At 45.6% G+C, this 114,880-nt stretch overlaps 2 protein-coding genes across 7 annotated transcripts; both read left to right on the top strand.

Annotated features, from left to right (window-relative positions):
* The first annotated feature begins 36,976 nt into the window (after positions 1-36,976).
* On the top strand, positions 36,977-73,565 carry LOC102457838 (granulocyte-macrophage colony-stimulating factor receptor subunit alpha-like). Of its 5 annotated transcripts, none has more exons than XM_025177831.2 (13): positions 36,977-37,133; positions 50,440-50,528; positions 51,018-51,133; positions 51,320-51,453; positions 54,986-55,112; positions 56,357-56,486; positions 56,580-56,755; positions 56,986-57,140; positions 66,187-66,222; positions 67,309-67,438; positions 68,181-68,280; positions 72,601-72,688; positions 73,231-73,565. In XM_025177831.2, exons 3-13 carry the CDS (start codon positions 51,049-51,051, stop codon positions 73,297-73,299), a joined length of 1,230 nt encoding a protein of 409 aa, XP_025033616.2. In that variant the 5' UTR covers positions 36,977-37,133; positions 50,440-50,528; positions 51,018-51,048; the 3' UTR covers positions 73,300-73,565. The 5 variants fall into 5 exon arrangements, with proteins under 5 accessions (XP_025033616.2, XP_025033617.2, XP_025033618.2 ...); XM_025177832.2 differs by having other exon boundaries at positions 51,003-51,133; XM_075915828.1 differs by having other exon boundaries at positions 36,985-37,133; positions 50,344-50,528; positions 51,003-51,133.
* A 4,598-nt stretch (positions 73,566-78,163) lies between these two features.
* LOC106732867 (granulocyte-macrophage colony-stimulating factor receptor subunit alpha-like) lies at positions 78,164-107,629 on the top strand. 2 transcript variants are annotated; one of them, XM_025177837.2, is made up of 10 exons: positions 78,164-82,035; positions 85,301-85,431; positions 87,715-87,848; positions 93,509-93,635; positions 96,199-96,328; positions 96,421-96,596; positions 96,822-96,976; positions 103,473-103,508; positions 104,606-104,735; positions 105,623-107,624. In XM_025177837.2, exons 2-10 carry the CDS (start codon positions 85,347-85,349, stop codon positions 105,652-105,654), a joined length of 1,005 nt encoding a protein of 334 aa, XP_025033622.2. In that variant the 5' UTR covers positions 78,164-82,035; positions 85,301-85,346; the 3' UTR covers positions 105,655-107,624. The 2 variants fall into 2 exon arrangements, with proteins under 2 accessions (XP_025033622.2, XP_075772012.1); XM_075915897.1 differs by lacking the exon at positions 104,606-104,735 and having other exon boundaries at positions 105,623-107,629.
* The last annotated feature ends 7,251 nt before the right edge of the window (positions 107,630-114,880 follow it).

Raw genomic sequence — 114,880 nt, 5'->3', positions numbered from 1 at the left:
GGAAGGCTGGAGAGGGATGGCATGAGACAAATGGCTTGGTCACTGTCTTTGGTCCATCTCCTCCAGGGTCCCTAGGGTTGGCCGCTGTCGGCAGACAGGCTACTGGGCTAGATGGACCTTTGGTCTGACCCAGGACGGCCATTGTAAGCTCAGGGCTCAGGGTCGGGGGTCTCAGTGGACTCCCTTGATTTTCATGCACACCTGCTCCTGGGTGGCCAGGCTGGCAGCTCTTCTGCCCTAGACGGCCACTTTCCTGTGCCTAGTGCGGAGATTGTGGACGAGGTCCACGATGTCCGCACTAGCCCAGGCAGATGCCCGCCTCTTGCGGTCCAGGGCAAGCTCCCGGGAGAGGGGGTGGGCTGGGGGACATCGGGTGGGTGGCTTTGTGCCGTGCCAGGTGCAGGGTCTGCTGGCTGGGTGCTGGCAGGCTTGCACCTGGCACGGGCACCGTGGCCAGCCCGTGCCCCTTTAAGGGGTCCGGGGCCCGGAGGGGGGCATAGTGTTTCCCTGGTGTTGGCCAGAGTGGCCACCAGGGAAACCTGGGGAGGGCTAGCCTCCCACTAGTTCGAATTAAGGGGCTACACACCCCTTAATTCGAACTAGTAAGTTCGAACTAGGCTTAAGCCTCGTAAAATGAGGTTTTCCTAGTTCGAACTAAGCGCTCCGCTAGTTCAATTCAAATTCGAACTAGCGGAGCACTAGTGTAGCGGCTATGAATGTTAGTTCAAACTAACGTCCGTTAGTTCGAACTAACATTGTAGTGTAGACATACCCTAAACGTGCGCAATTCTAATAACTTTTCCCCATAGGTCATGTTTTCTAAATCTCATATTGTTGTTTGCTCTCTTTTGGCCTTTCCCCGGTTGTTCACATCTTTCTGAAAGTGGGATGCCCAAAACTGGATGCAGTACTCCAACTGAGGGCTCACCAGTGCCAACTGGTGGCACAGTGACTGCCATCCCAGTCATCTCAGAACTTTAGATTAGTTGAGAAAGTCTGTAGGCTTTTCTGAGCACTTGAAGTAATTTCTGTCTCTACCTTTTTGACCAAGAAGTCTCAGGAAGACTGGTGACAGATTTCCACGGTAGCAGGTGAGATGGGAATGAAGCAGGAGAGACAAGACACACTACTACATATATCTGCTTCCAGATTGTGTAGTAATTTGGGGGATCCAGTGAAAGGCTAGCTAATAGTGCCAGCTCAGTATTATTCCTAATATTATTTATATTGCAAATTTACCAACAGGTCCTAGTTAACATTGGGGCCCCAAACAGCTAGGGTTTGCATAAACATAGCAAATAGCAATTCCAGCCCTACGTGGTTTATAATTTAACTAGATAAGAAAAAAAGAGTGGGAGAAATAGTGTGCTATTATAACCTACAGGGCATGTCTACACTGCAGGGCAAAAGTCGAATTATGATACATAACTTCAGCTATATCTATAGCATAGCTGGCATCGAAATAGCTTAATTCAGCTTTTGGTGCTTTCTACACAGCAGGAAGTCAAATGAAGAAAACTCTACCTTCGACTTCCCTTACTCCTCATGAAATGAGGTTTACAGGAGTCAAAGTAAGAAGTCCTCCATCTTAACATTATTTCAAAATAATGACTTGCTGTGTAGACGCGCACTATGTTATTTCGAAATAATGTCAGTTATTCCAAAATAACACTGCTGTGTAGACATACTCACAGAGAGAATGAACATGCTCACAATCTTAGCTAATAACTAGCCAGAGGCTCATACACTTAGCTCTAGAGGTCCAGGTCAATTCCACCTGTCAGCTTCATGACTATTCCCATTGCAGCGATAAAGAACTAAAGCAGGGAGATTAACTGAGTTGCTCAAGGTCTGTCCGCACTGGAAGGGATGGGGTTGACTACAGCACAGGGAGGCATGCTCATTCTACAATTGTCCAAACCAGTGCAGCTAAAAGTAGTGGGAAGATGCAGCAATATGGTTTTCAGCATGGACTTTTCGGCTGTGTCTACATTGGCACCCTTTTCCGGAAAAGGGATGCTAATGAGACAAGTCGGAATTGCAAATGCCGCGGGGGATTTAAATATCCCCCCCGGCATTTGCATGAACATGGCTGCCGCTTTTTTCCGGCTCAGGGCTTTGCTGGAGAAAAGCTCCAGTCTAGACGGGATCTTTCAGAAAATAAAGCCTTTTCCGGAAGATCCCTTATTCTTCTTAAAATCAGGAATAAGGGATCTTCCAGAAAAGGCTTTATTTAAATCCCCCGTGGCATTTGCAATTCCGACTTGTCTCATTAGCATCCCTTTTTCGGAAAAGGGTGCCAATGTAGACACAGCCTACATGCATACTTAGAGCACAGGGTCATATCATTTTCCTGCCCACACAATCCCTGCTGCTGCATCTTCACTGCTATTTTGAGTCATGCTAGCTAGATTAATGCTAGAGGGGAATGTGTATCCAAGCGTCAGTCACACCTCTCATTCATGGCATAGTCAAGAATTAAATCCAGACCTCCTAAGCCAGTGGTTCCCAAACTTTTTGGCATCACACACCCCTTTTTGATTTTTGAAAAACCCTCACGCCTCCCCTCCCCCCCAAAAAATAGCAGAAAAACTTGTTGAGCAAAGAAAAAAAAAAGGACCTGAGCGAGGCAGCAAAACTTGATGGAGGGAGGAGGCTGGGTCACCTCATGCCCCCCCTCCCCCGGAATTTCTTCACACACCCCCAGGGAGGCACACACCCCAGTTTGGGAATCCATGTCCTAAGCCATTGTCTAGCCCCAGGAGCTTTCTTCCTCTCTTAAGTGTGACAAGTAGCTGATAGTTAGATATTTCTCCTGTCTCTGTAGCACTTAGATTACATGTGAGTAAGGAACGAAGGAATAGGACTGTGTTGGAGGACAAGGAGTGCTTTTATGACATGTTCATGTTTTTGTCTGTATTATACTATGGATGCCATATCATAAAATCATAGAATCATAGCACCATAGAGTTGGAAGAGACCTCAGAAGGTCATCAAGTTCAGCCCCCTGCTCTAGGCAGGACTAATCCCAACTAAATCAACCAGCCAGGGCTTTGTCCAGCCGAGACTTAAATACCTGTAGGTATGGAGACTCCACTACTTCCCTAGGTAACCCATTCCAGTGCTTCACCACCCTCCTAGTGAAATAGTTTTTCGTAATATCCAACCTGGACCTCTCCCCCCTCAACTTGAGACCATTATCACATATCAGAAGTCCTAACTCAGAGAAAACTTCCAGTTCCTTTGCCAGAGCAAGACATTTAGGAATGGGCCCATTGTAAATAATTGGGTTTTGAACCAAGATTGTTTATTCATTTAGCAAACCTCTTTTTTTGGCAAAACACCATTCTCTTTTACTTTCTACTTCATTCCTATACTTCCTTTTGTGAGTCTTCTTTCAATATGGCTTCATTTTATTTTAGCTTGCACTAGGGATACAGAAATGTATCCTTTTAACTGACTTGTAAACCCTTTCACCTTATGAAATCATGAAAACCACATGCCTTAATTCTCACAGTGGTACTACAAAACCCCAGCCCAGGCACTGTTAATGCTGCCACTCATTCTCAACCATTGTGATACATTTTAAAAGGATCCTTCCTACTCTAGGTTCCTGGGGCTTATTTACTGTGCTTCCAGTTCCCAAAGCTAAATTGTTCCCCTCATAAACCCTGTGAGGACCTTGTTGGGAAGTCACAATAAAGATTACTTATACTACTATTGGTGCTAAACTACTTTCCAAATGCACTGCCACAGGTCTTTCGCTAATCTGACACCTATTACACTAGAGGTGGAATCTAAGGCATGGGGTCTGAATGTGGCCCCCGGCTTACCTGGATCCAGTCCTCAAGGCTCAGGGAGTGAACAGGGAGATACGACCAGCTCTCCTTAAACTGGGAGATGCAAACAAGAAAGATTCCCTTCTCTCACCCGCCCTGCACACACAGTCAGACAAAAAAGAAGGAATAAGTGAAAAACTCCCTTCTGCCCTAGCCCCAAATGATTCAAAGCAGTCGGCTGCTGGCACCATTTGCCTCTAGGGACCACATGACTGTTATGGGGAGGAAGAAGACTTCGCATGTGGCATAGTTCCATTAAAATGTATAGGATTTACACTTACCCATGAAGTTTATGATTCAAGAACAATAATGTGCCAAATGAGGAAAAAAATCTGTATTTCCCCATTACACTGTACTGTGTGCATTCTGTGGTCATGATTTTCTCAGTTGTCGGAGACAAACTTCCATCTAGTAGGAAGTCTTACTCACAGCAATCACTTGTTTCAAACAAAGCTGTTTATTAATATTATTGTTGTTTTAATTGCCATCGTGAAACAAAAATTGGACTTTTATTACATTTATAGTAAGTTTCTTTTTTCTCATTTAACAAAAAAACAGACAATACTTCTTTCCTGTATATATACATTCTTTTATTTTGCAGCTTCAGAGGGGTAGCCAACTTAGTCTGTAAGGGTATGTCAACACTACAAAGTTAATTCAAACTAACAGACGTTAGTTCGAATTAACTTTGATAGGCGCTACACATACAAACCGCTAGTTCGAACTTAATTCGAACTAGCGGAGCGCTTAATTCGAACTCGGTAAACCTCATTCTACGAGGAGTAACGCCTAGTTCGAATTAAGTAGATCGAATTAAGGACTGTGTAGCCACTTAATTCGAACTAGTGGGAGGCTAGCCCTCCCCAGCTTTCTCTGGTAGCCACTCTGGGCACCACCAGGGAAACTCGTCTGCCCCCCTCCTGACCCCGGAGCCCTTAAAGGGGCATGGGCTGGCTACGGTGCCCGTGCCAGGTGCAAGCCTGCCAGCACCCAGCCAGCAGACCTTGCACCTGGCACGGCTCGAGCCAGCCACCCGCTGCCACCCAGCCCTCCCCCTCTTCCCAGGACTAGGCTGGCAGCTCCCAGGAGCCTGCCCAGGTCTGCAAGAGGCGGGCGCCCGCCTGGTCTCGTGCGGACATCGTGGACATCATCCACGACCTCCGCACTAGGCACAGGAAAGTATCCATCTAGGGCAGGATAGCTGCCAGCCTGGCCACCCAGAAGCAGGTTGGCATGAAAATCAGGGTGGTCCAGTGAGACGCCCGACCCTGAGCCCTGAGCATAGAATGGCTGTACTGGGTCAGACCAAAGGTCCATCTAGCCCAGTAGCCTGTCTGCCGACAGCGGCCAACACTAGATACCCTGGAGGGGAAGAACCAAAGACAATAACCATGCCATTTGTCTCGTGCCATCCATCTCCAGCCTTCCACAAACAGAGGCCAGGGACACCATTCCTACGTCCTGGCTAATAGCACTCCATGGACCCAACCTCCATGACTTTATCTCACTTCTCTTTAAAATCTGTTCTAGTTGTAGCCTTCACAGCCTCCTGCAGCAAGGAGTTCCACAGGTTGACTATTTGCTTTGTGAAGAAGAACTTTCTGTTGTTAGTTTGAAGCCTGCTACTCATTCATTTCATTTGGTGTCCTCTAGTCCTTCTATTATGGTAACTAATGAAGAACTTTTCTTTATGCACCCTCTCCACACCACTCGTGCTTTTATAGACCTCTATCATATCCCCCCTTAGTCCCCTCTTTTCTAAGCTGAGAAGTCCCAGTCTCTTTAGCCTCTCTTCATATGGGACCTGTTCCAAACCCCTGATCATTTTAGTTGCCCTCCCCTCTCCCACCCTCTCTCTTCCCCTCTCCCACCTCCTTTTCCCAGTCTCCCCCAGTTTTGTTCAATAAAGACAGATTCCATTTTTGAACACAATTGTCCTTTATTTTGTACAACAGGAAGGGGGGCTAGGGAGGGGTAAGTGGAAGGAGGTGAGGGAGGAATGAGGTACGAGCCCCCGATGGGGAGGACTGGGCTGGCTCTGCGGACTCCTCAGGGTGGAAACTCTCCTGAAGCCCCCCGATTGACACCCCCTGTATGGCAGCCTGCGGCAAGTGCAGCCGGGCTGATGGCCGAGTGCTGTGATGTGCCGAGTGTGGGCACTCAGGGCACTCCAAGCCAGGACTGCTTTGCAAGCGGGGAACCCCTGAGAACTGTCTGTCCGGGGTGGGGGTCGGGTCTCTTTAAGCACAGCCCTCGGCTAGCCTGAGACAGCTGCTCCACGCTCTAAGTCCTAACCTGATGCCCTGTCGGCACTGCTTCCGGCCATCCTTAACCTCAGTTCAGGGTCCACTCAGTGTGGACATGCTAGTTCGAATAAGCAAAATGCTAATTCGAACTAGTTTTTAAGTCTAGATGCACTAATTCGAATTAACTTAGTTCGAATTAACTAATTCAAATTAAGTTAGTTCGAACTAGCGCTGTAGTGTAGACATACCCTCACTGGAAAAACTTAAAAAAACAACTAATAGTCTAGCAACCCGTTAAAAACTAACAAAACATGTGGATGGTGTCATGGGCTTTCGTGGGTACATCCCATTTCTCCAGATGACTGGAGTATTAAAAGTCCAGATCCAAGAATAAACAAGGGAATGCTGGTGGGGGGGGGAGGAGGGGAGAGGCACAGAAAGGTAGAGGGAGGGAGAAAAAAAAGAGAAAAAATAGTGAATTGATTCTTCAAGTTACAAGAGGCTGATAATTCTTTTGCAGTCTTTTCCTGTCTTCTGCAGTGGCATCCAAAACAATGGGGCGATGCTACATTTTACATTTGTTGAATTAAGCAAATTTATTTTCTTTAAAGTACATAATGCTAGTTGTTCATCTCTTATCATGCACTGGCACTCCCTTCTTGCAACTGATTAATTTTAATTGAAATGTCTGGACCCCTCACAGTATTGAAACCTAGTTAATGGTAAGAGAAATCAGAGGCACTGGCTGTCTCCTTGCTCTCAGAGGGTATGTCTACACTACAGCGCTAATTAGAACTAACTTAGTGTCCAGATCCTGCCCACAACCCCCAGGTAGTCTGCAGGCATCTACCCAGACAAAGATGGGGGGGTGCCAATCCCCAGAGCCTCATTCCTTCCCCCCCCCACACACACAGCTTACAGGCCATAGGGGAGCTGCTGAAGGCCAAGGGCAGCCCCCAGAGCCTTGTCCCCACCTCAACAGCCTGCAGGCCATAGGGGTAGGGGCACTAGATGGGGGACAGCAATTGGAGCCTGGCCTCGCCAGACAGCCTGCAGGCCATGGGGCACCCTCTGGCACCCAGAACCTCATCCTTTCCAGACATCCTGCAGGCTGTTGGCAGCCCCCTGGAGAGGTTGGCATCCTCCATATCCTGATCCCTCCAGACAGCTTGCAGACCACATGAGGGGCAACTGGAGGAGGCGCGCAGGCAGGGGAACATTGCCCCAGCCCTCTGGGAGGAGTTGCAGCTGGAGCAGCGCCACCCTCAGTGCCAAGGATGGCCTCAGTAAGCCCCCCCACACCTCACAATACTCTCTCTTGAGCCCCTGCCCTGAGTCCTATACCTCCCATTTGCCTTGACTTCTGCACCCCTTCTTTCTCCCTTGAGCACCCCCAGGTCCCTCCCCCTGCCCCTGAACCCCCTGCCTTCAGCCCCCTCATGCCTGCCAACCCTCTGCCCTAAACAACTTAGCCCCACCCTCCTCACCCCTGAGCTCTCACTTCAGCCTTCATTTCCTTCATTTTTGAAAAAATACACACATTGAAATAAAGCATGTCTATTTTTCCTTTATTTTTCCAACAAAATTTACTTCAGTGAAAAACCCGAGCAGCGCCAGGTACATCTCCTTGTATTTAATTATTTTTTACCAAGTGGAAGAGATTAAACAGGAAAAAATGAGAGGAGTCACCCCTCACATAGCCAATAATTCAGGAGGGGTAAGAGACTAGATTTAAATTCCTGCTCACAATCTGGCAAACAGAGCCAGACCGAGGCATTCCTGCACACTGGGCAGACAGTTTAATTGCGCCCCAGGTTGGGGGAGGGTGCATGTGCGGCCCCGCCCCCGCGCCGGCGTGTGGGAGAGGGTGCACGGAGCTGACCGCAGCAGTACGCACGTGCCCAGTCCGGCCCAGCCCAGCCCGGCTACCGCCACTGGTGTGCAGCCTAAGGCTGCCCGGGGCAGGCTGAGCCTGGCCATGCAGGGCCCCGCGGCTGCACTGCTGGCCAGCGCTGCAGGGGTTAATGTGGCCCCCGCCCCAGGCAGCCGCTGCAGGGTGGCCGCTGGGAACTGCTGCAGCCCACGATCCGGGAGTCAGGTGCCCCCCATAGGTTAGCGCCCCGGGCAACTGCTCGGCTAGCCCATGCCTTAATCCAGCCCTGCTGGCAGAGCAGGAATTTGAATTTGGATCTCCCACATTCCAGGGGTGTGCTCCAATCACTGAGCTATTGGCTACCATAGGAAGAGTGTATGGGGGACAAATCTCTCTTTTTTTTTCAAGGAAGGATTGACTTGCCTTAGGCACATAACCCCAGAAAGAACATGCACAGCTCATAATACTGAGCCAAGATAGGTGCTTCCCTCCAGCCCATCAGCCTAAGGACTACATCAAACAGTTAGGTGTCTAAGGACCTTTGTGAATTTGAACTTTACCCCTTTCCTCTGCTTTTCACTTCTACCTAGCTTACGCAGCTTCCCTCTCATTATGCAGGCTTCCGAGAACCCCATCTTACAGGACTTCCCTCTCCCCCCCCCAATATTGTACAGGAAGCCTGGGCTGAGGCTGCTACAGGTTGGCAATATGCCTAGGAGATGGGTATTACCACACACAAATCTGTGTGGCTCTAGCCTAGAAGACTGCAGAAAGTATAAAATAAAAAGAGCTTTTAAATAGCTTTGTTAAGGCAGTTCCAGAGCTGGGCGTTTGAACAAACATCTCCTAGAGGCAAAGTCCTGAAACGGTGAGTTGATCAACCCCCAGAGAACTATAATTAAATGTAATCAAAGAAAAGGTGATTTTCAACTGAGAAATATGTTGGCACTGTGTTTACTTGCGTGCTCCTGGGTAGATTAATGTTGTAAAGACTTTCCAGTCACAACAGGCATGGTACAAATTATCACTCCACTGGGTCAGCTCTAAGGGTGGAATCCTAGACACAGAGAAGGGAAGTTAACTTTCTAGAAGCATCTGGAATGGTGCTGTACTGCACATGTAGCTTTCCAAAGTCCCCCGTGTCCTGGAATATGCTGCATGAAGGTGACGGACAAGCTCCTGGCTAAATCTTCTCTCTCATGAGTGTATGGTCACAGCATTCAGAAAAGGGAAAGGAAGGAAACACATGATCTTAAATTTTGGAGAACTGTATATTTAAAACCTAGGAAATAGGTCTCTTGGGGTATGTCTACACTACAAAGTTAGTTCGAACTAACTTTCATAGGCGCTACACTAGCGCTCTGTTAGTTCGAATTTAATTCGAACTAATGGAGCGCTTAGTTCGAACTAGGTAATCCTCATTCCACGAGGATTAAGCCTAGTTCGAACTTACTAGTTCGAATTAAGGGCTGTGTAGACCCTTAATTCAAACTAGTGGGAGGCTAGCCCTCCCCAGGTTTCCCTGGTGGCCACTCTGGCCAACACCAGGGAAACTCTATTGCCCCCCTCCCGGCCCAGGCCCCCTTAAAGGGGCACGGGATGGCTACGGTGCCCATGCCAGGTACAGACCCTGCACCTGGCACGGATCGAGCCACCCACCCGATGCCCCCCAGCCCTCCCCCTCTTCCCGGGACCGGGCTGGCGGCTCCCAGGAGCTTGCCCAGGACTGCAAGAGGCGGGCACCTGCCTGGGCTAGTGCGGACATCATGGACCTCGTCCACGACCTCCACACTAGGCACAGGAAAGTGGCCGGCTAGGGCAGGAGAACTGCCAGCCTGTCCACCCAGGAGCAGGTGTGCAAGAGAATCAAGGGGGTCCACTGAGACCCCCGACCCTGAGCTTACAATGGCTGTCCTGGGTCAGACCAAAGGTCCATCTTGCCCAGTAGCCTGTCTACCGACAGCGGCCAAACCTAGGGACCCTGGAGAGGATGGACCGAAGACAGTGACCAAGCCATTTGCCTCGTGCCATCCCTCTCCAGCCTTCCACAAACCTTGGGCAGGGACACCACTCCTACCCCCTGGCTAATAGCACTCCATGGACCCAACCTCCATGACTTGATCTCACGTCCCTTTAAACTCTGTTCTAGTTCTAGCCTTCACAGCCTCCTGCAGCAAGGAGTTCAACAGGTTGACTCTTTGTTTTGTGAAGAACAACTTTCTGTTACTAGTTTGACGCCTGCTACCCATTCCTTTCCTTTGGTGTCCTCTAGTCCTTCTTTATGGGAACTAATGAAGAACTTTTCTGTATGCACCCTCTCCACCCAACTCCTGCTTTTAGAGACCTCTATCCTGTCCCCCCTCCATCTCCTCTTGTCTAAGCTGAAAAGTCCCAGTCTCTTTAGCCTCTCTTCATATGGGACCTGTTCCCAACCCCTGATCATTTCAGTTGCCCTCCCCTCTCCCAGCCTCTCTCTTCCCCTCTCCCACCTCCTTTTCCCAGTCTCCCCCAGTTTTGTTCAATAAAGACAGATTCCATTTTTGAACACAATTGTCCTTTATTTTGTACATCAAGAAGGGGGGCTAGGGAAGGGTAAGTGGAAGGAGGTGAGGGAGGAATGGGGTAGGCGCCCCCGATGGGGAGGACTGGGCTGGCTCTGCGGGCTTCTGGGGGTGGAAGCTCTCCTGCAGCCCCCCGCTTATCCCCCTCCCAAGATGGAAGCCTGCGGCAAGTGCAGCCGGGCTGATGGCCGAGTGTTGTGATGTGCCCAGTGTGGGCACTCAGGGCACTCCAAGCCAGGACTGCTTTGCAAGCGGGGCACCCCTGAGAACTGTCTGTCCGGGGTGGGCGTCGGGACCCTTTAAGTACAGCCCTCGGCTAGCCTGAGACAGCATCTCCACGCTCTAAGTCCTCCTCTGATGCCCTGCCGGCACTGCTTCCGGCCATCCTTAACCCTGGTTCAGGGTCCACTTAATGTGGACATGCTAGTTCGAATTAGCAAAACGCTAATTCGAACTAGTTTTTTAGTCTGGATCCATTAGTTCGAATTAGCTTAGTTCAGATTAACTAATTCGAACTAAGTTAGTTCGAATTAACGTTTTAGTGTAGACATACCCTTGGAGATTAATTTGACATTTCAAGCACAAATGACTTTTCTGGTGGTTCTTCTCACTTGTGTGCAACCCCCAACTGATTTTTCTGTGGGTCAGACTCGACCCAAAAAGATCCCCCACCCCTAATGGGCCACAGTGGACTGTCCAATACTACTATTTTTTAATATGCCCAACATATTAATCCAGTTTTACAATAAAACTCAGTCTTTAAAGAGAGATGTGAATGCTGCTGCTCACTTAGCTGAGTCTGCATTGTTCAGAAGGAAAAACTTTCATTGTTTCAAAAGGTCTCTTCAAAAGCATGTTCTGTGAAAAGTGCAGTGTAAGTTTCCAAGAACCCTGGAAGTTGCACAAGTGCTGTTTACCCGGTTACAGGATGACTTTATAGCAGTTGTTCCCAAATTTTTTGGCATCTCGCCCCCCTTTTGACTTTTGAGAAAACCTCACTCCCTCCTACCTCTTCTTTACCATCATCCTACCTCCCTTTTAACAAAAAAAAAATCAATTTCCAATTTAAAATTAAAAGCAAACACAAAAACTTGGTATAAAAATTATTTAAAATTAAAAATGTGCACAAATAGTTTTTCTTGGCACAAAAATTTAATAAAAATGTAATTTAACATAATAGCAGAAAAATTGAATTTAATGTGAAGGATGATGCTGCATTTTCTTCATGAGTTGGGAAATCCTAAGTAAGAAAGATGAAAGTGTGCAACATAAATCATTTTCGACATCCAGCTGATTTCTTCATTTTGTTTTTAATGTGACTAAGCTTGAAAATCTTTTTTCACAGAAATATGTTGACGAAAATGGAAGAATACAGGCAGTCCCTGGGTTACGTACAAGATAGGGACTGTAGGTTTGTTCTTAAGTTGAATTTGTATGTAAGTCGGAACTGGTACCTATTTTGGCGGGGGACGGGGAGCTGGAGTTAGGTGGAAAAGACCCTGATTCTCATACAACTTCCTTATTCTAAGAAAAACACATACTGTTTTTATATGAAGGTTTTTTTGGTTGATATTTTAATTAAAAATTGATCATAAGTTTCAGTGTTTCATGCTATATCCAAATCTTCCTTTTGGGGTACCTGAAAGATCCCAGTTATTCATTTAATAGTCAGAATCTTTGTTTTTTATAACTAAAAAAAGTGTATTCAATGCATATTACTGTTCCAAATAGAATTTGCTACAGATCGTTCAGTGAAATGGGTATTAAGTGTAATCAATAGTCATTGGAGAGCACAGTGAAATATTGATACAATCAAAGCTGTTGTATTCTGCTGAGCAGAAAATGGAAATCCCTTCCTGTGAAGTGTGTGTGTGAATTTATCCACAGGATTCATTTTAAAGAAAAATTCTGTGTTGGGAACAGGAGTTTAGCCACAAGTGGGTCCTCATTGTCCACTCACCCACTTTGCAACCAGACCCACCCCCTCGGGGCTTGCCCTGCTCCGCTCCAGCCAGGGCGTGGGGTTGGGGCTTATCCCCTCTTCCCTTCTGCCCTGCTCCTCCCCATTCTTGCCCACCCACACCACTGGGTAATTTTTCAGCTTCACCTCTGCCATGCTGGAAGGGACTTGTTAATTTCACGTGACGCTTGCAGCTCTAGTGCTGAAGAGGGAAAGAGCTGTTGCTCCCAAGGTGGGGACTGTAACACAATGGGTCTCACTGCCTGCTGCTCCTGCTGTTCCCTAGGAAATTAATTTTTCCACTCTGGAGTGCCCCCTTTTGGCTGGTGTCTTGTTCCCCCCAGCAGACCCGCGTCCTCCGCGGCGAGAAAAGCCGCTCCGTGTCTCCCTGGTCTGCTGGGGGGAGGGGAGGGCGCTAGCTCTGCATCTCCCTGGTCTGCCGGTGGGAAGCGCCCCCCCCCATGCTACCGGAGGCAGTGACAGTGGGGGAGGCACCCCGCAATAGCTGCGCCCCCCCCCCCGTTTGTAACTAGGGATCCGACGTAAGTCGGATTGATGTAAACCGGGGACTGCCTGTAATACGTAGCGCTTCTTCTCCAACTTTTGAATACATTGGGAAATATTTTATCCTAAATTCCTCCAAGCTTGTGTCTTGAAAATTATCTTTCGCACTTGAATCATATTTTATTTTGAGTGCTTGTTCTTGCAACACTTCTGGCAATGAATTGACGTCAATGTTGAATCAATTTCATACTAATTTATGAATGGGGGTTTCCAGAAATGTTGGCAGTCCAGATGAAACACAATTTTGTTCTTCACATCCTCTTTACAAACTTCTTGGAAACATTCATTTTCAGTGAATGATGAAAATGTCGGAAAAGACAAAAAGTTAGGCATCTGAGCTTGTGTTCGACATTTCCAAAGTTGTATTTTTTTTTGTATATGCTTTGATGGCATTGTGGTGCATTATAATGCTTGCAGCTTCAAATTGAGGTTGTTCAAAGGTTCAAAAAATGTCCACGAATTAGGCCAGTGAAAGTTGAAATGTTTGGTCTGTAATGCATGATATAACTCTTCTTTCTTCTGTTGCTTGAGGAAAATTTCCACTTTGTCTTTCAGTTTGAATAATGTCGAAAGCATGTTACCTTTGGAAAGCCATCATACCTCTGTGTGAACTAAAGAGTTTTATGACCTGCTCCCAAATCCGTGCAAAGAGCATCAAAAAGTCTCATATTTAAAGCACTGTTCTTCACAAAATTGACAATTTTGATGGCCAAATTCAATGAGTCATGTAGATCATCTGGAAGGGTTTTAGCAGCCAACACTTGTCTGTGTATGACACAGAGAGTTGTGGTTACGGCTGGATTTTTTTCTTCCACCAATGTCACAAATCCAGAGTGAAAGCCAAGCATTGCTAGAGCACCATCTGTGTGTACACCAACCAGTTTTCCCCAGGAAAGTCTATTTTCTTTAAAAAAATCGTCAGTCGTGTTCATAATATCAGAAGCCTTGATGTGATCATCAATTCCTTCAAAAAAAGCAGTTCTTCTTTCACAGTTCTATTGTTAATGAATCGAAAGTAAACAAGCAACTGACAGCACTGTGCTACATCAGTGGTATCGTCGCACTGAACTGCAAAAAAAGGAAAAGCCAAAGCTGCCTCCACAACTTGAAGTTTAAGATGTTTCACCAATTCATTGATGGGACATTTCACGGAACTGTCAGAAAGTAAAATTTCTGATAGTTTTTTCTTGCTTTTCACACCAAGCACAATATCAGCTGCTTTTAACAAGCAAGGCTGCACAAGAGTTTTTTCAATTATGTGTGCTTTCTTGGCTTTAGTGATGAGCAATGACAGTTCATAAGATGCTTCTTCCACTTTGGCCGATTCTTGATGAAAAGCTCCAGTAATGTCGAGCTTCATGTGTTACAAATGTTGAAGTTTAGCAGCAAAAAGCTATCTTTTGGTTTCTCTGTCAAAGCACTGTAGTTCTTTGTCAAGTGTCGCTCAAGATGAGTAGGTCACAAGGTGTCATTGTTAAGAACTGTGTGGTATACTATTCATTGAGGATGATCGATCCCATTTTTTTCTATGACAGTGAAGCCATACCTAATGTAGTCTTCCTTTTCTTAATTGCAGCCATAATATATTAATTTAAAAAATCTATAAAACTAATTTTCCCAATTAGAATAAATTTAATTGACACAAGTTACTTTGATAAGTTATTGCAAACATTTATTTACTACTACTATTATGTACAGATGCATGCTGCCTTATATATACCCCAGCACCAGTAACCGTGCAAGACTGATTACCTACTCCCACGATAGAATAGTCCCAAACATTCCCACAAGCGTGCTAGAAAGTTTTTTAAAAGTTTCATTGCCTTCTACATCGTTCTTTGGTCTTCCCACCAACCAAACTGGTACCCCTACACATCAAAAGGCAAATATTTTCCTTGTATAAAATTTGAAAATTAAAAATTGTTTACCTTACCATCTCCAAACTTTTTATACCCAAGATCACTTTTTAAATGTCAGGGCAAGCCTCAAGGTCCCACTCCTTTCTAGAGGTCCTGCACTTGCCATTTCCCTCCTCTCCATCATTTGCTGCCCCCAGCCCTTACTAACTCTCACTGGGTTGAGACAGGATGTGCGGACTCTGGAGTGGGAATGAGGGATTTGTGTGTGAGAAGAAGTGGAGAAGAGGGGGCTTCAGGCTGGAGAGTGTTGGGGTCAGGTGGGCTACGTCTACACTGGCCCCTTTTCCGAAAGGGGCATGCTAATTTTCAACTTCGTAGCAGGGAAATCCGCGGGGGATTTAAATATCCCCCGCGGGATTTAAATAAAGATGTCCGCCGCTTTTTTCCGGCTTGTAGAAAAGCCAGAAAAGAGCGTCTAGACTGGCCCGATCCTCCGGAATAAAGCCCTATTCCGAAGGATCTCTTATTTACTTTGAAGTAGGAATAAGAGATCCTCCGGAATAGGGCTTTATTCCGGAGGATCGGGCCAGTCTAGATGCTCTTTTCCGGCTTTTCTACAAGCCGGAAAAAAGCGGCGGACATCTTTATTTAAATCCCGCGGGGGATATTTAAATCCCCCGCGGATTTCCCTGCTACGAAGTTGAAAATTAGCATGCCCCTTTCGGAAAAGGGGCCAGTGTAGACGTAGCCATGGAGTGTTGGGAGCAAACCACAGTGAGTGGGATAGGGATGGGAGTGCAGAATCTGGGAGGAAAATAGGCTACAGGAGCAAGCTGGGGGTAGGTGTCTGGCAGGAGGTAGGGGGCATGAACAGAGCCCTGGAGGGGCCCTAAGCAGGTGGCACCCTGAGCAGTGGGCAGGTAGGGCCCTGGGCAGGGCACTCGTGGACTTCTGTGCAGGGAGGCAGGGTACCAGTGGGGGTTCTGGGCAGGAGGGTATGGTATTTGGGTTCTGAGTGAGGGGGGGGCCTGGTACTCATAGGGGTCTGGGTGGGGGGGGCAGAATATTTGTGGGGTCTGGGCAGGGGGGCAGATATCAGTGTAGACATACCCCATCACTTTACCGAAAAAGGGATGTAGTCTAGACACGCCCTATGTTACAAGAATTCCAGCTACTCATTGTACAATATGAACATAAACTGTTTTGCCTATTGCTTTTTTCAGATTTAGTTAAAAAATATGTCATACTGAGACTTTATGAAGATTTTCCATAAAAGAAGGAGTTTTTTTCTTAAATCTACTCTTAAGCCAGGCTACTCTCATGCTTGATGCTAAAATGACATATCACACACACTAGATTGTGCAGATCTTCTAAACTGATCATCCCACTTTTGCAGCATGTCAACTGTGAAGTAAAGTTGAACATCTGAAAATCGGCATGACCACGGATGCTACTGAACCAGAGAGCCCAGGATCCTAAGGGCTGGAGGGCCAGGCAGGGCCAGTGGTAGCATGGGACCAGGGCTGGAGTTCCCTGGCAGTCCGCAGCAGCGTGGGACCACAGCCCTGCAGCAGCTCCATGGTGTGCAGGATCAGAGACAGAGTCAAAGCTACAGCCCCGTGGCAGCCCATGGCAAGCCAAGTCAAGGCCCCCGTTTCAGGAGCTGGAGTCTGGTCCATCCAGGGAGCTGGCAGCAGCTTGATGAGCAGCCCAGCCAGGTTAGAGAGGGAAGCAAGGCAGGGTGCCTGCTGGGGCATCCTGCCACCAGCAATGGGCGTAGGGGTTGGTAGCAGGGGAACCTCCCCTTGCCCTGCAAATTCTCTCTTTTGGGACCAGTGAGGTCCCCTCAGTGCCAGACCAGGGAGGTCCGACCTGTAATTAAAATGTCCATTTAAACCAACATGATTGGGCTTTACAGTTAGGCTCCTTTGAAACCAATAAAGGTAGTTGACCAGCTCTGTGGCCTCAGGCTGTGCACAAACTCTGGAAGACATTGCCTCACCCATTTCGGCTTCACATTTTGAAAATAATCTACACAAATAGAAGGGTTAGCGACTTTCTGAAAATGAAAATACAGGGTGAGTGTCTGTGCTGGGCTGCTGGTTCTACTTAAGCTAAAGCCTAAAAATAGCCCTCAGACCACATGGCAGCACAGGCTAGCTGCCCCAGTTCATATCTAGGGGGTCAGCAGTCTAGTGCTGGATGACTAGCCCATACAGATATGCCCATACTACTAATTTTAGCCTGCTAGTTCGAACAAAGTTAGCACAAGTACATCTGCCCAAGTCTGGTGTCAGGAACCACGACATAAGCAGTCTGGCCTACCAGTCAGAGCTAGCAGGCAGAGCAGGAGTCCAGTTCAGGGAACTGAATTGGGGATCACAGACATGAAATAGAGGCCTAGCCTAGTCCAAGAACCTAGGCTGAGGACCAGAGACAGGATCAGATACCAAATGCCAGAGCCCAGGCTGGGCTCAAAGTTGGAGTCAGAAGTCAGAGCCAGGTTTAGTAGCCAAAGGTCAGGAGCAAGGTGAAAGGGCAGGGACTGGAGAGGAACAAGGATCAGGCACACAGCAAGAACAAAATAGGAGTGAGAAAAGAGTTGCCACCTGCCTATTTGAACAAAACCCAAAGACCCTTTCCCTATCCCTGCCTGGCACATTCTCTGAGGCCTTGCTCCAGTCCTGCTTCTTTTCTGATGTCCCATCCCCACTCCCTCCATCCTCCATCCCTATGTTTCTTGCTGTTCCCCACCCTCACTCACTTTCACTAGGCTGGGGCAGAGGGTTGGGGTGGGGGCAGGAGAGGACATGGGGTGGAGGCTCTGGAAGGGTGTTTGGTGCGGGAGGGTTGGGGAGTTGGGCTCTGGGAAAGAGTCTGGGTGTGGATTCTGGGCTGGGGCAAGGAGTTGGAGAGTGGGAAGCATGTGAGGTGCAGGCTCTGATAGGCAATTTGGTTGTGGGCTGTGGGCTGGGGTAGGGGGCTGAGGTGCAGGAGAGGGAGAGAGGGATGATGCTTATCTTGGGCAACACCTGACAGTGACCAGTAACACCCCTCTGGCAAGGATTCTATGTGGCATGGTCAGGAGGTCTCTGTACGCTTCTGCCTACAGACACCCTCCCCTCGCCTGTGCAACTTCCATTAGCTACAGTTCCTATCCAATGGGAGCTGCAGAGACAGTGCTCCAATTGGGGGCTGTGCTCTTACTTTCACAGAGGCTATAGAGATGGTGCTGGCCACTTCCAGAAGCAGCACAGAGCCAAGGCAAATAAGGGAGCCTGCCTTAGACATGCTGCCATACCTGACTGTTAGCGCCTCAAATCTCCCAGTTTGGCTGAAATAGCCTCCGGGAGATAGAGTATGATTCCAGGACACTCTCGTTGACAGCAGGAGTGTTGATGAGAAGAAATAGGATTAGATACAGGCTGCAGGAAGCAGAAAAGAGCACAGTCCAACATAGCACCAGGGTCCCTCCATTCCCAGCTTCCAGACTAAGACAATCAGGGTATATCTATACTGCAGAGTTTTTCCAGGATACTGGAGGTATCCCAGAAAAGTTCTGCCACGTCCGAGGAACGCGCTTGTTTTTCCAAAAACAATTCGGAAAAGCAGAGGCGTTTTTTCAGCATCCCTGTAAACCTTGTTCTATGAAGAAGAAGGGATGTTCTGAAAGAGGCTTTTTTTCTGACATTAGACCCACGGTAGACTGGCCAAATGTCGGAAAAGCCTGTTTTGGAAGAAACACAGGAAAAGATACACAAATTGTAGTTTGCAATTTGTGTATCTTTTTCCGATAGAACTTTTCAGTATAGACACAGCCTCAGATCCTGAAGTGCTGGAATTATATCTTCCAGGACCTGTACCAACATGGGCACAGCATACAACTCACACTCAGGGTATGTCTACACTACAAAGTTAGTTCGAACTAACGAACGCTAGTTCAAACTAACTTTCATAGGCGCTACACTAGTGCTCCGTTAGTTCAAACTTAATTCGAACTAATGGAGCGCTTAGTTCGAACTAGGTAAACCTCATTCCACGAGGATTAAGCCTAGTTCGAACTAGCTAGTTCGAATTAAGGGGTGTGTAGCCCCTTAATTCGAACTAGTGGGAGGCTAAAGCTTCCCAGGTTTCCCTGGTGGCCACTCTGGCCAACACCAGGGAAACTCTATTGCCCCCCTCCCGGCCCCGGAGCCCTTAAAGGGCCACGGGCTGGCTACACAGTTTGTGCCAGTTGCAAGGCTGCAAGCACCCGTGCCAGCAGACCCTGCACCTGCCACAGGATGAGCCAGCCACCCGAGGGCTCCCAGGAGCCTGCCCGGGGGCGCAAAAGGCGGGCGCCCGCTTGGTCAAGTGCGGAGATCGTGGACCACATCGAGGTTTGGGGGGAAGCCTCCAATGTCCACGATCTCCACACTAGCCACAGGAACGCGGCCGTCTACGGCCGCATGGCTGCCAGCCTGGCCGCCAGGGGCCACCAGCGCAGCCGGGAGCAGGTCCGCTGCAAGGTCAAAGACCTGCGGCAGACCTACTCCTGGGCCTGCCAGCCAGGGGCCGACCCAGAGGCCTGCTCCCACATCCACGCCCTGGACCGCCTCCTGGGGGCTCATGCCATCCCTGCCCCCCGGGACGTGATTGACCCCGGGGCAGAGGGCTCGCTCCTGGAGACGGAGGAGGAGGAGGAGGACTCTGAGAGCCAGGAGCCTGCTGCCAGCCTGCCCGGGACCCGGGACCCCCGAGGCACCCCACAGAGCCGCTCGCCTGCATCATCTGAGGCTGGGGAGGCGTCCACCTGTGAGTACCATCATGTTCCCCTTATGTGTACGGGGGGCTGGGGCAAGAGGGAGCCCCGGGACCGTGCGCCTGGGCCTTGCCCACCACGGAGCAGCAGCTGGGGATCCTACAGGGGCCCTGGCGTTGCAGAGGGGAGCTGGGTTTCACACACCTGGGCCCCTGGGGTAATTGACCGCTGGTCTTGTTGCACCACAGCTGCAGCACCTGAGCCTGCAGGGCGCACCACACTGCCTGCAGCAGCTGCCCGTGCCCGGGCAAGCAGGAGAGCCAGGAACGAGGAGGAGTATCAGCGGCGGCACCTCCGGTTCATGGACCACCAGCTCCGCACCCAGGACCACTGGGTCCAAGAGGACCTGAGGCTGCGCCGGAGGAGTCTGGAGGCCCTGGAGGAGCAGGGCCGTGCCCTGCGAGGCCACCTCCAGAGCCTGCTCGACCGCTTCCCATTTCCTCCTCCTCCTGCTCCCCCTGCTCTCCTTGCTCCTCCTGCTCCTCCTGCTCCCCCTGCTCCTCCTGCTCCCACTCCTGCTTCCGCTCCTGCTTCCTCCACACCCCCTGTCCCTCCTGCCCCCCCCTCCACAACCATTTCCCACCGACGCCCCCGGACCCGCAGTGTGGCGAGACGGGATAGGCAGCCGGACTCCCACCCCTGAGCTTTCCTTTCCCTTCCTCCCTTCCCTCCCCTTCCCTTCCAGCTCCCTCATCCCAGGTTTCCCCCTCCCCTCTCCCACTCTCATTCCTCCCTTCCACCACCCAGTTCTGTGAAATAAACAGACATTTTTGTTTCAAAAACAGGTGTCTTTATTTGACAATAGGTAGGGAGGGGAAAGGGGAAGGGGGGTAGGGTGGAAGAAGGCCCCATTGGGGCATGCAGGGAGAGGTCAGTCCTCCTCCTCCACCAGGAAGCTCTCCCGCTGGGCTTCCCGGATGGCGGCGGTGCGGGGCTGACCGTAGTGTCCAGCCATGCGGTCAGCCTCAGCCATCCAGGCTGGCAGGAAAGCCTCCCCCTTCCGCTCACACAAATTGTGGAGCACACAACATGCCGCCACCACGGGAGGGATGTTGTGCTTGGCCAGGTCCAGACGGGTGAGGAGGCATCGAAAGCGGGCTTTCAGTCGCCCGAAGGCCCCCTGCACCACGATGCAGGCCCTGGTCAGCCTGGCATTGAAGGCCTGGCGGGAGGGATTGAGGTGCCCCGTGTAGGGCTTCATGAGCCAGGGCTGCAGTGGGTAGGTGGCATCCCCCACCAGGCACACGGGCATGTCCACGTCCCCGACCCTGATGTGGCGGTCGGGGAAGAAGGTCCCGTCCTGCAGCCGCTGGCACACGGAGGAGTTGCGGTATACCCGGGCGTCGTGTGCTTTGCCGGACCAGCCCACATTAATGTCCGTGAACTGTCCCCGGTGGTCACACACGGCCTGCAGGATCACGGAGAAGTACCCCTTGCGGTTGACGTACCGGGACGCCTGGTGTTCCGGGACACGGATGGGGATGTGCGTCCCGTCGATGGCCCCCCCGCAGTTGGGGAAGCCGAGGGCGCCGAATCCCCAGATGACGGCGTCCGGGTCAGCAAGGCGGACCACCCTGCGGAGCAGCACCCGGTTGATGGCCTTGACCACCTGCGGAGAGAGACACAGCAAAGCGCCAATCAGTGGGGCGCCTGGGTGGCTGGGAGCGTGCGTGCCCTGGCAGTGCCCTGCGTCCCACTCCCAGAAGCAACCCCCCTGGCAGCGTGTAGTACGGCCAGGACAGCCCAACCCCTCCGGTGCGGGGCGCTTTTGCCTCCTCCCGCCCCCCCTTTGTCCCTGGGGCGGCCCATCCCCTCCTCGCAGCCCCCCTCCGCCCCGGCTCGGTGGCCGACGAGTGCCATACCTGCATGAGCACAGCTCCGACGGTGGATCTCCCCACGCCGAACTGGTTCCCGACGGATCGGTAGCTGTCCGGCGTGGAGAGCTTCCAGAGGGCGATGGCCACCCGCTTCTGGAGGGGGATGGCGGGTCTCATGCGAGTGTCCCTTCTGCGCAGGGCAGGGGCGAGCCACTCGCAGAGCTCCAGGAAGGTGTCCCTCCTCATCCTGAAGTTCTGGGTCCACTGTCGGTCTTCCCAGCGCTCCAGGACGATGCAGTCCCACCAGTCAGTGCTGGTGTCCAGACGCCAGACGCGGCGGGGCACGCCGGTGCCGGGGTGCCGCCGCGGCTCCTCCACGGCCCCCAGGGCGGCCAGGCGGAGAGGCAGGGGGCTGACATTCACCAGGTGGTGCCAGGCAGCCTTGAGCCATTGCTGGCAGGCTTGCAGCAGCAAGTCCAGAACGTGCACCAGAAGGTGCAGGGCGAGCCGTGGCTCCATGTTGCCACCTGCAGCGGCCCCCCCCCCGAAGGGAAGCACGGACACAGACGGGCACAGAGACCAACGCTTTGCTGTCCCTCGGCGAGGTTGGCAAGCAAGCAGGAAAAGCTGAGAACCAGCTGTCCAGGGGGGTCCCTTTAAGCTCGAGCCTCAGATAGCCTCAGACAGCAGCCACACAAAGCAACTACTGACCTGATGCCCTGCCAGAACCGGTTTCAGCTGCCCTTAAATGCCCCCCTGCGTCCAATCAGTGTGGACGTGCTAGTTCGAATTAGCAAAATGCTAATTCGAACTAGTTTTTAGTTCTAGATGTGCTAGTTCGAATTAGCTTAGTTCGAATTAACTAATTCGAACTAAGTTAGTTCGAATTAGCGCTGTAGTGTAGACGTACCCTCCGACAGGCAGCTTTAGACCTCTGTTGTAGTCCTGGGCTGTTTTGGAACTGTAGACATAATTTCAATTTTCCCCCAAAGCATGTGTGAGTCAAGCTAGAGTGACCAGGATAGCATGTGTGAAAAATTGGAATGAGGTTGATGGAGGCATAGGTACTTATAAAAGAAAACTGGCACCAAATATTGAGACCGTGCCTATAAAATTGGGACATTTGGTCACTCTAGTTCAGCAGCCTCACAAATAGTCAAAAGTAATGCAGTATCTACACTGGCACTGCATTAATCTGATTATATTAATCATAACTCTATCCTGCTCAGGGAAGTGCTGTTAATAAATTGCCATAGAGAGGTAATTACGTCAGCAGGGGTCAAAATTTAAGTGAAATCACTTCCACAGCCAGGTCAATGCAAAACAGCCTATGTCAGCCTAAGCCTGTAATATAAGACCAGGCCAAAGTTACTTCATCCTTCTTCACAAAGCAACTTAGCTCCTTATTTGCACAGTCCGTTGCTCTGATGCATAGTGAGATTGGATCCAGAGTTTCCTTTAAAAATATCTCTCTCTTTTTTCCTGAGTTTAAATGAGTCAGACTACATTTTAGCAACTTCCTCTTTCGTTTTGCATGAATAGCATGGTGAAACAAGTATGTGGGTTCACAAAGAAGAAAAGATTGTTCCTCAATTAATATACATTTTTACTTCTGAGGAACAGTGGACATATGCTGGTACATAGCAACACCTTACTACAGAGGCAGATGTACTAGGCTCTGTGTCAACACATTGGAAGATCTGACACCTGCTGTGAAACGCGTACAATTCTGTGTTCACAAACACACACATAATGATACCTCTCACTAACACTTCTACTGCAGGTCCGACCTCCCTGGTCCAGCTCTCTCTGAATCTGTCCAATCCCAAACGAGGAAATTTATTGGACTAGGAGAGATCCCTTTCCATCAGCTCCCAGGCCACTGCTGGCTCCATTTCTGGCCCTGGCTGGACACCCTGTCAATGGCTCCTGCCAAGCTTCTGTGACCCCAACCCAGTTCCTCTGCCAGGCTACCACAGCCCTGGCCTCAGCTCCCCTGCTGGGCTCTCTCAAGGCCTCAGCCCCAGCCTCGGCTCCCCAGCTCAAGTTGCTATAGCCCCAGTTCCCCTGCTGGGCTGCCCCAGTTCTTTCACTCCCCTGCTGCTCTGCCATAGCCCTGGTCCCCATGCCAGGCTGCTGAGACCCCAGCTCCCCAGACTTGGCTCCTCAGCTCACATGGCCCTGTCCCCATCTCCCCTGCTGCACTGTTGTTAACTGCGCTGGGCTCCTGGCCCAGCAGAGCTCCCAGCTGCCAGCCCTCCTGCTGCTTGACTCCCAGCCAATAGAGGAATAGCTGACTGGTGGCAGATTTGCCACATGCCATGGGAAATGCAAAACTGTTGGATACTGTTTTGGAGCTATAACCTAGTGCAGGGGTGGCCAACCCGTTACAGACGAAGAGCCAAAACAGGAGTGAATACAGTGCAAGAGCAGGGGGGGAAATTGTTGAGCAAAAACAAACAAATAAATAAATAAATACAAATTTAAAAAAACCCATGCACAGAGCTGTGGGTTGGCTACCCCAAGTTAGAAGCTAAGAGCCAAAATAGCTGTGGATATATAAATATATATATAGTATGTCATGATTATGAGGGTTAGCCAGCAGCCTGGGGATTAAGGGGTTAACTACACCTAGCCAGGTGGAGTGACCAATAGGCATGTAGGTGGGACTTTCAAACTGGGACAAAGGAATTTGGTTTTTTTTCCTTTCTCCCTTTTGTCTCTCTGGGTGTCCTCTGAAGCTACAGAGAGGGACAAGCATGTCTCTCTCTCTCTCCAAGACACCATTCTTCATTTTCTGTAAGTAGGGTAAAGTTTAGGTCAGTGGTCCCCAACCTTTTGAGGTTGTCGGGCGGCAGGGGGCATGGCCGTTCGCCCGCCGGGCGCCAGGGGGTGGGGACACTTGCGCGCCCGGGGGCGCCCCCCCATAGCCGCATGCCCGGGGGCGGCCCCCCCATAGCCGCATGCCGGGGGCGCCCCCCCATAGCTGCATGCCCGGGGGCGGCCCCCCCCCATAGCCACGCGCCCGGGGCCGGGGCACTCCCATAGCCGCGCGCCCGGGGCTGCCGCTCCCCCCTCCCTGCAAGCGCTGCGCGCCCGGGGCCGGGGCCGGCGCTTCTCCCCCTCCCCCCCCGCAAGCGCCGCGCGCCCGGGGCCGGGGCCGGCGCTTCCCCTCCTCCCCCCCGCAAACACCGCGCACCTGGGGCCGGCGCTTCCCCCCCATCCCCCGCAAGCGTCGCACGCCCGGGGCCGACGCTCCCCGCAAGCGCCGTGCCATGTGCCCGGGGCCTGGCCAGCCCCGAGCACCTGGCGGGTGCATGCAAATGCCCCCGCGGGCGCCATGGCACCCGTGGGCACCGTGTTGGGGACCACGGGTTTAGGTAGTTTCGTTAGGCTTTATTGTTTTAAGGATTGGGTAGGGGATCTGAGATCTGGCACTGCTTAAAAGATGTTTTGGCTTTTCTTTGTAACTAAGTTCTAGGCCCATGGAGTTTCTCCATGAGTATATTTTGTTACCTTCCTATCTAGTCATTATGCTTGCAACAGGAATGTTGTTGTAATAATAAAAGTTCTTTCTTTTCTTTTCTTTTTATTAACCTGGCATTGGTTAATGGTGTGCCCTGATTTTATTTTAGGGGTGAGATTTCCCAAATGATCTTTCCCTTGGTTTCTTTAGCAACATTTGGGTGGTGGCAGCGAAAGTTTTATTCCCAAGATCTAGGTTTTTAAGATTTTGGGGGAAGTTTTATACCAAAGCCTGGTAGATAAGGCTTTGGGGTACACTTGCTGGCCCCCACTTCTGCATTTATCATGCCAGAGTGGGGAAGGAGCCATGACATAGTACACAAAATATAGCAATAAAAATTACATTACAGTGTTAAAGTTGACAAATTTTTATTTCAAATTTTTGTTCCAGAAGATGCTTACAACATTAATTCCAAAGGGTTTCAAAGTTCTGAGGCTGGGTGGAACTCTGAGCATGCCAAAATAAATTTGTTGAGATCTTCATGAGAGCAAGTTACAACTCCACAAATTTCAATATGCTTCAGGAAGAGACTGGGTTTGCTGCCACAAAACTATTGAAAAAACATCTTCTCTGCAAATCACACAAATAGACAGGCATAAGAAAATAAGAAAGTCCCATTTTGGTGCCCATGCTAATACCTCTTATTTGAGAGTAGAAGTTTGAATTAAAAGTGAAGCAATTTTATGTAAGCACAAGCGCAACCAGTCTTAAAAGAATGTCAATAGATGGGTTCTTAACAGATTGATCAGCAAGGAAAGAGAAAACCATAATGTTATTTCTTGCCTTGCATGTTATGATTTTTGATTCAGTGGGGCTTTCGGCAATCCTTGTTTTCAACAATCTTCTCCAAATTGGGTTTGTATTCAGTTGAGGCCACTCGAATTAATTCCCTGACATGTGTGCCAGTTAGAATAGCTCGATGCTTTGATTTCAATGTAGAAAAAAAACTGACTCACAAGGGTACGTTGATCCAAACATTGACCGTAGTCTGAGCACAGCACATTTAATATTGGGGTAGTTTTCCATTGGTACAGTTCTCCAGAACTCAAATGTGCTTTCCTTTAGAAAAGATTTCAATCCATTGTCTTCTGACAGTTCAGTCATCTCAATCTGAGAAGCTACTTCATCCGTGACTAACGGGGCTTTCAAACAGTCAGCCTCCGCAGTAAAAGGGTCAACCAGGAGTGTAATCTGTGGCCCTTTCAATTGTAGATCATAGAATCTTTCCATGAAACTCTCCTAGGCTACATCTAGATTGCATCCCTTTTTCGGAAAAGGGATGCAAATTAGACGTATCGCAATTGCTAATGAAGCGGGGATTTAAATCTCCCCTGCTTCATTAGCATAAAATGGCTGCCGCTTTTTTCTGGAACGGAGCTTTGCCAGAAAAAAGCACCAGTCTAGACGCTGATCTTTTGGAAAATAAAGCTTTTTCCAAAAGCTCCCTTATGCCTTATTTTAAAGTTTAAAGCCCTAAAGTTTTTCCACCAATGTTGCATACTGTGCGGTTCTTTTTTTCAAGGCTTTAGCTGCTTGTAGGCCTACATTTAACAATAAGGAAAAATGTGTCAGTTCCCCCCTTCGAAGTTGTGCCTTGAACACTTTGAGTTTGTTGATAAATGACTCTTTGGACCAGGTCAGGAAGCGTCTTCAATTTTCCTTGTAGGCCCAGGTAGAGTCTATCCAGATGATGCAGCATGTCCACCAGAAATGCCAAATCTAAAACCCAATGTGGATCTGAGAGCTCGGGATACTCCTTATATTTCTCTTACATGAACAGTTTCACGACGTCCAAAAGTTCAAAAAAAATGAAGCAGCACTTTGCCTTTTGAAAACCACCTTACAATACAGTGTAGTGGCAGGTCTTCTGGAAGATCTTGGTCAAGCTCAGCAATAATATTTTTTAATTGTCTGTGGTTAAGAGCATGTGTGCAAATATAATTGACAATTTCTAGCACAGGTTTCATTATGTGGTCTAAATTTAGGCTTTTAGAGACCAGTTGTTCCCGATGGATGATGTAGTGAAATGTCCAGAACTCAAGGAACCTGTCATCAGCTCTACATAACCCCACAAGTCCATTCACAGATCCAATCATAGATGGTGCCCATCCATTGCTATTGCTGCAAGTTTCTGTAAAGGCAGATCCGCTTTTGCAAACACTTCCATCGGTGTTTCTTTCACTTCAATGCCACAGGTTCTGTCTTTTAATGGAATGATATCCAGGAGTTCTTCATTGATTGCACAATCCTCTGACACAGTCCGTACAAATATTACCAACTGAGGTTTGTCCTGTACATCACAAGACTCGTTCAGCGCGATTCTGAGGTACTCGCATTTCTGAAGAAGTGAATACAAAAATGATTCAAGTGCCTCATTTATGTCAGATATTCTGTGTTCAGTTGTGTGGCATGAAAGTTGAAGGTCTGAAACCATTCTTTTCAGATTCTCATTTTCTGGAGACAAGATGGAAACAACATCTAGAAGGCATTTTTTAACAAACTTAAACTTAACAAACTCGCATTAATTGTAAGATTTTTTTAGCACAGGCAATGTTCTAAGCGACTTGACATGAGGCAAGTATAACTGTCTGAGAGTGCTTGGAAAATTTACAGAACACTCCAGTCTGTTTTTCTATTTGACTTCTAAAAGTTTTTAGTTTGTGAGTGCGTAGTTCAGTACCTTTTGGAAATTCCCGATCGATGTTAGCATGGTGTGTTATGACATGGTGCTGGATATTTGAACACTTGATATGCGCTAACGAAGTCTGGCATATCAGACAAAGTGGTTTGCAATTATGTTCAATGAAAAAATATGGACTTTCCCAATCTGTTAAGAATGTTCTGTGTTCGTCTTCATATTTGCGCTTATTTTTACATTTTACAGTGCAGCAGTCAAGATGCAGATCAGTCAACAGGGAATACCTTTGCCAACTGCTCCTGTAAACTTAATTTCATGAGGCATAAGGGAGCAGTCGACAAAAGTGTTCCCTGTCGACCAATCCGCATCTTGACTGCTGCTCTGTGCCGACGATCAGCTAAGCCGGCATAGCGTGGCAGCCATTTTCATTTTAATGAAGTGGGGATATTTAAATCCCTGCTTCACTGACTATGTCGGGTAGTCTAATTTACATGCCTCTGAGGCATGTAGTCTAGACATACCCACTGGTCTGAAACAGGAGGTGCGGTCTCCTTGGTGAGAATGAATGATTTGGGTGTGGGAAGGGGTGAGAGGTGCAAGCTCTGGGAGAGAATTTGGGTGCAGGAGAAAGAAGAGAAGGGGCTGCTAGCTCAGGAACAGGGCTCCAGGCTGGAGAGTTTTTGTCAGGAGGAGGGTTGGAGTGCTGAGCAAGCTGCAGGCTTGTGGATATGAGAGTGCAGGAGTTTGGGTTGGATGTGTGAGGGACTCAGGGTAGGGAGGTTGGGAATATGGTGGGCTCATGATACAGATTTGTGGTGTGGATGGTGTAGGCACAAGACTGGGGATGTGAGGGTGCAGGAGTTTGGAGATGTAAGAGGCTCAGTGTATGATGGGCTCAGATTAGGGTTCTGGGGCAGTTCAGGAGTGTTATGTTGCTGCAGCTAGATGGGGGGTTGGCTCCAATTGGGGGCTTGTTGGCCAGGCTTCATTTTTAAATAAAATATTATGTCAAAATGTTTCAGCATCATCTTTATTTATGAGAGGGGCGGGAAATCTGTTTTGAGTCCGAGGCCACTGACCCACAGAAAAGTTACTCAGGGCCACCCAAGTGAGATGCAAAATAACAACCCCTCCAAACCTTCTCCCCAAGCCTCAGTAATGTGGCCCCAACTGAAACACCTCACTCCCGTGGCAATCCAACCCCAGGTCAGATTAACTCTTCTGGGGTTCCAGGGTTAGTGGAATTTGTGGGACCACAGGTTGGTGACCACAGCTCTATCCTAGTACCCCTACCCCCGAGCCAGGCACTCCCCTGTCTCTCACACAAGCTCCTCCCCTTCCCCCGAGCCAAGCACCGAACCCAAGCTCCTCCCGTCCCCAAAGCTAGCAACCAACCCGCTCTTACCTAAGGCCACTGAACCTGGAGCCCTCACCACCACCAAACCCGGAGTCCTCGCCACTGCCAGAGTCCTTGCTGCCACCACTGGAGTCACAGCCAGGCTCTGCCGCCGCTATAGTGCGCTCAGCAGCCAGCTGCTAGCACAGGGGTCTCCAAACTACGGCCCGCGGGCCGCATCCGGCCCGTGGAGACCTTTTTGTCTACGGAAAAAAAATTACGGAAATTTACGTGTATCCTGCCAAGATCAGCCGCCGCTTACGTGGACGTTATGTTTTTACCGAATTAAAATAGAGGCACGCAGTAGTGCGTTATGTTTTCCAACCGATCATTACATTGCAAAACCTTATTCGCTGCTTACTTTTTCTACTTCTTTCTAGATGTCAAAACTTTTGCATCAAGGTACCTTTCAATCTTTGGAACAACATACCTGTGTGAACAAACATTTTCAAGAATGAAATACGTGAAGAACAATTTGAGAACAAACTTGTCCGATGATAATCTCAGGTCACTGTTGATGTTAGGGACAACAAATCTAAAGCCAGAAATGTCTGCTATTTTGGCATCCAGGAAACAATTTCACCATTCACACTAATACAGGTGTTCATGTGTAGTGTATCAATGTGTTATTAAATAATAACTGAATAAAATAATATTAAATAAATAATTAAAAACAACATCCATGTTTTGATTGTTTTTTATTTGGACCTCAAGTGTGTAGTCGGCCCCCGAACTGCTGTTTGATAGTTAATGCGGCCCTCGGGCTGAAAAGTTTGGAGACCCCTGTGCTAGCACATGCTGGCTGGGACGCTGAGTGCAAAGTGACCCATCCATGCACGTACAGGATATGTCTCAGTGCACTGGGGGCCGTGAGCAGAATGGCACAGACCTGCTGAGCTACCTTATGCAGAGCGGCTGACCTGAACGGTTCCGGGTTCTGTACTGCTTCCATCAGGAGCCACAATTTTTTTCTTCCACTGACCTAGTGAGACCTGGAAACAGGCAAAGTTCAAGCAAGGTCCTCCTGAAGTAATGTTGTCCTGGAGGCATGGTGACATAATAGCACTATAGTAACTGTTGGTAACTTGCCTGTATGTCTCAACTCTGAAATTCTGAAAGATAGTCTCATTACTTTGAATTTGAAACCAAGATCTCTTGTGGCTTTCTCTTGCAGCATCCTGTGGGGACTCATCTGCATACAAACTTGCACTGAAATAACTACATCAGTTTTAATTCATGTCATTTGTTATTTCAGTGAAAGCTGGAACAAAAGTGTGTTAGACTGTCTAGCAAAACCAAAGCAGGCCACTTTTATACCAAACTTTGACACAGATTTGTGTCGCAAGAACCACAGGTCCAATGATGCATACCCAAGGAGGGAAAGATAGAAAGAGGTGGACAGTTTTAGCAAACAAAATTTATTTATTTATCACAGTGATGAATTTGTAGTTTTTATTCTAAGATTTTTAATAGACCGTGTCAATAATGAATTTACAGTATTTATTATATTTATTCTACAATTTCTAGTTAAACATGTCAGAGATATAAGGATGGGAATGGCAAGGGGAATAGTCTCTATTCTAAAAATATCCAGCTACACTAATTAAATAACAATAACTACAAACTCTATGTACTCCCAAACAACTACAACACTAAGCTTATACAACAAAGAAAATCAAATCATACATACCAACTCACACAGCACACGGAACATTTCAAAGATATCGGATCAGTTGCAAAGGCCTTGGTTATGCCTGAGAGTCGGGGGAGGTGGGTGATCAGTTGATCAGGCCGGCAGCGCTTTGAAGTATACGGGAAGACACATGCACAGTTTGGGCCGAAACTGTGCAGGTTTCATGCGACCAGGTAAGCACTGCAGTTCTCATGCCAAGGTGACGGGTGGGAGAGTCTGAGGCTATTTTCCCCTTTTCACACCTTCCCTTTTTCTAAAGGCAATGGTATGCAGGAAGGGTGCAGCCAGTTTCTCCCAAGGAGTACTGCAGCCCACTATAGCAAAAGCGGCCTGGCCAAACTTTTTACTGGGAAGGCAGTTTTTTTGCTAACAATTTGCATTAAAATAATAAAAGAAGCAGATTTGTGTGTGTGGAGAAGTCCCAAGGACATACTTATAGCAGCTGGATTTTTAGACTGCTGTTGACCAGAAGTCAGTGTTGGCTCTAGAGATTCAATGCCTCTTCACAGGTACAGACGCTAGCATTCCAGGAAAAAAAATTCACAAAGGTGCTACTCACTCTGTTGAGCGGAACAAAGATTGAAATGCAAGTATCTGCTACAAGCTATATACGTGGTGATGCCTGCCGTTTTCTATCACATCAATAACAAGAATAGAAATGTATAAAACTTAGCACTTTTATTATACTTCCATATAGGGAGTGCAGCACACGCATTAGTTAATTTATCCGAATAATATCCCCCCAAACTCCTTCAGTGGAGTTATTCACTTGAGGGAGCTGCTCTACTCAGAGGTACTTTCTTTAAGAAGAGATAAAACCAAGGACAAACTAAGTATTAAACTCCTTGTGGTAATTTAAAGACACAAGGTGCAGCTTCTTTTGCAAATGTAGGGGCTTTCATTCTGGCCACAGGGCCGCCTTTAGTTTAGGCAAACTAATCAGGTGCCTAGGACAGCAGACGTGGCTCAGCCAGTCCTCATCATGGCAAAGGGGCCAAATCTGCAGGTCTGTATGTAGTGAGGCTGGCAAACTGAAATTTTGTCCATGGCGGCAGATAGTCTGGAGCAGCCTGTGCCTAGCCAGATGCTAAATTTTATTTTCTTGTTAATGTTCCTCTTGTGGCAGTTTCATTGTTTCACTTCCTCACTAGAAACTATTGCTGGGGAAGCTGCACCCAGAAGTGACTACGTTGCAACGGTACGTGGGTAATCATGATCTAGGAGGAGCTGGAAGCAACCCCTATATTTCGATTGCCTAAAACTTTCTATTATAGATTATTCTTTCAACCTTTTCTATGAGAAACGCTCACAACACCGTTGTTTGCTACACATTTGGAACGGGGGATACCCTCTGCTGGTAAAAGTGCCTTTTTTTTGTCCCATGACTTTCCATACAGCTTCAGCGGACATACAAACTTTTGAAAATCATTATGGGTATGTCTACACTACAAAGTTAATTCGAACTAACGGACGTTAGTTTGAATTAACTTTGATAGGCGCTACACTAGCGCTCCGCTAGTTCAAACTAGCAAGAACACATCCACTCTTCCATGTGCGAGCTGAGCTTTTGCACAAGAGCATCAATGGCAGTGTGGACACTCTCTTTCCCAAGAAAGCGCCGATGGCCATTTTAGCCATAGGGCTTTCTTAGGCAACATGGATTTCTTGAGCATCTACACTGGCCTCTTGCGCAAGAATAGTTGCTCAAAAAGGCTTATTCCTGAGTGGGAGCATCGTAGTTCTTGCGGAAGAAGCCCTGATTTCATACATGAGAACGTTAGTGTACTTGCGCAAGAACACACGGCCAGTGTAGACAGGCAGCAAATTTTTGCACAAGAGCGGCCACTTTGGCGCAAGATCGTGCCAGTGTAGACACAGCCAAGGGGAGGGAGGAAGGCAGGGGCAGGGAATCAGCACTGGCTCAGCATGTCTACATGGCTTGGGGGAAGGTACAGGGAAATTGAGCTCAGCTGGGTTGCAGAGTGGGGAGGTCTGGGGAGCTGGGTGGTGGGGTGTGTGTGTGTGTAGCTCAGAGCTCAGTTTGGCTGCAGGAGGAGGGAGGTGCCGGGAACTGGGGCTAGACTCAAGGGGAGGAAGGGACAGGGAATCGGCTCTTAGCTCAGCAGTTTTGTGGGGCTTGGAGGAGGTGCAGGGAAATGGGGATCAGCTGTGCTGTGGGGGAGGCATGCAGGGAACCAGTGCAGGGCTCAGCTGGGCTGAGGTGGATGGGGGAGGGCATACAGAACAGACGGGCAGCTCAGCTGGGCTGTGAGGGGCTGCAGGGAACTGGTGCTGCACTCCCTTGGATTGTGAGGGATGGTTTTGGGGGAAGTGCAAGGAACCAGCAGGGGTGGGCAGCTTAGTTTGGTTGCAGGGGATAGAGGTGCAAAGAAGCCTAGTGGGGAAGGGGGGGGACAGGAGCCCTGAAATGACCTCCCCTGGTCCAAAAATTCCTCATCTGGGACCAGTCAGGTCTAGAGGGTACCAGATCAGGCAGCTCCAACTCCTACCCAAGTCCCCTCCTCACACCCTCCCTCGTAGCCAGACACCTTACATCCAGCCTGCTTCTGCACCCTACCTACCACCCAGACCTTGTTCCCTTCTGTACCCCAGCTCCCTCCCAGATCCTGCACCCCATCTCTATCCCGCTCCTTGGCAGCCCTGCCATCCACCCTAGCACCGCCCTGGCCCCAGCACCTTGCCTCACACCCCAGGACTCAGCACCACCCTGGCCCTGGCCCTGGCCCTGGCCCTGGCCCCAGCCCCAGCACCCTGCCATCCACGCTAGCACCCAGCAGCACCCTGTTCCTTGTCCCAGCACCCTGCCAGTCACCCTACTGCCCAGCAAGACCATGTCCCTGACCCCAGCACCCTGCCACTTGCCTGTCCCAGCACCTTGCCCCAGCACCCTGCCACCTGAGCCAGCATCCTTCCACCCAGCAGCACCCTCTCCCCAGCACCCACTAGCACTCTGTCCCCTACCCCCACCAGCACATTTGGGACCACATTAGTGAGGCTTGGGGGTTTTTGGAGAAGCTTTTTTTGCTGTTTTTTTGCATCTCACTTGTGTGGCCCCAACTGACTTTTCTGTGGGTCAGTGACCTTTGACTCAAAACAGGTTCCTCACCCCTCTCACATATAAAGACAATGCTAAAACCTTTTGAGTTTGACATAATATTTTATTTAAAAATGAAGCCTGGCCAACAAGCCCCCAATTGGGATCAAACCCCATTTCACTGTAGCATCATAACACTCCTGCACCACCTGACCCCAAATCTGAGCCTATCATACACTGGAGCCCCCTGTCTTAAGCCTCTTACATCCCCACACTCCTGCATCCCCACATCCTCAGTCTTCTGCCACAACATTCCTCCACCATCCACACATCACAAATCTGTGTCCTGAGCCCATCATACTCACAACCTTCTTGCCCTGAGTCCCTCACATATCCAGCCCAAACTCCTGCACCCTCACATCCACAAGCCCTGGCTTGCTCAGCACCCCAACTTTCCACTTGAACCCAACACTTCCCAGCCTAGAGCCCCCTCCCTGAGTCAACAGCCCCTTCTCCTGCATCTAAATTCCCTCCCAGAGCTTGTACTTCTCACCCCTTCCCACACCCAAATCCCTCATTCCCACCCCACACCTCACTCTCACTAGGTTGAGACAGGTATAAGAGCTGGGTATAGCAAGTGATGGAGAGGAGGGGAACAGAGCGGATGAGGCCTCACAGAAGGGAGATGGGCGAGGGTCTTGGGGAAGGAATGTGAATTTAATGAATTGGTGGGTCCCTTTCTCTTCCCCTGCCCCCCCCCCTTTTTTTTGCTTGACAAACCTAGCGGTTCCTTGAAATTTTGAAAAGCTGAAAAGGGTTCCTCAGCCAAATAAAATTGGGAAACACTGCTGTAAGCAGAAGAAAGTTGCTTTATTTCATGTAAAGGAACTTTGGGGGATCTAGTAAACAAAAGAGATTCTGTGAAAGAGGGCTAGGTTGAATATTAGGAAAAACTATTTCACTATGAGAGTGGTGAAGCACTGGAATGGGTTACCAAGGGAGATGGTGGACTCTCCATGCCTCTGTAATGCAGAATTAATATGTAACATCTAGGTCCATGTGTTATGAATGTAACAAACAGTTATGTAACAACATGCTTAAATGTAACTGTAACCACCCAATGAGTCTGAAATGTCTCTATCCTGTATAAGGCATGTGAATATAAAAGGACTGTTGTGTATATTCATTGTTAATACATGTAAAATAGCTAATATATGTGTAATATGGTTTTATTTCAAAATGGCTTCCCCAACTCCATTTTGAAATAGTAAAGTTCTCTTGGCATCCATAAAGAACTCAAGCTATGTCACGTACTACACATCCCACAGGTATGTTTTTTAGGGTTTGAATATAGTAATATGCATACCTGTTAGGATTTGAACATCTATGAATATGTATGAGTCACATGCATCCACCAATAGATTTAAAATATGACAAAAGAGCATCATTGAAGGACAAATCAGGTTAAACCTTTTGAACTCATGCATATTCATGAACCCAGACTATTTAAGTCGCTGCCACACAGCAGTTTCTGTTGCGTCGGGTCTCTCGAGCGTCGGGTCTAGGTTAGCATAGGTCTGTTCTTGTATGCCTGTATATGCATCCAGTCTTAGTCCTAGGTACTGACGAATTAATGTATTGATTTAATTCTATTTTGATTAAACTGGGCGGAAGGCCTGTAGTCTCACCAATATTCCCTATAGGTTAGGCTTAGATTAGTTTAGGATTAGCATAGGTTAGATATATCGTCTTCGGGTCTGTCCGGCAAGCTGCGTCGGTTCGAGCAATTCAGCCATCATCGTATCTATTCAGCGGGTGCGTCATGATTTAGTTTTAGGTTTTATTTAGACTAGTGTAGGGTAGAAACAGAGTCCACCATCGCCTGATCCTGTCGCTCCGAAGTGCAAGAAGAGAGGTCGAGGCCAGACGATTCGCAGAAGGTGAATCTACCGCCGTCACACTCAACCCGTGATTCGTGGGATCACCTTGGTTGGTCCTCGCCCTAGGCTTTCCACTAGCAAAAGGCTTGAGGTCACCAAGCGTCAGATCATCCACTGAGGGATGCCTAGCTGTTCCTCACCTGAGGCCTTAAGGGACCAAAGGCTTGAGGTAGCTAGCACCACCACCATCGCCCTTGCGCCGGCTGACTTTGTAAGAAGGCATAAAAACCTTGGAGGGACTGCCCCTCCAACGTTCATGTAGTGTAGAAAGGGGACTGCCCCCTATTTTATTTCTGCGACACACCTCTGAGACAGACAATCTCCAGGTGATTAGATACTGGTGGACATCCCGAAGCGGATGTGTACAGTTACTAGGTAACTGTCTGGAGAGCTATTCCTAATAGTTTCTCTGAATTTGTTAGGGTATGTCTACACTACCTTCCTAGTTCGAACTAGGAGGGTAATGTAGGCATACCGCACCTGCAAATGAAGCCCGGGATTTGAATTTCCCGGGCTTCATTTGCATAAGCGGGGCTCCGCCATTTTTAAATCCCCGCTCGTTCGAACCCCGTGCCGCGCGGCTACACGCGGTACGAACTAGGTAGTTCGAACTAGGCTTCCTAGTCCGAACTAACGTTACTCCTCGTGGAATGAGGAGTAACGGTAGTTCGAACTAGGAAGCCTAGTTCGAACTACCTAGTTCATGCCGCGTGTAGCCGTGCGGCACAGGGTTCGAACGAGCGGGGATTTAAAAATGGCGGCGCCCCGCTTATGCAAATGAAGCCCGGGAAATTCAAATCTCGGGCTTCATTTGCAAGTGCGGTATGCCTACATTACCCCGCTAGTTCGAACTAGCGGGGAGGGGTAGACATACCCTTAGATAGCAGGTAAGACATCGAGGTTTTTAAATCTCAGCTTGACAGAGCCCTGACTGGGTTGATTTCGTTGGGATTGTTCCTGCCTTGGGCAGGGGGCTGGACTTGATGACCTTCTTAGGTCTCTTCCAGCTCTATGATTCCATGATTCTGCATGTATATTCACAGCCAAAGGTAGAGCCAAAAGCACAAATGGACCACGTGAAATAAGAGGAAGTCTTATTAATTCACTTAATTTGTGTGTGTGTGTGTGTGTGTGTGTGTGTTATATTATTTCTGTTCTGCAAAACAAAGAAATTAAAGAAGTTCCAGAGACTGTGAAGGAAATGACACAAGGACCTTACTCGCTGACTGTTTTGCAACACTTCCCAGGAGCCGCATATTAAAGAATGCGAGAGTATTGTGGCAGCTGTGCCACAGCTTCAGACTCAAGCATTTCAGTCATCTCAGATGCAAGGCCCTAACGTAAAGGGCCTTGTTCAAGGAGGAGGTAAGCTAGTATTTGGCTTCATTTTATTTTGTGTGTGGGGAGGGGTTTCTTGTTATTTTTGTTTCTCAAGGATCCTTTAACATAACACAAACATTTTTGCATATTCTTCTCCCTCCCTGAGGGATGGCCCTAACCAAAATTTGGATGACACATTATTATTTATGGTTAATGATCTGAAGGTAAGTACACATAGGTAAATATGAGTACAGGGAGTGATCAGGTTTCCAGCACCACCTGCCAGAGCCAGGAAAAACAGTAATATTTTCCCTCATCAGTCGGGTTGCTTGATTTTGTCTGACACTACTTTGTGTACCCAGGAAAAATGTTGCTGTCTCTTTCTTCTTTTAAAATATAATTTCATTGAAAATGTTTGTATGTTGTCTCTTCTACATGTGTATGTAGTTGGCAAGTTCCATATCACTCCATAGAGTGAATCAGTCCTAGGAATATTGTATTAAAGTATGCATTGATTCTATATTTCAGTGGAGTGTATGGGAAGGATTTATGCCATACAAACAGTGTGGTGAGGTGATTATTGGCCATGTTCTGTAACAACCTCCCAACACAAGTAGTGGTTTCAAAATGGAATGTAATAATGAATTACAGGCCAGGGTGATGATACCAAACTTCTCAAGATAGTTAAGACCAAAGCAAACTGTGAAGAGCTTCAAAAAGATCTCATCAAACTAAGTGATTGGGCAACAAAATGTCAAATTAAATGTAATGTTGATAAATATAAAATAATGCACACTGGAAAACATAATCCCAACTATACATACAATATGATGGGGACTAATTTAGCTACAACTACTCAAGAGAAAGATCTTGGAGTCATTGTGAGTAGTTCTCTGAAAACATCCACTCAGTGTGCAGCGTCAGTCAAAAAAGCAAATAGAATGTTGGGAGTTATTAAAAAGGGATAGAGAATAAGACAGAAAATATCTTATTGCTGTCGTGAGAACCACAGGTCTGATGATGCATACCCAAGGGGGGAAGGACAGAACCAGGTGGACGATTTTAGTAAATAAAAGATATTTATTTATTACAGTGATGAATTTATAGTATTTATTCTAAAATTTTTAATAGACCATAATGAATTTACAGTATTTAATATATGTATTCTACGATTTCTAGTTAAACGTGTCAGAAATATAAGGATGGGAACGGCAAGGGGAATAGTCTCTATTCTACATATATCCAGCTACACTAATTAAATAACAGTGATAACTACAAACTCTATGTACTCCCAAACAACTACAACACTAAGCTTATACAACAAAGAAAATCAAATCATACATACCAACTTACACAGCACACAGAACATTTCAAAGATATCGGTTTGGTTGTGAAGGCCTTGGTTATGCCCAAGAGTTGGAGGAGGTGGCTGGTCAGTTGATCAGGCCGACAGCGCTTTGAAGTATGTGGGAAGACACATGCATAGTGGTACATGTGTTGCGAAGACCTCCTCGAGCAAACTGTGCGATGAGTATTTATCCCCAAGTCTGCACATCGCTTTCCCGCGCTTGCGTATTACCATATTCGGCCCAACAGTCACCAAGTGCAGGTCTGTGTCACAAGGGTTGGGCCGAAACTGTGCAGTTTTCATGCGACCAGGTAAGCCCCGCAGTTCTCAGGCCAACGTGACGGGTGGGAGAGTCTGAGGCTATTTTCCCCTTTTCACACCTGTCCTTTTTCTAAAGGCAATGGTATGCAGGAAGGGTAGAGCCGGTTTCTCCCAAGGATTACTGCAGCCCACTATAGCAAGAGCAGCCTGGACAAACTTTTTACTGGGGGGCAGGTTTTTTTTCTAACAATTGCGTCTGTATAAAATCATGGTACGCCCACGTCTTGAATACTGTGTACAAATGTGGTCACTTCATCTTTAAAAAGATATTGGCATTGGAAAAGGTTCAGAAAGTTTCAACAAAAATTATTAGGATTTTGGAATGGGTCCCATATGAAGAGAGATTAAAAAGACTTGGACTTTTCAGCTTAGAAAAGAGGAGTCTAAAGGTATGTCTACACTAGCCACCCTAGTTCGAACTAGGGCGGCTAATGTAGTCAATCGAACTTGCAAATGAAGCCTGGGATTTAAATATCCCGGGCTTTATTTGCATGTTTCCGGGCTCTGCCATTTTTAAATGCCCAGTAGTTCGAACTCCCTTCTCGCGGCTACACGCAGCACGGCCTAGGTAGTTCACATTAAATCCCCTAATTCAGACTACTGTTATTCCTCCTGCAATGAGGAGTAACAGTAGTCCGAATTAGGGGCCTTAGTTCAAACTACCTAGCCTGTGCTGCTTGTAGCCGTGGGCAGGGAGTTCGAACTATCGGGCATTTAAAAATGGCGGCTCCTGGGAACATGCAAATAAAACCCGGGATATTTAAATCCCAGGCTTCATTTGCAAGTTTGAATGACTACATTAGCCACCCTAGTTCGAACTAGGGTGGCTAGTGTAGACATACCCGAAGAGCGGATATGATACAAGTCTATAAAATCATGACTGGTATGAAAAAAGTGAACAAAGAAAAGTGATTTTCTTATTCTCACAAAAAAAGAACTAGGGGGTCACCAAATGAAATTAATAATCAACAGGTTTAGCACAAGCAAAAACAAGTTTTTCCTCACTCAGGCTGCATCTAGACTGCAGGCTTCTTTCCGAATAAGCTTTTTTTGAAAGAGATCTTCTGAAAAAAATGTATTCCAAAAGAGAACATCCACATTGCAAAAGTGCATCAAAGAAGTGATCTTCTTTTTCAAAAGAGAGCATCCAGACTGAATAGACTCTCTCTCTCTCACGTAAACTGTGATTACGATGAGTGGAATGGCAACCAGGGCACCTGTGCTTTTTCCTCTTTCCTTTTCTTCTGAAAGAACTCCCTCTTCCCCATGCACTTCTAAGAGGCTTCTTCCTTGTAGAATGAGGATTACCAATGCCGGAAAAAAACCCTCTGTTCTTTCGATTTTATTGTGGAAGAACACAATTACAATGTGGACATTCCTCAAGTTTTGTGAAAATATATTTCAGAATATAGAGCGGGTTCAATATTTCGCCATCTCTGTAAACCACATTATATGAGGAGTAAGGGATGGCTCAAAATAGGGCTTTATTTTAAGATTTGGGCTATGTCTACACTACAGAGTTTTTCGGGAAAACAGCCATTTTTCTGAAAAAACTTCACTTACGTCCACACTGCAATTGTGTTCTTTCAACAAAAATAATCAAAAGAACAGAGGGTTTTTTCTGACATTTGTAAGAGCTCTTTCAGAAAAAGATGTGTGTGGACAGGGAAGAGGGAGTTCTTCTGAAAGAAGACGAAAGAGGAAAAAGCACAGATGCCCTGGTGGCCACTCCATCCCTAGTAATCACAGCTTAAATGCAAGATAGCATCCTTTCAGTGTGGATGCTATCTTTTGAAAAAGTAGATTGCTTTTTCAATGTGCTTTTGCTGTGTGGACACTCTTTTTTGGAAGAGATCTTCAGAAAAAACTTCTTCCGAAGGAAGCCTGCAGTCTAAACATAGCCTTGGTGCTGTGTAGACAATGCCAAAAGACAAAATAAGCTATTTCGAAATAGCAAAGCTTCCGATGCGGTCTCCCACAGTATTTTTGCCAGAAAGTTAAGGAAATATGGATTGGATGAATGGACTGTAAGACAGATAGCAAGTTGGCTAGATTGTCAGGCTCAACTGGTAGTGATCAATGGCTCAATGTCTGGCTGGAGTTCCGTCCCAAGCAGCATGCCCCAAGGGTCATCTCTAGGGCTGGTTTTGTTCGTCATCTTTATTAATGACCTGGATGAGGGGATGGATTGCACCCTCAGCAAGTTTGCAAAGGACAGTAAGCTAGGGGGAGAGGTAGATACAATGGAGGGCAAGGATAGGAACCAGAGCAATCTAGACAAATTGCAGGACTGGGCCAAAAGAAATCTGATGAGGTTCAACAAGGAAAGTGCAGAGTTCTGCACTTGAGATGAAAGAATCCCAACCATTGTTATAGGCTGGGGACTGAACGGCTAAGTAGCAGTTCATCAAAAAAGGGCCTGGGGATTACAGTGGATGTGAAGCTGGATGTGAGTCAACAGAGTGCCCTTGTAGCTAAGAAGGCTAATTGAATATTAGGGTGCTTTAGGAAGAGCATTTCCAGCAGATTTAGAGAAGTGATTATTTCCCTATATTCAGCACTGGTGAGGCCACATTTGGAGTGTTGCATCCAATTCTTCAGTCCCCACTACAGAAAAGATGTGGACATATTGGAGAGGGTCTAGTGGAGGGCAACAAATATAATTAGGGGGCTGGAGCACATGACCTACAAGGAGATGCTGAGGGATTTGGGTTTATTTAGTCTGCAGAGAAGAGTGGAGAAAGGAGGGGGATTTGATAGCAGCCTTCAGCTTCCTGAAGGGAGGTTCCAAAGAGGATGGAGAGAGGCTGTTCACAGTAATGATGGATGGCAGAATGAGGAGCAATGGTCTCAAGTTGCAGTGGGAGAGGTCCAGGTTGGATATTAGGAAAAACTATTTCACCAGGAGGGTGGTGAAGTACTGGAATGGGTTACCTAGGGAGGTGGTGGAATCTCCATCCCTGGAGGTTTTTAAGTCTCAGCTTGACAAAGTCTGGGCTAGTATGATTTAATTGGGATTGGTCCTGCTTTGGGCAGGGGGCTGGACTCTTCTAGCCCTGATTCTATTATCTATTAGGAATTTAAAATAATGTAACTGTTAGACGGAGTATTAGTAATATAACAGATACTGAGTAGCTCCAGATTTTTGTTGGGAAATACCTAGTGATTTTTTTAATAGTGAATTCTGATTTGTACTAAAGAAATCTCTTCTTGTAAATTTGAAAACCTAAAGTAAGGAAAATTGTATAAAGAAAAGGGATTAGGTAGGAGGTTTGATTGCAGAGACAAGCCAACAGTCCTGAGTATAGCTTGGAGAGATATAGAGGGAAGACATAATTGGTTTACCTGGGCTGGCTGTGGAAGGTGTAGAAAGGGAAGATTTTGCCACCACGTTCTTTGTCTTTAGCAGGGGATTTTCAGGGATCTACATATATGCATTCTGATCCTGGCTGCTGCTAAGCAGCTCACAGCGCAAGAGGTGCTTTTGGAGATAACCCTGTGGCTTGTTTTTGCATCGGGCAGGATCTATGTAAAGGTTGTGATAAAAAATTATGCTGAAGCCAAGTGGCCCCCAAGGGATTTTCTAGAGGCTGGAAATCAACAGTGTAGGAAAGACTTGCTCACATCACTTTTTTTTCAACCACACTGCAATCCTGAGATTGGCATTGGCACAGGAGCTACCATGTGGGAAATCTCCTAAACTGGTGTGACCTTACCACACCTTACGTTGTGTGGGTGACACGCAAAGCAGCTGGAATGCTTGGAAGGATTACAGATTTGGGGTGAAACAGTTATCTGGGGGAGAGTGTGTGACGAAGATGCATAGGGTACATCACACCACATCTGCAGCCGCCTTCCTAACTTTCACTTCCATTCTTTGAAGTTCCCTTTAAGGAGCGTTTAGGGCAGAGGGGAAGCCCATCAAGAGACGTGCTGCCAAAAACCATCAGAAAGTTGAAGATGGAGGCAGGGCGGAAAGGTGGAGGCAAAAGACCTCTATGGGCATGGTCCCTATCTCAGCAGACACCCTGAGATCAGTGAGGAGCTGAGTCACTCCCCTCATGCAGCAATACATGGCTTTTCCTTGTGTGAATACCTGGTGTGATTAGAACGGAGAACCTGCTGAACTGAATTGCTTCAGATACTTTGCTCCTTAAATTTCAAAAAGATTTACAAAAATAGCCCGTGTTTAGACAGTTGTTCAGGAATTGTAGAGATTTGTGTATATAAAGTTCCTAATTGGTACATTTGGGGCAATGTATTAGCTTCTTGTGTGTATAACAGTCATATAAGATAAAAGCCCAAGCATACAAATTTTTGGCTCAAGAGTATTTTGTAAGAGAAAGTGCTAAAGAACTGAAAAGGAGGATTTATAATGTTAGAGGTATATCAGCGAAGTTGATGAGAAATAGCAATGCATAGCCATATAAATAATGTTATTATCCATAAGTTGGGGAGCCATTCCAAAAATATAGCACTGTAGAAAGGGGGGTTTTAATTAAAAAAAGGAAGCTAGTCAAAAAGTCCCTCATGTAAAAAGTGAAAATGTGAAAACCCTTAGAGCTCGGTTTTTTATTTAACAAAGAAAAAGAAGATTTGGAAGGGTCCTAAACAAAAACAAACAAAAAAACCCAAAACAACAACAACAAACAAAGCAGGAAGATAAAAAATTGGCAAAATACAAGATTTTATTTCTCCCCAAAAACTTCCTTCAGAAAATCCATTCAAACGATGAGGGGTAAAAAATAGGATAGTATTAAGTGGGCTAACTTGGATTTTAAATAGCAGATAGGAAAAAAAAATTAAAAGAAATAATTGAAATGTGTCACAGGGAGGATGCCTTTAAATGAATTGGTATATCCACTCAACTGTCATGGAGTAAAAGGAGGGATTAAGGAGGAAAAGGACATTGCAAAGAAGCAAAATTATGTCTTTGTGTCATTCTTCATCAAAAAGGCTCATGAAGAGACATTTACTCTTTACAAGTAAAAAGATGAAGTACTGGAAGTGGCTGGGGACTTCAAAGAAAAGGTGCTAAACAAATTGAAAAATTAAGGAGCAGACAAGTCATCAAAGTGAGAGGGCATACAAGCAAGAATAAGAATGCATGGCAGGAAGGCTAAAGAGTATGCAATCTCTCATTAATTATTATAATACTAAATGATACCACTTTTTCAGTAATAGTACTCAGAGAGAAACAAGGAAATATAAATTGGAAAGTCTCACTTCAGTCTCAGGTAAAATTAGTTACAATTGAAATGTAAAAAGGACTTCAGATATACCTATCTCCAGATGATATGTTCAAAGGACAATCTTCTGAAATGGAAAATAATGCCTCTTTGATTTACTATGTTTTCAACATGTCATCAGAACTAATGGAGATGAAGCAGAATGCGTAAAACATCTGAGCCTCTTTCGAAAGATCGCGTCTAGACTGCAGGCGGATCTTTCGAAAGAGCAATCCACTTTTTCGAAAGAGAGCACCCAGCGAGTCTGGATGCTCTCTTTCGAGGAAGCCCTATTTACATTGAAGAACGCCTTCTTTCGAAAGAGGAACTTTCGAAAGAAGGCGTTCTTCCTCGTGAAACGAGGTTTACCGCCATCGAAAGAAAAGCCGCGTTCTTTCGAAATTATTTCGAAAGAACGCGGCTTGAGTCTGGACGCAGGGGAAGTTTTTTCGGGAAAAGGCTACTTTTCCCGAAAAAACCCCTGAGTCTGGACACAGCCCTGGACTTTCAAAAAGGCTCTGACAAGGTCCCTTGCAAAAGACTCTTCAAGACACTGAAGTGTTCAAGGTGAGGATTGAGTATTCCTGGATCTAAAACCAAGAGATAAGAAAAAAAGCAGGAAAATATTGTCTGGAAAGTTACAGTTACACACTAGGGCTAGTCTTCTTTAAAAAGTTTTAAAGTATTCTGGAAAAGATGATGAACAGTGAAGTGACCATAGTTGAAAGTGGCAATAAATGCTGTAGGTTAGTTAGGACAATAGAGAAGAGTTATAAATCAACTGTCAAGGATAGGATTGTCAGGGACATTGAGGGGAGCATAGGAGTAGAAGAATTTAATTGAAGCAATGCAAGATAATGCACATTGGAAGGACTAATAATAATGATCATCTCAGTTCCTCATTTGTGAGTTAAAATGAAGGATATCCATGTAAATGGAAAGCAAATGAACTGAAAATATTTATAATGCATTTAATAGAATCACAGAATACTAGGACTGGAAGGGACCTCAAGAGGTCATCGAGTCCAGTCCCCTGCCCCCCTGGCTGGACCGAGTACTGACTAGACCATCCCTGATAGACATTTATCTAACCTACTCTTAAATATCTCCAGAGATGGAAATTCCACAACCTCCCTGGGCAATTTATTCCACTGTTTGACTACCCTGACAGTTAGGAACTTTTTCCTAATGTCCAACCTAACCTTCCTTGCTGAAGTTTAAGCCCATTGCTTCTTGTTCTATCCTCAGAGGCCAAGATGAACAAATTTTCTCCCTCCTCCTCATGACACCCTTTTAGATACCTGAAAACTGCTATCACATCCCCCATCAATCTTCTCTTTTCTAAACTAAACAAATCCAATTCTTTCAGCCTTCCTTCACAGGTCATGTTCTCTAGACCTTTAATCATTCTTGTTGCTTTTCTCTGGACCCTCTCCAATTTCTTCACCTCTTCCTTGAAATGCGGCGCCCAGAACTGGACACAATACTCCAATTGAGGCCTAACCAGAACAGAGTAGAGTGGAAGAACGACTTCTCGTGTCTTGCTCACAACATACCTGTTAATGCATCCCAGAATCGTGTTTGCTTTTTTTTGCAACAGCATCACACTGTTGACTCATATTTAGCTTGTGGTCCACTATAACCCCTAGATCCTTTTCTGCCGTACTCCTTCCTAGACAGTCACTTCCCATTCTGTATGTGTGAAACTGATTGTTCCTTCCTAAGTGGAACACTTTGCATTTCTCTTTATTAAACTTCATCCTGTTTACCTCAGATCATTTCTCCAATTTGTCCAGATCATTTTGAATTATGAGACTATCCTCCCAGGTAGTCTCAACCCCTCCCAGCTTGATGTCATCTGCAAACTTAATAAGTGTACTTTCTATGCCAATCTATAAATTGTTGATGAAGATATTGAACAAAGCCAGGCCCAAAACAGACCCATGCTGAACTCCACTTGTTATACCTTTCCAGCATGATTGAGAACCATTAATAACTACTCTCTGAGTACGGTTATTCAGCCAGTTATGCACCCACCTTATAGTAGCCCCATCTAAGTTGTATTTCCCTAGTTTATTGATAAGAATATCATGTGAGACCGTATCAAACACCTTACTAAAGTCTAGGTATACCACATCCACCGCTTCTCCCTTATCCACAAGACTCGTTATCCTATCAAAGAAAGCTATCAGATTGGTTTGACATGATTTGTTCTTTACAAATCCATGCTGGCTGTTCCCTATCACCGTACTACATTCCGAGTGTTTGCAGATGATTTCCTTGATTACTTGCTCCATTATCTTCCCTGGCACAGAAGTTAAACTAACTGGTCTGTAGTTTCCTGGGTTGTTCTTGTTTCTCTTTTTTATAGATGGGCACTATATTTGCCCTTTTCCAGTCTTCTGGAATCCCCCCTGTCTCCCATGAGTTTCCAAAGATGATAGCTAGAGGCTCAGATACCTCCTCTATCAACTCCTTGAGTATTCTAGGATGCATTTCATCAGGGCTGATGACTTGCAGGCATCTAACTTTTCTAGGTGATTTTTAACTTGTACTTTTTTAATTTTACCTTCTAAACCTACCCCTTTCCCACTAGCATTCACTATGTTAGGCATTCCTTCAGATTTCTCAGTGAAGACCGAAACAAAGAAGTCATTAAGCATCTCTGCCATTTCCAAGTTTCCTGTTACTGTTTCTTCCTCCACACTGAGCAGTGGGCCACCCTGTCCTTTGTCTTCCTCTTGCTTCTAATGTATTTATAAAAAGTCTTCTTGTTTCCCTTTATTCCTGTAGCTAGTTTGAGCACATTTTGTGCCTTTGCCTTTCTAATCTTGCCCCTGCATTCCTGTGCTGTTTGCCTATTTTCATCCTTTGTAACTTGTCCTACTTTCCATTTTTATATGACTCCTTTTTTATTTTTAGATCATGCAAGATCTCGTGGTTAAGCCAAAGCGGTCTTTTGCCATATTTTCTATCTTTCCTACGCAGCGGAATAGCTTGCTTTTGGGCCCTTAACAATGTCCCTTTGAAAAACTGCCAACTCTCCTCAGTTGTTTTTCCCCTCAGTCTTGATTCCCAGGGGATCTTACCTATCAGCTCTCTGAGCTTACCAAAATCCGCCTTCCTGAAATCCATTGTCTCTATTTTGCTGTTCTCCCTTTTACCCTTCCTTAGAATTGTGAACTCTATGATTTCATGATCACTTTCACCCAAGCTGCTTTCCACTTTCAAATTCTCAACCAGTTCCTCCCTATTTGTTAAAATCAAATCTAGAACAGCTTCCCCCCAGTAGCTTTTTCAACCTTCTGAAATAAAAAGTTGTCTCCAATGCAGTCCAAGAACTTATTGGATAGTCTGTGCCCCACTGTGTTATTTTCCCAGCCTATATCTGGATAGTTGAAGTCCCCCATCACCACCAAATCTTGGGCTTTGGATGATTTTGTTAGTTGTTTAAAAAAAGCCTTATCCACCTCTTCCACCTGGGTAGGTGGCCTGCAGTAGGCATTCTATTCCCACTTTAGATGACTAAGTCCTAAATCCAGGCATCACATCCTCAAAACAACTACTCAACTCCCACCTAAACCTAGAGGTGCGAACTGTTGTCCAGTGCCAACATTTCTGTCATTAAAGTCCCAAAGGTGTCCACATTTCTGTCTTGGGATGTGTACATTGGTGCCTCCGTACCAATGGCCACCATTTACCTCATGCCTGTATAAACCTCAAACCGGGTGAAACTAGGCAGTGCTCACCTAGCTTACCTGCAGGGCCCAGTCCCAGAGACATGCCTTCAGCTGTATGGAAAACCTGGGAGAGGAAGTGGCCTTCTTTATGACCCACTGGTTAGAAAACTTTTCTGACTTGTGCCAGACCCTAGTTCAGTTCTTCCCCAATGGTGTGTCTACACAGCACCCTAAACTTGAAATAAGTTATGCAATTTGTGCTATGCAAATTGTGTATCTCATTTTTTGAAATTAGGCACATCTGTACAGCACCAAATTTCAAAATAATGCACTATTTCGAGCCACCCCTATCCCCCATGCAAGAAGGTTTCCTGGGATGGCGAAATAACTGCCGGTATCCCAAAATAGCTGTGCAGTGTAGACTTTCCCCAAGAGAAGAACTGCTTTCAACTTGGGCTTTCCCCTTCAGTTGCATGCCACAACCATTAAACTGTGGGATAGTCTTTACTGGGCCTTTCTCAATCTTCCCTGTTGCAGCTGTTCCAGTTTGCATCACATAATTAAAAAATGAAATTGACTTTGTGATGGACCGGGCCGGGTCTGGGCACAGCTGCGGGCGTCCGCTCAGGGAGAATTGCTCAAACTCGGGGCTCCTTACTGTCCCTGACTGGAGGCCCTTCCCAAATAGGCCACAAACCAGTCGCACCGAGCACTTCAGCTGCCAGTCTGGCCAGCCAGAAGCCTCATGAGCAAATCCCATCTGATACACCAGCTCTTCCTGTGCCCCAATCAGCCACAGGCCTAGCACACAGGTGAGGGGTTAAAGAACCCAATCTCACTTACTCCGAACGGGTTCTTTCGGTCCCAAGAAACCAGACACAGGTCCCGATCAATTTACACTCTGGATCTTACCCACAAGAGCACACTGAGCCAATCATTTAGAATCTAAAATCTAAAAGTTTATTACTAAAAGAAAGAAAAGCATGAGAGTAAGGTTGTTAAAGGATAATACATTACATGCATTGAATCACCAAGTCTCAATACAGGACCGTAGCAGAGATGTTATAACTTCTGGCTTCAAAGTCTTTGGTGTACATCCTATGTTAGGATGGGTCCACAGTTCTTTCCGGCTCATGGTTCCCTGCAATGCTGCATCTGGGATCAGGAGCCAAACTGAAGATCAAGATGGAGGGTGCCACATAGCACTTATATACCTCCTCTGGCTTCTTCCTAGCCCGAGCAGGTTACTGCAGGTCACATGGTCCATTGACCTATCCTTGTGTCCCAAGTCAGCAACCATTATTCTGGCTGGTCTGCAGTCACATTCCTGAGGTGTGTATTGGCACCTAGAGCCGTATTGTCCCCTTGTTAATTAGCATAGCCATTGGCTCAGCATTCCTTGCCCACTGCTCAGCCTCAGACAGAGAATTTTCCAGCATGTATAAAGAGTACATGTTTATAACTCCATTGATAGACATTATACAAGTACATTAATAGCATATACAGAGTCAGTGGAATAGAAACTTTCAGATGACACTTCACATGGCCCCCTTTGTACAGACTTTTGGGGCAAACACCTCCTACCCCCCACCCCCATGGGTGCAACAGTGACCCTTAGAATCCAATAACATGACACACTTAGGCTGTGTCCAGACTCAGGGTTTTTTTCAAAAAAAGTAGCCTTTTTTCGAAAAAACTTCCCCTGCGTCCAGACTCAAGCCGCGTTCTTTCAAAATTAATTCGAAAGAACGCGGCTTTTCTTTCGATGGCGGTAAACCTCATTTCACGAGGAAGAACGCCTTCTTTCAAAAGTTCCTCTTTCGAAAGAAGGCGTTCTTCAATGTAAATAGGGCTTCTTCAAAAGAGAGCATCCAGACTCACTGGATGCTTTCTTTCGAAAAAGCAAGCCGCTTTTTCGAAATTTCTCCGTGCAGTCTAGACGCTCTCTTTCAAAAGAGGCTCTTTCGAAAGATGCTTTCGAAAGAGCCTCTTTCGAAAGAAGCCTGCAGTCTAGACATAGCCTTAGTGAGAGAGTTTGTGACAGGCTATACCAGGCATGTCCAAAGTCCGACCCGCAGGCCAATTGCGGCCCTTGTTCCGGTTTAATACGGCCCCACGGGTAATTTGGCAATATCTATCTTTTATGGCCCCCAACAAATCCATATGTATTGAGATGAATACGTTGTAAAATCTCAGTTAATGTCAGTTGGTCTAAATCAGTTATAAATATATTTGGACACAACATGTATACTTGGTGTTATGTTCCTGTTCATATTTTTTGAACTTAAAAGTTGACAGACAACCTTTATTACCAATAATATGTAATGTACTTTACAATGTTCCTGACATATATTTCAGCTTCCTGGATTTTTTTTTCATCTGGCCTTCAGATATGAAAGGCAGAGTGATTTAACACCTGTTTAGATTTGTCATCCATGTGACGAAATGAAAAGTATGCTGTTTGCAATAAACTTTGCATAAAATAGTTAATTTGCATTTAATTTTAATGGTTCAAAGAATGTCAGGCAAAATGGTCGGCCCTCACGCTTGTTCACTTCATCAAATCTGGCCCTCTTTGAAAAAAGTTTGGACACCCCTGGGCTATACAGTCCAGGGATTAGGGATCCAGTGATTCCCATGAGAGATGGGAAACCCCATGTCAAACCCCTTCTCCACAGTTGGCAGAGGGAAGAACTGAACTGAGGCTTCCCACCTGAGTGTCTGAACCCCAAGACTATAGGTTATAGAGCTACCACGGCCTCTTTTTTGTGCAGAAATAGCAGGGAACTCCTGCCACTCCCACAAGAAAGGTTTGGTTCCTGAGTCCAGGAGAAGGTTACATGGCTGCACAGCCCAGGCAAAGGTAGGTGCTTTCCTCAAGCCTCAATTTAGGCATCTAATTCCTGGAAAGGGGTGAGGATCAGGACTCATCCCTTTCTTCCACATCTGCTATTGGCTTGCTTTGACAGCTCAGTTCCTGTCATACAGGCTTTCATAGGCCCCTTTCTTACACAGCTAGCTCTCTCATGCGCTGTACAGAGAGCCTAGTTGTCTAGTCCAGGGTTTGTGGATTCTACCGAGTGGCAGGGCACCACAATGGCTGTGACCCTTTGGGCCTACGAAGCCAGCCCAAAGTCACAGTGAGTCTGTGACAAAGCAGAAGCTTGCACTCCAGTCTCCCAAGAACCAGCATAGTGCCTTAAATAGTGGACCTTGTTGCAGGGCATATGTGTGATTTACCATATGTAGCTGAATCTGGGGACTAAGAAGAAAGTCTCTGATTCTGTCCTTCAGAGAAATTGAGCTTAACAGAAACCTAAGTCTGCTTTGGCATCAGTTTCTTCTCTTGTAGGTTTTATTCCTATTTCCAAGAAAAATAAAGGATGGTGGCCACTTTCCGATTTGTTTCTATGATTTGGTGCGTCCTGTTCTTTCCGATATGGTGTGCTGACTTTGTATATACAGAGTGTAAGTATAATACTTTATAATTGAGATAATCTAGGACTGGGTTTAATTCATCTCACTGTAGGGGTATTTGCCCATGCAGTTACACTGACTATTGTTGTGATAGGCTTGCTAAGTACTAGCCTCTGCACCTGAAAAATGGAAAAATTATATTGCATCCTTTCTGATATTAACTCATAAAACTTTTAGTGATGCCATCATCCTCACCCATTGCCAACTTGACATTCAGTCACACAAACCAAGTGCTGACTTGGGACAGCAGCCTCACTGGTATTGACTACAGCTGTTATATAAAAACAAGTCAGGATTACAGAGAGGAAGAGGTAAGTTTTCTATTTTCTTATTAAAAGAAATAACTAACTGTACTTTTCCTTTTATATTCTTGCTCTATTGACAAAAATATATATTTATCACTTCAAATCATAAAATCATACAACTGGAAAGATTCGTGAGAGGGCCAACTCTCCTGAACTCATGGCAGAACTAAGCACCACCTAAAGCATCACTGATAGGTGTTTGTCTAACCTGCTCTTAAAAATCTCCAAGGAAGGAGATTCCACAGTCTCCCTCAGCAGTTTTCTCAAGTTCTTCACCGCTTTAAAAGGAATGTTTACCTAATGTCTCACCTAAACGTACCTTGCTGCAATTTAAGCCCATTGTTTCTTATCCTGCAGTCAAAGGTGAAGAAGAATATTTTTTCTGTCCTCCTTGTAGCAGCCTTTTAGGTATCTCAAACTGTAATCATATCCCTTCTCAGTCTTCTCTTTTCCAGACTAAACAACCCAATTCTTTCATTCTTTCCTCATAGGTCAAGTTTTCTAGACCTTTAATCATTTTTCTTACTCTTCTCTGGACTTTTTCCTATCTGTCCACATCTTTCCTGAAATGTGGCACCCAGAACTGGACACAATGCTCCAGCTGAGGGCTAATTAGTGCAGAGTAGAGTGAAAGAATTACTTCTCATTTCTCACTTACAACTCTCATGGTAATAAATCTCAGACTGATTGGAGGGAAGGTTGCAACATGTCATTTTGTTGACTCATTGAGCTTGTAGTCCACTATGATCCTAGATTCCTTTCTTCAGTACCCCTTTCCAGACAGTCATTTCCCATTTCATGAGTGCTACTTAATGTTCCTTTCTACATCAAATTTGAATTTCCTCCTATTTACCTCAGACTATTTCCCCAGTTTGTCTATTCCCTGTACAGCAATAAGTCATGGAGAAGGACAAACTCTGGAAACATACATTGGCAACATTTTCTCCTTTCTGGTTCCTGTTGGGATTTGCCCTCACATAGAAGCAACTGGTAATTTGGTCACATCCACAGACACACACAGATTCTCTCTTGTCGTGAGAACCACAGGTCCGATGATGCATACCCAAGGGGGGAAGGACAGAACCAGGTGGACTGTTTTAGTGAATAAAAGATATTTATTTATCACAGTGATGAATTTACAGTATTTATTCTAAGTTTTTTAATTGACCATGTCAGTAATGAATTTACAATATTTATTATATTTATGCTATGATTTCTAGTTGAACATATCAGAAATATAAGGATGGGAACAGCAAGGGGAATAGTCTCTGCTCTAAAGATATCAAGCTACGCTAATTAATAATAGTGATAACTACAAACTCTATGTACTACCAAACAACTATAACACTAAGCTATACAACAAGGAAAATCAAATCGCACATACCAACGTACACAGCACAGGGAACATTTCAAAGATATCGGTTCAGTTGCGAAGGCCTTGGTTACGCCCAAGAGTCGGGGGAGGTGGCTGGTTCGCTGATCAGGCTGGAAGCACTTTGAAGTATACGGGAAGGTGCATGCATGGTGGTGCGTATGTTGCGAAGACCTCCTCGAGCGAACTGTGCGATGGGTATTTATCCCCAAGTCTGCACATCGCTTTCCCGTGCTTCCATATTACCATATTTGGCCCAATGGTCACCAAGTGAGGGTCTGTGTCACAGGGGCTGGGCCGAAACTGTGCAGGTTTCATGTGACCAGGTAAGCACCGCAGTTCTCATGCCAAGGTGATGGGTGGGAGAGTCTGAGGCTAATTTCCCCTTTTCACATCTTCCCTTTTCTAAAGGCAATGGTATACAGGAAGGGTGCAGCTGGTTTCTCCCAAGGATTACTGCAGCCCACTATAGCAAGAGTGGCCTGGCCAAACTTTTTACTGGGGGGCAGTTTTTTTTTCTAATATCTCTGAGTATCCATTGCACAGAAGGGGTGTCCAAGCAGAAGGCCCTTGCTTTTACAATGCCCTTTCCTGAAGAGCCTCTGATGGCTGCAATCTACACAAATTGCCACATTTTGTTTAGTCAGGAATGGATAGAAGCTAATGAAGCTTCTCTGATCTTTCCTGCATTGCTTCAGAGCTGGGATCTTTCAGGTGCCCACAGAGAAGCTTTGGGACTTAAGGTAAAGTGGCTATATAAGAACATATCAGATTTAAATAGTAATTTTAGAGGTACCCCATCACAGTTTTAACAACTCTATCACTGTGAATGTGCTTTCAGTCAGAGCTTTCTGAAAAGGAGGAAGGTCCATGGACTAAGGAATTAACTTCATCTCTACTCTGCCACAGATTCGCTGTGTGACTTTGGGCAAGTAACTAAGTCATTCTATGCCTCAGTTTCTCATCTACAAAATGGGAACATTCACTAGCTTGTGAGGAAATGAGGTGTGATGGTAATGAGGGACATATAAGATAGCTAGTTCCAGTAAGATTGATTCTGCCCAGCAGGAGGTCAGATCTCATAAAGGGAGGTAGGCCACAGGGAATATAGCTTTTACTGTGAATGCAGCATAAACACAAGAGACATATATTTACAATAATAAAAAAGAAGAAACGAACCCTTACCTTTAAAACTCTGTGAGTCAGGCCTGCTTCCCTTTTCCATTCATATGAGAGCTGCCTTCCCTATCTACCAAGATACACTTTCAACATTTCAGCTTCCTCATTCTCTGGTTTCATTTTTCAAGGCTATGGATCTCATAGAGGATCATCACACTGTTTTCTTGGGGTTAGAGATTTTTTCATTTGAAAATGATAGCCCTGAGTGCCATCTGTGTTTCCAGTTTCTGCAGATATAACTCAGTGGGGTGTCAAATTGCAGTGTTGAAGTGATGAATCAAAGCCAACACCGCTAATCTTTCTGACAGTAAAGATAAGCTCCAGAATATAAATTGTTTCAATAATTATATATATTAATTTTAAAGTATATTCTTGCACAAATCTGTAGACAGCAAACATTTTACAATAGAGATACAAATCATATGCCTAGCACCTTTAATAAGTCCCTATGTAATTCTTGGGAAAACAAAAAACTTTTGGAACACTTCTGATAATGCATATCATAGTTTAGCAAATTCTTGGGGCCATCTGCACATCCGTTACATATTGAGGCTCAGAACGTTTCCCAGGAATCATCCAAGGACAGACTCCTCAGGATACAGCTCTACCGTTACCTTTCAAGAAGAGAGGAGAGCTTGTTGCTACCATACTGGATCGCTGCAAAAGCTTCTATAGTCTTTTTTGAAGGAACTCCATAGAGTCTGGATGGAGAGCAGTGGAGGAAGGACACTGGTAGTGTTCAATGGTACCTCTCTTAGTATATGCCCTAGATTTTCCTGCAGAAATATGAAAGGCAATTAATGCAGCTGGAACTGAGCAAATAAAGATGCCACCTCTGAAAAGACTTATATCTCTGCTTAACTTTACACATTGTGAGAAGTCCTACGTGTTTCAATTGACTTATGCTTGGATGTCTCCCATAATTTGAATCACGTAAAATTGGGAAGGAAAAACAAAGGCTTAATACAAATGCATGTTATTTTTCAGGTGTCAGAGAAAACTTGCATATTTAGCACAAGTGAGGCTATCGCTATACATAAGGGGGCAATATTGGGAGTTAAAGGAACATACAATGGCACTGAATATTCAGAAGAAATCAGATTCATTCCCCCAGGTAATGCACTGGTGTTTGTGAAAGCTTTGGTCTATCCACAAAATTTTGGAGAAAAAACCCTGTCAGAATATTGGCTTCTAGAAGTCATTGTTTATTTCATTTCCTGTATTAAAATGCTTTTGCAAATCCACTGCAATGATGCCATTTGTAACCAATGGTTGCCCTAACTGTGGCACTGTGGCAGAGTAAGTTTCCACTTTTAGGCTATGTCTAAACTGCAAGCCTCTTTCGAAAGAGAGCGTCTAGACTGCACGCGGAACTTTCAAAAGAGCAAGCCGCTTTTTCGAAAGAAAGCACCCAGTGAGTCTGGATGCTCTCTTTTGAAGAAGCCCTATTTACATTCAAGAACGCCTTCTTTCGAAAGAAGCACTTTCGAAAGAAGGCGTTCTTCCTCGTGAAATGAGGTTTACCGCCGTCAAAAGAAAAGCCGCGTTCTTTCGATTTAATTTCGAAAGAACGCGGCTGCAGTCTAGACGCAGGTGAAGTTTTTTCGGAAAAAGGCTACTTTTCCCGAAAAAAACCCTGAGTCTGGACACAGCCTTACAGAGTAAGTTGCAAGATAGAAACATCTGTGTGTGATATAGTTGTTTTATTTCTAATAGTCTCTTAGAAAAAGTGGGGATTAAAATGGTGCATAGCAAAATAAAACAGCAAGCACTTTATGGTTCCAATTACATTGCAGCATTATTTTGGGAAACCAAGAGGTATCCCAAAATAGCTATCCCACGTCTTAATAGCAAATCCATTATATTGAAATATAACAGCCTTGCTATTCCGACATCCCTTATTCCATGAGGAATAAGAGATGTTTCGGAATAGCAGGTTATTTTGAAATGTATTGACTCCAAATAAGCTGTGTGATTTGCGTAGCTGAAATTAAGTCGCTTGTTTCGAGCTACGGCTGCAGCGTAGACGCACCCTAGGTCTCCCCACTGATGCAATTTCTGGCTTAAAAGAGCCTCATTGTGGCTGACTAATACAAACTTAGCTCCTAATCTTATTGGTAGTCATTATGAAAACTAAGAATAATCACTATGTTTAAATGTGATGCAAAAGTTTTCAAACTTCAATGCCTAAAATTAGGCACCTAAATTTTTAGTTATCTAATATTAATTGAAATTGCAGATGATCAGAATTTCTCTGCATCTGACCTACTGTATGAAGACTTGTACCTGCTTGCACCCATAACTCACTTTTTTTTTTCATGTTGCAAAAATGCACATGTAACTTTTCTTGGTTTCCAGGCAAGAATGGAACACGTGTTGAAAATTTCTCCTGTGTGATTTACAATATTTCCTTCATGAATTGCACTTGGGATGCTGGCAGGAAAGCTCCAGATGATACCCAATATTTTCTTTCATTACAGTATGCAAGGTAAATAATTTTCATTGACTCAAGGAAGTTTTCCATTCAGATTTTACAAATGCCATTTTTTTATGTTTAACTGAAACATTTTGGTATACGCAGGGAAGAACGTGTAGTAAATTGTCCATATTACATAAAAGATGCCCTTGGGAGATATATCGCATGCAGTTTTCAACATGTGACAATAATTAATGATCCAGTTTACTTCCTGGTGAAGGGGGACAGCAATGAATCGGAGATTCAGTTTTATGATGAGTCCATCAAACTCTATGAAATTGGTAAGGAAAAAATGTCATTCTGTTTAATTCTCATGGCATGAACCATTTTTCACTGGGAGAAGAGCCTGTATTAGTTTCAGAGCTATACTCCAGAACACAAGCTTTTTTTCTTTTCTTTTTTCAAGCTGTTTCTAACTGTTACAGATGCAAAGGTTGAATTCCAAATGGAAGCTGATTCTTTATCAAAACCTGCTTCTTTATCAAATGTAATACTGATGATTTTCTTCTAGAAAAGTTAACTCCTCCAGTCAATATCACTGTAAACTGTTCTGAAGACGAGTCAAGGTGTATCATGCAATGGAAACGGCCCCAGCTAAGCCATGAAGAAGGAGATATAGACCATTGTTTTCAGTATGAAATTGACATTCGAAATAAGAAAACTGACGTAAGTGTAATTTTTTCAATGACTGTCACCACAAATACATATGTTCTATTTATCAACCTATAACTGATACACATCACAACCCGCTTTTATACTACTGTCTCCTCTCCTTCCTCATCGGACATGTAACCTTTTTAGATCCAGCCATTCCTGCATGTAGCATGGTTCATTTGCTAATCTTGCCCCCATGAGTCTCTTTCAGGTCCTGAAAATGCCTGTGTCCACTCTTTTGTTTGTCACCAGCATTGCACATGCTCTTACATCATTGCTAACCCTTACGGAGGGATTACTTTTCTGAACTCCAACCCAACAGCATTCATCCACAGAGCTATTAGCATAACTAGACATTACAATTTGCTATCCACTGGAACAGGTGACTCCCCAGCTTATTATGCCATTTATTATCCTTGGATGTGAAGACAACTTCTTGTAGCTTTTATTCCTAAGAGTGCATGTCTCTAGATTACAGATTCACTAATTTAACTCATCCCCACCTCAGAATATGTCGTTGTGCAGTGCAAAGACAACCCATACATTATTACAGACAAGGCTGATAGTATAGGACCAGCTATTATTCAGGCTGCCCAGCATTCCCAGTCTAAGACGCTCTTTTTGGTTAAAACCTCTAACCAGTTTTTCTATCATTAAAAAAATCTAATAACCTTTTCTTTGGAAATGTGAGGCTTCTGTTACTTGGCCCAGGATCCTGAATGTGGCAAGAGGTGTCCTTTTTGTCAGGGATTTGCCTTTTATCATCCAAGGGAAACTCTGCACAAATATAACCAGATGAGAAATCTTTGAAAAAAAATTAGTTTGTATCAGTAGAGCCTCACAGAGCATATTTGACCCTCTCACAGCTCCTAATTTTGAGTAGACTATGCATGTGTGTTGTTCCCACAGAGGTGGTGAGCATGATCCAGGCCAGGGCTATGAGGTTATGGTTGCTCTCAGTATCTGCAGGCAGGGTGGGATTGAATACTGGAACTAAGAGCTGGACTTTTCTATGCTCTCAGTATACCCCTGATAGTGCCCTGCCAGCAGGGAGGAGGAAGTCATCTGATTCAAATGCAGAACCGAATATAAGGCAGTATAGGGAAGGCCTGGGGGGATGTAGATTGGAACAAGGAGCCAGGCGAGGGGCGTCTGGGATTTGCAAGGAGAGTTGGTTTCAGAATCAGGGAGGGAAACAGGTGGGGGAAAGAAAGAGAATAGGAGGGGGAATGAAACTGGATGAAAAGAGATTGGAACTGTCAGGGTATAGCTACACTGCTAGGCTGTGTCTACATTGGGCCACTTATTCTGGAAAATCAGCCACTTTTCCGGAATAAGCTGTGAGCTGTCTACACTGGCCCTTGAATTTCCGGAAAAGCAACGATGCTCTACTGTACAAAATCAGCCACTATTCCGGAAAAACTATTCTGCTCCCGCTCGGGCATAAGTCCTTATTCCGGAACACTGTTCCGGAAAAGGGCCAGTGTAGACAGCCCAGTAGTTTTTTCCGGAAAAAAGCCCCGATCGCGGAAATGATGATCGGGGCTCTTTTCCGGAAAAGCGCGTCTACTGGCCACGGACGCTTTTCCGGAAAAAGGGCTTTTCCAGAAAAGCAGTCTGCCAGTGTAGATGCTCTTTTTCTGGAAATACTTATAACGAAAACTATTCTGTTTTAAGCATTTCCGGAAATTCATGCCAGTATAGACACAGCCCAGCGTTTTTCCAGGATACCAGAGGAACACTTCTGCTCTTCTGAATTTTTTTGGAAAAGCAGATGTTCTTTTTCGAGGAAGAAGGGATGTTCTGAAAAAGGGTTATTTTCCCTGACAATTGGTGCAGTGTAGATGGGCTAAATGTTGGAAAAGCCTCTTCTGAAAAAAGAAGAGGAAAAAGCTTTTTCTGAAAGAGCAGTGCAGCGTAGACACAGCCTCAGAGTAAGGAGATGGCAATTAGGAATCAATCCCTCGTCTCCCCCTACTCCACCCTCTTCCAGGACGCATGGGATGGCACAGCACCAGCCTCCTTTCAGACCATCTGAGGCCACGGCACCAGAGGTTAGAGACTACTGCCCACCCCTCCCAGCAATGCCGGCACCCGTGCGGCACCAGCCAGTGATGCGGTTCCACCCACAGTGCCACCCCAAGATATGGTATCATAGACTGGCATCGCCACCGGGACAGACTGCCTCGGCACCTACCTCCGCACTGGATGCCTATATTGCCATGCCGCTGCCTCGGCACTGAGGAAAGCCGGAATCTATGGCCAGGCATGGGACTGCTCCACCGGCGTCCACATTGGCTTCTCCTTGGTCCGCCTCAGAGTACTCGTCCGACTCCAAGGCAGAGTCCCCCTGGTCTTCTAGGGGCTCCTGGTCCCACTCACAGCACTGCTCTCATTCATGGCACTGCTCCCAACACTGTAGTCCGCCCTGTCCATACCAGCAGCAGTGGGCACAACCAGTTCCGGTGCTGATGCTCCAACAGTCATGGCCTCCACAGCCTCCAGACCAGTGGCCTTTCTGGATACCCTGGGCGTACCACCAGGCCCAGGGAGACATTCCATCCAGGTCAGCCTCTGTCTCCTCTGGACCACATGCCCTTCCTGTGGTGACTCCCGTGGTCAGATCTCTAACTTCTGTCCAGTTGTTGACCCCTGGCCAGCCATCACCTGCTCCTACGAAGAGCGCAGCTCCCCTGTTCTCATCTGCTGGCACCTCGCAAGATCCTGTACATTTGGGAGCCACTGTAGGGGAAGCCCAGAAGGGGTCAGCATCCTCTTCCCCTGACGAGGCTTTAGGAGACCCCAAACCATCCATGGCCTCTATGGATGCCAGGGCTCACCAGGACCTCCTCCACTGTCTAGCCCAAAGTTTGGGAGTTCAGACGGCTAAGGTGTCCGATGACTCAGACCCCACAGTAGATATCTTCCATGCGGACGCCCCCTCCAGAGTGGCTCTTCTGATCAGTAAGACCGTGGCCAAGATTTCCAAAGCTTTGTGGCACACCCCTGCATCCATCCCCCCAACTGATAAGCAGGCCTAAAGGAAGTACTTTGTTCCCCAATACGGCAGTGAGCATCTTTTTTCCCACCCTCCCCCGGGCTCCCTGTGGTACAAGAGGTGCACCAGAGGGAGAGGCAAGGTCAGCCCACCACCACTCCTAAGAAGAGGGAAGCCAAGAAGACTGATCTGTTAGGCAGAAAGGTCTACGCGTTTGATGGTATCCAGTACCATCCTCTTGTCACGGTATCCTTTTAGCACCGGGCCTGGATGGACAAGTTCACAGAGCTGTCCCCAAGGGACTCCAGTGCAGAGTTCAAAGCTCTCCATGAGGAGGGGAAAGCGATTTCCAGGGCAGCTCTCCAGAAGGCTCTCGACGTGGCAGACGCTGCTGCCAGGGTAATGGCCCCCGGAGTGGTCTTATGCCGCAGTTCCTGGCTCCAGGGCTTTAGGGTCCCCCAAGAGCTCCAGAATACTATACAGGACCTTCCTTTTGAGGGTCGCTCGCTCTTCTCAGAGCAAACCGACCAAAGGCTCCATGGACTCAAAGATACCTGAGCCGTCTTAAAATCATTGCGCATGCACACTCCTGCTACCCAGAAGTGCACCTTCACCATTAGGAATGTTCCTAGAGCACCTCCTCAGGGTCCATGCCCCAACATCTCCTGCCATAGAAGCAGGAGTGGTAATGGCAGGAACAACAGGCCTTGTCCTCACCCAGTCCCAGACCACAACAGGGGCCCCCTAACAAACCCTCCGGCCCACGTCAGGGTTTTTGACTGGACCTTTGAGGGCACCTTACCAGTCTCCCCACTACTCTTCCAGGACCGTTTATCCCACTTCATCCAAGCCTGGTGGTCTGTTATTTCGGACCGATGGGTGCTGGAGATAGTGGAAAGGGGTTATGTAATCCCTTTCCACTTGCCCCCTCCTTCCCAACCTCCTACCCCATCTGTTTTCAGGGACCCCTATAATGAGTCTCTGCTTCAAGAGGAGGTCCAATATCTCCTTACGATAGGGACAGTAGAGCGTCTTCCCCCAAGTTTCAGGGGAGAGGGTTTTCTATTCCCATTACTTTCTGGTCCCAAAGGCCAAAGGGGGACTCCGTCCCATCCTGGACCTCAGAGCCCTCAACTCCTTCATCTCCAAAGCAAAATTCAAAATGGCAAAATTCAGGGCATCCATAATTCCCTTGTTAGCCTCCGAAGACTGGTACACTGCCCTCAGCTTAAAAGATGCTTCCTCCCACATTTCAATCGCCCCCCCCCCCACACTACCACAGGTTCCTCCGATTTACTGTGGCCCCGGACCACTACTAATTCACAACCCTCCTCTTTGATATTTCCATGGCCCTTCAGATCTTCACCAAATGCATAGTGGTTGTGGCCACCACGCTCAGGAAAAGGGGCATCCAGGTGTTCCCCTATCTAGACGACTGGCTCCTCTGGGGGGGCTCAGAGACTCAGGTGGGAGCCCACATCACCATAGTCCACACACTGTTCGACGACTTAGGCCTCTTGCTAAACCTGGACAAATCAACTCTAACTCCCACCCCAATAATAGAGTTTGTGGGCGCTACCCTGGACTCTATGTCAGCAAGAGCCTCTCTACCCAGCTCCCAGTTTCTCACAATAGAGGCAGCAGTCAGGGCTCTCCAGAATTTTCCAGTTACCACTTCCCAGACCTGCATGTGCGTCCTGGGCCTCATAACCGCCTGTACTTATGTAGTGTAGCATGCCAGACTGTGCATGCGCCCACTACAGATGTGGCTATCGTGAGTCCACAATCTGGCCGCCCACTGTTGCGACAGAGTGGTGACGGTTCCTGCCCCCATTTTCCTTGTGTTGGACTGGTGGACCCATCAAGCAGAGGTCTGCGCGGGTGTCCCATTCTCCAGACCAGTGCCGTCCACTCGCCTTGTCACGGATGCATCGGACACCAGCTGGGGAGCCCATTTAGGATTGCTACACATGCAAGGTATGTGGTCTGTGGATAAGATCTCCCTGCATATCAACATCAGGGAGCTCTGGGCAGTCTGTCTGGCTTGTGTGGTTTTCTTTTCCCACCTCAGGGGCAAGTCTGTCCTCATCTTGTAAGACAACACTACAGCAGTGGCATATATAAACAAGCAGGGCAGGGCTCGTTCTCCTCACCTGTGCTTGGAAGCGATTCGCTTGTGGGGCCTCTGCATCGGGGCGGATATCTACCCGATGGCGTCGTACCTCCTGAGTTCCCAAAACGTCCTGGAGGACAGGCTGAGCAGATCCTTTGCAGGACACGAAAGGTCCTTGAGGTGGGATGTAGCTCAATCTATCTTCCGTGCATGGGGGTCTCCCAATCTAGATCTATTCGCCATAGGGCAGAACAAGAAGTGCCCTCGGTTCTGCTCCCTCATGGGACAGGGGTAGGGTTCTCTGGTAGATGTTCTCCTCCTTCCTTGGCTGCAGGCCCTGCTGTATGCCTTCCCGCCATTCCCGCTAATCCACAGGGTCCTCTTCAGAGTGCGGAAATTTAGGGCGTTCCTGATTCTAATCACCCTGGCATCGCCCAGGCAACAGTGGTTTTCAACCCTCCTCAACCTGCCATGCGAGAGACCCATGACCCTCTCAGGGTATGTCTACACTAGCTCCCTAGTTCGAACTAGGGAGGCTAATGTAGGCATTCGAAGTTGCAAATGAAGCCCGGGAATTAAATATCCTAATATTAGAGATCCTAATTCGAACTACCTACTCCGTGCCGTGTGTAGCTGCGGGCACGGAGTTCAGACTAAGGGGGATTTAAAAATGGCGTTGCCCGGGAAGATGCAAATGAAGCCTGGGATATTTAAATCCCGGGCTTCATTTGCAACTTCAAATGTCTACATTAGTCTCCCTAGTTCAAACTAGGGGGCTAGTGTAGACATACCCTCACCGCTCCCGCACCTGATATCTCAGGACTCAGGCAGGCTTTGCCACCCGGACCTGCACTCGCTGCACTTGACAGTGTGGAAGCTCCGTGGTTGATGGCTGAGGCGCTTCAGTGCTCAGAATGGGTTCAAGAAGTCCTGCTGGGTAGCAGGAAGATCTCCACTAGGACCACTTAGTTTGCTAAGTGGAAGCAGTTCTGCATCTGGGCTTCCCAGAAGGGGGTGCACCCAAGGCGGGCTACAATCTCCCTGATCCTGGATTACCTGTTGGATCTCAGGCTCCAAGACCTCTCTTCCTCCTCCATCAAGGTTCATTTGGTAGCCATCTTGGCCTTCCACCTAGGGGAAGGGAGGAAAACCCCGTTTGCTAAATTCGATGGTCAACGGGTTTCTGAAAGGGTTGGGCAGGCTCTACCCACATGTCTGCCAGTCCATCCTCCAGTGGACCTAAACCTGTGTTTTTCCAAACTTACGGGACCCCCATTTGAACCATTAGCAACGTGTTCCCTCATATACCTATCTTATAAGGTGTCTCTCCTGGTGGCACTCACATCTGCCAGGTGAGTATCCGAACTCAGGGCACTTACCTTGAATCCTCCCTACATGGTGTTTTTCAAAGACAAGGTTAGGCTCGCCCCCACCCAGCTTTTCTGCCCAAGGTTGTGTCTTCTTTCCAGACCTCCCAAGATATTTTCCTACTGGTCTTTTACCCCAAACCACATGTGTCTGGGAAAGAACAGGCTTTACACACTTTGGACGTGTATAGGGCATTAGCCTCTTATTTAGATAGGACAAAAACATTCAGGAAGTCACCACAACTCTTTGTGTCCATCGCAGGATGGGTGAGGGGCCAACCCACATCCTCCCAGCAGATCTCCTCCTAAATAACTGCTTGCTTCAAGGAGTGCTATGCCCTGGCGGGGGTACCAGCTCCGCTCCTTAGAGTGCACTCCACAAGAGCCGTGGCAGCCTCCACCGCGTTCATGGCACAGGTTCCCATCTTGGACATCTGAAGAGCTGCTACATGGTCCTCTGTCCATGCCTTTGCCAATCACTATGTGCTAACACATCAAGCCAGCGAAGACGCTGCCCTAGGCAGGGCAGTCCTCCACTCCTCTGTAGCTTCAACATCCGGCTCTCCTCCATAGGTTCTGCTTTGGAATCACCCAATTGGAATGCACATGAGCAATCACTTGAAGAAGAAAGAACGGTTACTTACCTTGTAACTGTGATTCTTCATGATGTGTTGCTCATGTCCATTCCAAATCCCCACCCACCGCCCTTTCTCCAGAGTATTCCGGTATGAAGGAACTCAGTGGGTGAGGGGGCCAGCAGAGGTATATATGGGCTGATATACCAGTGCCACTCCAGGGGGCTCCCCTGCTGGCCGTAAGGGTACTGCTGAGGGAAAAACTTCCAACGGCGCATGCACACTGCACGTACACACCTAATTGGAATGGACATGAGCAACACATCTCGAAGAATCAGTTATGAGGTAAGTAACCATTCTTTCTTATTCACTGCCCCTTCCTTTGGTAGGTTTTTCTCTATTAATCTCCTCCCTATCCAGGCTGAACAAACCTTTCTAGTGAGTCACATTAGTTTGGAACAGACCCAGAGGAGTTAGTTAGCCTCCTCCATACCACTGCAGGAGGTCAACAGGACAAACTCTCCCCTGGTCTTCCCTTACTCTTCACAACCCCATAGAATACTGAGGTTATGGGGATTGCCATCCATTTTTGAGTTAGCAGGTTCTTACTAGACCTGCTAAATCAAACTTTAGAGCATTGATCTTCATGTAATTATAGAAAAGTCCACGTTGTGCTTCTAACGCCTCCTTTAAATGTGGTAAATGATCTTTCCAGATGGGGATAGTTAATGATATTGATGATGTATGGTGCAGAACATCAATGGTGATATTTAGGTTATTATTCGTCAGCTATTGGAAGGTCGCAACAGTTAGGTGGTTGTCAAAAGGCCTGGTGTTTTATATGAAGAGCCCAAAAGGGGTGGGCAAAGCCATTTTCTCTTGTGAGAAAGGGAATAATGGAATCTGCCAGTAACTTTTTGTCAGGTCAGTAGTGCTCAGGTGCTTCTCTGGTTCCAGCCATTCTAATAACTTGTGCAGTTTGGCATTGGGTAGGCATTAAATTTTGTGATGGCACTGACCTTCCTGATGTTGATGCAGAATCAAACCAAACTGTCTTGTTTGGGAACAAGAACTATAGAACTGCTCCATTTACTTCTGGATTCTATAATCATCTCCATTTTCAGCATTGCTTTCACTTCAACTCGGACTATTTCATACATTCTTTGTGACCAGAGTCTAGTATTCTCTTGGACTATCTGGCCCAGGGTAATCACTATGGGTACGTCAAAACTACACCCTCCAGTCGGTAGAGGGATGTAGATTACGCATGTCAATATTGCAAATGAAGCTGGGATTTGAATTTCCTGTGCTTCATTTGCATGATGGCGGCCATTGCTTTTTTTCAAAACGGGGCTTTTTTTAAAAAAACAAAAAAACTTCAGTTTAGATGGGGATCTTTCGAAAATAAAACCCTTTTTCGAAAGATCCTGTAAACCTCATTTTTTTAGGAGTACAGTATCTTTTGAAAAAGGGTTTTATTTTCAAAAGATCCCTGTCTAAACTGCCAGTTTTTTTTCATAAAGCCCCATTTAAAAAAAAAACGTCAGCCGCCATTATTCAAATCAAGTGTGGGATATTTAAATCCCAGTTTCATTTGCACTTTCAATGTGCCTAATCTACATCTTTCTGCCGACAGAGGGGTGTAGTTCAGACACACCCTAAGTGATGTTGAAACAACTGTGTTCTCCCTAGTCAGTTGGAGAACACCACAACAAAGGACCCATTAGCGGGAGGATTTCTTTCCTTTTTTGCCAGGAAGAGTCCATCTGCTCACACTGTTGCTGGAGCTTCACCGCTACACATTTGGGCCCCAATTCTGGAGATATTAGCAGGACCTCTCATACCCTCCAAGGTTGGAGAAGGTTCATGTCGTTGATCTTGGCTTCCTTTCTACTCATAGGCAGCGCATAAAGCCTCCCCTCTACAAAAGGAAAAGAAAAGAAAAACATTATTACAGCATAACAAACCCAAAATAATATAATAAAGATTTTTCTTTCTTTTGCAGGCCAATCCTGAGGAAAACAAAACTGAGCTTCCTATGGTAACAATTCTCTTTCCATACTAACATATGGGCTTATTGTGGTTTTGCAAAGATTTTCAAAAAGTCCTACCAGGAGCAGTGTAATAGGTCCTTGCATAGATTTTGCTCAAATTCTTCCATAAAAATTTGTAGGGACAGTTCAGGATACCTGACGGTATCAGTCATGCAGCTTGAACTTCCCCTGACAAAGTTTAAGATGATCTGAAATGAAAAGAATTGGACAATAGAGTTCTGTTATAATTTCTAGCAGGCAGTGGCACAACAGATATTCTGTTAAGAGCATGACTGGGATTAATTTTTAATTAATTAGTAATTGCTTGATAAGCCCTAGTAGCAACCATACAGCAAACTCTCATAACTTCATACACAGTAATGTTATACAAGTTTGGAAAGAACAGTGGGTTTCTGCCAGTCATGCCCTTTCACGAGATATCTTACCTCCCTTGCTTCGCATACATATCACAACCATATATGCATGATGAATATGGGGGTTTCAGAATTCCATTTTGAGGTACAATGTGTCACAACCATATTCTGCATACATAAACATGCATAAATATATGCTTTGGGCACATCTACACTGCACGGCAAAAGTCGTATTAAGCTACACAACTTCAGCTATGTTAATTGCATTGCTGAAGTCGAAATAGCTTAACTCAGCTTTTGGCACTGTCTATACAGCAGAGAGTCGAAGGAAGATCACTTTTCCTTCAACTTCCCTTACTCCTCGTGAAATGAGGGTTACCATGAGTCGGAGTAAGAAGTCCTCCAGCTCGACATTATGTCGAAATAATGGCTTGCAGTGTAGACGTGCACTTTATTATTTTGAAATAACGTCATTTGAAATAGTTATTCCAAAACAACGCTGTTGTGTAGATGTACCCATTGTAAACTTGGATCAATAAATTAAATCTTTCATGTTATCAACATCTACATGTACAATGAAAAAGCGTAGTTAGTCTAATTATTCTGTGCTATATAATGTCTATCACAGTGGGGTGGCATTTTTGCCTGGTTCTTAGGCACTATGTTAATAAATGTAAATAATAGTAATAATAATAATAATAATAGCAGCATTGTTTTTAGGCACGAGGAACACATTTCACATTTCAGAATTACAATGTGAAAAAAAAATACTCCTTGAAAATCAGAGCCAAGGGAGATGCTTGTTTCATAAGCGAAAAATGGGGGGAATGGAGTGAGACCATTGAGTTTGGTAAGGATGTTGAGCATTTCCTTTATTTACTTTTCTCCTTTTGTCTACTGACGGAGTCCTCATAAACTGCCGAGCTCCATGGCCTGGAATGATCTATGCTTCTGTTGTTGGATTTATAAATTCTATCTGCTCCTCAGTCCTTTACTCAGCAAGGAAGTTCAGAGTTCACAAGAAGGGTTTTCATGCTGCCATTGATTGCTATGAGTCATCAGAGGCTCTGACTACACTACAAAGAGAAGTCAGAAGAAGATACGCAAATTGCGAACCTCAATTTATATATCTTTTTCTGTTTTTCTTCTGAAAGTGTCTTTTCTGACATTTTTCCTGTCTACACGGGACCAAATGGCAGAAAAAAAAATCTCTTTTGGAACATCCCTTCTTTCTTGTAAAATGAGGTTTACAGGGATATCGAAAAAACATATCTGTTTTTCTGAAAATTTTTTCCAAAAGCATCTTGGTGATGGATGGACCAGGCACCCTTGGAAGAAAGGAAGGATAAGGAGGGGCAGAATGTAGGTAGTTGGGGGTTCCTCCAGTGATGGAGTGGATAAGGTACTCGCCCCCGGAGGCAAAGGAAAGCAGATGTGTTCCTTGGACATGGCAGAGCTTTTTCAGAATGCCTCCAGTATCCCGGAAAACCTCTGTAGTCTAGACGTACTCTAAGCAGCAATTTGACTTTGTCACCTGTGTTCATCTTTACTGTGCTAAACATGTATAATCTTTGTAACCATCTTTCTTTAAGGTAACCCAGAGGATGAAGTTCTTATGTATACAATTGTATTACTTCTCATAGCATTTGGAACAATCCTAATGGCAGTGATCATATTTTTTCTATGCAAAAGGTAAAAGTTTTTGTGAAACGTGTATATATCCCACCATGCAACACAACTTTACATGTTTAAATTTTGTCTGATTTGTTTGCAGGGTGATATTGATATAGTAATTGTATTATATTTGGGGAGAACTGGTACCTCGGTTTTTTAATTAAGGTTGCTTACCATTTCCCATTCGAAGTACACTGTTTTCAGTTGTTTATAATGTTGCCAAACCATTTGTTTAGAAGTTTTCCATTCTGGGAGTCTGCATTAGGGTCAATTAGGGTCAATTATTTAACTTATTTTCTTTCTTTTTAATGTCAGCCAAAACAGGTTAGCCATTTCAGAGAATAAGGAAAGGAAATATATCCTGATTTGCTTATTGTAAAAAAAAAAAAAATCCAGTGACACTTTCTTGGATAGTTCTAATGCTGATATGGCCATGCTTTGGCTTGTCAGTATCTTTTGTGCCAGGAATGCTTCTTTTGCTGTTTCTGTGAAAATTGAAAAATTCTGACTAAGTTATAAGCCTTTACATAATTGAGGAGTTGGTTCTTGCCAGAGCTTAGCTGAAATCTCTAAAGATGCTTGAGACTCTCAGAGCTCCTTATACTGACCCAATTGCACATGAATTATCCCCATAGGATAATGCATGTATACACTGCAGCATTATTTCAAAATAACTGAAGTTATTTCAAAATACCAAAATGCGCCTCTACACAGCAAGCCATTATTTCAAAATAACGTCGAGCTGGAGGACTTCTTACTCCGACTCCTCTATCCCTCATTTCAGGAGGAGTTAGGGAAGTTGAAGAAAGAGTGTTCTTCCTTCGACTTCCTGCTGTGTAGACAGCGCCAAAACCCAAATTAAGTTATTTCGACTTTAGCTACACAATTGATGTAATTGAAGTTGCATATCTTAATTCGAATTTTGCCCTGCAGCGTAGACATGCCCAAAATGACTGGAGCATGTTCCAGATCAAGGTTAGGATTCATTCCCTATAATGGCTGCTCCTAGGCTGAGATAAAGGTAATCCGAATTAGGGGCTTTAGTTGGAACTACCTAGCCCGTGCCGCGTGTAGCCGTGGGCAGGGAGTTTGAACTACTGGGCATTTAAAAATGGTGGCGCCCGGGAACATGCAAATAAAGTCCGGGATATTTAAATCCCGGGCTTCATTTGCAAGTTCGAATGACTACATTAGCCACCCTAGTTCGAACTAGGGTGGCTAGTGTAGACATACCCTGAGTCTCACCAGTTCCTTGCTTTCAGCAAACTCTGTGAACCCCACTGGCAAAGTGTCCCATCTTCCTCTACTATTGCTCCCTGGGGACTATCGACTACCGATATCAGTTACCCATTAACTGAAATGGCAGGTGTATGTGGTGGAGGTTTAAAGGTTCCAACCTTGATGACGACCATGAAGGTATCAATATGATGCCATGTGATGGAATTTCATTTTTTTAACTGGCTTTTTTTAAAAAAAATCTAGGCAATTACACACACAAAAATCTGTTAAATCACATTAATGCAGGAGTGGTCAATAATGAGAGCCACTTCATGAATTTTGATCCATGGTTGCAAACAAGTTCTGGGCCTCCCATGGAAAGGATGGGTCTGAAGCTACAGAAAGAGAGAGAAAGAGAGATAAAGACATATAGACAGAAAGAGAGACAGAGAGTTTGTGTGTGAGAGAGAGAGTGAAAGAGAGATGCTGATTGTCAAAGCTAGATTTTGTGATTCAGATTGAGTGTGTGTGGCACAGAGATGGAAGAGCGTGTGGCACAATGTGTCAGTGATTATGCGTGCAGCACTTCTAGACTATGTCTAGACTACATCCCTCTTTCCACAGAGGGATGTAAATTACACACTTGGAAATTGCAAATGAATCCAGGATTTGAATTTCCCACACTTTATTTGCATAATTGCGTCATGGCACTCTTTCGAAAAAGCTCTTTTTTGAAAGTGAAACCGCAGTCTAGACATGGTTCTTTCGAAAATAGAAGCCTTTTTTGAAAGATCCTGTAAACCTCATTTTACAGGATCTTTCAGGTTTACAGGATCTTCCGAAAAAGGCTCCTATTTTCGAAAGATTATGCAAATGAAGTGTGGGAAATTCAAATCCCGACTTCATTTTCAATTTCAAAGTGTCTAATTTACATCCCTTTGTCGAAAGAGGAATGGAGTCTAGATGTACCCAGACAACATGGCAGTGACATAGAGAGTGTGTATGCCTGGCTAAGTTTCTGAGAGAAGACTCACCGTCTCTTTAAGGGAAATTTTTCCTGCTCTGTTGTCTTTCCCCTTCCCCTGTTCTGCACTCTTTGGAGTCATATGCTTCATCTTGGAGCAGCTCTGCTGACTTCTGTGACTCCCTCTCCCCTTTGCATAAATAGGGTACAGGGGCAAGGGGACACCCTGACTTCAGTACTCCTCTCCCTCAGCTACCCTCCCTGCTCTACACAGCTACCAGGAAAATCCTGGCACAGAGAGATTAAGGTCAACGCTCGCCACTAATTTTGGATGCCTAATCTGAGACTGCTGGACCTAATATTTTGCAGAGTATTCAGAATTATATAGAACTTTTGGAGTTCAAAGTGTAGCTTCCTTTGACTTCAGTTGCAGTTGTGAGCACTTCAACATTTCTGAAGATCAGACCAAGTATTTCAATCCAGGCACTCAAAAAGTGGAACACACAGTTAATGACCACTTGTGGAGAGTTTGATTTCAGTGAGCACAGAAATTCCTAGGAACTCTGGCAGAGGCAGGGGTAGAATTCTCCAGGGCATCATTCAATTGCCTCAATCAGGAGACCACCATTTCTCTTCCTGTGAGCCCTGCCTCATTTCCTGCATACTTTCCAAATTCTGCAACAAATGATCCAGGGAACCTACAGACTGTAGACTCATTTCACTGCACAATCCTAAGCAGATGTATCCTGTTAATTGAATGAAGCTGAAGTTCTGCAAAATAATATCAGATTATGTGAATAAACATTGCTTGGAACACAAGAGGACAGAACTAAATTTGTCCAGGCACCTTTAATTCTGGCATTTCCGAATCTTGGCGTGCTTGACTTTGCAATGTTCTTTTAACACAGTTTTTGGAGCAGTTGCATACAAAGATTGTCCTTTCTAACGTTTTCTGATCCAAAATGCCTGCAATCTAAATTATATAAGTAAACCCCTGGAGTAGTGAAATCAATAACATGTCTTTAACTACATGTACCTATCTATTAACTCCTGTCAAATATTATTTGTACAGGTTGAATCTTCCAAATCTGGGATTCTCTCATGTGGCAACATCCGTGGTCCACCATAACCATGGATGTTCCTGGATGAGATAGACCTGGGGCAGGAGGGCAAATGTGCTTCCAGTGGTGCTGCAGCAGCCTGGGCGCAGCACGATCAGAACTGTCTGCTGCCCAGCAGCACAGCCCGGATCACAGCAGCCCAAGACGGGAAGTCTGGCCAGGCCACGTCAGCCTGAGAGGTGGTGGGGCTGCAGCAGCCGGGCAGCACCAGTATATCTGAGGATGCCTGCACCCAGCCTGTGGCCACAGCAGCCTGGAAGGGGAAGCCGGCTGATAATAGAGGGGCCGGGGCTGCGGTGTCCCAATCAGGCAACACACAGTCAGCAGTGGGGCTGAAGCTGCCCAGCCGGGCAGCAACAGAGATGGGATTGGGACTAGCCAGCAGACAGCCCAGCCGGAATGAAGGAGCTGGTTGAGGGGAAGGGCAGCAGGTTGAGCGGCTTTTGCCAGTAGACCTCCCGTTTTCCAGAAAATTCCCTCTTCTGAGACTGGTCAGGTCCCAAGGATGCCAGACAAGAGAGGTCGAACCTCTACTGTTTCTTTAATACTGTAGCAAGAAGCCTGGTCAGTGGAATGGCACTGGTGCAAGTTATGGGTGGAAGGTCTACAAGTGGAGCAGAAGAGCTTTAATAAGGGGCCTAATTCTCCATTTCCCTGTGCCTTGTGTGGTTATTTACACTAATGTAAAATTATGTAAATTGCAGTCGTTCCTATTTAGCAGCATTTTACATTTACCTTGCAATGGTATGATTGATTTCCTAAATTTCATGGCAATAAAAAATCAGACCTAATGGTTTTCTTATTCTAATCAAGTTCCTGTTTCAGTGGTAGAAGTGACTTTATTTTTTCAAACCAGTGACACGGCAACAGTAGTTATCTAAATTCTAAAAAAATAATTGATTCTACTCCACTGATTCTTTCTACCTTGAAAAAGGAAAATAAGAAATGTCTCAAACATGTAAGAGAACACAAAATTTTTGTCCATGTTCTATACCCATCTTTTTTTTTTCTCACTATTTCTTCTTGTTTGCAAAGGTGCTGCAGTTTGAAAAAATTGTTTCCTCCTGTTCCACAACCAAACAATAAATTTTACGAACTTCAGGGATCTGATAAAAATACAAAGGTACATTTTTCATATGTAAAATGTGCTTATTGTAAGGATCTATCAGACTGGAAAGTCTGTCACAAAAGGTCAAGGTTTGCATTTCCATTTATAAACATTAAGATTGTTTGATATTGCGCAGCATTTTGTGCCGTTAAAATGTTTCAGCCTCGCCAGTGTCAAGGGAGCAGGACCAAAGCATAAAAATCACTCTTTTGCTAACACTACTGAGTTGCTTCTTTGTTAGTCTAAGTATGCTTGAGTAAGGACTGAGGAGCTCCCATTCTTGTTAGCTGGAATTTTCTCTGAGAAAAAACTTTTAAGAATCAAATGTTCCATTCTTTATCTCTTTTATATCTTTGGGTTAATAGGCATTGTAACAGGGATGTACCCACTGTTGTTTTCCTTGCAAGAGGTGGGGTTCAAAAGAAAAATTAAAGTGAAGAAAAAATTATTGAATACCCTTAACAATTAATTGAATAAGCGGGGGCCTCAAGTGGTAAATCTCTAATCACTCTCATGCATGAAACTAATGGAGATTTTTCTTCCTGTTTCAATACAAGGAATGGATGGATCCACCACTAACAAAATATGAAATTGAAGTAATAACTACTGTTGAAGAAGTTGCATAACTTACCAAAAGCAAAATGAAGCAATTGGAATCCCCAAGCTGAACACCTACAAATCCCAAGGCAATGTTGTACATATTCTACACTCACTCCCTTTCTCTTGCCTACAAATATTACTTAACACTTCTCTGACCCTGTTTTCAATTTCGTATACATTTTGGCAAATTTGGACAGATGGTTTTCCATGCTACATGTCTTCATGCATGAATATTCTTGGCATGTGTCAGAAAAAATAATTCAGAAATTTATTGAAACAACTCTATGGAAAATATGTTATTTTGCCCATATTAAAAAAAAAACCCTCTTACAACCTTTTAATTGAGAACCTCTAGGACTTCCCTGCTTTGGAACTGGTGGAAATTCTCTAGAGGTGAAAGGAATGTTTGATTTATCCATCTTTATGAGTATGAGCCCAAGTTTGACCAAGTTATTAACTGTTGAAAAATCACAGATCATATACGCTAAGTAGAGGCTTTTTAAAGAGTCTGGCAGCCAAACTCTCCTAGGTCTTCGTAAAATCATAGAATATTAGAATACTATAACTGGAAGGGACCTTGAATGGTCATCAAGTCCAGTCCCTTGCCCTCATGGCAGGAGCAACCATCATCTAGATCATTCCTAATAGATGTCTATCCAACCAGCTCCTAAATATCTCCAGTGATAGAGATTCCACAACCTCTCTAGAAAATTGAAACAAAAAAGGTGTTTAATACTTTTGCCATTGTTACATTTTCTGTTTTTGTCTTTCTTCCATCATTAAGAAATGCACCGACCCTATCCTTAGGTTATGTCCACACTTACAACATTGCAGTGCTGCCAAGGCAATGCTTTAGAGCAAGATTATGGCCACTTGTAACCCTGTGGCGGAAGGGGGTGTTTTTTCACTTCTAACCAAGAAAGTTGCAGGGCAGTAAAATGCCATGCTTTCTTGTTATTCCTTATCTTCTAGCTAGTTTAATCTCATTGTGTGCCTTGGCCTTACTAATTTTGTCCCTACATGCTTGTGTTGGGTTTTTATAGATGTGGTCATTTGACTTAATTTCATCTTGCATAACTTTTTTTCAAGTTTCACATCATTGCTTGATCTCTTAGCTAAGCCCAATAATTAAGGTAGAGTTCTCAAACTGTGAGTTTGATCTCCGAAGTGGGTTGTAAGCCTATTTAAATGGGGTCACCGAAACTAGTGTCAGCCCTGGCCCCAACAAGTCTGAAGCCCATGCTCCAACACCCAGGGCTAAGGTTACATACCCCCTACCCAGAGATGTCCTGGGCTTCAGCTTTGCCTAATCAGGCTCAGTCTTGAGTCTCCCCTGCTTCGTGGGATCAAGTAGTACTTTTTTTTTGTCAGACGGGGGTCATGATCCAATAAGATTTGAGAACCATTGAGCTAGGGAGATCCCCAGCCTTCTTCATGACCCAATTTAAGAAGGTGGAGAAATACACAATGCTGAAGAACACTCTGAGAACCCAGGACTGCAAAATGCAGTTCCACACCCTGATGGTGGGAGCCGTGGGTAAATAGGATTCCTCACAAGAAGCTGGTGCCAAGAGCATGTGACATTGGTCGGTGCCTTGGCTGACTTATGAGGCAGCTCATGGTATCCAACACCATCATATGGTACAGAGACATTTACACAGAGCACATCGCAGGATGCTGACAATACATGACAGCACCGGGATACATGAACAAGACAACCAACAAGAGACATGGTCAAGGAAATAACTCACCTACTTCCCTGACAGTATCTTTTCAGGAAGACCCACTAGACACTGATGGATCCAAGGACAAATTCCACTCATCTCTATCTCAGCCTTATCTCTACTAACTCTATACACTCTATGAGTGGCATACCCGAGAACACTTCTTTTCTGCTGTTTAAAAACTCACGCACCTCACTCTGGGAGAATGCTGGTTATGCACTCTATGGTTCTTGTGAGCTTTGTGACAGATATTTGTAAATTTTCAGAACCCAGGTTTGATGCCAGATGCCTTTCTTTTAAATCTGCGTAACATGAACTTGATTTCAGACATTATTTTCTTAATCTTTTTAAACCCATTTATACATAATTACAGGGAGGGTCCACTTCCCTCAATATATTCCTGTAAGTTTGCTCCTGGCATCCAGGAGGCACTGCAGTGCCTGAATCAGGAACTGAGAGCAGAGAGACTCTCCTTTGCTCTCTCTGGGAACAGGTAGGAGGAATTACTGGCATTACAATTGAAATGCAGAGGACACGGAGACATACTCCAGGAAGGGGAAGGCCAGGGCAGAGGCCCTGGAAAGGGGTTGAAATGGGACAGGGTTTGACCAGCTACAGAAATATATTCAAGGCCAGGGGTAGATGGGTGAAAATGGAAAGTGTCTATATCCACTAGAGAAAATTTGCCTCCAGAGCCTGGACTAGAATCAAGGATTCTAGAGTCTCACCATTTTTTATTTTTTTGTTTTGCTGTCTGGCAAGTATATATGAAATCCACTGGCAAAGTGTCTTATCTCACTGTCATGGAACCATAGAATAATAGGGTTGGAAGAGACCTCAGGAGATCATCCAAGTCCAACCCCCTGCTCAAAGCAGGACCAACCCCAATTAAATTAGCCCAGCCAGGACTTTGTCAAGCCTGGACCTAAAAATCGCCTCCCTAGGAAATCCATTCCAGACCTTCACCACCCTCCTAGTGAAATAGTGATAGAAATGTAGCCGTGTTAGTCTGGGGTAGCTGAAGCAAAATGCAGGACAATGTAGCACTTTAAAGACTAACAAGATGGTTTATTAAAAAACTATATATAAAAACTAGTGAAATAGTTTTTCCTAATATCCAACCTAGACCTCCCCCACTGCCACTTGAGACCATTGCAACTCATTCTGCCATCTGTCACTACTGAGAAAAGCCTCTCTCCATCCTCTTTGGAGCCCCCTTCAGGTAGTTCAAGTCTGCTGTCAAATCCCCCTCCCCCCCCGCTCACTGGCTGATCCACACAGAAAATAACCACCAACTACTCTTATCATTATATATTAAGTGGTAGAAATCAGGGTTCTTGATGAAAAGTTTCCAGTCTTGCTGATAACCCAGGTGAAGGGTGAATACAGGTCCACATAATTGAATTTGTTAGTTTATTTTCAGTCCCGGAGTAAGAGGGAGAAGAAAAGGAAAAGGAAAGGAAAGACCAGGCCTACTGAGGTGGGCCCAATCCTTACTTTTAAAAACTTTCTGCTGGCCCCCTCCAGTGCCACTTGTTTAAGTCTTTTTTTTTTTTTTTTTTTTTTTTTTTTGTCCTAGTAAACAATGCAGAGTGGTCCTATGAAAGGAGATAACCAAAAAGGGGAAAGGACTTACACTTACTTGTGAAGCTTATGATTCAGAAAAAATAATTCACCAAAAAAGAAAAAAATCGGTATTTCCCCATTACATTGTACAGTGTGCATTCAGTGGTAATGGTTTGCCCAGCTGCAGAAGAAAGATCTCTAGCTGGTAGGAAGTCTTGCTCACAGTTGATTATTAATATTATTGTTGTTTCCATTATCATAGTGAGACAACAATTGGGCTTTTCTTTCATTTACAATAAGTTTCTCTTTTTTGCTCTATTTTTCTACCAGCCTTATCTGGTAGATGTGTGGAGAGCCACATTCAAGATCAGGCCTCACACAAACACAGTATAGGGTGAGCAAGTTGAGAGTTCTTCTGGATCTGTGCATATACTCACAATCTCCTGTGGTGAGGGCTCTCAGCTGGGATATGCAGGCCCCCAATTTCAAATCCCTACATATTAATCTCTCATATTAATACATATATATTACAATGCATCTGTCTATCTCTCTCTCTGTTTGTTCAAGAATCCCTCCCAATCTGTACGAGCTAAGACCATCAAATTTGGTATGCAGCTTCCTCTTACCCTAACTTCAACCAAAGTCAGGGTTTGGTGGTGCCTAAAAAATGTGAATTGCCAGGAATAGGACTGCTTCCAATAACATGGAAAGATAGGGGGCAGAGAGAGGAGGGAGGCGATATTGAAAGTGACCACTGGGGGCAGCTGCAGCAGCCAGAGAGTGGCTGGGGGTTGGGGCTCCGCCATCTTGCCTACCTCCAAACTGGGTAAGTAGCACCCCAACCCCAAACTCAGAGCTTTTCCCCCACACCCATGGAGAGTCTGCAGGCTGTGAGGGGACACTGGAGAGTCAACAGCTGGAGGAGTGGGTAGAATCCTAGAGCCTAGTCCCTGATAGTCCACAGGCTGGGGGGGAAGGTCGGGGCTAGTAGAAAAGGGTACATGGTCCCTCCTCCAGATATTCTGCAGGTAGCAGGGTGGGTAGCTGGGGAAGGAAGGTTGTGACGGAGCGGGCTGGGTCTGGGTACCACCGAAGGCATTCGCTCAGGGTGAATTCCTCAAAACCTGGGCTCCTTACAGCCCTTGACTGGAGGCCCTTCCTGAATAGGCCACAAACCAGTCACACCAAGCAAAACTCCTCAGACACCTCAGCTCTCCCTGTGCCACCATCAGCCCCGGCCTAACAGACAGGTAAGGGATTATAGAACCCAATCTCAACTACTCCGAATGGGTATTTCCGGTCCCAAAGAACCAGCCACAAATCCCCAGTCAATTTACACTATGGATCGTACCCACAAGATCACACTGAGACAGTCCTTTTAATCTAAAATCTGAAGGTTTATTAACAAAAGAAAGAAAAGCACGGGAGTAAGGTTGTTAAGGAGAATACATTACATGCATCGAATCACCATGTTTTCAATGCAGGCTCTCACGAGGCATATCAGGGCGGACGACAAAAGGGTTTTCTGTCGACAGGGGAATGTCTAGACTGCCCCGCTCTGCCGACAAACAGCTGATCGGCAGAGCGGGGCAGCCATTTAAATTTAAATGAAGCCGCGATTATTTAAATCGCGGCTTCATTTCCCTCTGCCGATCTGTCTAATCTACATGCCTTTGCCGACAGAGGCATGTAGTCTAGACACAGCCTTAAAGTCCTAATCTTCACCACATCCTCTGGCAAGGAGTTCCGAAGGTTGACTGTGCACTGAGTGAAGAAAAACTTCCTTTTGTTTGTTTTAAACCTGCTACCTATTAATTTCATTTGGTGACCCCCTAGTTCTTATATTGTGGGAATAAGTAAATAACTTTTTCTTATTCACTTTTTCCACACCAATCATGACTTTATAGACCTCTATCATATCCCCCGTTAGGCTTTTCTTTTCTAAGATGAAAAGTCCAAGTCATTTTAATCTCACTTCATATGGGACTCATTCCAAATCCTTAAACATTTTTGTTGCCCTTTTCTGTAAGTTTTCCAATGCCAGTCTATCTTTTTTGAGATGAGGTGACCACATCTGTACACAGTATTCAAGATGTGGGCGTACCATGGTTTTATGTAAAATATTCTCTGCCTTATTCTCTATCCCTTTTTTAATTATTCTTAACATTCTATTTGAAACAAAAGTAAGGGTCGCATGATAACTCATCATTCTCCCCCTCTCCCTCCGCTGTTTAAGAGCAGGTTTTTTTTTTTTTTTACTCAACAAATTGTATCTTGACAACCCTAGAGGTTCCTTGAAATTCTTTCAAGCTGAAAAAGGTTCGGTTGTCAAATTAAATTGGGAAACTCTGCTCTAGATCATTCATAAATAAGTTGAATAGGATGGGTCCCAGCAGAGACCCTTGGAGGACCCCACTAGTTACCGGTCTCTACTCAGAAAACTTACTATTTATTCCTATCCTTTGTTTCCTGTCTTTTAACCAGTTATCAATCCATTAAATGACCTTCCCTCTTATCCCATGACAACTTACTTTACTTAACAATCTTTGGTGAAAAACTTTGTCCAAGGCTTTCTGGAAATCTAAGTATACTATATCCACTAGATCCCCCTTGTCCACATGTTTATAGACCCCTTCAAAGAACTCTAGTAGATTAGTAAGGCATGATTTCGATTTATAGAAACCACGTTGACTTTCCCCCAATAAATTATGTTCAACCATGTGTCTGACAATTTTATTTTTTACTATACTTTCAATTAATTTGCCCAGTACTGACATTAAACTTTGAGTTATGCATATTTGTGTCCATAAATGCATTTCGTAAAGCATGAGGGTTGGAGCGTCAGACCCAATATATTAATTCTGTTTCACAGTAAAACTTAGTCTTTGAAGAGAGATGTGAATGCTGCTGTTCACTTAGCTGAGTCTGCATTGTTTGGATGGAAAAACTTGCATTGCTTCAAAAGGTCTGTTCAAAAACATTTCTTTCAAAAGTGTAGTGTAAGTTTCCAAGAATCCTGAAATTGCACAAGTGCTGTTTACACTGTTACAGGATGACTATGTTGTAAGAATTCCAGCTATGCTTTGAACAATATGAACATATACTGTTTTGCCTATTGCTTTTTTCAGATTAGTTGAAAACAAAAAAAATCAAAAATATGTTATACGTTGCTAAGACTTTCTGAAGTTTTTACTTAAGAGAAGTATTTTTCTTAGGTCTACTCATAAGCCAGGATACTCTCATGATTGCTGCTAACATGACATAGCGCACAGAGTCAATTATGCACAGATATTCTAAACTAATCATCCCTCTTTTGCTGCATACGTCAATCAGCTGTGAAAGAGTTAAAATAAAGGTAGTTCACCAGCTCTGTTGCCTCAGGCTGTCCACAGACTGGAAGACATTGCCTCACCTGTTTCTGCTTCACATTTTGAAAATAATCTACACAAATATAAGGGTTAGAGACATTAGTAATATTTTCCCTCATCAGTTGGGTTGCTTTATTTTGTCTGACAGCTACTTTGTGTATCCAGGAGAAATGTTCTCTTTCTTCTTTTAAAATATAATTTCATTGAAAATGTTTGTATGTTGCCTCTTATATGTGTGTGTGGGTGGCAAGTTTCGTATCATTCCATAGAGTGAATCAGTCCTAGGAATATTGTATTAAAGCATGAATTGTTTGTATATTTCATTGAAGGGTATAGAAAAGATGTATGCTACACAAGCAGAGTATGTGTAGACTGCAAGCTTCTTTCAAAAGAGAGCATTCACATCTCAAAACTAGATAAAAAAAGTAATCTGCTTTTTCGATATAGAGAGTCCAGACTCTATGAACGCTCTTGAAAGAAAACCTGGATTGCTATTCACAGAATGACCACCAGGGCACCTGTGCTTTTTTCGATTGTCTCTTCTTTCGAAAAATATCCCTGTTCTGTATCCACACATGCATTTTTCCAAAAGAGCTCTTTCAAATAAGGCATTCTTCCTTGTAATTTGAGGTTTACCAATGTTGGACAACCCCTCTGAATTCTTCCGATTTAATTTTGAAAGAACACAATTGCAGGTGAAGTTTTTTTCGAAAAAACAATGTAGTCTAGACATACCTGCAATGTGGTGAGGTGATAATTGGCCATGTTCTGTAACAGCTTCCCAATACAAGTAGTGGAGACAAGACACCTCAGTGGTTTCAAAATGGAATGTATTAATGGATTACAGGCCAGGGTGCCTGTGACAGCAGCCCTGTCTCTTCTGCCAGTGGCCCTGCCCCTTCTGGAAACACAGAGCCAACCCTCATATCTTGCCCTGGGGCCTGGCAATTCTGATGGGCCACCTGGACATTGGGGTTCTTATTGTTTTTCTGGATCCTTCATTAAAATGTGTCTATTCCAGCCAGCTCTTCATGGTGCATTCATACAGCCCCAGACATCAAGGTATCACAAACACCTCAGATCTCCTGCTCAGTTCCAAGAGACATGTTTTAACCCAGTGGCCACCAACCAGTACATCGGGATCTACCAGGAGATCTAGGAGCCTCTGACAGGTGATCCTGACTGGTTTGGCCAGGAAGCTATCAAGCACTGGTACTTCAGTTACCCCTCTACCTACTGTCATGTTGCTCCTGCCCTCTGCCTTGGAGATGTCCCCTGTGGCATTGACACCGTAGCTACCGATCGGGGACCCTCCTAAATTGGTGTGACCTTGCTTTAGGGCTGTGTGTGGGTGACATGCAAAGTAGATGGAACGGTTGGAAGGATTAGGGATTTGGGGTGAAACAGTTATCTGGGGGAGAGTGTATGACGAAGATGCATAGGTTACATCACACCACATCTGCAGCTGTCTTCCTGACTTTCACTTCCATTCTTTTGTAGCCTACTAACTATTATCTGCTTTATTTCGGCCTACTAAAATTATATTGACTTTGTTTTAGTTAAATAATAATTTATTGTTTTATCCTATATTTCTTTATATAGATTTAAATATGCTGGTAATACAAGGGTCCTACAGAATCCAGTTTCTGTAAGATGGCTGATGGCAATCGACATCAGTAGTGATTTATATGCCCCCTTTGTGAAATGTTTCCATAAAGGGGTGAAGCAAGAGTTTTTTGGCTGGTGCAAGAATGTATTTTTCTAATCCTACCCGGAATTTCTGATATAAATTTGCTAACTTAGCAGTAATGGACATTTCAACTTTACTGGGCAATCACAACAGATGGAGGCTTGTTGACCGCAGCTTCCTGTACAGTTTCCTGTGTCACTTATAATAAATATTCATAAGATACGCAAAGATTTCTTCCAATCAAAGATGGTACCTTCAGTAATCTAGGGGTGTTAGGCCCAGTTATGGCAAAGGGGCAGTATATCCGGAACACTTTGGCATCAAAAGGGGTATTTAGACCTAGGGATCTGGGCAGATTGGGGCTGCTGGACCAGTGTAGCTGAGAAGCAGTCCTCACTCGGCAGATCTTATAAGGTCAGAGGAACTAAGTATCTATATCTATTTCTCTTTTACAACTGCTTGCTTTTCTCTTTAATCTTGCTTAAGTCTGCTTTTAGGAATCCTACTAACACTTGCTCCCAGGTCTTCCAGGGAAAGGGAAGCCACCCTTCTCGATCCAGCCTTGGGGTCCCTGTGTGTGTAATTAGTAGTAGTAGTAGTAGTAGTAGTAGTACACTTAGATAACTTTTGAGTTGATTGTGTTAATGACATCTTGGGAAGGAATTCAAGTGATCTGTGTTCTAACTGTAGATTTTGCCGTGGTAAGTCTAATCATTATTCCATTAGCAATAAAGCTGTTTCCTATTTCATTCCTTGAGTTAAACTGTGGTTGTTGTCTGTCACCTGCAGACCCTCAAGAGAGGGAACCTTGTGGTTCCACTGAACTGTGACCTGGGATAGAGGATGAACCTAGATTTTTTTCCTGATCAGATCGGCGAGCCTTACCCATCCAAATTTTACAAAACTCCTTCCCAGGCTATACTTTGAAGTTCCTTTAAGGAGGGTATGTGGGCAGTGGGGAAGCCCATCAAAAGAAGTACTGCCAAAAACCATCAGAAAGCTGAAGATTGGGGCAGGGCAGAATGGTGGAGGCAAGAGACCTCTATGGGGATGGTCCCTGACTCAGTAGACATCCTGAGACTGGTGAGGAGCTGAGATACTTGAAGCTCCTGAGGAGAGATCACCTCCCCACTCATCCTACGAAGTGGTCCAAGAAAGTTAAATGCAACAATACATGGATTTTCCATGTGTGAATACTTAGTGTGATTAGAACTGAGAACCTGCTGAACTGAGTTGAGATTTCACAAAGATTTACAAACATAGACAATGTTTGGACAGTTGTTCAGGAATTCTAGTGATTTAAGTGTGTAAAGTTCTTGATTGGTACATTTAGGGGAAATGTATTTTTTCCTGTGCATGTAACAATCACATATGGTAAAAGCCCAAGCATAAAAGGTTTTGGCTCTAGAGTATTTTGAAAGAGAAAGTGCTAAAAAATTGAAAAGGGGGATTTATAATGTTGGAGGTACATTAGTGGAGTCAATGAGAAATAGCAATGAATAACCATATAATTAATTTTACCATCCATGGGTAAAGGAGCCATACCAAAAACTTAGTACCATAGAATGGGTTTCTTAAATTAAAGTAAAGAAAAGGAAGCTATTGAAAAACTCCTTAATGTCAAAAGTTACCTAGACCTAGTAAGGAGGATTTTTATTTAACAAAGACAAGGAAGTTTTGCAATGTTCCTTAAAAAAAAAGGAAGCGGATAGATAAGAACAAAAATATGGCAAAATACAAGATTTTATTTGTGCACGTAAATGTCCTTCAGAAAATCCATCCAAATGGATTTTGGTAGAAACATAAATTCTTACAGGTGAAAAATAAGATAGTATTAAGTGGACTAATTTGGATTTTAAATAGCTGATAGATTAAAAAAATAAAAAATAAGAAATAATTGAAATGTGTCACAAGCAGAATACCTGTAAATGAACTGGTGTATCCATTCAACTATTAGGTAATAAAGGGAGGGTTTAAGGAGGACAATTGTATTACAATGAAGCAAAATTATGTCGTTGTGTCATTCATTATAAAAAAGGATTGTGAAGAGACATTTACTATTTACAGGTTAAAAGAAGAGGTACTGGAAGTGGCTGAATTGTTAAAAGAAAAGGTGCTGAACAAATTGATAAATTAAGGAGTAATAAGTCAGCAAGGTGAGAGAGTATACATCCAAGAGTAAGAATGAATGGCAGGAAGGTTAAGGTGTATGATGGACAGTGAAGTGACCACATTCGTAAGGGGCACTAAATGCTGTAGGTTAGTCAAGACAAGAGAGAAGGGTCAGAAACCAACTCTCAAGTATGGGACTGTCAAGGCAGCATAATGGCTGATGAATTTCATTGCAGCAATGCAAGATAATGCACATTGGAAAGGCTAATAATAATGATTATGTCAGTTTCTCATTTCTGAGTTCAAAATGAGGTCATACATGTAAAGGGAAAGCAAATGATACTGAAAATATTATAATGCATTTATATAAACCAATAATATGTCATCATTGTGTTCAGTTCTGATCACCTCTCCAAAGAAATTGACAGATTCAGAGACTTGCTGAAAATGTATTTAGAGCCATATAAGTAGAGACAGACAAGACTAGTAATGTTTCAAGTAGACAGCAAATGAGTAAACAGGGATAGGAAAAAATGGAAGGTATCAAGAATAATAATGCCTAAGGCCAGGTCTCTTCTAGACCCGGAAGGTCAACTGAAGGTAAGCACCTCCAGCTTCGTAGAATACATAGCTGCAGTTGGCTTAACTTAAGCTGAGCTTGGCAGCATCCACACAGAGGGAGGCTGATGGGAGCAAATGCTCCTGTCGACTTCCCTTACTCCTCGCGACTACAAGGAATGCAGTCACTGGTTGGAGCTGCCCTTGGCATTCGATTTACGGGTCAATACCAGACTTGCTAAATTGAACCCAAGAATGCTGATCTCTGGCTTGGCAAGGAAGACCTGCCATAACTCTTACATAAAGGCTTTAATCTCTAGCTCTCAGAAGGTTTTACAAAAGAAGGATAGTCCTTGCATAGTCCTTGCTACTGAGGCTTCCCACCTAAGTGTCTGAACCCCAAGACTATAGGTTATAGAGCTACCACTGCCTCTGTTTTGTGCAGAAATAGCAGGGAACTCCTGCCACTCCCACAAGAAAGGTTTGGCTCCTGACTCCAGGAGAAGGTTACGTGTCTGCATAGCCCAGGCAAAGGTAGGTGTCTCCCTCCAGCCTCAATTTAGAAATCTAACTCCTGGAAAGGGATGAGGATCAGGACTCATCCGTCTCATCCATATCTGCTATTGGTTTGCATTGACAGCTCAGTTCCTGTCATACAGCCTTTCATAGGCCCCTTTCTTACAGAGCTAGCTCTCTGATGCGCTGTACAGAGAGCCTAGTTGTCTAGCCCAGGGTTTGTGGATTCTACCGAGTTGCAGAGCACCACAATGGCTGTGACCCTGTGGGCCTAAGAAGCCAGCCCAAAGTCACAGTGAGTCTGTGACAAAGCAGAAGCTTGCACCCCAGTCTCCCAAGAACCAGCATAGTGCCTTAAACACTGGACCTTGTTGCTGGTACATATGTGTGATTTACCATATTTAGCTGAATCTAGGGACTAATGAGAAAGTCTCTGATTCTGTCCTTCAAAGAAATTGAGCTTAACAGAAACCTAAGTCTGCTTTGGCATCAGTTTCTTCTCTTGTAGGTTTTATTCCTATTTCCAAGAAAAATAGAGGATGGTGGCCACTTTCCAATTTCTTTCCATGATTTGGAGCATCCTGTTCTTTCCGATATGGTGTGATGACTCTGTGAATACAAAGAGTAAGTATAATACTTTATAACTGGAGGTATGTCTACACTACAGAGTTAGTTCGAACTAACGGATGTTAGTTCGAACTAACTTTCATAGGTGCTACACTAGCGCTCCGCTAGTTCGAACTTAATTCGAACTAGCGGAGCGCTTAGTTCAAACTAGGTAATCCTCATTTTACGAGGATTAAGCCTAGTTCGAACTAGCTAGTTCGAATTAAGGGGTGTGTAGCCCCTTAATTCGAACTAGTGGGAGGCTAGCCCTCCCCAGGTTTCCCTGGTGGCCACTCTGGCCAACACCAGGGAAACTCTATTGCCCCCCTCCCGGCCCCGGACCCCTTAAAGGGGCACGGGCTGGCTACGGTGCCCGTGCCAGGTGCAAGCCTGCCAGCACCCAGCCAGCAGACCCTGCACCTGGCACAGATCAAGCCAGCCACCCGATGCCCCCCAGCCCTCCCCCTCTTCCCGGGACCAGGCTGGCAGCTCCCGGGAGCTTGCCCGGGACCGCAGAGGCGGGCACCCACCTGGGCTAGTGCAGACATCATGGACTTCGTCCACAATCTCCGCACTAGGCACAGGAAAGTGGCCGTCTAGGGCAGGAGAGCTGCCAGCCTGGCCACCCAGGAGCAGGTGTGCATGAAAATCAAGGGGGTCCACTGAGACCCCACCAACCCTGAGCCCTGAGCTTACAATGGCCGTCCTGGGTCAGACCAAAGGTCCATCTAGCCCAGTAGCCTGTCTGCCGACAGCGGCCAACCCTAGATACCTTGGAGGGGATGGACCGAAGACAGTGACCAAGCCATTTGTCTCATGCCATCCCTCTCCAGCCTTCCACAAACCTTGGGCAGGGACACCACTCCTACCCCCTGGCTAATAGCACTCCATGGACCCAACCTCCATGACTTGATCTCATGTCCCTTTAAACTCTGTTCTAGTTCTAGCCTTCACAGCCTCCTGCAGCAAGGAGTTCCACAGGTTGACTCTTTGTTTTGTGAAAAAGAACTTTCTGTTATTAGTTTAAAGCCTGCTACCCATTCCTTTCCTTTGGTGTCCTCTAGTCCTTCTTTATGGGAACTAATGAAGAACTTTTCTGTATGCACCCTCTCCACCCAACTCCTGCTTTTAGAGACCTCTATCCTGTCCCCCCTCCGTCTCCTCTTGTCTAAGCTGAAAAGTCCCAGTCTCTTTAGCCTCTTTTCATATGGGACCTGTTCCCAACCCCTGATCATTGTAGTTGCCCTCCCCTCTCCCAGCCTTTCTCTTCCCCTCTCCCACCTCCTTTTCCCAGTCTCCCCCAGTTTTGTTCAATAAAGACAGATTCCATTTTTGAACACAATTGTCCTTTATTGTGTACATCAAGAAAAGGGGCTAGGCAAGGGTAAGTGGAAGGAGGTGAGGGAGGAATGGGGTACGAGCCCCCGATGGGGAGGACTGGGCTGGCTCTGTGGGCTTCTGGGTGTGGAAGCTCTCCTGCAGCCCCCCAATTGCCCCTTCTCCCCAGATGGCAGCCTGTGGGAAGTGCAGCCGGTCTGATGGCCGAGTGCTGTGATGTGCCCAGTGTGGGCACTCTGGGCACTCCAAGCCAGGACTGCTTTGCAAGCGGGGCACCCCTGAGAACTGTCTGTCCGGGGTGGGGGTCGGGTCCCTTTAAGCACAGCCCTTGGCTAGCCTGAGACAGCATCTCCACGCTCTAAGTCCTCCTCTGATGCCCTGCCGGCACTGCTTCCGGCCATCCTTAAGCCCGGTTCAGGGTCCACTTAATGTGGACTTGCAAGTTCGAATTAGCAAAATGCTAATTTGAACTAGTTTTTAGTTCTAGACGCGTTAGTTCGAATTAGCGCTGTAGTGTAGACATACCCTGAGATAATCTAGGACTGGGTTTAATTCATCTCACTGTAGGGGTATTTGCCCATGCAGTTACACTGCCTATTGTCATGTAGAATAGTGATAGAGATGTAGCCGTGTTAGTCTGGTGTAGCTGAATCAAAAAACAGGACTATGTAGCACTTTAAAGACTAACAAGATGGTTTATTAGGTGATGAGCTTTCGTGGGCCAGACCCACTTCCTCAGATCAAATAGTAGAAGAAAATTGTCACAACCATATATACCAAAGGATACAATTAAAAAAAATGAACACATATGAAAAGGACAAATCAAATTTCAGAACAGAAGGGGGATGGAGGGGGAAGGTAAATGTCTGTGAGCTAATGATATTAGAGGTGATAGCCTCTGCACCTAATAACATGGAAAAATCATACTGCATCCTCTCTGTTATCAATTCATAAAACTTTCAGTGATGCCATCATCCTCACCCATTGACAACTTGACATTCAGTCACACAAAGCTACAGCTGACCTGGGACAGCAGCATCACTGATATTGACTACAACTGTTATATGGAAACAAGCCAGGATTATATAGAGAAAGAGGTAAGTTTTCTATTTACTTGTTAACAGAAATAATTAACTGTACTTTTCCTTTTATACGCCTGATCTATTGACAAATATATATATTTATCACGTAGAATCATAGAATTATACGGCTGGGAGGATCTTCTAGAGGTTCAAGTCCTCTGCCCTCATGGCAGAACTAAGCACCACCTAAAGCATTACTGATGGATGTTTAACCTGCTCTTAAAATGTCCAAGGATGGAGGTTCTACAACCTTTCTAGGCAATTTATTCCAGTGCTTAGTCACTCTGACAGTTTAGGAAGTTTTTCCTAATGTCCAACCTAAACCTTCCTTGCTACTGTTTAGGCCCATTGCTTCTTCTCCTATCCTCAGATGTTAAGGAGACCATTTTTTCTCCTTGTAACAACCCTTTAAGTATCTGAATTTATCATATCCCTTCTCAGTCTTCTCTTTTCCAGACCAAAAAACGCCCCCAGTTCTTTAATTCTTTTCATTCTTTCACATACTTGCCGTAGTCACATTCACTTTCACTCTATGGGTATGTCTACACTACCACCCTAGTTTGAACTAGGATGGTAATGTAGGCAACCGGAGTTGCAAATGAATCCCGGGAATTGAATTTCCCAGGCTTCATTTGCATATTGCCGGGCGCCACCATTTTTAAATGTCCGCTAGTGCGGACTCCGTGCCCCGCGGCTACACGCGGCACGGACTAGGTAGTCCACGAGGAGTAACGGTAGTTCGGAATAGGAAGCCTAATCCGAACTACCTAGTTCATGCCACGTGTAGCCGCGGAGCATGGAGTCCGCACTAGCGGACATTTAAAAATGGCGGCGCCCGGCAATATGCAAATGAAGCCCGGGAAATTTAAATCCCGGGCTTCATTTGCAACTCCGGTTGCCTACATTACCAGCCTAGTTCAAACTAGGGTGGTAGTGTAGACATACCCTATGGGAATAATCATTTTCCCCTATCTTGATGACTGCCTTCTCAAGGTATTGTCACAGATGAAATCAGCACGTGTGACAGCAACTATCACTCAGTGCTTTCAAAATCTAGGGCTCCACATAAACTGGGAAAAGTCTTCCATTCACCCTTTCCAAAACATAGAGTTCATTTGAGCACAACTAGATTCTACGCCTGCTTGGGCCTATCTACCTGACGAAATATTCCCCACAATTCAGACTCTGGCCACAATGACTTACCTTGCCGCTCACACCACCGCCAGAGATTGCTTACTGCTTCTTGGCCACGTAGTTGCCACAACATTTGTAGTACTGCATACGTGACTTCACATGCATTGCCTACAGATTTGGTTTTTCAGAGCTTACAAACCTCGGAAACACCCCATGTCACACTCACTCCTTTGGTAGACAGAATCAGACAACCTTTGCATGGGCATCCCCTTCCGCTAGCCTTCCCCCTCATGCACGATTACAACTGATGCCTCTCTCACTGGATGGGGTGCTCATTTCTGAAATCAGACTGCCCAAGGCCTCTGGTCAATCCCAGAGATGTCCTTATACATAAATCTCCTAGAATTGTGCACCGTACACAATGCTTGCAGGCATTTCCTGCCTTCTATTGCCAACAAACATGTCCATGTCCTCACAGACAACATTGCCTGTGTTTTCTATATCAACAGACAAGGAGGAGCCAGATCTCCTTCCCTTTGCACGGAAGGCATAAAATTGTGGAACTTCTTTATCAGACACAATATCCACCTCTCATATCAGGCATCTCCAACTTGACAGCCAAAGCTCTCAGCAGGCATTTTCCCCAACATCACGATAGCACACTCCTTTTTTCACAGGTGGGACCGACCATCAATAGATTTGTTTGCAACATCACACAACACCAAACGCTGCTCAAAAGTGGGCATGGGGTCATGATATCTGGGGGATGCCTTCCTCATCCAATGGGATCAGGATCTTGCCTATGCTTTCCCTCCCTACCGCTTCTGACCAGAGTTGTTTAGAAGATCAGGACGGACGGCTCCACAATCATCCTGCCAACAGGCGGAGACAATACCCCACCTGGCCCAGACAAATATGGTATCCCTTTGTTCTCAAAATGTCAATGAGCACACTCATCAATCTTCCCCTCCAACACAATTTGATGACTCTGGGGCAAACAGGGCAAACCTACCCAGATCCACACAAGCTACATCTAACAGCATGGCTCCTCAGTGGCTGTCCCAGGGAGAACTAGCCTTTCCGGAACAGATCCAAGCAAACCTCATCCACAGCCATAAGGACTCCATCCACACCTTCTACACTAACAAATGGAAGTGACTCTCAGATGGTATACATTGTAAGGGCAGGACCCATCCTCAGCACCCCTGTCCTTTATCCTCGATTATTTACTCACCTTAAAATAATCACCACTCTCCTTTAGCTCGAAGTACACCTAGCAGCCACAACAGCCTTCCATTACAAAAGTGATGGCCGTTCCGTGTTTACTTACCCTATCACCAAAAGATTTCTTAAAGAATTGCATCCTTCACATCCCAACATTATACAACCTGGGATCTCGGGCTAGTGCTGCGACTGTTGACCAGGCCGCCCTTTGAGCCCCTCGCCTCATGCTCCCTTTCACACTTTTCCATAAAGGTTATGTTACTTTATGGTAACCCCCCCTCCGCAAGCTCCACTAATGTGGCCCCAACTGTATTGGTGGGACCAGGGGATATAGTACTGGGGAAGGGTGCTAGTGGGTGCTTTGGCAGGGGACAGAGTGCCAGTGGGGACAGATTTCTGCAGCTGGGGACAGGAGAGGGGATAGGGGAAAAGGGATAGGGTGCCAGGAGGGCAGGGGACAGGGTGCCAGTGGGGACAGGTTTCTGAGGCTGAGGAGCGGGGAGAGGGGAAAGGGAACAGGGGGATGGGGAGTGGGGAGAGGGAATAGGGTGCTGGGAGGGCAGGGGACAGAGTGCCAGCAGGGACAGGTTTCTGAGGCTGGGGAGTGAGGAGAGGGAACAGGGGAGTGGGGAGAGGGTGCTAGGAGGGCAGGGGACAGGGTACCAGTGAGGACAGGTTTCTGCGGCTGGGCTCAGGGGAAAGGGGATAGGTTGCTGGGAGGGGAGAGGGGATGGGGTGCCAGTGGGGACAAATTTCTGAGGCTGGGGAGTGGGGAGAGGGAACAGGGGAGTGGAGAGTGGGGAGAGGGGGGCAGTGGGGGCAGAGAGTCCCCTGCATCCGCCTCCTCCCAGGATTCTCTCCCTACCCCCCTGAGGGAAGCCAGCGCGTGCCACCTCCAAGGCCAGGGCATGCCTCCCGCTGCACAGCCAAACCCCGCGGGCGCCTGCCCTAGGGCCAACTCCCCTTCCCGCGGTGCAGCCTAACCCCTGCGCGCACCTGACCCAGGGCCAAACCCCGGGGCCGACCCCTGCTCCCGTAGTGCAAGGAAACCCCTGCACTCGACTCACCTTTCCTGTGGCTCAGGGAAGCCGTCGCACTCCTCCTCCGAGGCCAACGCCCCCTCCCGCAGCATGCCTGGCATGCCACAGAACTGTGGGAGGCGAGCAGCCAGCGCACTTCCAGAACCCCTGGAAGTGGCGTGAAGCTGCAAGCAGAACTTCCTTCCACCCCGCGGGAAGTTGGCACTACGCTGGAGGTAGGTAGTGGGGCTTCTCGGGAGTGGGGAGAAAATGGGGGGTGGGAGGGCCCGAATGCCTCACAATCGACTGGTCAAGGCCTCGCGATCGACCAGTCGATCGATATTGACCGGTTAGTGACCATGGGATTACAGAATGTATAAAGACTGTGTACACACTCAAGGGCCTACAGTCACTGTTACGCTTGACAGCTCATTCTACCAGGGCTGTATCTTCTTCCACAATGTAGCTACGCAACATGCCACTAACGGACATTTGCAAAGCAGCCACTTGGGAATCACAACTTATTTTTGGCAAGCACTATGCAGTTTCCTATGTGGGTGACACAGCAGTGGGCTTAGCAGTGCTAAACACTCCAAAGCGCCAACCACCAAGGGCCAAAATAGCTTGTTAGTCACCAAGCATGGAGCGTCCACAGGGATCTCTCAAAGAAAAAATGAAGGTTACTCACTTCGTGCAGTAACTGCAGTTCTTCCAGATGGTGTCCCCATGGATGCTCCACAAACACACTCTTCCCCCCCTGCTTCAGACCTGGAGCCTCTGGGGTAGAGAAGAAACCAGAGGGTGTGGGCTGTGCATGAGCAGTACCCAATAGCATGGCGTGCGCTGGTTGGTACAGCACATGTGTAGTTCACCAGGGATTGCTGCAAAATCTCCCATCCAGGTGCCGGGATGGTACCAAGACCAAGTGTGGAGCATCCACGGAGACACCATCTCGAAGAACTCTAGTTATGGCACAAGGTGAGTAACCTGCATTTCAGGGGCTAAAGCACTAATCTCATCTCAGTTCTTCCACAAATTCCCTGTGTGACCTTGGGCAAGTAACTAAGTCTTTCCATGCCTCAGTTCCCCATCTACAAAATGGGAACTCTCACTAGCTTGTGAGGAAATGAGGTGTGATGGTAATGAGGGCCAAATAAAATAGCTAGTTTCAGTAAGATTGATTCTGCCCAGCAGGAGGTCAGATCTCATAAAAGGGAGTAGGCCACAGGGAATATAGCTTTTACTGTGAATGCAGCATAAAGATAAGAAACTTACATTTACAATAATAATAAAAAAGAAGAAACAAACCCTTACCTTTAAAACTCTGTGAGTCAGGCCCGCTTCCCTTTTACATTCACATGAGAGCCGTCTTCCCCATCTACCAAAATGCACTTTCAACATTTCAGCTTCCTCGTTCTCTGGTTTCCATTTTTCAAGACTATGGATCTCCTAGAGGATCATAGGACTGTTTTCTTGGGGTTAGAGGGTTTTTCATTTGAAAATGAAAGCCCTCAGTGCCATATATGTTTCCAGTTTCTGCTGATGTAATTGGGAGGGGTGTCAAACTGCAGTAGTGCAGTGGTGAATCAAAGCCAACATTGTTAATCTTTCTGGCAGTAAAGATAAGCTCCAGAATATAAATTGTTTCAATAATTATATGCATTATTTTTTAAAGCATATTGTTTCACAAATCAATAGACAGCAAACATTTTATAATAGAGATGAGAATCATGTGCCTACCATCTTTAATGACTCCCTGTGTAATTCTTGAGAAAACACCAAAGTTTTGAAACACTTCTGAGAATGCATATGATAGTTTCGCAAATTGACGGGTCGATCTGTACATCTGTTAAATATTCAGTGTCAGAACGTTTTCCCAGGAACCATTCTAGGAGGGACTCCTCAGGATACAGCTCTACCGTTACCTTTCCAGAAGAGGAGAGAGTTTGTTTCTACCATCACTGGATCTCTGCAAGAACGTCTATACTGTTTCTTGAAGGAATTCCATAAAGTCTGGTTGGCGGGCAGTAGAGGAAGGTCACTGTTTGCATTCAATGGCACCTCTCTTTGTAGATCCCCTAGACTTCCCTGAAGAAATATGAAAGGCAATTAATGCAGCTGGAACTGAGCAAAAAAAGATGCTACCACTGGAAAGACTTATAACTATGCTTAACTTTACACATTGTGAGACGTCCTACGTGTTTCAACTGATTTATCCTTAGACTTCTCCCATAAAAAGAACCACTTAAATTGGGAAAGAAAAACAAAGGCTTAATACAAATGCATGTTATTTTTCAGGTGTCAGAGAAAACTTGCATATTTAGCACAAGTGAGGCTATCGCTATACATAAGGGGGCAATATTGGGAGTTAAAGGAACATACAATGGCACTGAATATTCAGAAGAAATTAGATTCATTCCCCCAGGTAATGCACTAGTGTTTGTGAAAGCTTTGGTCTATCCACAAAATTTTGGAGAAAAAACCCTGTCAGAATACATTTGCTTCTAGAAGTCATTATTTATTTAATTTTCTGTATTACAAATGCTTTTGCAAATCCACTACAATGATGCCATTTGTAACCAATGGTTGCCCTAGTTGTGTAAGTGACATTGTGGCAGAACAAGTTTCCACTTTTGCAGAGTAAGTTGCAGGATGGAAATATCTGTGTGTGATATGGTTGTTCTTCTTTTAGTCTCTTAGAAAAAGGGGGGATTAAAATGGTGAATAGCAAATAAAACAGTGAGCACATTATGGCTATGGCTATACTGCAGCACTATTTCATGATACCAGGAGGTATCCCAAAATAGCTACTGTACCTTAACAGCAATCCCATTACAGGCAGTCCCCGGGTTACGTACAAGATAGGGACTGTAGGTTTGTTCTTAAGTTGAATCTGTATGTAAGTCGGAACTGGCGTCCAGATTCAGCCGCTGCTGAAACTGATCAGTTACAACAGTGGCTGAATCTGGACGCCAGTTCTGACTTACATACAGATTCAACTTAAGAACCCCAGGCATCCCCAAGTCAGCTGCTGCTGAAACTGATCAGCGGCTGATTCCAGGAAGCCCGGGGCAGGGGCTTCCTGTAGTCAGCAACTGGTCATTTTCAGCAGCTGCTGACTAGGGGACACCTGGGGCAGAGCAGCTGGGGTGCTGCTGGGTTGGTCCAGTGGCACCCAGAGCGGCGCTACGGGACCAACCGGCAGCGCCCCAGCTGCTGTACCACAGGCGTCCGGAGCAAAGCCGCGGAGCACGGGGGCAGCGGGACAGCCCAGACGCGCCATGGCTATCCTGCTGCCCTCGAGCTCCGTGGCTTTGCTCTGCTTTGCTCCCCGTCCCCCTGGTCTGCAGACCAGGGGGACGGGGAGAAAAGCGGTGGAACATGCGGGCAGCGGGACAGCCCAGACGCGCCGTGGCTATCCTGCTGCCCTCGGGCTCCGCGGCTTTGCTCTGCTCTGCTCCCCGTCCCCCAGGTCTGCAGACCAGGGGGAGGGGGAGGGGGAGCAGAGTAGAGCAGAGCGGCAGAACGCGCGGCCAGCTGACAGCCCAGACGCGTCTGGGCTGTCAGCTGGCCGCGTGCTCCGCTCTGCTTCCCCCCCCCCCATGGTTTGCAGACCAGGGGGAGGGGGAGCAGAGCGGAGCAGAGCAGAGCGGCAGAACGCGCGGCCAGCTGACAGCCCAGACGCATCTGGGCTGCCAGCTGGCCGCGTGCTCCGCTCTGCTCCCCGCCCCCTGCAGATCAGGGGGAGGGGGAGCAGAGCGGAGCACAGCAGAGCGGCGGAACGCGCGGCCAGCTGACAGCCCAGACGCGTCTGGGCTGTCAGCTAGCTGCGCGTTCCACCGCTCCGCTCTGCTCCGCTCTGCTCCCCCTCCCTCTGGTCTGCAGACGGGGGGGGGAGCAGAGCGGAGCGCGCGGCCAGCTGACAGCCCAGACGCGTCTGGGCTGTCAGCTGGCCGCGCGTTCCGCCGCCGCTTTGCTTCCTCTCCCTGGTCTGCTCGAGACCAGGGAGAGGAAGTGCCCCGTTCGTAACCGCGGATCCGACGTAAGTCGGATCCGCGTAACTCGGGGACTGCCTGTATATTGAAATATAACAGCCTTGCTATTCCGACATCCCTTATTCCATGAGGAATAAGGGATGTTTCAGAGTAGTGGGTTATTTTGAAATGTATTGACTCGAAATAAGCTATGCAATTTGCATAGCTCAGATTGCGTAGCTTATTTCAAGCTACGGCTGCAGTGTATATGCACCCTAGGTCTCCCCACGGAAGCAATTTATGGCTAACAAGAGCATCGTTGTAGCTGACTAATACAAACTGAGCTCCCTAGTCTTATTGGTAGTCATTATGACAACTAGGAATAATCATTGGCTATGTGTACACTGGCATGATTTTGCACAAGAACTCTTTTGCGGAAGAGTTCTTGTGCAAAAACTCTTCCAGAAGAGAGCGTCTACACTGGCATATGCCTTTGCGCAAGAGATGTGCTTTTGCACAAGACCATCCGTGCCAGTGTACATGTTCTCCATTTTAACCATAGGGCCTTCTTGCGCAAGAAATTCACGTTGCCTGTCTATACTGGCCTCTTGCGCAAGAATAGTTGTACAAGAGGGCTTATTCCTGAGTGGAAGCATCATAGTTCTTGAGCAAGAAGCACTGATTTCATACATTAGAACTTCAGTGTTTTTGCACAAGAACTCGTGGCCAGTGTAGACAGGCAGCAAGTTTTTGCGCAAAAGAGGCCGCTTTTGCGCAAGATGGTGCCAATGTAGATACAGCCACTAAGTTTAAATGTGATGCAAAAGTTTTCAAACTTCAATACCTAAAATTAGGCACCTAAATCTTTAGTTATCTAAAATCAATAGAAGTTCCACATGCTCAGAATCTCTCTGCTTCTGACATACTATGTGAAGAGTTGTACCTGCTTATACTCGTAACTCACTTTTTTCTTCATCTTGTAAAAATACACATGCAACTTTTCTTGGTTTTCAGGCAAGAATGGAACACGTGCTGAAAATTTCTCCTGTGTGATTTACAATATTTCCTTCATGAATTGCACTTGGGATGCTGGCAGGAAAGCTCCAGATGATACCCAATATTTTCTTTCATTGCAGTACTCAAGGTAAATAATTTTCATTGGCTCAAGGAAGCTTTCCATTCAGATTTTACAGATGCCATTTTTTATGTTTAACTGAAACATTTTGGTATATGCAGGGAAGAACGTGTAGTAAATTGTCCACATTACATAAAAGATGCATTTGGAAGACATATCGCATGCAGTTTCCAAAATGTGACAATAATTTATGATCCAGTTTACTTCCTGGTGAAGGGGGACAGCAATGAATCGGAGATTCAATTTTATGATGAGTCCATCACACTCTATGAAATTGGTAAGGAAATAATGTCTTTTGGTTTAATTCTAATTTTTACTACAAGTGGAATGAACCATTTTTCACTGGAAGAAGGGCCTGCGTTTGTTTCAGAGCTATGCTCCAGAACACAAGCTTTTTTTCTTCCATTTTTTCAAACTCTTTCTAACTGTTACAGTTGCAAAGGTTGAATTACAAATGGAAGCAGATTCTTTATCAAATGTAATACTGATGATTTTCTTCTAGAAAAGTTAACTCCTCCAGTCAATATCACTGTAAACTGTTCTGAAGACCAGCCACGGTGTATTGTGCAATGGAAACGTCCCCAGCTAAGTTGGTCAGAAGGAGATATAGATCCTTGCTTTCAGTATCAAATTGACATTCGAAATAAGAAAACTAACGTAAGTATAATTTTTTCAATGATGCTCACCACAAATACATATTTTCTGTTTATCAACCTAGAACTGATACACATCAGAACCCACTTTTATACTACCATCTCCTCTCCTTCCTCATCTGACATCCATCCTTTTTAGATCCAGCCATTCCTGCATGTAGCATAGTTCATTGCCTCATTGCTAATCTTGCCCCCATGACTCTTTCACCACCTGCAAATGCCTGAGTCCAGTCTCTTAACTACTTTTGTTTATCACCAGCATTGCACATGCTCTTACATCATTGCTAACCCTTACGGAGGGATTACTTTTCTGAACTGCAACTCAACAGCATGCATTCACAGAGCTATTAGCATAAACTAGACATTATAATTTGCAATCCACTGGAACAGGTGACTCCCCAGCATACTATGCCGTTCATTGTGCTTGTATGTGAAGACAACTTCTTGCAGATTTTATCCCTAAGGGTATGTCTATACTACAGTGTTATTTCAAAATATCTAATTTCGAAATAGTTAATTCAAAATAGCTTATTTCAAAATAACGCATCTACACACAAAATGCATTTCAAAATAGCATTTTTCTATTTCAAAATAGCGTGTCCACACTGAGTGGATGTTGAATCACATTTAAGGCTGGTTGGAAACAGTTCCAGAAGGGCATAAGGTCAGAAGTTACCTTGTGGCCAGGGTGGCCAGCAGAGCACCCTGGGAAGGGCTGAAGGCCCCCTCTTTCGAAATAAGCATCTGAACAGAGCTTATTTCAAAATAGAAATTTCAAAATTGGCACTATTCCTCATGGAAGGAGGTTTAAAAATTTCTAAATAAGCCCTCCACTATTTCAAATTAATTTGTAGATGCTTTGTAGATGCTAGTAAAGTTATTTTGAAATAACTTTGCTGTGTAGATGTACCGTAAGAGTGCACGTCTCTAGATTACAGATTCACTAATTTAACTCATCCCCACCTCTAAATATGTCATTGTGCAGTGCAAAGACAACCCATACACTATTACAGACAAGGCTGATAGTACAGTACCAGCTATTATTCAGGCTGCCCAGCATTCCCAGTCTAAGACCCTCTTTTTGGTTACTTCTAACGAGTTTTTCTATAATTAAACAAAAATCTAACAACCTTTTCTTTGGAAATTTGAGGCTTCTATTACTTGGCCCAGGTTCTTGAATGTGGCAAGGGGTGTTCTTTTTGTCAGGGATTTGCCTTTTATCATCCAAGGGAAACTCTGCACAAATATAACCAGATGAGAAATCTTTGAAAAAAAATTAGTTTGTATCAGTAGAGCCTCACAGAGCATATTTGACCCTCTCACAGCTCCTAATTTTGAGTAGACTATGCATGTGTGTTGTTCCCACAGAGGTGGTGAGCATGATCCAGGCCAGGTCTATGAGGTTATGGCTGCTCTCAGTAGCTGCAGGCAGAGTGGGACTGAATACTGGAACAAAGAGCTGGACTTTCCTATGCTCTTAATACACCCTGATAGTTCCCTGCCAGCAAGGAAGAGAAAGCCATCTGATTCAGATGCAGAACCTAACCTAAGGCAACATAGGGAAGGCCTGGGGGGATGTAGATTGGAACAAGGAGCCAGGGAAGGAAGGGCTGGGACTTGCAAGGAGAGTTGGTTTCAGAGTCAGGGAGGGAAACAGGTGGGGAAAAGAAAGAGAATGGGAGGGAGAATGAGACTGGATGAAAAGAGATTGGAACTGTCAGGATATGGCTACAGTGCAGGGTTTTTCCAAGATACTAGAGGAACACTTCTGCTCTTCTGAATTTTTTTTGGAAGAGCAGTCGTGCTTTTTTGAGGAAAAACAGATGTTTCAGAAGAGGGTTTTTTTTCTGGCCATTGGTGCAGTGTAGATGGGCCAAATGTTGGAAAAGCCTCTTCTGAAAAAAGAAGTAGAAAAAGCTTTTTCCGGAAGAGTAATGCAGCATAGACACAGCCTCAGGGAAAGGTGATGGTGACTAGGAACCAATGCAGCAGAGAGAAAGAGGTTGTAGGGGAGATGACAGATCTGACAATGAGCTGGAAAGCAGGGTGAGAACTGGGTCTTGTGCGGCAAAAGAAAATGGGGGAAGGAACCATGTGAGATAAGGACACTGAGATTAGATCAGAAGCAGAGAAATGAAGACTGGAACTGGGAACCATTAGGGATGGGGAACATGACTGTGGTGTGTGGGGGAGTGACTAAGGCTGCAGGGAGAGACTGACAGATCAGGAAATTAGGACAAGGAACAGGGAACAGTTGGGCAAGGAGAAGGCTGGGTCTGGGAGCAGGGAAGGAACCTAGGAGAGAGTGTTGAGGAGACTCAGGGTACGTCTAGACTACAGGCTTTTGTCAACAGAAGTTTTGTCGACAGATACTGTCAAAAAAGCGTCTGTCAACAAAGAGCGTCTAGACTACATTCAGTTCTGTCGACAAAGCAAGTTGCTTTGTTGACAAAACCCTGGAGTCTAGACACAACCCTACATGCAATAACACCTTCTGTCGACAGAACTCTGTCGACAAAAGGCGTTATGCCTCGTAAAATGAGGTTTAACAGCGTCGACAAAACTGCTGAGTTCTGTCGACGTTATGTTGACAGAACTCAGCGGTAGTGTAGACGCAGGTATAGTTTTGTCGACAAAAGTCCACTTTTGTCTACAAAACTCTGTAGTCTAGACACACCCTCAGAGTGGAAGTTTGGATGGGTGAGATTAGGGCCTATTGAGCAAGGGATTATGATCAGAAGTCTGAAGCATGGAGACTGGGACTGACTAAGTGAGGAGAATTGGATGGGGACAAGCAGCCAGTTGTCGGCTCTACAGGACTAACAGTGGTTGGAGGGGAAAGGGCAGAATGGGGCGAGCTTGTGGGGAATGGTCAGAAAAGTCTTTGTCCATTCTGAGACTCCCCTCCAGAGCTTGCAGTGAAACCCATGATCCTAGAGTCTCAACGTTGTTCTGCTTTCAGCAACTATCTGTGAAACTCACTGGTAAAGTGTCCATGCCCTTTCCAGTGCTGGTCTTGTAGTGCTCAGTAATTAAAGACTATATTATAATGCATACTAGAAAGGGGACAAACTAAGTTTGCACAGACACTTTAATTCTTATGTTCGCTAACTTTTGAGTGCTTGGCTCTGTGAATGTAATGCTCCTTAGCACAGGTCTTTTGTGTGTGATTTCATATTATGTTGTAGGTACAGGGAAACAATTACACTCAGGAGTGTCTATATGTTTCCATTATAAAGGCTGTGGTATAGACAAGCTTTGACATTTTCTGTTCTTCCCTTTGCTCATTTAAAATTCTTGTACAGTAGCTATTTGTACGGACTATATTTTTATTCCTCTTGAAATAAATGTATTGTAAGAGTTTGTTCCAACAGACAGGGATTTGTGATAATTAAGCAATCAGCCTTTTAATGCCTTCTCTGTTGAACTGGTGTGATGCTGTGGACTGGGTTGCAGTAGCAAGCTGGGACTAGGAGCCAGTTGAAATCAAGGCTGAGATGTAATGTTCCTAAGCCCAAACTCGGCTATGGGAAGAGAAACTAAAGCTCTTGTTGATTTAGTGGGAATATCTGAGGATTGAAGTTGCCTCAGGAGTTCTCCTCTGTTGCCAACAGTCATTGGTTAAAGTAATCTTCTTCCAATTCACTGCCCCTTCCTCTGGTAGGTTTCCCTCAATTAATCTCCTCCCTCTCCAGGCTGAACAAACCTCGCTAGTGAGTCACATTACTTTGGAACAGGCCCAGAGGAGTTAGTTAGCCTCCTCCATACCACTGCGGGAGGTCAACAGGACAAACTCTCCCCTGGTCTTCCCTTACTCTTCACAACCCCATAGAATACTGAAGTCATGGGGACTGCCATCCATTTTTTATTTAGCAGGTCCTTACTAGACTTGCTAAATCAGACTTTAGAACATTGATCTTCATGTAATTATAGAAAAGGCCACGTTGTGCTTCTAACGCCTCCTTTAAATGTGGTAAATGATCTTTCCAGATGGGAATAGTTAATGATATTGATGATGTGTGGTGCAGAACATCAATGGTGATATTTAGGTTCTTTATAAGCTATTGGAAGGTCGCAACAGTTAGGTGGTTGTCAAAAGGGGCCTGGTGCTTTATTCAAAGAGCCCAAAAGGAGTGGGAAAAGCCATTTTCTCTTGTGTGAAAGGGAGTAAGAGAATCTGCCAGTAACTTTTTGTCAGGTCAATAGTGCTCAGATGCCATTCTAATAACTTGGCATTGGGTAGGCATTGAATTTTGTGATGGCACTGACCTTCCTGACGTTTATGTAGAATCAAACCAAACTCTCTTGTTTGGGAACGAGAACTATGGGGCTGCTCCATTTACTTCTGGATTCTATAATCATCCTCATCTTCAGCATTGCTTGTACTTCATCTTGGAGCATTTCCCACATCCTTTGTGACCAGGGTCTAGTATTCTCTTGGACTATCTAGCCCAGGGTAATCACTAAGGGTATGTCTACACTACAAAGTTAATTCGAACTAACAACTGTTAGTTCGAATTAACTTTAATAGGGGCTACACATACAAACCGCTAGTTTGAATTTAAATTGAACTAGCGGAGCGCTTAATTCGTACTAGGTAAACCTCATTCTACGAGGAGTAACGCCTAGTTCGAATTAAATAGTTTGAATTAAGGGCTGTGTAGCCACTTAATTCTAACTAGTTGGAGGCTAGCTCTTCTCAGGTTGCCCTGGTAGCCACTCTGGGCCAAACCAGGGAAACTCTTCTGCCCCCCTCCCGGCCCCGGAACCCTCCTTTTCCCAGTCTCCCCGAGTTTTGTTCAATAAAGAGAGTTTCTATTTTTGAACACACGTGTGCTTTATTTTGTACATGAGGAAGGGGGGCTAGGGAGGGGTAAGTGGAAGTAGGTGAGGGAGGAATGGGGTACGAGCCCCCGATGGGGAGGACTGGGCTGGCTTTGCGGGCTCCTTGGGGTGGAAGCTCTCGTGAAGCCCCTCGATTGACTCCCCCTTCGGATGGCAGCCTGCGGCAAGTGCAGCTGGGCTGATGGCCGAGTGCTGTGATGTGCCAAGTGTGGGCATTCAGGGCACTCCAAGCCAGAACTGCTTTGCTGTCCCTCATCGAGTTAGACAAGCGAGCGGGGAACCCCTGAGAACTGTCTGTCCGGGGTGGGGGTCGGGTCCCTTTAAGCACAGCCCTCAGCTAGCCTGAGGCAGCAGCTCCACGCTCTAAGTCCTAATCTGATGCCCTGCCGGCACTGCTTCCGGCCATCCTTAACCTCGGTTCAGGGTTCACTCAATGTGGACATGCTAGTTCGAATTAGCAAAATGCTAATTCGAACTAGTTTTTAGGTCTAGATGCACTAGTTCGAATTAGCTTAGTTCGAATTAACTAATTTGAATTAAGTTAGTTTTAATTAGTGCTGTAGTGTAGACATACCCTGAGGGAATAGCTTTTCTCTTCCTAGGAGTCTTGTGCAGGAGATGTCATGTGCCCACTGCAAGATGGCCTGGCAGTACTTGCATGGCACTTGCAGCTGGTCCTACACCACCTCCAGGATGACTCTCCCTGATCAGATTCAGATCCTCATTCTTGAGTGCAGTGTGGGGTATTATTGCCTCCCTCAGACTCTATCACTTCTCTATTTATGGAGGCCAGTTGTTGCTCATAAGCAGAGTGAAATGTTGTCCAGAGCTCTTTCAGAAAAACCCACATCACACAATAAGAACCCAGGATCTCATCCACTGTTTTCCTCACTAGGATTTGGCATCCTGATCCTCTGCTCAGCAAGTAAGGATCAGTTTAGACTGACTTCCTCAATCAGGGCATGCTAAGCACCTTTCTGCTGCCTTTACTCAGAGAATATGGATAACATTTCATTACCCCTACACTCAAACACTAGAATGATTTGTAACTCAAAACAAGAGAAAATGGATTGTTTTGGCAAAGGCGTTCTATCTGCTGTGCACCTAGGCAGAGTAGGCATGTCTACACAAACATAGTTTGCGCCTGAAATCTTTTTCCCCATTCATCAATACATGTCATTGGGAATTCACTCAGACCTCGCTCACAGAAGAGAGAACGAAAGGCAAACAAGATCAGCCACTTATGCACCCAAGGAACCAGCCTTAGCTTCCGCCTCTGCCTCTGCTTCCTTTGTGATGTCACAAACAGGGCAAGGGGGAGGGAGACTTTTAATCAGCACCAGCATCGTGCAGTTGCTTAGCCAAAGCAGGGAAACCAAAAATGCAAGAAGCACAATCGTTGAATAAGAAACCCATCCCAGGGGAGTTACTAGAGCAGACGCTCCAGGTTTGCCAGTCACTGATTACAACCAAAGATATCTGTATGTGATAGGAGGAAATGTATTGTGGAATATAGGCTTTGTAAATTCTATTTGCACCTTCTTCTGAAACAAGTGAGTAAATAAATAATCCAAAAGGAAAAGAAAGGAAGAAAGACATTATTACAGGGTAACAAAACAAAAATAAAATAATAAAGATTTTTCTTTCTTTTGCAGGCCACTTCTGAGGAAAACAAAAATGAGCTTCATATGGTAACAATTCTTTTTCCATACTAACATATATTCTTGTATTGGTTTTGCAAAGATTTTCAAAAAGTTCTTTCAGGGGCAGTGTAATGGGTCCTTCCATAGATTTTGCTCAAATTCTTCCATAAAAATTTGTAGGGACAGTTCAGGTTACCTGGCGATCTCAGTCATGCAGCTTGAACTTCCCCTGACAAATTTTAAGCCGATCTGAAATGAAAAGGATTGGGCAATAGAGTTCTGTTATAATTTGCTAGCAGGCAGTGGCACAACAGGTATTCTGTTATTAAGAGCATGATTGTGATTCATTTTTAAATCACACAATTAATTAATTAATTTTTGATCGCTTGACAGCCATAGTAGCAAACATACAGCAAATGTCATAACTTCATAAACAGTAATGTTATACAAGTTTGGAGAGAACAATGAGTTTCTGCCAGTCATGCCCTTCCACAAGATATTTTTCCTCCCATGCTTCCTATACATCTCACAACAATTTATGCATGATGAATAAGGGGGTTTCGGAATTCCATTTCGAGGTACAGGTTGTGTCAACCATATTCTGCTTCCATAAACAGGCACAAATATATGCTTTGGGCACATCTACACTGCATGGCAAAAGTGAAATTAAGCTACACAACTTCAGCTACATCAATTGCGTTGCTGTAGTCGAAATAGCTTAATTCAGCTTTTGGCGCTGTCTATACAGCAGAGAGTCGAAGGAAGAACACTCTTCTTTTCACTTCTCTTACTCCTCATGAACAGCAATTCGAGTAAGAAGTCCTCCATCTCGACATTATGTCGAAATAATGGCTTGCTGTGTAGACATGCACTGTGTTATTTTGAAATAATGTCACTTATTCTGCAATAATGCTGCTTTGCAGATGTACCCTTTGTTCACTTGGATCAACAAATGAAAACCTTGCATGTTAGCAACTCTACATGTACAATGAAAAAGACTAGTTAGTCTAATTATTCTTTCTTGAACAGTGTCTAGCACAGTGGGGCAGCATTCTTCCCTGTTTCTTAGGCACTATGAAAATAAATCTAATGAATAATAGTAATAATAATAATAATACTAGTAATAATATCATAATTGTTTTTAGGCACAAGGAACAAGTTTCATATTTGAGAATTACAATGTGAAAAAAAAATACTCTTTGCAAATCAGAGCCAAGGGAAATGCTTGTCTCGTAAGCAAAAAATGGGGGGAATGGAGTGAGCCCATTGACTTTGGTAAGGATGTTGAGTATTTCCTTAATTTACTTTTCTCCTTTTGGCTACTGATGGAGTCCTCATAAACTCCTGAGCTCCATGGCCCAGACTGATCTATGCTTCTGTTGTTGGATTTATAAATTCTATCTGCTCCTCAGTCCTTTACTGAGCAAAGCATTAGACTGAAAGGAAGTTCAGAGTTCACAAGGGTTTTCATGCTGCCATTGATTGCTATGAGTCATCAGAGATTCTGTCTACACTACAAAGAAAAGTCGGAAAAAGATATGCAAATGGTGTGGAATATTGCATAATTAATGAGTACCCGCTTTTTGCACAAGAGCTGTTCTTCTGGAAAAAAATGAGCGGACACTCATTAATTATGCAAATGAGGCTCTGCAATATTCCATGCTTAGCCTCATTTGCAAATTTTTTGCCCAAAGTAGGTCCAGTATAGACATAGCCTAAGAGAGTTTGATATTGTGCAGCGTTTTGTGCTGTTAAAATGTTATTTCAGCCTAGCCAATGTCCAGTGAGTAGGATCAAAGCATAAAAATCACTCTTTTTCTAGCATGGCTGACTTGCTTCTTCATTAGTCTAAGTATGCTTGAGTAAGGACTGCAGAACTTCCATTCAAGTTAGCTGGAATTTTCTCTGAGTAAAAACTTTTAAGAATTAAAGTGTTCCATCTTTTATCTTCTTTATATCTCTGGGTTAATAGGCATTCTAGTAGGGTGTACCCACTGTTGTTTTCCTTGAACAAGTGGGGTTCTAAAGAAAAATTAAAGGGAAGAAAAAATTATTGAATAACTTTAACCATTAAATGAATAAATGGAGGCCCTGAACAGTAAATCTCTAATCACTCGCATGCATGAAACTAATGGAGATTTTTCTTTTTCCTTCAATACAAGGAATGGATGGGTCCACCACTAACAAAATATAAAACCGAAGCAATAACTACTGTTGAAGAAATCGCATTACTTACCAAAAACAAAATGAAACACTTGGATTCCCCAAGTTGAACACCTGCAAACCTAAGGCAATGGTGTACATTTTGTACACTCACTCTCTTTCTCTTGCCTATAAATATTATTTAACACTTCTAAGACCCTATTTTCAGTTTCCTATACATGTTGACAAATTTGGACAGATGTTTTTCCATGCTAAATGTCTGCATGGTGAATATTCTTGAAATGTGTCAGAAAAAAAATCAGAAATGTATTAAAACAATTCTATGGAAAATAAAGTATTTTGCCCGTATTTTAAAAAAACAATCCTCTTATACCCTTTTCTTTGAAAACCTCTAGGACTTCCCTGCTTTGGAACTGTTGGAAATTTTCTAGAGGTGAAAGGAACATGTGGTTTGTCCATCTTTATGAATATCAACCCAAACAAGGGCTTTATTTTGAACGCCTGTTTCACTGCCACATGTAGACGTGAGCAGTTACTTCGGGCTTGTAAATTTCAAAAAATGGCACCCGGTCGGGAAGATGCATATCAAATGTGGGATATTTAAATCTGAAGCTTGATTTGCAATTCTGAATGCCTACATTTGCAGCCCTAGTTCGAATTAGGCTGCATGTATAGACATAACCAGAGGGAATAACAGAAAGCAGCAGGAACTGCAGGGGGGAGGAGGAGTCTCGTATGTACCTCTCTAGCACCCCCAGGAGCCTGGTCTGATTAACACCAGCTTCTCAGGGAGCTTCCTGTTTCCTGCTGCTTCCCTGAACCCACTTGAGGAGAACAGTCAGTCAACTGAAGTAGTAGGAGCCAGTTAGGCCGTTAAGATGCTGATATCTTCCCTCACTCGGGCCCTGCTAACAGCCTGCTTATTTGTCCCCTTCAACTGAGTGTTGAGAGCCACTATAGCTACACAGAACAGCTCTCATGAGTGAAAGACGAAAACACTCCTCTGGGGCAGCATTCAGAAAAAGAAAGAAAGCAAAAGAAGCTTTTCTATCTAAGCCGGAAGGAGCTCTCCTGAGATACATAGACACAAATGTTCACAGGGAGCCTTCCAGCCCCAGTGAGGATGTGAGTGGTGAGGAGATGCTTGATCTTCCAGTTAGTCACAGTGCAGGTGACCTGGCAGCTACTGCAGCATCCATATCTCCATCTCAAATGGATGTAACCATGCACATTCCTGAAGAAAAGTGTAGATCAGAGAAGAGTGTGGTGGAGGCACAAGAAACAGCTGCTGCTGAGTTTAGTTCCTTAAGTCTAGATGATCCAGGACTGTGGACCCACTTGAGCAATAGCCTGAGAGATTTCCTTGTACTGCATAGGCCACAGCAAGTAAAAAACTTAATGTACCCCAAAAACAATGAAAATAGAAGTGTAAGCAGGGGCTAAACTACTGCTTGCTATTAGCCAGCTAAAAGAAGAGAGCTGCCCTTGGGGTGGGTGTGCTCACTCAAATTGTTTAGCTCAGCAAGATAATTAACTGTTAACTGTTGATATGTAAATACAGCTCATGCCAGGATGGGGAAGGAATCTGAGGTGTGGTTATGTAAATCCAATTCAGCCAGGGCTCATGGATGATCAGTTGATAGAATGGAATGTGATGTATTGTAACTAATTTGAGCTGTTGTGGGGGTCACCCCTAAATGTGGGAACAGTAAAATATGACACCAGTGCTTGCAGGAGAGACACCATCATTGTAAGAGGTCTCAGATGAACAAGCCTCCCCATCCCAGAATTGTGTGAACTGATCTGAGGGGAAAGGGTGTGAGCCAGGCAGGCAGGCAGGCAGGCAGATAGATAGATAGATAGATGTGAGCTTTAAGACTGGTTCAACCTGCCTCTTTCCCCCTTTTATTAAGGCTAGACCTAAAGCAGACTCTAGGAGGAGTCTTTTTGCTAGTCCAGTGGGAGCTGGAATCTTTTGCCAGCCTAGGGGGTGGCTAAAGAGTTGAAATCACCATGGGTATGTCTACACTACCCCGCTAGTTTGAACTAGCGGGGTAATGTAGGCATACCGCACTTGCAAATGAAGCCCGGGATTTGAATTTCCCGGGCTTCATTTGCATAAGTGGGGCGCCGCCATTTTTAAAACCCCGCTGGTTCGAACCCCGTGCAGCGCGGCTACACGCGGCACGAACTAGGTAGTTCGAACTAGGCTTCCTAGTTCGAACTACCGTTATTCCTTGTGGAATGAGGAGTAACGGTAGTTCGAACTAGGAAGCCTAGTTCGAACTACCTAGTTCGTGCCCGTGTAGCCGCGCTGCACGGGGTTCGAACCAGCGGGGTTTTAAAAATGGCGGCGCCCCGCTTATGCAAATGAAGCCCGGGAAATTCAAATCCCGGGCTTCATTTGCAAGTGCGGTTTGCCTACATTACCCTGCTAGTTCGAACTAGGAGGGTAGTGTAGACATACCCTAAGAGTTGAAGTCACTGGTTTGGCCTGTAGTCAGACCCATTGCAACTGGTGGGAGTGACTGGTGGATAGACAGTAGGAACGGTGGCAGGCGGAACGGGTGGACTACAGGAACAGCAAAAAGGTTGCATGGCCTCAGGTTCAATGAGTGGAGTCATCAGGATGATGTGTCAGGGTCTGCACTGACTGGACAGAGCTGTAAGTGGGGCATTTGAAGTGGGGTATGGGGAAAGTGAATGGAACCCTTACCTTGTTAGACTAGTGAGCCTGAGAGGCAAAAGACATTGCTTAATCCATTTGAACTGGGCGAGTTACTCGTGCGGGGGGGGAGGGCATGTTATGAGCTCTGTTGTGGTATTTTCCCAAATTAATGCCATGTGACTTCTCTCTCTCTCTCTCTCTCTCTCATTAAAAGTTTATTTTCCACACTCAGACTCTATGCTTGCAAGTGGGGAAGCATTGCCTCCCACAGGCGCCCGGGGTACGTGAATTTCCCAAGCTACTAGGTGGGGGCTCGAGCCAGTTCTGTGTGAGATGGATGAAAGGGGACCCCTAGATATTGAACCCAGCCCTGGCTGCTGCCAGCACTACCCAGCAGAAGGGTTACATTTTGGGGGCTCGTCCAGGATCACTGGGTCAATATCCCTCGCAAGCACATGTTGAGTGAGTTGCTCAGTGGGAAATAATTTTGTTTTGTATTTGACGAAATTACTGTTTGTATCATGGCTAATCTGTTAGGTTTGTTGGGCCCTGGCTCAGAAGCCTCTAGTTCAGGGGCAACAGCCTCAGATGACGACTGGGCAAAAGCCCTGGGGCAGACATTGGAAAATGTGTGCTATCCCATGCTATGGCAAGATCTTATTATAAGTTACGATTATTTCCTGGGGAAGAGGAGTTTGAACCCTGGCTAGAATACACCACTGAAATGCTAGAGTAGTGGCCTGTGCCAGACAGAGAAAAGCAAAGATGTTTAGTAGAGAATCTCAGGGGCCCAGCTTTAGCTGTGATTCACATCTTGAAGCGTACTAACCCTGAGGTCAGTGTAAAGGACTGCCTAGAAGCCCTCACTCACACCTTTGGGAGTATAGAGGGCCCTGAAGACAGTACTGTAACTTTCTCAACGCTAAGCAGAACCAGGGAGAGAAGGTCTTGGCCTATATACAGAGAGGCTGCTACAGAGAGCTGTCATTAAGGGAGCAGTGACTGCTGAGCAGATGAACCAGACCAGACTTGCTCAAATTGTAAGAGGAACTCAGTATTACTGCCTGATTCTACTTCACCTCTGGCTAAGAGAACGACAGGAAGACCCTCTGCCCCTTACTCCCAGCTGATAAAGGAGGTCAGAGAAGAGGAAGAAAGGCAGGCTGCCAGTGAGTTTTGGGAGGCTCAGATGCCTGAGCCAGCCAGCACCGCACCCCGACAAACAGATGGTGTGCTGATGGTGAACATCAGAGAAGATCTTGCCCAACAAGTTCAGGTCCTGACAAAACAGATGGCTGAATTGCAGAGAGTCATTGACCAAGCAAGGATTTGCAGGGATGAGGCACCTCAGGCTGTGGTGATGTAGAAGTCAGCACCTGGAGCTGCCATCCCACCCAGGCGAAGGAGGAGAGGACCGTTCTTCTGCTACCAGTGTGGTCAAGATGGGCACAGGGCTGCCAGTTGCCAAAATGAGGAAAATCCCAGCTTAGTTTATGGAATGCTGAGAATCAGTTGCGAGAAGGTCTGGGGCAGGGGCCACCCAGGCCCACAGGATTTGAGAGATCCCCCGGAAAAGACGTCTCAGCTGGGATCCTTTCAGGACTGATAGGGCCTCGAACAGATGCTCAGGCACCTGCCCATCCAGCCATTGACTGGCCTTGGCATGTGTGGCCTCAGAATGAATGAATATCCCTACAAAGGGTATGTCATTGTGCACCTAGAATTCCCTGAGGAGGTGGCAGGGGTAAGAGAAGAAGTGGACACAGTAGCCCTGACACTAAAGGGGTCTCTGATGTGTCTGTGCTGATAGGGACCAACTCCAGTCTCTTTAAGGTGCTCGCAGATTACTGCAGACGACAGACTGGGGACCAAAATCTGGACACCCTGATGATCCACGCCCTTTGGGCTGAATCCTATAGGAAAATTGAGGATGCTAAAAAGGAGATGTCTGAGCTACTGAGGGGGACACTGAGGTATGCGGGAACGAACCATTTAGTAGTGCCTGCAAGGATGGAGCAGAAAGTGCTCGTCATGAGTACCTGGCTGAAAGGCAATAAAGGTGTGTTTGCCACGGTAGAACAACCAACTGAAGGAGAGCTCCCTGAAGGGATCCTGGTCCCCAGTGGAGTTATAACCTTACCAGCAGCAGCCCAGGACTTGGTCACTATACTGATTGCTAATGAAACAAGTTGTGATATTGTTGTAAATCGAGGGCAAAAGATAGCAGACCTCTTCGAGCCTGAATCAGTTGTGAATCCCCAGAGTGAAACTCAAGTTCCAACTATAGATCCAGTGAGGTTTGACTTTGGAGATTCACCCTTGTCCAAGGTGTGGAAGGATCACCTGAGGAAGAAGCTCTGTAAAAGACCCAAGGTATTCTCACTGCATGAGTGGTATGTCGGGTGTGCCAAAGGGGTTGAACATCAGGCTACATGATCCCCAACCTTTCAGGGAGAGATCCAGAAAAATTGTTCTCTCAGAGATGGATGATGTGTGACATCAACTTCAGGAGCTGGCTGTGAATGGCATCATTATCAAGTCCCGCAGCCCCTTTGCCTCACCCATTGTGGTAGTCCGCAAAAAGAATGGGAAAATTCGGATGTGTATTGACTACCGTATCCTGAACAGCTGTACAGTGGTTGACCAGTACACAATGCCCTGAGTAGAAGATGCATTAGATTGTTTACTGGGAAGCCAGTGGTTCTCAGTATTGGATCTTTGAAGCGGATGCTACCAGATCCCCCTAGGAGCAGAGGACAAGGAGAAGACAGCCTTCATCTGCCCATTGGGGTTTTATTAGTTTGAACACATGCCTCAAGGGATCTCTGGGGCCCCTGCCACATTCCAGCGCCTCATGGAGAAAGTTGTAGGATATATTAACTTACTGCAAGTCTTGGTCTATTTGGATGATCTGATTGTATTCGGAAGGACCTTGGAGGAGCATGAAGACAGCCTTCTTAAAGTACTTGACAGGTTTGAGGCCTATGGACTGAAACTTTCCATTGATAAGTGTCAATTCTGAAGCACATCAGTGAAGTATGTTGGTCATATTGTGTACCAAGAAGGTACAGATCCAGATTAAATAGAAGCACTCACTACCTGGCCATACCCCAGAAATTACAGAGAGCTTAAGACTGTCCTTGGATTTAGTGGTTACTATTGCAGGTTTGTGAAGAATTATGTCACCATTGTAAAGCCTCTAAATGATCTTACCAGGGGATAAGAAGAAGTCTAAGACCAAGAATAAGGGGAGGTCCCCAAGACATCCCACTCCAAGACAATATGGCCCCTTAGAGCCCTTTGGTCGACGATGGGATGAGGGATGTAAAGGGCTTTCCGAGAGCTGTCATACATTAGCTGTCTAACTCATTCTCTAGTCTTAGTTTTTGCTGACCCAAGCAAGCCATTTCTCCTACATATAGATGCCAGTCTGGAGGGTTTGGGAGCAGTCTTATACCAAGATGTGGATGGCAACTGTAAACCTGTGGTCTTTGCCAGCTGAGGGCTGTCTGATAGTGAAACTCATTACCCCATCCACAAGTTGGAGTTCCTGACCTTGAAATGGTCCATCACTGAGAAATGTTGGGATTATTTGTATGGAGCTAAGTTTCAAGTATGGACGGACAACAATCCACAGACTTATGTACAGATAAGTGCTAAGCTGGATGCTATTGGACAACGATGGGTGGCCGCCCTGGCCAGCTATGAGTTCAGGATACAATACCGATCAGGGAGAAGCAATGTAGATGCAGATGCGTTGTCTCGGTGTTCACAGCCCACAGAAATTGGTGAGATTCCTGAAGACAGAGTGAAAGCTATTTGCAACGGCAGTTATCAGAAGTCCAAGGTACATGAGAGTCCACATGGGTGTGTGGCAGAAACACTGGGCCAGAGCCTACCACCTGAGAGTGTACTCTCTGTGGGTATGTCTACACTACAATGTTAGTTCGAACTAACGGACGTTAGTTCGAACTAACATTCATAGCCGCTACACTAGCGCTCCGCTAGTTTGAATTTGAATCGAACTAGCTGTGGCCAGACAGCCCGCCTCCATCACATCCATCTTATTTGCCTTCCTAAAGCATACAGGACAGAGAAGGAGCAATAAAATCAGCATAGTCTATGCTGGCTCATCTGATCCTGAGAAGCTGAAACATAGATATGAGGAGAGATCAGGATATGCGAGACTGCCACCGGCTGGCACCTATGTTGATTCGAACACACACACAGTCCCTGGAAGAGGAATTTCCCACTGAGAAAAGAATCCCCAGTAATTCCAATTTAGTTATCTCTCTTACAAGTGTAAATTAAGTTCACAACTCCCTTGTAAGAACTGGTCTCACAAAACACAGACCAGCCCCATTTGGCATGACAGATAAGAAAGAGAAATACGTGACCCCATGAGTATATAAGATGGGCCCAGCACACACACACTTTGAGTGTCATTCTACCCTCTACCTGCTGGTCGGGTTAGGTGTTTGACCTCCCGAGGTTCTATGGGGACGCCCACCTCGTATTTTCGTCTTTTCTAGGAATTGAGGGACCGGCCCTGGCCTGACATGCTGGAGTCGAGAGGCACAGAAGGGGGTAAAAATTGTACCTGGATGTGGTCCTCTGTCTTAAGTGTACACATAGAAAGAGTAAGCTGTTACTTGGTACCATTATTTCTATTTTTCTATCTTTATCTTCTTTGTAACCATTTTTAAGATCTATATTTTGCTAGTAGTTAAGAAATAGAGCAATAGCCATTGTAACCATATGATTTATAAGCTTCTTTAATAAACCTGTAACTGTTTAAGTTTTAACCTGACTCCTTCAGTTGCTGTAACAGAACCAAGCACAATTTAAAAGAACTTCAGCCGGTCTTAAGGGACAGATATAGGGAGCTCTGACCGTCGGCTGACAGTAGCGGAGCGCTTATTTCGAACTAGGAAAACCTCATTTTACGAGGATTAAGCCTAGTTCGAACTTACTAGTTCGAATTAAGGGGTGTGTAGCCCCTTAATTTGAACTAGTGGGAGGCTAGCCCTCCCCAGCTCTCCCTGGTGGCCACTCTGGCCAACACCAGGGAAATTCTATGCCCCCCTCCCGGCCCCAAACCCCTTAAAGGGGCACGAGCTGGCTACGGTGCTCGTGCCAGGTGCAAGCCTGCCAGCACCCAGCCAGCAGACCCTGCACCTGGCACGGCACAGAGCCACCCACCCGATGTTCCCCAGCCCACCCCCCTCTTCCCGGGACCAGGCTGGCGGCTCCCGGGAGCTTGCCCTGGACCGCAAGAGGCGGGCACCTTCCTGGGCTAGTGCGGACATCGTGGACCTCGTCCACGATCTCCGCACTAGGCACAGGAAAGTGGCCGTCTAGGGCAGGAGAGCTGCCAGCCTGGCCACCCAGGAGCAGGTGTGCATGAAAATCAAGGAGGTCCACTGAGACCCCCGACCCTGAGCCCTGAGCTTACAATGGCCGTCCTGGGTCAGACCAAAGGTCCATCTAGCCCAGTAGCCTGTCTGCCGACAGCGGCCAACCCTAGGGACCCTGGAGGGGATGGACCGAAGACAGTGACCAAGCCATTTGTCTCGTGCCATCCCTCTCCAGCCTTCCACAAACTTTGGGCAGGGACACCACTCCTACCCCCTGGCTAAGACTACTCCATGGACCCAACCTCCATGACTTGATCTCACTTCCCTTTAAACTCTGTTCTAGTTGTAGCCTTCACAGCCTCCTGCAGCAAGGAGTTCTGCAGGTTAACTATTTGCTTTGTGAAGAACAACTTTCTCTTACTAGTTTCAAGCCTGTAACCCATTCCTTTCCTTTGGTGTCCTCTTGTCCTTCTTTATGGGAACTCATGAAGAACTTTTCTGAATGCACCCTCTCCACCCAACCCCTGCTTTTAGAGACCTCTATCCTGTCCCCCCTCCGTCTCCTGTTTTCTAAGCTGAACAGTCCCAGTCTCTGTAGCCTCTCTTCATCTGGGACCTGTTCCCAACCCCTGATCATGTTAGTTGCCCTCCCCTCTCCCAGCCCTTCTCTTCCCCTCTCCCACCTCCTTTTCCCAGTCTCCCCCAGTTTTGTTCAATAAAGACAGAGTCAATGTTGGAAGAAACGTTATCTTTATTTTGTACATCAATAAGAAAGGGGGCTAGGGAAGGGTAAGTAGAAGGAGGTGAGGGAGGAATGGGGTACGAGCCCCCGATGGGGAGGACTGGGCTGGCTCTGCAGGCTTCTGGGGGTGGAAGCTCTCCTGCAGCCCCCCGATTGCCTCCTCTCCCCAGATGGCAGCCTGCGGCAAGTGCAGCCAGGCTGATGGCCGAGTGGTGTGATGTGCCCAGTGTGGGTACTCCGGGCAATCCAAGCCAGGACTGCTTTGCAAGCGGGGCACCGCTTAGAACTGTCTGTCCGGGGTGGGGGTCGGGACCCTTTAAGCGCAGCCCTCGGCTAGCCTGAGACAGCAGCTCCACGCTCTAAGTCCTCCTCTGATGCCCTGCCGGCACTGCTTCCGGCCATCCTTAAGCCCTGTTCAGCGTCCACTTAATGTGGACATGCTAGTTCGAATTAGAAAAACGCTAATTCGAACTAGTTTTTAGTTCTAGAC

Source organism: Pelodiscus sinensis, chromosome 1 (assembly GCF_049634645.1).
Source record: "Pelodiscus sinensis isolate JC-2024 chromosome 1, ASM4963464v1, whole genome shotgun sequence".
In the NCBI taxonomy this organism is placed as follows: Eukaryota; Metazoa; Chordata; order Testudines; family Trionychidae; genus Pelodiscus; species Pelodiscus sinensis.
This window is presented reverse-complemented; position numbering and strand designations above follow the sequence as displayed.

Coding starts and splice junctions, on each gene's coding strand:
- LOC102457838 (XM_025177831.2), top strand. CDS start 51,049: ATGGTGGCCACTTTCCGATTTGTTTCTATGATTTGGTGCGTCCTGTTC. Junction 66,223..67,308: donor ACAAAACTGAGCTTCCTATG/GTAACAATTCTC, acceptor CATTGTTTTTAG/GCACGAGGAACACATTTCAC. Junction 68,281..72,600: donor ATATTTTTTCTATGCAAAAG/GTAAAAGTTTTT, acceptor TTGTTTGCAAAG/GTGCTGCAGTTTGAAAAAAT.
- LOC106732867 (XM_025177837.2), top strand. CDS start 85,347: ATGGTGGCCACTTTCCAATTTCTTTCCATGATTTGGAGCATCCTGTTC. Junction 87,849..93,508: donor AGGATTATATAGAGAAAGAG/GTAAGTTTTCTA, acceptor GTTATTTTTCAG/GTGTCAGAGAAAACTTGCAT. Junction 103,509..104,605: donor ACAAAAATGAGCTTCATATG/GTAACAATTCTT, acceptor AATTGTTTTTAG/GCACAAGGAACAAGTTTCAT.